Source organism: Misgurnus anguillicaudatus, unplaced genomic scaffold (assembly GCF_027580225.2).
Source record: "Misgurnus anguillicaudatus unplaced genomic scaffold, ASM2758022v2 HiC_scaffold_29, whole genome shotgun sequence".
Taxonomy (NCBI): Eukaryota; Metazoa; Chordata; class Actinopteri; order Cypriniformes; family Cobitidae; genus Misgurnus; species Misgurnus anguillicaudatus.
The window spans coordinates 461341-605519 of NW_027395279.1; the positions used below are offsets into that span (position 1 = coordinate 461341).

General features: G+C 41.3%; 2 protein-coding genes across 2 annotated transcripts; both read left to right on the forward strand.

Moving 5' to 3' along the window:
- The first annotated feature begins 38194 nt into the window (after window positions 1-38194).
- On the forward strand, window positions 38195-44180 carry LOC129436774 (uncharacterized). Its single transcript, XM_073865161.1, has 4 exons — window positions 38195-38284; window positions 40219-40292; window positions 40378-40989; window positions 42677-44180. Exons 2-4 carry the CDS (start codon window positions 40289-40291, stop codon window positions 42778-42780), a joined length of 720 nt encoding a protein of 239 aa, XP_073721262.1. The 5' UTR covers window positions 38195-38284; window positions 40219-40288; the 3' UTR covers window positions 42781-44180.
- Window positions 44181-56279: 12099 nt separating this feature from the next.
- Window positions 56280-119937, forward strand: LOC129436748 (interferon-induced very large GTPase 1-like). Its single transcript, XM_073865160.1, has 5 exons — window positions 56280-56317; window positions 75183-75256; window positions 75341-75943; window positions 79645-79711; window positions 114073-119937. The coding sequence occupies exons 2-5, from the start codon at window positions 75253-75255 to the stop codon at window positions 118826-118828; spliced, it is 5430 nt and encodes a 1809-aa protein (XP_073721261.1). The 5' UTR covers window positions 56280-56317; window positions 75183-75252; the 3' UTR covers window positions 118829-119937.
- The last annotated feature ends 24242 nt before the right edge of the window (window positions 119938-144179 follow it).

Genomic DNA, 144179 nt, shown 5'->3' on the forward strand with positions numbered 1-144179 from the left:
CGCAAGAATTAGATGCTTTGTTTCCAGACAAGACTTAGAGAAACTTGTGCATGCTTTCATCACCAGCAGGGTGGATTATTGTAATGGCCTCCTCACTGGCCTTCCCAAAAAGACCATTAGACAGCTCCAGCTCATTCAGAACGCTGCTGCCAGGATTCTGAGCAGAACCAGAAAATATGAACATATCACACCGGTCCTCAGGTCGCTACACTGGCTACCAGTTACATTTAGGATTGATTTTAAAGTATTATTAATGATATATAAATCACTCAATGGACTAGGACCTCAATACATTGCTGATATGCTCATTGAATATAAACCCATCAGATCACTCAGATCATTAGGATCACATCAGCTAGAAATACCAAGGGTTCACTCAAAGCAAGGAGAGTCAGCTTTTAGCTATTATGCCAGTCGCAGCTGGAACCAGCTTCCAGAAGAGATCAGATGTGCTCCAACAGTAGCCACATTCAAATCCAGACTCAAAACACATCTGTTTAGTTATGCATTTACTGAATGAGCACTATGCTGCGGCCGAACTGATTGCACTATATTATATATGCACTATTTTAATTATTTTCTATTTCTCTTGTTTTTATTCTTATTTTTAACTGTTTTATACTTTTATTCCTGTTTTATTCTTTTTCACACATTTAAACAGTTTTTATTAAAATCACATTTATTTTCTTTTAATTGATATTTTAAATTCATGTATCTTTGATTTTTGTTTTCTCGTTTCTATGTAAAGCACTTTGAATGACCTTTGTGTATGAAATGTGCTATAGAAATACACTTGCCTTGCCTTGCCTTGCCTTGCCTTGCCTAAAATATTTTCATAAGTTTGTTGTGTGGCTGTATTACGTTTATTTTATCTAAATAATAATTAAAATGTTTTCATAAGAAACCTTAATGTATGCGAACTTGATTTGTAAGTATACTTTGGGGTTGAACCTTGCTTGCGTTTCTTGTGTCCGATTTCAAAGCCCCCAAACCCTTTCAGCGGTGAGGGTGGACCGGGGACGCAGCGATGTCCTCCTGTGTGCCCGGCGTGCCCGATTTATGCTGGCAAGCTTGGGATCCCCCCGTCTCCTGACATCATTGTAGTGCTTGGCGCAGCTGATGAGACAATTGTGGCTATTTCCTCTCACGCCTGTTTAACCGATGCTGATTCGGGCGGGTTTTTCCCATCCCCATACAAAACAACTTCTCTGTCTTTGACTGCTCTTACAAGAACGTGGGTCTCCTCGGCTGTGAACCGCTCCTGGCGTGCGCCTTGTAAATCCGTCATAATAATAGCAACCCGCCATGGAACTTGCGTCCTTTTGCGTTTAAAGGGAGTGTTGGATAGCGTTCTGATTGGTTTATTTGACATTACGCCCAAACCACACCTGTGAATAATGAACCTACTTCAGACCAACCCCTTATTCATATGCGCCTGGCGCAAGACTCATTTCTCCCGCCGGGAAAATAGCAACAGCGCCCAAGATCCGCACACAAAGTCAAATGCGCTTTGCGCTTCGCATTTGCGTTTCAGATCGTTAAAATAGGCCCCATATTTTTCGTTTAATGATGCACCAAACTGGTGCAATCTCAACAGTATATGAGAGTGGTCCTGTTTTTTCTTTAACCTTTGCAGGCGTCCATTTGTGATTTCCTCTATAATTTCTAGCAAGGACACTCTCTCCAATTTCCAACTCTCTTGTTTCTCCACCTCCTTGTGACTGTTTCATCTGCTTATCCTGTACAGCTCTCCTCAGATTGGGTTTCAGCAAGTCCAACCTTGAGCGTAAAGGTCTACCAAGGAACAACATAGCGGGCGTTCGATTTGTTGTGACATGAGTCGCATTGCGATATGCAAACAAGAAATTATGTAACTTCTGGTTTAGTGTAAGCCGTTCATCTGTCATGGCTCGCAGACCATTCTTCAAGCTTTGCACAAACCTTTCAGCTAAGCCATTGGTGGCTGGGTGGTAGGGTGCTGAGGTCACATGCTTGATTCCATTGTTCTTTAGAAAGATCTGAAACTCCTCAGATATAAACTGGGGCCCATTGTCACTCACTAGCTGTTCTGGTACACCAGTTCTTGCAAAGAGTTCTCTGAGAACCGTCACAGTTTGAGCAGCTGTTGTGGAGGCCATACTGAACACCTCTCGCCATTTTGAGCAAGCATCCACAACGACCAGAAATGTGGTGCCCATGAATGGACACGCAAAGTCAACATGAATCCGTTGCCATGGTAATGCAGGCCACTCCCATGGATGTAGTGGTGCAGTTTTTGGCATCTTTTGCACATGTTGACATCCAGAGCACTGCATGGCGAGCTGTTCAATCTGCTGATCTATACCAGGCCACCATACAAAGCTTCTGGCGAGTGACTTCATCTTTACCACTCCAAGATGTCCCACATGAAGCTCCTTCAAGACTTGGGTTTGCAGCTTAGGTGGTACAACAACTCTGAGTCCCCACATAACACAACCACCGTCCAGAGTTAGTTCTTCAGGGCGTTGATAGAACTGCTTGAACTGGATCTTTTTTTCTGCAGTCCAACCAGACTGTATGGCTATATATACTTGGGACAATGCGGGGTCTCTCCTGGTCTCTCTTCGAATCATTTCGTCTGTGACAGGGGAACTTTCAAGCTGAGTCAATGTAAACACATCCAAGGGTATGTTTTCTGTCACTGAGTTTTTATCAGGTCCATCCGATGGAAGACGTGATAGTCCATCAGCATTTGCATGTCTGTGTGTTCTTTTAAACTCTATCTGGTATCTGTGTCCTCCCAGGAACAACGCCCATCTCTGCATTCGTGCTGCAGCTGTCAGTGGAACTCCTTTCTGTGGACTGAAAATGGAAACCAAAGGCTGATGGTCTGTAACCAGTGTAAATTTGTTTCCATACAGATATTGATTGAATCGTTTCACACCCCATACCAGGCTCAAAGCCTCTCTGTCAATCTGTGCGTAATTCTTTTCGGCAGCATTGAGGGAGCGTGATGCAAATGCTATGGAGGCTCCGTTCCATCATACATTACATGTGAAAGCCCTGCTCCGATGCCATATGGAGAAGCATCACACGCCAACCTTAGTGGTTTATGTGGGTCGAAGTGGGTCAGAACTCTATCTGACATCATCAGTTTCTTTGCCTCCTGAAAAGCTTGCATGCACTGTTTTGTCCATGTCCATTTCTTTCCTGCTTGTAACAGGGCATTCAGAGGGTGCAGTACAGTGGCTAGATTTGGCAAAAACCTGTTGTAGTAATTGACAAATCCAAGAAAGGACCTCAATTGTGAGACATTTTCTGGCTGAGGGGCCTCTGCGACTGCTCTTAGCTTATCGTGACATTTGTGCAGACCGTTTGCATCGATTTTGTGTCCACAATATGTGACGGTTTCTTTGAAAAATTCACACTTGTCACGTCTTGCACGTAGTCCACACTCTTCCAGCCTCTTTAAGACCTGTGCTAAGTTTTCCAGATGACTGCTGTCACTCTCACCCGTGACGATGATGTCATCAAGGTAACACTGGGTACTGGGGCATCCCTGAAGTACCTGATCCATAGCTCTTTGCCATATAGCTGTTGCTGAGGCAACACCAAAAACAAGTCTGTTATAATGATATAGGCCCTTGTGGGTATTAATAGTCAAGAAGACTTTTGAGTCCTCCTCTATTTCCATTTGCAAATAGGCTTCGGCAAGGTCTATTTTGCTAAAGAGCTGTCCTCCTGAAAGTGAAGCAAAAATATCCTCTATTCTCGGTAGTGGATATTGTTCCACCTGCAATTCAGGGTTAATGGAGACTTTAAAATCCCCACACAGTCTTACAGTTCCATCCTTTTTGGCAACAGGAACAACTGGGGTTGCCCATGGACTCCAGTCAACCTTGGAAAGTATTCCTTCAGCTTCCAACCGATCCAGCTCAGTTTCAACTTTCTGGCGAATAGCATAGGGAACAGGACGTGCCTTATGGAACTTTGGTACTGCATCCTTATTTAGCGTTATTTTTCCTTTAATATGCTTTAGAGTTCCAATGCCCGACTGAAACACTGCAGCAGCCCCAGCCAGTACTTCTTCCAGTTTCTTTTTAGTGCACAGTGACTCTGGAACTGTAATTTGCAGACTTTTTATGGATTTCCAGTCCAACTGCATCTTTCTTAACCAGTCACGTCCCCAAAGTGCTGGTCCATCTGTTGGTACCATGTACAGATCTATTTCACTCTGTTGATCATTGTACTTTACTGTCACAGGCATTATTCCTAGAGGAATTAAGGGCTCACCTGTATATTTTTTCAGTTTGACAGGCGAAGTTTTTAATTTATTGTACTTGAAATGTTCTTTAAACTCATGCTGTGACATCACTGATACAGCAGAGCCTGTGTCCAGTTCCATTCTGATTGTTTGTCCATTCACTTGTGGTGTAAGCCAGATTGCTTGTTTCAAGTCACTTTTCAGACTGTAGATTTCTAAATTTGCCAACCCTGTTTCACTTTCTTCATCAGAGATCTGTCCGACAACATGCACATTTTTTCTTTTCTTTTTTTGAGCTTTGTATTGCCCCTCTTTCTCTTTGTGCAGTACATCAGATCGACATGCTCTTTGTATGTGTCCAATTTTGTTGCACTTTCTGGACGTTTCAGTTTTAAATCTGCACTGGTTTGCTTTGTGTCCACCTCTGTCACAGCGCTAACACAGTTCAACTCTTTGCATTGTTTGTTTAGGTTTATACACAGTGCTCACCTTGTTCACAGACATTTTCACTCCAGATCGCAGCTCCATAGCATCTCTGGCAGCCGTTTCCATAGCGACAGCAATTTCAACCGCACGTTTAAACGTTAATTCCGCCTCCGTGAGCAGTCTCTTCTGTGTACTCTCTTGTGAAATGCCACGGACTAAACAATCTCTCAACGCATCATTTAGTCCATCCCCAAACTGACAGTGTTCTGACAACTTTTTTAACGCAGCTACATAAGCTGCAATTGACTCTCCGCTGTCAAATGGGTCGATCTTTCCAATGTATCCAGCCATTTTGTCTTGTTTTTGCTCTTACCGTAAAACTTCAAATAATAGCCCGGGCTTTTATTTTCCCAAACCTATCATCAGAGGTGGGTAGAGTACAGTAAGCAAAAAAGAATGTGTGTGCTGTTTGTTATCATGTTTTTATATGAATAGGTTATTTTCATTGTCATTAATGTGCAATTAATGAACATAAGGAGCTTGATAAAATGCTTATTTTAGAATTTCAAATGGAACTTTTCTGTTTTTGCAAATCAACTCTACATTTATTATAATATATAAAACATGTTTCTTTAAAAACATACTTTATTCTTTTATTTTTATTTTATTAATCCAGTTTTTATTCGTATGTATTTTCTACATTTAAGTAAGGTGTCCGGTTATGTGTAGATGAGAAATTTTTCAGATTTTTTTTTAAGTTTTTTAATTTTTTAAAGATAATGTTTCAGACAGAGATATATTTTTGCTGTGGTCAGTAACTCACAAGTGTGGTCTATCAATACCAGGTGGAATTTTGAACAAATGTAAAATGACTAGTATAATTTTACTTTGAACATAAGTGGTGAATTGTTACTTTTTTAACACAACAAAACAATGTAGATTTTCGTGTTACACTTGTTTTTATTAACTATACATGACTATGACCTCTTTAATATGTAACTGCAAACATATTTTGTAATTTATCTTTGTAAAAGTAATGAAATTATATTTTCATTTTAAATTTCAGTTTTATCAAATGTTTCAAAAGCAACCAACAGTACAAACTTAAATTCAACAGTTTTAACACTATGAAAATTAAATTAAATAAAATTAGAATAATATAAATGGTACAAAAGTAAGTGTTACTTTCGTCCTGACAGGATCTCCTCACATTTAAACCAGATTTACTTTTATTTTGAAAAACTCTTGAGAAGTCAAACTTCAGGATGTGTTAGTTAGAGCACTAAATAACCTGAAGATTGATGAAACGAGAAACATAACGCTTTATAAGAAAACAATGACCGCTTTTGGAATTTACTTATGGTTGAAAACACCTTTCTGGATCTACACCCGGAAAATGGTGAGTAAATAACGCGATATTTGTCAGCTCTGTCAAGGGTTGCAAAGATGCTGTCATAGTTTGGGATGCAAATGTTATCAGTCCTCTGAGAAAATCGCTTTGTTACTTTCGTCCAGTGTTACTTTTGCCCCGGTTCTCCCGTATTATATTAATGCAAGACTTAACATGCTGTTCAATTTGTTTAGTTTTATGAGGAAATGATATGGAAATGTGCAGATGTGAACGTTTGTTGTTTGCAAGGTTAGAGTGATTTTCATTGCTTGCACAAGAGCGCATATGACAAAAACAGTGCATGAAATTATATTATAATAAGGCACTGCACAAAGTGACACGTACCGCCATGTTGTTTCAGGTTGGAGCTTGAATTCCTGTACGCTGAGATGTCAGTTCGTTTTGGTGCACAAAGCATACATCACATTATGAAACTATTCTTTTTGACCTTTTGTAGTGTAAACATAGACCAAACTTGAGCCCACGCGTGATCTGCCTCCGATAGCTTGCATAGGTCATCCTCCGCTTCAGTCATCTCCTTTCATCTATGTTTCATCTACGCGCGCTAAAGGGTGATATGTAGCCACCCCTCGCAACGCACGCAGCCTCTCTAACGTCTCGCGAGACTTTCGAGCAAGCCATATAAACTTAAAAAATAAAATATATTCATTAATTATTACCATTTGAAAGTAGCGTAGTAACGCCACCAAATGTAGCGAAGTAAAAGTACAGTTTTTTCATTAGAAATGTACTTGAGTAAGAGTAAAAAGTACCCATCCTTAAATTTACTCTAAAAGTACTAGTTACCCAAAAAAATGTACTCAAGTAAATGTAACGAAGTAAATGTAACTCGTTACTACCCACCTCTGCCTATCATCACACCAGGCGTCTAAAAGAGACAGGCGTCTATAAGAGACAGGCTTTTAATTTAATTGTTCCAGCATGACAGCAGGAGGTTACCACATATTACGTTTTATTTTTAATTTGAATGTGTTTAACAAATTAGTTTGTGTAATAACAACTTAAATTATTGGCAGTATAAATAAAGCAAACAAGGATATGTTTTTTTTATTGGTTGTTGCGTGAAATCTTACCCAGATACAACAGTGCTATTTTCTGATTGGCTATTGTGTAGCCTCTTTCTCTTTTTTTTTGTATTGGCTCGCTCGACTAGAACTCTAGGGAAGACGGGCTTGATAGAGAGAGAGAGCAGTGCGGCCAGATACATTTTGGGCGCTGCAGCATATTAAATATGATAAATAGTGTTTCCGCGCGAGAAATACAATGTGTGGCGGGAGTGCATGCATGACAAAAGACTGAAAGCCCGGCTATTATCAGCGGCCTCAAAACACTACCGGCCCACCGGGAAAAGTCCCGACTCTCCAGATTGCCACTTCACTACTGTCATCATCACCTCAATCCTGGCGACGAAGCTTGTTGTGTTGTCATAGTGATGAGTAACGGAACGACTGCGTCTGTCACGTGACATCTACCGGTAAGCAAAAAAACTTTAGCGTGTTCAATCTGCACCATAGAACTGTCTTAAACAGACTATCTGACGGGGTTTTAGAAGATTAAATACAACCCGAAACTAAAAAACAGACCAGGCCTTTATTTGAGACAGGCGTTTATTTACCCAAACCTGTCGTCACACCAGGCGTCTAAAAGAGACAGGCGTCTATTTGGGACTAGGCTATTATTTGAAGTTTTACGGTATTTACTGTTTTTGCGCTGAATTTACCCCTCTGTGCCTGGGTTTCGTCACGCTTCTCCCAGAAAAAAAATGCCCATCCGAAAAAACTTGGAGACAGCGTTTTCATATCATATCCAAAAATAAATCCTCGTCGCCAACTGTTGTGTTTGCACTATAGTTTTCACAGAACACAAATAAAAGTCAGGACAACGATGGGCATTTCTTCTTTCGTTCTTTACTGCGCGTCAGTAACTCTGCAACACATTACTTGTTATTCATTGCATCATGAAGGAGCCAACCAGAACTTTACACAGAGTTCAACAACATCTAAATACACTACCAATACCTTACACAGAGTTCAACAACATATAAATACACTACAATCTGGACTGTAGGCAGGCCAATTCAGCATCCGGACTTCAATAAAGTCATGATGTTGTTAAAGCTGCACTGTGTGGTTTTGCATTGTCCTGCTAAAATACACAAGGCATTCCCTGAAATAGATGTAGTCTAAAACCTTTATATACCTTTCAGCATTGATAGTGTCTTCCAAAACATGCAAGCTGCCCATACCGTATGCACCGAAAGGTGCGAAGCCCTATTGTTTTTGCTCGGATTATTATTAGGGCCCGAGCACCGAGGAGCAGGCCAGAATGGCCTGCACCGAAAGGTGCGAAGCCCTATTGTTTTTGCTCGGATTATTATTAGGGCCCGAGCACCGAGGAGCAGGCCAGAATGGCCTGCACCGAAAGGTGCGAAGCCCTATTGTTTTTGCTCGGATTATTATTAGGGCCCGAGCACCGAGGAGCAGGCCAGAATGGCCTGCACCGAAAGGTGCGAAGCCCTATTGTTTTTGCTCGGATTTATTATTAGGGCCCGAGCACCGAGGAGCAGGCCAGGATGGCCTGCACCGAAAGGTGCGAAGCCCTATTGTTTTTGCTCGGATTATTATTAGGGCCCCAGCACCGAGGAGCAGGCCAGAATGGCCTGCACCGAAAGGTGCGAAGCCCTATTGTTTTCCTTAGGATTATTATTAGGGCCCGAGCACCGAGGAGCAGGCCAGAATGGCCTGCACCGAAAGGTGCGAAGCCCTATTGTTTTTGCTCGAATTTATTATTTATTTATTTTTTTTTTTTTTTTTTTTAACACTTTTGGGGATTTTGGGTGCCTTAACATACTCGAAAACTCTTGAAATTTGGCACAGACATCAGAGTCGTCCGTCATTGCAGAAAACCAAAGGCTGGACAACGGGCGTGGCACAGGGGCTCTGTAGCGCCCCCTGTAATGCAGAAGAAACCATTGATGCACAGATCGGGCAAAAATGTACGCACATGTACGAGAATTGGTACGCTTATAGATCTCATCAACCCGAACAACTTTCGCCCTCTAACATTTAAGCTCCGCCCAACAGGAAGTCGGCTATTTTGCATCGTTTAAAAAATGCATGCGGTGAACTTTTAAATACTCCTCCTAGGGGATTCATGCGAATGACACCAAACGTGGTGATCATGATGTCGAGACATTGTACTTGCTAAATTGTGAAGGGATTTTTGATATCTCGAAAGGTCCTGCCATGGCGAGGCGACAAAGTTGTGGCGAAATCAGAGAAACAGGAAGTGTCTTATATCTAAGGCAAAAAAATTCTTATTGTTATGCCAAGCGGGGCGTTTGTTCGTCTGAAGATTCCGATCGCATCGATGTGTCTATTGTGAGTCTCAGGTATAGCGCCACCACCAGGCGCCAGGAAGTGTGTCAGTCATGAACTTTTAAATACTTCTCCTAGGGAATTCATACAATTGACACCAAACGTGGTGAACATGATGCTGAGACATTGGACTTGCTAAATTGCGAAGGGATTTTTGATATCTCGAACGGTGTTGCCATGGCAAGGCGACAAATTTATGGCGAATTCAGAGAAACAGGAAGTGTCTAATATCTAAAGCAAAAAATGTCTTATTGGGATAAAAACGCAGTATGTATGTTCGGCCAAGGATTCCGATCGCATCGATGTGCCTATTGTGAGTCTCGGGTATAGCGCCACCAACAGGCACCAGGAAGTGTGGCAGTCACAAAAGGTGGATTTTTTGACAGTTCCATGCAATGTTCTTTTAAATACTCCTCCTAGGATTTTCATGCGATTGACACCAAAAGTGGTCAACATGATGCTGAGGCATTGTAGATGATAAATTGCGAAGGGATTTTTGATATCTCGAATGCTGCTCCCATGGCAACACGTCAAACTTTACTTTCATTTTCAGGGATATTTAAGCACTTGGCATGCACTTTGGGTGCCTTAACATGCTCGAAAACACCGGAAATTTGGCACAGACCTCAAAGTCGTCGGCCATTAGGACTGGGCAAACGCTGGAACACAGTTGTGTGGCAATAGGGCTCTGTAGCGCCCCCTGTAATGCAAAAAAATATTGGTGCACAAATCGGGCAAACATGTACGCACATGTACGAGAGTTGGTACGTATATAGATCCCATCGACCCGAACAACTTTCACAATCAAACCTATTAGCTCCGCCCCACAGGAAGTCAGCCATTTTGGATGGTTTCAAAAATGCATACGGTGAACTTTTGAATACTCCTTCTAGGGGATTCATGCAAATGACACCAAATGTGGTGATCATGATGTCAAGACATTGGACTTGCTAAATTGCGAAGGGATTTTTGATATCTCGAACGGTGTTGCCATGGCGAAGCGGCAAAGTCATGGTGAAATCAGAGAAACAGGAAGTGTCTAATATCTAAGGCAAAAAATGTCTTATAGTGATGACATGCGGGGTGTTTGTTCGTCTGAAGATTCCGATCGCATCGATGTGCCTATTGTAAGTCTCGGGTATAGCGCCACCACCAGGCGCCAGGAAGTGTTGCAGTCACAAAGGTTGATTTTTTTGACAGTTCCATGTGATGTTCTTTTAAATACTCGTCCTAGAATGTTTATGCGATTGACACCAAAAGTGGTCAACATGATGCCAAGACATAGTAGATGATAAATTGCGAAGGGATTTTTGATATCTCAAACGTTGTTCCCATGACAACGCGTCAAACTTTACTTTCATTTTAAAGGCATATTTAAGCCCATGCAGTGAACTTTTCAATACTCCTTCTAGGATATTCATGCGATTGACACCAAACGTGGTCAACATGATGGCGAGACATTGGAGATGATAAAAAAGTGAAGGGATTTTTGATATCTCAAACGCTGTTCCCATGGCAACGCGTCAAACTTTTTACTTTCATTTTAAAGGCTTATTTAAGCCTGACAGTCGCATGCAATGTTCTTTTTAATACTCCTTCTAGGGAAATAATGCAATTCACACCAGAAGTTGTCAACATGATGCTGAGACATTGTAGACGCTAAATTGCGAAGGAATTTTTGACATCTCTAACGCTGTTCCCATGGCAACGTGTCAAACTTTACTTTTATGTCAGGCATATTTAAGGCTCTTGGTGTGCTTAGATTAACTTTAAATTTGGCACACACATCAGATTTGTCGGCTGTTAAGTGTTGACAAAAACGTCAGATAAAGGCGTGTCTATTTAGTGGCTCACTAGTGCCCCCGTTTGTCTAAAATGTGGGGTTTCTTTTACCTACAGTACCTAAATGGGTCAGTAGCAGCATGATATTTACCCACTTGATGCACTTGCCCACCGTGCATCGTTTTCTCGGAGGCACCGTGTAGCGGTAAACAAACGTGCGAGGGCCCGCCATCGCTGCTTGCAGCTATATTTAGGGCCCGAGCACCGAGGAGCAGGCCAGAATGGCCTGCACCGTAGGTGCGAAGCCCTATTGTTTTTGCTCGGATTTATTCTTTTTTTTTTTTTTTTTTTATTTTTTTTTTTTATTTTTTTTAACACTTTTGAGCATTTTGGGTGCCTTAACATACTCGAAAACTCTTGAAATTTGGCACAGACGTCAGAGTCGTCCGTCATTGCGAACGGGCAAAGGCTGGAACACGGGCGTGGCACGGGGGCTCTGTAGCGCCCCCTGTAATGCAAAAACAAACAGGAGTGCGCAGATCGGGCAAACATGTACGCACATTTACGAAAGTTGGTACACATATAGATCTCATCGACCCGAACAACTTTCGCCCTCTAACATTTTAGCTCCGCCCAACAGGAAGTCGGCCATTTTGGATTGTTTAAAAAATGCATGCGGTGAACTTTTGAATACTCCTCCTAGGGGATTCATGCAAATGACACCAAACGTGGTGATCATGATGTCAAGACATTGGACTTGCTAAATTGCGAAGGGATTTTTGATATCTCGAACGGTGTTGCCATGGCGAAGCGGCAAAGTCATGGTGAAATCAGAGAAACAGGAAGTGTCTAATATCTATGGCAAAAAATATCTTATTGTGATGACAGACGGGGTGTTTGTTCGTCTGAAGATTCCGATCGCATCGATGCGCCTATCGTGACTCCTGGGTATAGCGCCACCACCAGGCGGCAGGAAGTGTGTCATTTACAAAGCTGGATTTTTTTGACAGTTCAAGGGAATGTTCTTTTAAATACTCCTTCTAGAAAAATCATGCAATTGACACCAAAAGTGGTCAACATGATGCTGAGGCATAGTAGATGATAAATTGCGAAGGGATTTTTGATATCTCGAACGCTGTTCCCATGGCAACGCGTCAAACTTTACATTTATTTCAGGCATATGTAAGGCTCTTGGCGTGTTTAGATTAACCTAAAAGTTGGCACACACATCAGAGTTGTCGACTGTTAAGTGTGCACAAAAAGGTCAGATATAGGCGTGTCTCTTGAGTGGCTCACTAGCGCCACCGTTTGTCTAAAATGTGGGGTTTCTTTTACCTACAGTCCCCAAATGGCTCAGAAACAACATTAAATAGTCCACTGATATTTACCCACTTGATGCACATGCCCACTTTGCGTCGTTTTCTCGGAGGCACCGTGTAGCGGTAAAAAAAAACGTGCGAGGGCCCGCCATCGCTGCTTGCAGCTATATTTATTTATTTATTTTTTTTTTATTATTATTTTTTTTTTTACACTTTTGGGCATTTTGGGTGCCTAAACATACTCGAAAACTCTTGAAATTTGGCACAGACGTCAAAGTCGTCCGTCATTGCGAACGGGCAAAGGCTGGAACACGGGCGTGGCAAAGGAGCTCTGTAGCGCCCCCTATAATGCAAAATAAAACATTGGTGCACAGATCCGGCAAACATGTACGCACATGTACGAAAGTTGGTACGCATATAGATTTCATCGACCCGAACAACTTTTGCACTCAAACCTACTAGCTCCGCCCAACAGGAAGTCGGCCATTATGGATTGTTTCCAAAACGCATGCGCTGAACTTTTAAATACTCCTCCTAGGGGATTCATGCGAATGACACCAAACGTGGTGATCATGATGTCGAGACATTGTACTTGCTAAATTGCGAAGAGATTTTTGATATCTCGAACGATCCTGCCATGGTGAGGCGACAAAGTTGTGGCGAAATCAGAGAAACAGGAAGTGTCTAATATCTAAGGCAAAACATTTCTTATTGGGATGCCATGCGGGGTGATTGTTTGTCTGAAGATTCCGATCGCATCGATGTGCCTATTGTGACTCCCGGGTATAGCGCCACCACCAGGCGCCAGGAAGTGTGTCAGTCATGAACTTTTAAATACTTCTCCTAGGGAATTCATACAATTGACACCAAAAGTGGTGAACATGATGCTGAGACATTGGACTTGCTAAATTGCGAAGGGATTTTTGATATCTCGAACGGTGTTGCCATGGTGAAGCGACAAATTTATGGCGAATTCAGAGAAACAGGAAGTGTCTAATATCTAAAGCAAAAAATGTCTTATTGGGATGAAACGCAGTGTGTATGTTCGGCCAAGGATTCCGATCGCATCGATGTGCCTATTGTGAGTAACCGGTATAGCGCCACCAACAGGCACCAGGAAGTGTGGCAGTCACAAAAGGTGGATTTGGCACAGACCTCAAAGTCATCGGCCATTAGGACCGGGCAAACGCTGGAACATGGCCGTGGCAATAGGGCTCTGTAGCGCCCCCTATAATGCAAAAAAATTATTTGTGCACAAATCGGGCAAACATGTACGCACATGTACGAGAGTTGGTACGTATATGGATCCCATTGACACGAACAACTTTCACAATTAAACCTATTAGCTCCGCCCAACAGGAAGTCGGCCATTTTGGATGGTTTCAAAAATGCATACGGTGAACTTTTGAATACTCCTTCTAGGGGATTCATGGGATTGACACCAAACGTGGTGAACATGATGCCGAGACATTGTTCTTGCTAAATTGTGAAGGGATTTTTATTATCTCCAACGGTTCTGTCATGGCAAGGCGACAAATTCATGGCGAAATCAGAGAAACAGGAAGTGTCTAATATCTAAGGTAAAAAATATCTTATTGTGATGCCATGCGGGTGTTTGTTCGTCTGAAGATTCTGATCGCATCGATGTGCCTATTGTGAGTCTCGGGTATAGCGCCACCACCAGGCGCCAGGAAGTGTTGCAGTCACAAAGGTTGATTTTTTTGACAGTTCCATGTGATGTTCTTTTAAATACTCCTCCTAGAATGTTTATGTGATTGACACTAAAAGTGGTCAACATGATGCAGAGACATTGTAGATGCTAAATTGCAAAGGAATTTTTGACATCTCGAACGCTGTTGCCATGGCAACGCTTCAAACTTTACTTTAATTTCAGGCATATTTAAGGCTCATGGCGTGCTTAGATTAACTTTAAATTTGGCACACACATGAGAGTTGTCGGCTGTTAAGTGTTGACAAAAAGGTCAGATAAAGGCGTGTCTATTTAGTGGCTCACTAGTGCCCCCGTTTGCCTAAAATGTGGGGTTTCTTTTACCTACAGAACCCAAATTGGTAAGTAGCAACATGAAATAGTCCACTGATATTTACCCACTTGATGCACGTGTCCACCGTGCAGTGTTTTCATGGAGGCACCGTGTAGCGGTAAAAAAACGTGCGAGGGCCCGCCATCGCTGCTTGCAGCTATATTTATTATTATTATTATTATTATATTTTTATTTTTATTTTTTTTTTTACGTTTCGGGGCAATTTGGGGGCCTTAACATACTCAAAAACTCTTGAAATTTTGCACAGACATCAGAGTCGTCGGCCATCAGGTCGGGGCAAAGGCCGGACCACGGGCGTGGCAAGGGAGCTCTGTAGCGCCCCCTGTAATTCAAAAACACACATTGGGGCACAGATCGGGCAAAAATGTACGCACATGTACGAGAGTTGGTACACATATAGAACTCATCGACCCGAACAACTTTCACCCTTAAACCTATTAGCTCCGCCCAACAGGAAGTCGGCCATTTTTGATTGTTTCAAAAACGCATGTGATGAACTTTTAAATACTCCTCCTAGGGGATTTATGCGATTGACACCAAACGCGGTGAACATGATGTCGAGACATTGTACTTGCTAAATTGCGAAGGGATTTTTGATATCTCGAACGGTTCTGCCATGGCGAAGCGACAAAATCATGGCGAAATCAGAGAAACAGGAAGTGTCTAATATCTAAGGCAAAAAATGTCTTATTGTAATGATACGCAGGACGTTTGTTCGTCTGAAGATTCCGAACGCATCGATGTGCCTATTGTGACTCCTGGGTATAGCGCCACCACCAGGTGCCAGGAAGTGTGTCAGTCACAAAGGTGGATTTTTTTTGACAGTTCCATCCAATGTTCTTTTAAATACTCCTTCTAGGATTTTCATGGGATTGACACCAAAAGTGGACAACATGATGCCGAGGCATAGTAGATGATAAATTGTGAAGGGATTTTTGATATCTCCAACGCTGTTCCCATGGCAATGCGTCAAATTTTACTTTAATTTTAGGCATGTTTAAGGCTCTTGGCGTGCTTAGATTAACCTAAAACTTGGCACACACATCAGAGTTGTCGACTGTTAAGTGTGCACAAAAAGGTCAGACATAGGCGTGTCTCTTAAGTGGCTCACCAGCGCCCCCGTTTGTCTAAAATGTGGGGTTTCTTTTACCTACAGTCCCCAAATGGGTCAATAACAACATGAAATAGCCCACTGATATTTACCCACTTGATGCACTTGCTCACCGTGCATCGTTTTCTCGGAGGCATCGTATAGCGGTAAAATAACGTGCGAGGGCCTGCCATCGCTGCTTGCAGCTATATTTTATAGTTATTTTTCCCCATATTATTATTTTTTAAAATATTGCCATTATAGCCCATATAGAACCACAATCAGGAATTATTCTATCAGTTTTAACACTGAAGCTAAATGCGTCAAATTTCATCTTCATATCCAACTTTAAACCCTTATCCAACCAGGGTTTACGAGCATTGACTGTCTTTTAATTTTTGTATTTGCTTGCACATACCTTGAAAGGCTAGCCGGGTGATTCAAGGGGGTTTTCCGGGCGAAAAGCGTGTATGACAACTCGCAGGTATTGCACACCGCACGTGCACGTTAAATAGCATGAGCTTAGTCAAAGTCTATTTCAAGATCCAGAATATGCGTAAGCAGCCTATGTTAATCGTTAACGATTTAGGACAAATATGATGTTATTTAATGTTAAACCATGCGAGCGGCGCGGCAGGGATTTGGATAGCAGGGTCCAGTCAGTGTTGTTTTGATGACGTATGCAGCCTGGTGGCAGTGTTGCCAGATTGGGTGTTTTTTCCGCTACACATTAAGGCCTGTTTACAGTGTGTTTTAGACGGGTTTTCGCCTGGAAGACTCTATAGAAATCTGGCACCCTACTGAATGACGTTAAAATGAGAGAACGTGCCGTTCACAAGCCCCAGAATGAACGCGTTCATCAGGCAGTAATACAGTACGTTCAGTTCACGTTCGCCCAAAATATGAACTAGTTAATGAACTTTCGTTCAATGAACTCGTTCAGGCACAACACTGTTGAGTGCAGATAAAGTGGAAAGTATCCCTCCTCTTTAGGAAACAGCGTCCATGATTTTCAAGTAGAAAGTTTGGACTTAAACACTATTCCACTTGGAAACAGTCCTTATGTTCACATATGGCTTCCTTTTTGGATGATGTCATATATTATGTGTTGTATGTTGCAACCCCTAGAGGGCGCTTGACACCTTAAGTATGATGCTGTACTTGACAATAAGGGAGAGTAAAGTTTCCGCTTGGTTGAGCTCACATGTTGTCCGTGTTGTTCATACATTACATGGTGTCAGAAGACAAAATACGACAAAATAAACCATGGCACAACTACAACCACCGTCTGCATTAAGTTTTGAAGGCAACCTTGCAGAAAACTGGAAGTTATGGGAGCAGAAATTCGACTTGTTTCTGATTGCCAGCGGGTTTGCCAGAAAAGCGGAGGATGTTCAATGCGCCACGTTTCTGCACGTCGCGGGAGAGGAGGCGGTAAAAGTATACAATACATTTGTGTTTACTCCAGATGAGGTTAACAAGTTGTCTGAATTAAAGAAAAAATTCAAAGACTACTGTGAGCCAAGAAAGAACCTACCGTATATCCGTCATTTGTTCTTCACGAGAGCTCAGGGCCCGACAGAGAACATTGATGCATACGTGACCGACCTCAAAAACAAAGCGAAAGACTGCGAATTTGGTGATCTGCATGATTCGTTAGTAAGGGACAGGATCGTCTGTGGTGTTCGCGAGGACCAGGTACGTGCAAGACTGTTAAGAGAAACAGATCTCACGTTGAAAAGAGCCATTGATATCTGCCGTGCTAATGAAATCACTTTAAATCAAGTAAAAGTACTCAATGAAGAAATTGAGGTGAACAAGATAAGAAGTGTTAAGCATTCAGGAAAAGCAGACAGAACTAAGGCAAAAATGAGTCCATTTGAACACAAAAGCAGAACGAAAACAACTGAAAATGACCAGACAGCACATTCAACATGTTCCAGATGTGGTTACAAACATGGACCAAAACAATGTCCAGCTTATGGTCAGACATGCAACGCGTGTAATAAGAAAAATCACTTCGCGAAAAAATGCAGACTAACAAAAAATCAAAACAGCGGAACGAGGAAACTACACGTGGTTGAAACAGAGGAAGATTTTTTCATAGGAACTATTGAACTGAACAAGACTAAACAACAAAGCAAAGTCAACACGGTAACAACTGAAAGTCAGTGCAAGAAAGCCATTTGGACTGAAAAGCTAAAAATAAACGGAAAGGATGTGAGCTTTAAGCTAGACACGGGTGCAGAATGCAATGTTCTTGCAGAAAAAAGCTACAGATCACTTGAAACCAGAGCAAAGCTACAAGTTTCGTCCTGCAAGCTGCTGACCTATTCAGGCCACCAGATGTCGCCAGTTGGCAAAGCAACTCTTATCTGTGAATACAAAGGTAAAAGCCATGAAGTTGATTTCCAAATCATAGACGCCAATGCACCAGTGATACTTGGACGTGAAACATGTGAAAAATTAGGCATGGTAAAAAGAATTCATGAAGTCAAAGCAGAAGATGATCCACTAAAAGACTTTGAGGACCTGTTTGTCGGTCTTGGTTGTTTGCCAGGGCATCACCACATTCAGATTAATCCAGAAATTTCACCAGTCATACATCCACCAAGACGAGTTCCTGTTGCACTTAAAGACAAGATTGTGGAGGAACTACACAGAATGGAAAAACTCGGTGTGATAACCAGACAACATGATCCAACTGACTGGGTGAACAGTATGGTCACCATTGTGAAGCCAAACAAAATAAGGATCTGCATCGACCCGCAAGATCTCAACGAAGCCATCAAACGTGAGCACTATCCGCTACGTACTGTGGAAGAAGTCGTATCCAGTATGCCTAAAGCTAAAGTGTTTTCTGTGCTGGATGCAAACCACGGATTCTGGCAAATTAAACTAGACGAGGAAAGCTCCAAGCTTTGTACTTTCAACACACCCATCGGAAGATACAGATTTCTTCGTCTTCCCTTTGGCGTTTCATCTGCCTCAGAGGTCTTCCAACGCGCAATTGCTCAGATGATTGAAGGTCTTGATGGTGTGGTCAATGTGATCGATGACATCCTGGTATGGGGTGAAACCGTCGAGGAGCATGACAGACGACTCGTACAGCTGCTGAAAAAAAGCAAGAGAGCAAAATCTCAGACTGAATAAAAGCAAGTGCAAAATAAGAACATCTGAAATCAGATACATTGGTCACATACTGTCAGCAGATGGCCTTAAACCTGATCCAGAGAAGGTGAGAGCTGTGGCACAGTTACCCCCACCCGAAAACAAACAAGCTCTCATGCGGTTCATGGGCATGGTTCAGTACCTAGCCAAATTTATTCCCAACCTGTCTGAGGTGAGTGCTCCGCTTAGAAAGTTGCTGGAAACTGACATTGAATGGCACTGGGAAGACAGCCAGATCAAAAGTTTCGAAAAAATGAAATCACTTCTGATCAATGCACCGACATTGAAGTACTTTGATGTGCAAAAGCCTGTGACTTTGTCTGTTGATGCCAGCTCTGAAGGCATTGGAGCTGTAATACTTCAAGATGGAAAGCCTGTAGCATATGGATCGCGAGCGCTCTCAGATGCCCAACGACGATATGCTCAGATTGAAAAGGAATTACTCGCCATTGTTTACGGATGTGAGAAGTTCCATCAGTATGTATTTGGCAAAGAAATTCTTGTTGAGAGTGATCACAAACCGCTTGAGACCATTTTCAAAAAAGCTCTGCACAAAGCCCCACCTAGATTGCAGAGGATGCTACTTAGACTTCAGCGATACAGTCTCAAAGTGACATACAAGCCAGGTAATGAGATGCACATTGCAGACGCACTCAGTCGTGCATACCTGAACGAACAGGCTGAAGATTTGCTAGGTGAAGAGCTTGAAGTGAACTGGATCACTCCTCAGCTGCCAATATCTGATGAGAAACTGGATATGTTCCAAGAGGCAACAGCAGAGGATCCAGAGATGCAACTGCTGCGCTCAATGGTTATGAATGGATGGCCTAAGGATAAGAATGACGCACACAAGGATGTTCAGCCTTATTGGACATTCAAGGAAGAATTAAGCTACTCATCAGGATTGCTGTTCAAGGCTGCAAAGCTTATTGTTCCAAATCAGTTGCGACAAGAAATGTTGAAAAGGATCCACGAGTCACATCTTGGTGTAGTAAAGTGCAAAGAGAGGGCGAGGGACATTCTCTATTGGCCAGGCATGTCAGTGCAAATTGAAAACACTGTGTCACAATGTGCTGTGTGCAATGCCAACAAAAACAACAACCCCAGAGAGCCTCTCATACCACACACATTACCTGATAGGCCGTGGTCCAAGGTTGGAACAGACCTATTTCACTTCAATGGGTCAGAATACTTTCTGTGTGTCGACTACTACTCAAAGTATCCAGAGATTAACAAACTGGCAGAAACAACAGCGCAGAGTATCATTAAGTCAATGAAGTCTGTTTTTGCCAGACATGGCATACCAGACATCATAGTTTCTGACAACGGACCTCAATACGCTTGTGCTGAATTCAGTAAGTTTGCAAAAGACTGGGAATTCACACATGTTACCTCGAGTCCTGGTCATGCGCAGTCCAATGGGCAGGCCGAGAGGACTGTCCAAACAGTGAAAAACCTGCTCAAGAAAGCTCAGGATGGAAAAGGAGATCCTTACATTGCACTGTTAGAATATCGCAACACTCAACTAGAGGGCATAGGTCACTCACCTGCTCAGCTCCTAATGGGTCGACGTCTGAAGTCCAAAATTCCCACTACCACCACACTGCTAACACCTGAAAGCAACATCTCGATCAAAAGAAAGCTGGAAGGGAAACAACTTATTCAGAAAAGCTACTATGATCGACAAACGAGATGTCTTCCTGAGATACACAGAGGTGAAAGAGTGAGAATTCAGAGAGGAAATGAATGGCAACCAGCAGTCATCGTCAGCAGACATGAACAACCAAGGTCATTCATAGTTCAGACTCCAGATGGAAGGACCTACAGGAGAAACCGGAAACACCTTTTGAAAACAGGAGAGAAAGAGTTTGCAACACCTACAGCTGACACAAACATCTATGTTCAGCCAGATGCCACTCACTCAAACCCACCTAATGCTGCGTCCACAGAACAACATGACCAAGAGGATGATGCACTCACAGCACAAATTGAATCAGAAACACCTGAGGTGCTGGAGGAACACTTCACTCGTTCTGGCAGGCTGGTGAAGATGCCAGCAAGATACAGAAACTGACCTCACTTTACAACATATACATGCATGCATTAACAATATCTCATAACGTACATAATGCACACACAAAAGGACATGAAACCTCAATGCAGTTTTAAATGCATTTAAGGCAGTGTTCTTACATGCCTCCAAACAAATAAATATATATATATATTTTTTCATGTCAAAACACTGTGTTTATTCTACTACCTGATGTTTTGCCATAGCCTCAGCATTAAAAGTTGCACTTAATTGCTGCTAGACTTTAGTTCACTTGTGATGTGACTGAGTCAGTTAACTAATTCTGTTACATAATTGTTTTATATGTTGTTCAGAGTTTTATGTGAAACAAAAAACTTTAAGAAGGGGGATGTCATATATTATGTGTTGTATGTTGCAACCCCTAGAGGACGCTTCACACCTTAAGTATGATGCTGATGTCACAGGGTGACTATGATGGGGCGGAACCAAAAGTGGCGGAGAAAGGTTCCGCCCGAAGATGGTTTCCGCCTGGACTCGATTTTTAATGACACTATTTTACTTCCTGATCTCCCTAGCAACAGAGATGATGGGCAAATGAGCAACAGGTGCGACAGATTAGCTGGGAACGGAAACAAGATATAAAAAGGCCCAAAGAAGCCCAAATGAGAGTGGTTGTTGCAGGCACGGGTTCCTTTTTGCCTGGGGCAGTCTCGATTACACGCTCCATCCTTGGAGGAGCCGGAGGGCGCCGTTGATCCACAAAGCGCTTATAGCGGAAGGAAAGAGTGCGGCAGCCAAGAGAGGCAAAAAGGACGGAGCGTGAGAGTTAAAGGAACACTGCACTGGAGTGCTTCTTGGTGGTGCCGGTGTTGGTGTACTGTTGGCTGTGTTATAGGCTGGAGAGCGACGATCTAGTTCCCTTGGGGAAGAAAGAAACAGGAAGAGGTGGATGTTTACCGTGAGGAGGAACTTATACGAGGATAACTGGGTGAAGAAAGCAACATGAGACGGGTTGACATGTGAGTACAGCTGGGATGTTGTACATACGTTGCAGAGGTGAAATTATTGTGCGTGTTTGGAGTGTCTATTTATAGTTCCGGCCCCACCGGAGAAATAAGCGTGGGTGAGCTGATGAACGTCTAGTGTATACGAAGAACAAATCCAGAAGAAATCGCTTTCCACCCGTCCTGTGTGTTGGAAATTTCGGCCGACGAGCCACAGGAGGAATCTGAGATTTTCCGTCTATGTCCTTACCTCACAACGAGTGTGTGCGTGTGATGCTGTGGGTGAGTCCCGATTTTCAATTTGTGTGTTTTCACTGAAGCTTGCAGTGTAGTGCTGTGCTTTTCTTTTGGAGATTAAGACTGTTTCATCCCAGAGGCTCCGTGTGAAAATAACAATGTGTCGATTGACCAGCGCAGTGGATAGGAATTACTTGCCTGTAACACTAGTGTGATTTGTGGAGGAACCAGAAAGCCCCAGTCTTGAACCTGTGGAGAAACCAGAAAGCCCAGCCTGTGAGTCACGCACTTCTATGAATGCTAACTTCCCTCTGCTCTTAGCAACCCTGTGCAGAATGGTCCAAAGCCCCAAGTTGTGAGTAACGTGTGTTATTAAATGACCACTTACCTCTGTCCTCAGCAAACCTGTGGAGAAACCAGAAAGCCCAGTCTGTGAGTCACGCACTTCTATGAATGCTAACTTACCTCTGCTCTTAGCAACCCTGTGCAGAATGGTCCAAAGCCCCAAGTTGTGAGTAACGTGTGTTATTAAATGACCACTTACCTCTGTCCTCAGCGAACCTGTGGAGAAACCAGAAAGCCCAGTCTGTGAGTCACGCACTTCTATGAATGCTAACTTACCTCTGCTCTTAGCAACCCTGTGCAGAATGGTCCAAAGCCCCAAGTTGTGAGTAACGTGTGTTATTAAATGACCACTTACCTCTGTCTTCAGCGAACCTGTGGAGAAACCAGAAAGCCCAGTCTGTGAGTCACGCACTTCTATGAATGCTAACTTACCTCTGCTCTTAGCAACCCTGTGCAGAATGGTCCAAAGCCCCAAGTTGTGAGTAATGTGTGTTATTAAATGACCACTTACCTCTGTCCCCAGCGAACCTGTGGAGAAACCAGAAAGCCCAGTCTGTGAGTCACGCACCTCTATGAATGCTAACTTATCTCTGCTCCTAGAAATCCTGTACAGAACGACCCAGAGCCCAAAGTTGTGAGTAACGTGTGTTATTGAATGACTACTTACCTCTGTCGGCAGCGAACCTGTGGAGAAACCAGAAAGCCCAGTCTTGAATCCGTGAAGAGGAGCAAAGGGTCCCAGAGTCCGGAGAACCCCCCCCCCCCCCTCACGTCCTGTGGAACCCCGCCTGAAACCAGAGGGAGAAAGAAGTGTTTTAAACTGTCCTTCCCCTTTCCCCTTTTTTTGCTTTTAAATATTTAATAAAGTTGTATTTTAAATTTGAGTATACTGGTCTGTCTGGTCATTGGGGTGGTCTTGGGAACCTCCTCGAGGTGGGAACTAGGAGGAGCGTGACCCGCGACAGGGGCGGTCCGCTTCTCCGACCTGTGACACTGTACTTGACAATAAGGGAGAGTAAAGTTTCCGCTTGGTTGAGCTCACATGTTGTCCGTGTTGTTCATACATTACAGATGATAGAGCTTTAGTTGGCATCTGCAGATGGCATGGCGGATTGTGTTTACTGAGAGTGGTTTCTGGAAGTACTAGGCCCATTTAGTAATGTCATTGACACAATCATGTCGATGAGTGATGCAAGGGCCTGAAGACCATGGACATCCAATAAAGGTATTCGGCCTTGTCCCTTACGCACAAAGAGTTCTCCAGTTTCTCTGAATATTTTGATGGTGTTATGCACTGTAGATGATGAGATTTGCAAAGCATTTGCAATTTGACATTGATGAACATTGTTTTTAATGGAACAATCTGTACTTGCAGATAAATGTGTGGTACTTACTTTGCAGTATCTACATGGTATCACACTTACCAGTGGTACATTCTTGGTAGTTATTATGTAACTCTAGATAAGTACTGGTTAATACCAGATACATACTTATAGTGTAGGTATACTGTAATTAACAAGAAACACTACTGTACTTACAAATGAATGTACAATATACACTCACCTAAAGGATTATTAGGAACACCTGTTCAATTTCTCATTAATGCAATTATCTAATCAACCAATCACATGGCAGTTGCTTCAATGCTTTTAGGGGTGTGATCCTGGTCAAGACAATCTCCTGAACTCCAAACTGAATGTCAGAATGGGAAAGAAAAGTGATTTAAGCAATTTTGAGCGTGGCATGGTTGTTGGTGCCAGACGGGCCGGTCTGAGTGTTTCACAATCTGCTCAGTCACTGGGATTTTCAAACACAACCATTTCTAGAGTTTACAAAGAATGGTGTGAAAAGTGAAAAACACCCAGTATGCGGCAGTCCTGTGCACTGTAAAAAGTGATTCTGAGTTTTAGTCAGGTGGACAAGTAAAATCATGTCCTGTCAACTTCCAGTGTCTCACTACGCACTAGGATGAGTTATAACAACCTCAACTTGAAGGGAAATTGAAAACTTAAAATAAGGTGTTCATATAACAACCGAACATAGGTTCTTTCAATTTTTTGCCTTATGCGCATGTGCCAGAATCTCTACGTCATAATGACGTACTACTTTAACGAATTTGAACAAGACGCGCCATCGCCATTTTCTGCACGAGAGGACGAGATCACTACACGAGTTGCTGATGGGAGAAAAAAGAAGACGAAGGAGCTCTTATTTGAACGACTACAGATGGATTTTTATAGTAAGTATACCCCGATTTGTTCTTACTTTCATGTAAAAAAATAGGCTTGTTTCGTTTGGGTATTGATTTAAGACAACTTGATTGGTAATAACGTCAGGAGCCACACGCACATTTTTGCTAGCTATGCAGTGTTAGACACCGGAGCTGTTGTCGAGACGTAAGTTAATGTTGGTAAAAACTTTTTAGCATGTTAATTGGTGTAAAATGGCCCAAAATAGCCTTTTCGCATGGTTTAAAGTTTCAGGGCACCGTGCCAGATCTCCGGCGTGCAGAGTTTGCTGCGAATTAACAAAAAATATATATATACAGTATAATATTTTAATATCATTTCGCGTTCATGCGTTCACCCACAAATAGGATGAGAGGAACACATATTTTACTCTCAACCAAACTAAACTAGCCAATCAGAAGTAGAATGGGGCGGGTCTTTAAGTGTGGTTGAGAGATCCAGCTGCAGGTACCGAGCGGAGACCGGAGATGTCACGTAGCAAGGAATCCGCAGGATGGAAAGTAAGTTTATAAAGAACAGGAAAGATATGACCTAATTGATAAAGCACTTAAATAAGTGGCACTGGGCATGGATAGAAGGAATAGGCAGAGACAGCAGCATTTTAGAAAAAATTAAGAGAAGCAGGTGCTTGCATTTCAAATGCTGTCTCACGATATCAATAAAGTTGCATTTGTGTCAAAACATTTTGCTTGCATTATAATATTCTCTACGCACATGCGTTAACGCGCGCCTCCACGTGAACCAGATCCCACATAATCCTGACAAAAACACACATTCGCTGATGGTTTGTGAATCTAATTTGCGTGTGTGCGTTAACGCATGCGATTACAGAATAGTATAATGACACATTCGTAGATCTGGTTTGCCTGCATGTGTGTGTGAAACGCGTAGATCTTGACTGTAATGCTTTGCCAAAAGATTAATGCAAAAAACAAATGGACTTGACTAAGTTAAATTCCTGGGTGTCTGAAAAGGCAAAGTCACATCATCATTTGAATTATAAACTTTAATGTTGCAGTATCCACTTCAAATTTAGGGTGCAAAGGTTGCTTGGTGTTCAGTAATAAATAATAAATCTGTATTAAATGCCACCACTTATTATTCTATAAACATGTTTTGACCAATGGTGAATCTCATTTGTGTGCCCTATTATTACCATGCATGTGCAACCAAAGATTTTTAAATTCCTCATAGATCTATGTCACTTATTTTTACTCTTAAAGTGCCCTACATTGATGTAATTACCTTTAAATGCACAAAGTGACTGAATTTGTTCAGTCTGATCATGGTTTACTTTGTGGCATATAGCCCAAACGCGATTGTTCCTGGTGACCCCCAGCGTTGGTCTGGTTTAAAACTCAAATGGATTCGATTTCGATCGAACCCTGGTGTGTTATTACGTCATCACAAACGTGCATGACGCATGATAGAAAACAACACGGGTCAATAAGTTTTTTTATTAATTCGGTGCTGTGTGTGTGTATGTGTCATTTAATGTGGGCTTCTGCTGCTTGCAAATTAACTCTTTTGAGGAGACAGTGGATTTTTTGATTTGTTGTCCTGGTTCCACACGCTATGCACAAACACACTGAAGGCTCACTCTCGCTCGTATCCAAGGTAAATCATCAACACTATCATCCCTTACATATATTATATTTAACTAAATGCATCATAATAAGCTAAAACGGATGGGCAGGTCACATTTCTTCCTGAAACAGTGCACATCCGAGTCCACATGACAGTGTCACAGTATGATTTTGTCATGTGGACTTGGGTGTGCACTGGGGTACCGAAGCCAAGACTACCTGGAGGAAGTGGTCTTTGTTCGGTTGCACTCGAACCGTGCCGCGTGCGCACTTGTTCAGAAAGTAATGTGACCTGCGCATGCGTTTTAGCTTATTATGATGCATTTAGTTAAATATAATACATGCAAGGATGATAGTGTTGATTATTTACCTTGGATACGAGCAATAGTGAGCCTTCAGTGTGTTCGCGCATAGCGTGTGGAATCAGGACAACAAATTTGGAAATCCACTGTCTCCTCAAAATAGTTAGTTTGCAAGCAGCAGAAGCCCACATTATACGACACACACACACACACACACACACACACCGTAAACCTGTATTGTTCACTCAGCTGTGCATAATAGCACTGGATTAATAAAAAACCTATATATTGACCCACATTCTGTTTTCTACCATGCGTCATGCACGTTTGTGATAACGTAATAACGCACCAGCGTTTGACAGAAACCAGTTGAGTGTAAAATCAGACGAACGCTGCCGGGGTCGGGAACAATCGGGCTAGGAGTTTAGACCACAGCAAACGAGCCCAGTGTGAAACCACGCTTAGACACTCCTGGTTTAAGTGACATCAGCTGGTTACATCTACTATTAAATCTTATTTTGGTGCTGATCAAAAGGTAACAAACAACTGTTGTTGTACCACATCACTGGTAATTTATTTACAACAAAAGTATGCAAAAAGTGTACATATTTGAAATTAATGTTTTTATTTTTCAAGACAGAGGGAGGGGGTGAAAGGATATATGAAAAGAAAAACAAAGGATTGAACCAATAAAGGAGGTACTTTAACCATCATATTTTACAGACAACAAACCAAAGGATGAGGACTGCAGCATTGCTTGGGCTGCAGTGATACATGCGAGAGACTCCTTCTAAATTCATGAAGATATGCGAGGTAAGCTGAAACCTTTAAAGGAATATTCCATTTTCTTAAAAGAAAAATCCAGATAATTTACTCACCACAATGTCATCCAAAATGTTGATGTCTTTCTTTGTTCAGTCGAGAAGAAATTATGTTTTTTGAGGAAAACATTGCAGGATTTTTCTCATTTTAATGGACTTTAATGGACACCAACACTTAACACATAACAGTTTTTTTCAACGGAGTTTCAAAGGACTATAAACAATCCCAAATGAAGCATAAGGGTCTTATCTAGCAAAACGATTGTCATTTTTGACCATAAAAATAACAAATATACACTTTTAAAGCACAACTTCTCGTTTAGGTACGATCCAGCGCGACCTAACGTAAATGCGTAGTGATGTAGGGAGGTCACTACGCATTTACGTTAGGTCGCGCTGGATCGGACCTAAACGAGAAGTTGTGCTGTAAAAGTGGATATTTGTTATTTTTATTGTCAAAAATGACAATCGTTTTGCTAGATAAGACCCTTATGCTTCGTTTGGGATCATTTATAGTCCTTTGAAACTCCGTTGAAAAAAAACTGTTAAGTGTTGAGTTAAGTATTAATTGTTGGTGTCTATTAAAGTCCATTAAAATGAGAAAAATCCTGCAATGTTTTCCTCAAAAAACATAATTTCTTCTCGACTGAACAAAGAAAGACATCATTTTCTTTTAAGAAAATGGAATATTCCTTTAAGGCAAAACAAGGGAAAATTGAACATTAGATCTCTTAATTTGCAGGGGTCTGTGGACTTTAAATTGTTTGTGAAATTGGTTATAAGTAATAGTACCTTAATTTTCTTTTCATTCTACAAAGCCCAGTGACCGTGAAGAGGATGTGATCAAGGGTGTGGTGATCGGAATCCTAGTGGTTGTGGAAAATGTGGAGCCTCTCCCAGAATTCTACAATGACGTTGCCCTGGTGATTGAGGAAGAAGTGGTGATGTGTCACCTGAGTGACATACCTAATGCTTTTCTGAACCTGATTGGCCTGGTGTACGCTTTAAACCTTGACTATCCAAAGGAATTTAAATTCACTTTTGAAGTGATACAGCGCCTGTTCATTGGAGTTGGATCACACTCTTGCACCGCAAGAGTTCACTCTTTGAAGAGCAAGTTGCTGAGATAAGAAACTATTTTCTTCTCCTTGTTACTATAAGCATTTACACTGTTACACTGTTTTAAAGTTTAAGACCATTGTTATTTTAGATATTATTGTTTTAAAGGGATACTCCATCGTTTTTTCATATTAAACTGTTATTACCTTAAAGCAATAGTTCACTTTGAAATTAAATTCTGATATGTTTTAGCTTATCTCAAGTTTCACTTTTGATGTTTTTAGGTCAAATCGTTGTTGTCTGTCAGTCATATAATGCAGGTCTATGGTCACTTGGTAAACATTACCTCAAAGAGCATGCACAGAGAAGTCCAAATTAAACAACTGTCCATCGCAAGTATGCATTGATGGCCTAAGACACGAAACGAGCGGTTTGTGTGAGAAAACAAACACTATTTATATTGTTTTTGCCCCTTGTACACAACCACGTCTGTGCTTAGTCTGCGCATGCGCCGGAAGTGATCTCTCCCGCGTGTACGTCACTCATTGTTTACACAGAACATAGAGTGTAGGTAAGACAGCTAATAGAAATTGTACTAATTTGCGCTTATCCGGGATGTTTAAACCGACGTGAAAGAAAACAATTACATATGCTCGCGCGAACTCATCCAGGAGATCACTTCCGGCGCATGTGCACCTGCATTATATGACTGACAGACAACAACGGTATGACCTAAAAATATCAAAAGTGAAACTACCGCGGAAACCAAGACACCTACATCTTGGATGCCCTTGAGGTAAGCTAAAACATATCAAAATTTAATTTCAAAGTGAACTATCCTTTTAACTAAGAAGAGTTAATACATACCTCTATCATCTTAGTGCGTGCACTTAAAGGAATAGTCTACTCATCTTCAATATTAAACTATGTTATTACCTTAACTAAGAAGAGTTGATACATCCCTCTATCATCTGTGTGCGTGCACGTAAGCGCTGGAGCGCGCTGCGACACTTCGATAGCATTTAGCTTAGCCCCATTCATTCAATGGTACCAATCAGAGATAAAGTTAGAAGTGACCAAACACATCAACGTTTTTTCCTATTTAAGACGAGTAGTTATACGAGCAAGTTTGGTGGTACAAAATAAAACAGCGCTTTTCTAAGCGGATTTAAAAGATGAACTATATTTTATGGCGTAATAGCACTTTTGGGAGTACTTCGACTCGGTGCAGTAACACTCTCCCTCTCCCATTATGAGAGGGAGAAGGGGAGCGGACTTTTCAGGCGAGTCAAAGTCGACTGCAAGTCTGCAATCCCTCGCTCGCCCGCCTTAAGGGGGGCGAGCGAGGGATTGACTGATCCCAGGCCAGAGGCCACACAACACAAACTGCTGCATCTGCTTCCAAATAAATTGTATTTTTCATTCCTAAAATTAACATAGACCCATATACCTACGAACATGTAATTAATTGGGTTATGTGAAAAAAAATTCTGTAGAGTCATCTACGTGACTCACGTCACGTGACTCCGGTTGATTGACGGGTAAAACGGACGTTGTTGTTGGCAAAATGTAATGCAAAGTTAATGATGTCGAGTCTTCATCTTCATCATCATGTATCAATTTAAAAGACCAAAGTAGCCATCTCAGTTGCCCGGTTCAGAAAAAGAAGATGAGGAGAAACGGGCAAAAGTTAAAGGTATGCTGATTTCTATGAGTGAAGACGTGAGTGACAGTAGGAAATAGGCTATTTATATTAGCCTCGCACTCTTGCTAATATGTTGCTATTAGCAACAGAATACGACTGTATTGGGTTTTAGTTTTGCTGAACTAGCAACTATTAGAATTGAGGCATCATGTCATGCAACTAAATTCACTCTATAGGCAACACTACAACACAGTCTAGTTTGTGTGTGCAACACAAAAAGTGCAAATTCACACAGACCTCCTGACTGTGTAATTTTGTTATTGCTTTACGCTATGTATGTCAACTTAAATAACTTCTAATATACATTGACATGGCATTTTGTAAGCTACAGTGATATAGCTTTTTAAATAATTTGTAGTGTATGCTAGTTAGTTTATAGGATGTTAACAAATACTAATAAAATGTGTGTTAATTATGGTCATTTTAATTGGGTAACTGATGCATGTGTGAAATAAGTGTATCTATATTGTATCTTAATTGTAAATTCAGGGGTACTTCTGAAATATGTAAGAGCTAGAGCACCCACTGGCCAAAATGAGGAGTCAGATACTTCCACAGCAGCAACTGTGTGTGTGTGTGTGTGCGCGCGCGCGCGTGTGTATGAGTGGGTGTTTATACTGTATGTTTTTCTCTGTTCTTGTTACCTTTTTGTATTTAAGATTATATATAACAAAATAATACATGTTGGTGGCAGGGTTTGGGGGTAATTCTTTTTTTTCTGGGGGCGGCCAAGGGATGGTTTGCCCAGGGCGTAAATCTAGCCAGGACCGCCTCTGATTAACAGGAATTGAAGTTGCTCAACAACACAGAAACAGTTAAAAAAATTTCTTAACTCACAACTCCAGAGGTTCACGGAACGAGAAGGGAGAGGAAGGATGGTGAACTTGCATGTTAGTAAAGGCAGGCGCAGGAAAAAAAACTGTTGAGTGTTCTGGAGACATCTTTAGGACTTTCAGCCACAAATATTTATTTTCCCAGTCTTTCTTGTACCCACACCTTCTCTTTTTAATTGATGATGGTGGTGCAGAGTCAGACTCAGTCTCTTTCTCCATTTTTTGAATTGGAAAGCGCGCATCTAAAAGGGATGCACGTGCGTGGCTGCGTCCGGACTGCGCTGTCATGACAACAACGAAAAGTTGACAACAACCTAGTCAGCAGTTCAGCTGAGTGGCAACAGTAGCGTGCGAGTGGCGAGTAATGTTCGTTTGGGTGCCTGGGGCTCGAGGATATGTGACAAACTTTTTTTAAGCAAGCGCATTGATTATGCGTGACACTGTCTCAATTTGCGTGACGCATGAATTGGGCTTCAAACGCTGTGCGTTCACGGGACGGGTGGTCACCCTACCAGATCTCAACACAATAGAGTCTTTGGGATTTGGTGGAACGGGATTCGTGCCCTGGATGTGCATCCCACAAATCTCCATCAACTGCAAGATGCTATCCTATCAATATGGGCCAACATTTCTAAAGAATGCTTTCAGCACCTTGTTGAATCAATGCCACGTAGAATTAAGGCAGTTCTGAAGGTGAAAGGGGGTCAAACACAGTATAACTATGGTTTTCCTAATAATCCTTTAGGTGAGTGTAAGGTATAGACAACAATGCATCATATTTTATGGTTTTACTAGTTAATATAACTCACAGTGGGGTATGTATATTCTGCTAAAACGTAGGCAGGTCATGTTTAATAACTGTGTAAAATGCAACACTTTATTTTTACAGTCCTGCTTCCATGCAGTTACTATGGACCTACTAGTGAATGTACCCAGTAGTTAATGTCTGACTAGTTAATATAACAGTGGCATATGTATATTATGCTATATCTTATGTGGTAGGTCCTATGTTATAACTGTGTAATATGCAGTACTTTATTTTACAGTCCTGTTTCCATGTAGTTACTATGGACATACTAGTGAATGTACCCAGTAGGTAATGCGTACGGTATTCAATGGTTGGGGTTGCCTCACAGTGGTGTATGTATATTATGCTATAACTTAGGTGGTAGGTCCTGTGTAGTTACCGTGTAAAGTGCAACACTTTATTTTAATGTCCTGTTTCCATGCAGTTACTATGGACATACTAGTACCCAGTAGATAATGCGTACAGACTTAAATGCTTGGGTTTAAAGAGTAGAATAAAAGACAAAGATACAGAGAACAAATGGCACATCAGTAATGTTTGTTATTAGTTATCATATACGTATTCTATAAGTACCTTTCATTTACTTACACTGACCTGTAAGTACTACACACTTACCATGTACAGTAATGTTTTCGTTATTTCAGTATACATACACTATATGTGCTGACATTAACGTACACTGGCCTGTATGTACTACACACTTACCATGTACATTTGTAAGTACAGCAGTGTTTGTTATTAGTTATCATATGTACACTATAAGTACCTGCCATTAACTCACACTTATATGTAAATATTTATATTGTATGTGTAAGTACAGTAGTGTTTCTTGCTAGTTACAATATACATACAGTGTAAGTATGTATCTGTTATTACCCAGTACTTATCTAGAGTTAAATAACTACCAAGAATGTACCACTGGTAAATACAGTAATGGTACCATTTGATTACCATGTAAGTGTGATGAACGAGGCGCCCGCCTCGTCCTCCGATCACCACCAGAGGGAGCCATCCCCTGAGTTTTAATACTCATTTCGGACTTCATTTCCCATGATTCCACATACCGGGACTGATTACACTCCACCTGTACCTCATCATGAACCCTACTTAAACTCCACTTGGACTTTCATTCAGTGCGAAGTCTTGATTTGCCACGGCTGTCATTTCTGAGCGTTTATCCTGTCTGTTTATATCCTGGTTTGTGACTTTGATCTGTTTACCCATTATTACGAGTGTTTGCTGCCTGCCTTGATTTCCTGCCTGTTTAACGACTACGAGTTTGCCTGTCCCTTGCATTATACTGTTGGTGTTTAACCTGTTCTGTTTTATATTGAGAGACAATAAAGACTGCAAATGGATCCTCAGCCTCACGGTGCATCATTACAGTAAGAACTTCAAACGTAAGTACCACACATTTATCTGCAAGTACAACATATTTACCATATATGTACAGGGTAAGTACACGAATTGTAAAATAAAGTGCTACTGGATTGGTAATACAAAAATATGTCAACTGCAATGTCATGCACTTTTGCATTATCTCCAGGCAAGAAAAATTAGACGTGCATCAATAAAAATGTTCTAAAGTCCTGCAGTTTTGTTTTTGGAGTCATTTTCGCAGAAAGGTCCCTCTACTTTTTCTCAAGTACTTTTTAGGTACTCTTGACAGCTCTGAATATTTGTAAACAATAAAACATTGACTGGGCTAGAAATGGTTCTACCTGATCACAACAATTTATAATTTAAACGCCCTTATAATTTAAATGTCATCAGCAGTACTAGATTTTAGGTTTTAAAACTTGGCTAGGAAATGTAAGAACAGTAAGAGGCTGTTTACACTTGGCATTAACATGTGTTTTCGTCGATCGGATCACAAGTGGACGACGTTAATGCCAGGTGTAAACGGTGTTCAAAACGTTTTGAGCTCGTCCACTTTCAACCACTTTCAACCACATCCAGAGGTGGTCGAAACCACTTTCGATCGGATCGCTTTGGAGCTGCGGAACGCACATGTGGTTGAATGCGTTCGAACAGCCACACGCGACCGCCTTCTCTCCGCCCATTTATCTAAACTGAGGTATTAAACACAAGTTTTACGTCTTTTTTGACTTCTGGCGTGAACATTTGGTGAACAGCGCTATTTTTAGCCTTTCATTGATAAAACTAAGCGGCTGATCTCCGTAGTTTCGTTTTGAAAGCGTGTGAAAGTTGCGCGATCCTATTTCATCAATTGCGCTGAAAATTCAAAGAAAGCTCTCACATACTCATGTACAAAACACTGTGCAGCATGTTTACTTGCTAAACAAGCAGTGCACTACGACATAATATTAGTTTGCGTCCATATAAACTCATAATTACTCCCGCTCGGGTTTGAATGACAGCAGAGAGACTCGCCCACCGTCTCACAGACCACCCCCTCATAGTATTCAGCACAGAAGCGGTCGAAAGTGGACAAAAGAGACGTATTTAAATACCAGGTGTAAACGTAATGTGTCTCTCTCGTCCACTTGTGATCCGATCGATGAAAACACATCTTAATACCAAGTGTAAACAGCCCCTAAGAAAATTTGGCTTTAAATGTGGATCTTTTTTGCCAGTTGCACAGAGTAGCCACTAGATGCCAGTAAATTCTTCACTAACAATGTTGCCTTGAGAAAGCCAACATATGTTGTTTGACTTCTATAATAAACTTATTATGAGTGGTGCTTGCAGTCATTGTACAGTGTATAACCATTCATGCTAATAACAATTGTTATTCGTCATACAACACATCAAAAAAGAGCCGTCATATAGCCTAGAGGCTAGAGAGTCAGCCTTGTAACCCAAGAGTTCGAGTTCAAGTCTCAGGGCCTTGAGCAAGGCACCTTAACCCCAATTTCTCCCCGCGGGCACTGTACTGTAGGGACAGCTGCCCACTGCTCCGAGTTTTTAGGTGTTCACTACTCACTGGGATGGGTTAAATGCAGAGGTCACATTTTCGAGTATGTGTTCCATACTTGACAAACGTGACTTTCACTAAAAATAAGTGATGTGCCAAAAAGAAGTGATGTGCAAACAAACATTTATGTCCAAACACTGTGTTAAAGTGCATCATGTGTGCCATTTAAGTTCTGCTGTCACTTTTGTTGCAGTAGTTCTGTGTTGTTTGGATACAATCCATTCTAGTGTTTAATGTTCCTTGTTATTAAGTTCTGATTTTTGTCCGTCATTTCCCGTCATTCCCTATGTTTGTTCCTGAAGCACAAGTTTATGTACGTATTTATGTATTGATATACGTGCACACACACACACACACACACACACACACACACACACACACACACACACACACACACACACACACACACACACACACACACACACGTTATAGACATTACCACATCAGATTCCAACCCTATTAAACCACACCTAAACCAGCTAATCAAGGCTTTCAGGATTTCTTTGGAAATTTGGATTAAGTTCCTCATAGAATAAAAATAGCGGTATCTACAAGAGATTTGTTGATGGCTTGGAGTCAAAACATATACCATACAATCATTGTAGCAACAGAATCACACAACAACAGCTCCAAATCAATTGTTGCAGTGTACAATATAGGGAACCATATTTATGTAAGGTTTTGTCTTGTATTTTCTTGTATTCTGTGTATTTTTGTATTTTGGACTTTTATTTTGACATCCTGTTCTGTTCTGGCTTTTATTTTGATATACATCCTGCCATGTTTCACTTCACACTTCCTGTCTGTTTTGTATATAAGTCACTTCCTGTTCACCTGTTAGCTGCTGATTAATGCTTAGCCCAACCAACCTGTTTCCCTGTACTCTGTATCTGTTATTTGTTATCTGTATTCTGCCTGTATATCTGCCTGTGTTTGACCCGTGCCTGTTTACTTGGATTTTTGATTGAACTCTGCCTGCCTTGACCTTGTGCCTGATTTGGATTACGTTTTTGGATCACCCTTTATGGATATGTTTGCTGGCCCTTTTTGGGATTTTTCTAATAAACACCTTTTGCAAATGGATTCACCCTTTCACTCGCTTTCTTCAAAGCACGCCCCGTTACAGAATATTCAGCCATAACCCGGATCCAGCGAAGGTTAGTAACTTCCCACCAGCAATATGAAACCCGTCTTTGCCCTGCTTGAACTCCGCCAAAACCACCGTGCCATCGAGGAATATGTGAGTGATTTTTTGGACTTGAGTAATCAGGTACACTTTGATGATGTGACACTTAAGAACTTGTTTTATAATGCTCTTGACGATCATTTGCGTTTGTGTATGCCAAGAGATATGTCTGTCTGGTCCCTGGAAAGGTATATTGACTTTGCTTTGTTACTGTGTGGCTCACCATTTACTGTGGGTGTTGCGGATACACCTCCAGTGAATTTACACAACCCATCAAGCCATTTCATGCCGGTTCTGCCCAAACCTGAATATGTCATGGCTGATCATAAAATGGCCGCCACCATGCTTGCTCCCAAAATGGCCGCCATCCTGCCTGTCCCTAAAATGGCCGCCATCCTGCCCGTTCCCAAAATGGCCGCCATCCTGCCTGTCTCTGCACCTGTTCTCGAGAGAGCTACAACCATTCCTGCACCTGAGCTTCAGAGGGCCGTCGTCACCACCACACCAGCACTTAGGAGGGCTATCATTCACCCTGCACCTGCCATCAAAATGGCCGCCATGCCTGAACCAGCTACCGCTGAGGTATGTCTTCTTGAATATATACTACCTGAATTTGTCATAGCCCTGTGGTGCGTCTGGTCTGCCTTCTGCTCTGTTATTCCCGAGGTTCCTCAAGGCCCTGCATCCGATTCATCCGATTCATCCAACTGCTCTGATTCACTCGACTCCTATGACTCATCTGATCTGCCCGACTCATCTGATCTGCCCGACTCATCTGATCTGCCCGACTCATCTGATCTGCCCGACTCATCTGATCTGCCCGACTCATCCGATCTGCCCGACTCATCCGATCTGCCCGATTCATCTGATCTGCCCGACTCATCTGATCTGCCCGACTCATCTGATCTGCCCGACTCATCCGATCTGCCCGATTCATCTGATCTGCTTGACTCATCTGATCCGCCTGACTCATCGGATTTGTCTGTCCGGCCTGATTCCCCATCTGAGACATCGCCACCTGGGACAGTGGGAGCTTTCCCAAGTTTTTTTTGGGGGGGGGTAGTACCCGGACACAGGGAGGAGGCAGAGGACACCAAGGCGGAGGCCGAAGTGTGCTCGGACCCTTCCTCTCCTTGTGTGCCAGGTCTATTCCTGCCCTATGACATAGCTCCAAGCCTGCCCCATGACCCAGGTCCCAGCCTGCCCCATGACCCAGGTCCCAGCCTGCCCCATGACCCAGGTCCCAGCCTGCCCCATGACCCAGGTCCCAGCCTGCCCCATGACCCAGGTCCCAGCCTGCCCCATGACCCAGGTCCCAGCCTGCCCCATGACCCAGGTCCTAGCCTGCCCCATGACCCAGGCCCACACCTGCCCCATGACCCAGGCCCACATCTGCCTCATGATCCGGGACCATGCTGGCCCCACGACCCTGGACCATCCTGGCCTCATGACCCAGGACCTCTTACGAACTGCCCTGCCTTGCCAAGAGGTCCTGGCCCGCCCGCCCACCCTCTATTTGGACTTTGTTTTTTGAATGTTGGGCTCCGGGAGTCGCCCTTTAGAGGGGGGATTCTGTAAGGTTTTGTCTTGTATTTTCTTGTATTCTGTGTATTTTTGTATTTTGGACTTTTATTTTGACATCCTGTTCTGTTCTGGCTTTTATTTTGATATACATCCTGCCATGTTTCACTTCACACTTCCTGTCTGTTTTGTATATAAGTCACTTCCTGTTCACCTGTTAGCTGCTGATTAATGCTTAGCCCAACCAACCTGTTTCCCTGTACTCTGTATCTGTTATTTGTTATCTGTATTCTGCCTGTATATCTGCCTGTGTTTGACCCGTGCCTGTTTACTTGGATTTTTGATTGAACTCTGCCTGCCTTGACCTTGTGCCTGATTTGGATTACGTTTTTGGATCACCCTTTATGGATATGTTTGCTGGCCCTTTTTGGGATTTTTCTAATAAACACCTTTTGCAAATGGATTCACCCTTTCACTCGCTTTCTTCAAAGCACGCCCCGTTACAATTTACTTGTGTTAAAGTCCCAGCATGCACTGGTACATTAACTATGAGTTGTCATAATATTGTGCAAAAACTGAATTTCCTTCTAAACTAAATTCTTTGTGACGTTTCCAGTAACTCCACTTACAAAACTCCTATGATGCTTTTAGATTGTTGTTTCTTATGTCATATGACTTCGGGGAACACACACATTGTTTACAGGTGTGTATAAGAAGGACAGCAGAGAACAAATTAAGGAAACAGACAACCACCAGACAGAGACATCCACACTCAGGTTTGGCTTTATTTCTTTATAAGATCTATTCTGTTTGTTTTAAATTACTTTGTGTTTTACTATATTTGATTAGGCGAAATTCAAACTGTAGAGATGTTTTTTTTTACGATTAATTCTACATGTACATGAAAATTTACAATAGAACATACAGCAGAACAATAAGTACGAAACAATTTCTGACATACTGTAACATTGTGGACATAATTACGTCACCAAGCAATTAGGACCAAAGAAGCCATTGGGATTGTAGGCATTTAACCTGAGAAATTAAAAATATATTTATCTTTATTACTTTGTTTATCCACGTTGGAAATTTGACTCTAGCTTCACAATAAATCAACACATAACAAATAAAAATAAAGAAAAAGGTAACACACTCGAAAAATGATTCATTCAATTTACTCAATTTTTTTAAGGGTAAATGGTCGCACTCAATTTAAGCTACATTTAAACAAAAGTTTTTTGTTTTGTTTTGCTTTTCTAATTTAGTTTGTTTAAATGTAGATTAAATAAATTGATTGCAACCATTTACTTTAAAAACAATTGTAAATTGAATAAATCTTTTTTTTTCAGTGCACAACAAATTAAAAAACACATCATGGTTCACTGAAAAAAAATTATTCACTCAATTTTTTTAAGGGTAAGTGGTCGCACTCAATTTACTTTAGCTACATTTAAGCTTACATTTAACTTTTCTAATTTTGTTTGTTTAAATATAGCTTAAATAAATTAATTGCAACCACTTACCTTAAAAAAATTTAGTAAATTGAATGACTAATTTTTTTCAGTGTTGATAAGCAAAGCGATAAGTCATTTACATAAAATGTAAATGACTTATCGCTTTGCTTATCGACTATCGACCATGCCAGATGAAATCTGCAGACTTTTTTTGCTTTTTCTGTGGAAATTTTTTGGAGAATCTGCGGAATTCTGCAAAAAGATTTTAAATGTTTTAAAAAGATATTAGAGAATTTAAGCTGTAAATATTACAAAATTGCATCTAAAATAAATACATGTTTGAATGAATACAACAAACCAATGAGTCCTCTGAATTAAACTGGACCAGCATGAACCAGATGATGTGCATGTGAAGATAGAAATATAGTTTGTATATAAAATGACATATATTATTGTTTTATAGTGTTATATATTATAGCAGAATAAACAAGCTTGTGTTCATATGTTTTCATTATGAATTTATCATGTATGAAGATAATTTCAGCATTTTTACAATGCAATGTAAAATTTATATTAAACATAACAAGAGCATTCGTCTTGTAATCGGATTTGAAATTATCATAAGCTGAATACTGACTGTAGCGTCACATATACGACAAGTCTGCTTAACTCAGCAGTAAGTTTAATTTCATCTCAAATGGTTTGTGCTCTCTATCATTAAAAAAGGTCAAAGCAAACACCACACGCATAGTTTATGTACTCAGCAGAAGGGAAAAGCTGGTTTCAAGCAGAGGCTGGCACACAGGATTGTGGACACAATTGCTCTTGCTTAACCCATTATGGTGCTACATTATTGCCAAAAATCTTGTATTGTAGAATTTGGTACTTCCTCTAATGCCCCTGGTAGTCGTATCCAATGCCAGCCTTTTATCAGCTGAATTCTTGAAAACATATGCTAGGCTTGGCATCCATGTAAGCAACCCCTATGGGATAGCAGATTTATTATATATTACTTAAGAAACTACTTAGCATTATGGGCTAACATTACATTAAACTGTCATGTGATGACAATCACACAGTGTGAACTATCAAAGACACGATCTGAAAGAATCGCTGATGAGTTGCAGACACCCATGGCGATTCAAATCATGTCGTGTGAAATGTGTAATAATAAAGTTTTCTACACATACACCTGCATACTAAAAATACCTTAATAGATAAAAAATAATGATGAGACAATTAATTGTCTTTTTCAGGATAGTAAACAGAAGAAGGAAGCAACAACAAACCTGCACATACAAGTGCAGAACCTGATCTGTTTGACTCATGGGTAATAAAACAAATAGATCAAATAGAAAACAAATAGAGTTTGTGTGTTATTAATAATACTCATCATGAGTTTGCTGTTTTTATAGATCACAAGGTTTCTAGACAGCCCTTTGTGGTATTTGGAAACTCTACATCAGTTCAGTTTGATCATGACAACATTCTACTCGGAGAAGTATCACCTCCTCTTAAAGATGAAGTATTCTCCAAGATTGATCCTGTACAGATAAAGATATCAGGAAGTCAGGTCTCAATCATCAACATGATTAACCACGATACTAAACATCACCTGGACTCTACGGATCATCTCATTGGTCAACTAATGCATGACAATGAAATCTCTGCCTTTATCTTTGTTGTGCGTCTGGGTCAGTTAACAGATACTGATAAGATGTGTCTTGAATGGCTACAGAGAGTATTTGGTGACAGTGTTCTTCAGTTTATGATGATTCTCTTCACTTATGAGAGAAAAGAAGAATTTGGATCCATAATAGATGATCTGAAGAAAAACACTGTTGAAGAGAAGCTGGTGAAGAAATGTGGAGGAAGATATCACATCTGCAGCAAAACCATGAACAACCAATCAGAGATGAGTGAACTGATGAGGAAGATTGACCGTCTGTCTAATGAGAATCAAGACAAGTACTACACTGAACAGATGTACAGCACACAGTTAAGAGAGAGAAAAAAACAGAAAAAGAGTGAGTATCAGAGAGATGAGAACTGGAGGTTACATAGGTAACTGTCCCAGATAGCATATCATAGGCCTGAGCTCGGCTGCCCTGCGGCAGCTGCGGCTGAGACTCGGCATCGGCGTGTGTTAACCGGGCCGATTGTGGCCCACAGCTGGCTTTGACACATGCATTTTTGTTATGGCTGTAAAGCACTGGATTCATGTTCACAGTAACTGCTAATCCGGCTCTGGCTTTATGATCTGGACCACTTCTGGAAAGACTCGGCTTAGGTTAAATCAAGGTGGTATTAATAGTGTCATTTTGCACGGAGCATTCTTTAAAGAGCACCTATTGTCCGATTCATGATTTAAAACATCCTTTGGTGTGTTAGTGTGTGTAAGGGTGTTTTCACACCTGCCTTGTTTAGTACGGTTGAATCGTACCAGAGTTCAATTGCTCAATTGGTGTGGTTCGTTTGGGCAGGTGAAAAAGCAGCGATCGAACTCTGGTGTGCACCAAAAGCGGACCAAACAAGCGGACTGAGACCACATTGAAGAGGTGGTCTCTGTACGCTTTCAAACGAACTCTAGAGCGGTTCGTTTGTGGTGAGAACACGATCCAAGATCTAACCGACCTAACTGCAAAAGTATTGCGCATTTTGGACTAAACCAGCTGCCGTAGTCAACTGCGCAGTGCATTATCGCATGAGGAAGTGTTTGTTGACAGTTTCTATTACCAATATTAGCACAATGACAGGTCGCGGACATACCTGGAGTACCGAGGAGGTACGGGCGGAGCCTCAGGAATTTGGTGTCTTCGGAGTTTGTAGTGCATTAAAACGTTGTTCTCAAGCCGCATCTGCGATTAGAGTGCTGTATAAAAACTATGTATATCAACCATGAAGACATAATTACAGCGCGCAGCCGTCTGTCCATGGTGCCTGCTGTATTATCCTTCTTTTTGTTTACTTCCTGGGTTCCGTTGGAATTTTGTGCACGTTGATTCTGACCAATCAAGAAGCAGTTTAGGAAATATTATATATGGTTCGTTTCAACTGGTGCGGATCAGAGCAATCAGTGTGGTGTGAAAAGGAACCAGAATTGCTAAAAAAGTTACAATGTATAATTTTTTGCTTTTGGTCCGGACCAAATGAACCGAACTACAAATGTGAAAACACCCTTAGTAGATGTTGCACAAGGAAAAACCCCAAAGTAAACAATGACGTGAGTTATCATCTCCAATGTAAACCTCTTTTCTTGGACTACAACAAAGACACGGATTGTAGGCAACAGTTTACTTCCTGGGATTGGTGATGTAGACAAGACCGACATTATCATAATTCCTCCCGCTTGGACTCACAGCCTGTTAGCATTGCATTGTGACTAAATTGTTCAAACATGGTAGGGACTGACACATTTCCTGCTGACATCAGAAGTATTCAGGCCAATCACAAAGTACAGATTAGCTGGCCAATCAGGGACACAGCACTTTTCAAATCTGTGTGTTTCAGGAAGAGAGAGAAATCTTATACACAAAATAACATTAATGGGAAGATTAATTTGTAATTGATCAGCAGGTGCTCCTAAATTTTTGACTGCGCTCCTAAACTAAAAAGAAATGTAAGCGTAGAGCCCTGCATCCAAATTAAGTTTTGGTGGTTTCTGAGTAACATCACGTGGTCATGCTGACCTCTTCTATCTTGTGTTTTTCTCAGATGCAGTCCGCCGGAATGCCCTGACCAGAGGTCATACAGAACAGGAGACAGAGCTCCTCATCGCCAGGTGGCTGCAGCTAGCATCTGAAAGGAATGGTGGCTGAAGCCAGAAGGCGAACAGGCAGACAACGAAGTAAAATGTTTTAAAGTTAAAACTGTTGATATTGGAAAATTGTATTTGAACTCATTGATTTTAAATTAATTGGGTATGTGTATATACCTGGTAATACATTTTGAGGTTCCCATTGTTTTACGGTTCGAAAATTAGTACCTTTTGCCTATTCTTTCTTTTCAGGGTAGGCAAGGATAGTCGAATCTGCAACTATATCCCTAAGTATATCAATCACATTACCTTAAGTAAAGTAGTACTCTAAGATTTGATCATACTTACATCAATTTATAGGGAAGGTCTCAAAGGCCAAATTCCAGGATCATGTTCAAGGCGTCATGACATGCCTTCGATCCTTACGTTTACTGGGGAATTCCCCTATCATCTTCTTATATATACGACAAAGTCTATTTGTTCTTCTTTGTTTTGATGCTCATTTAACATTTGTTCCACATGTTCAGAACACTGTTAAGACATCTTTTTTCATCTTAAAAGTATTGCAAAATTGCGTCCGATGTTGTCACTTCCGGTTGCTGAAAAGCTGATCACATTTACTATTGTAATGCTTTATTGATAGGGGTCCCAAACGCTACTCTAAATAAACTACAGCTGGTCCAAAATTCACCTGCCCGAATACTGACTGGAGCCAGGATGAGGGATCACATCACTGCAGTCTTGGAGTCTTTACATTGGCTCCCTGTCAGATTTTGGGTGGATTTTAAAGTTCTTATGCTTACATATACTGTAAAGCTTTAAATGGTTTGGCTCCTCACTACCTCACTGAGCTTTTAGTTGCCTACACCCCCGTGCGTGCTCTGCGCCCCTCGGAAACTGGCCTTTTAGTTGTTCCTAATACCCGTTTAAAGCTTATTTCTTTAGGGTAGCTTTTACTTAAAATTAAATTTCTTTTAACTCACTGATAGTATGTTGTTATTTTGTGTGGTTTTATATTTGACTTGTTTATGTATTGCTTGTATAATTGTTTTTTTTTTTCTATTGTGCAGCGCTTTGAGATGCTACTTTTAAAGGCGCTATAGAAAGATGAAGTTTATTATTATTATTCTCCAAACTCTTCTGTGCTTTCTCCGATGAAGACAGGTCTTTAAATCATGCTTTAAACCTTTATGTATCTCTTATGTTTTGTTCTATCTAATACATGTATCAATCTCTCTACTCTTAATAAACTAGTAAATACAAAACCATATGTGTCAAATTGTTAAACATGCAATTTAAGAGCTGTATATATTCCCAACTCAGTGATTATAATACTTTGCATTAAAGCAACACTTGGCATATAAAATAACAAAAGGAGTATAAAATAACAAACCACAGGTTTATATTGCTCCCAAGGATTACATATAAAAGTAGGTGTACTTGTTACGGCTTCCAATAAGCTGTATCGTAGGGGAATGTAGTAAGGGTATTTGACACGTGATAAAAAAGGTCCATGCAGTCGGGAATACGATTAAAGACAGTTCTTTATTGCTTAATCCGAAACATTCTTCAAGAACAGCAATTTATAATCCATATCTTCAAAGGCATAACATCAAAAACAATGCAACTTAACTCCCTGCACGCTACCAGTTCTCACTGTAAAAAAACCCGTAAGCTTCCTTCCCCAACTATGCACCTGTCTGTCATTAGACTTGTGCTTAATTATATAGTTCACCAAGTGCCACCTAGTGGACATCAACAAAATGGCTCCTACAGTACTATTGGGCTTAAAAAGGTTGGATAATGTGTATTGTATCTTTCTTAAAGGCTGCTCAGCAATTTTAGTATTAACCTGACATGAATGGAAATCAATAAAGTTTAAATAAGCCCAAATAAGGAACAGGTTTGGAGGGGAGCTTTATATCCTCTCACTCGGGGTTCCGCAATCGGACCACGTTAAAAAAGAGTGCTCACAGAGCTATCAGACCTAAATTCATGCCGAGGATTGAACGAGTGTTTCAGCCTTAATCTCCCCGCTTTCTCTGATGTACAATACACAGACACTTAACTGAATGCAGAATTAACTTTTATTCAATTTGTGACTCTTTTTCAACCATCACAGAACACACTGAAGGCATTAAAGCCACATTAAGCCTGTAAAACAAATGTCAGATAGTTGCACACCATGCAGGACTGCTCAGGAAGTGGCAACTGCACATACTGAATGGCACTTCACAGAAGCTGGAACTTCATTAAAAGCATGCATGATCTGTAACCCAACGAGATAATCTATTCTTAGACAAAGCCACATCCTTTTTGTGATCACCATAACACACAAACATTTGATCAGTGACCCGCCAGGCTGCAGTAACTTCAACATACTGCTGAAGAGCCCTAACTGAGCACAGGACTGAACTTTGTTCATCTGTAAAAGTTGACAGAGTAAAGGGCTTATTTATGTATTGTGGTGACAATACCTTTGGAAGAAATGCAGGATTTCAGTGTTTATACTCAGGTCCCCAGAATAAACACTGCAGGCTAACTGACAACGCATGCAAATCACTAACAAATCGTGCAGTGAACAATGCCAGCAAAAAAAAGAAAGAAAGGAAATCATAAAAATAAAAAGAAATAATAAAAATAATAAAAAGAAAAACAATTATTATGCGTTTACAAAATGAAATAAAAAATAATCAAAGATATTTTTCAAAGATATCAAAAACCCTTTAAATAGCCGACCTCCAACTCACGCTGCAGTCATGAACCGTAGCACAACTATTATTGTTTTTATAATACTCAAATACAAGCGTGCACTCTAGCCAGAGAATTAATATAAACAATATATCATGCAGATGTATTATAGATCAAAATAAACCTCATAAATGTACAGCTTCTTTTTAGGTACAAAGCAAATTTATAAACAAAATACTGCAGAAAACAAAACACTCTACAGAATAAAAAACAACTTTCAAAAGAAAACAACTATCTAAAGAAAGATGAAAATAAACTTATTGTATTAGTGTGGCCTTAGCCATCACATCCACATTGACTAACGGCAGGGCCGGATTAACCATATGGGCAACTGGGCAATTGCCCAGGGGCCCAAGACCTCCAAAGGGCCCAGGGCAGCAAGGGCACGAGCAAAATACTGTATCTGGTAATCTCCCGCTCGCCGCTTTATATTAAACAAACTGTCAACACGGGCTTTTGCGCTGCAAAGAGAGACGCTGCGCTTATTACTTTGAACGTGAGTTGAGAGCGGTTGAGTCTCATGCGGACTGACCAATGAAGAGAGGGCCTCAGGTTAAGACCCTCTTCTCATTGGTCAGTCCGCATGAGGTGGGTCAAAGGTTCGCCAAGCATTACGTGACGCAAGGCTTTGGTACAACAGAGAAAACGAGACACGGAGAAGCTAATTTGGAGCGCAAAGCGGAAATTAAAAAAGGAAAAGGTTATCAGAAACGCAGAAAATATAAAGTATAAACAGTGGTGTAGTCTACGTGATACGCAGGTATCTGCGCGATCCGATCGGCGTATGAAATCAAATTACTATAGCGGCGCAAAAGTGACTGGGGAGCAGAGAACCCACAGGCGAGTGACAGCAAAGTAGCGCGAGAGCGATTCCAGTTATCACACGAAGAAATCTGCTTTGAATCGCTCTCGCGGTACATTGACATCATCAAGAGGTCTGCTTAGCGCCAAATGAAGTCAAACCTGCAGTGTAGCTGCTCACGCGACACTGTAAACAAACCGACCATGTGGAGAGTTGAGCGAGTGAAGCAGTGCACAACATAAAATCTGGAGAGTTAACAACGCACATGTGAGTAAACAACATTTAAATCATCAATCCAGTTTGGATTACTTTATCTGGAGGTAAGGCTCCAATAAAATAAAATTGTATATGTCCTGATGGTTTTTAGCTGCCTTCCAGCATGTTTGCCACAGTGTTAAACTTCCTTTCCCTGTGTTCTTTTATATATCTACGTTCAAGATGTAGCCTATATGATCTTAAACTTCTGTGAGGAAAATCATGTCTGCGTTGATGTTCAGTTCAGACTTCAAATTAAAGATCATTTTCTTCACTTTGGTTTGGGTGTCTAATATTAGGCTATATGATGTTCTTGTAATAATAATTAAGTAAAAGCCTATTTTCATTTTTAGACAATGCTTGTATATGCAAAAAATAAGCTTTTTATATCAATGACTATGCAAATTAAAGTTAATCCATGGTCATCTTAAATGTGTATTAATTAAAAAGTTATGTTAAGTGAGCTTCCGTCAATGACGAGGACAACTCAGCTAAGCCAGGACTTTTCTACACCGCCAGCTTACTTTTACAGTCGGAGATTATGCAAATGCTGATGTGTTTAGTTTTCATAGCATCATATGTGAGTGAATGTCTTTGATAGGGGACATAGTAGTGCATTTGTATGAGCATTTAAATATTTGTAAATCAAAATACACCTGATGACAGTTAGAATTTAAGGTATTGAGTATATGTACTGTATAATACAGTAATATATTCTGTATATGACCATATTATGGTGATCCTGGGGTCGTGATGATGGGGCCCTTGAATATTGTTGCCCAGGGTATAACAAAGTGTTAATCTGGCCCTGACTAACGGCTTAAATGGTGAGCACAAGAGGCTACTTAAAACCAAATTTAGATCCCATTGAGGAACCACAGGCTTACGGCTGGGTCGGAGTCGGCTAACACCTTGAAGAAACATTCTAATTAAATGATGTGTGCATACTGACACACCTTCTACTGGTCCTCTGTATGCAGTAAACGCTGCAACATAAACTTTAATTGTAGAACTAGACAAGTCATGTTCTAATAGGCTTTGCAGGAAATCCAAGATGTTACCAAGAGTGCAAGAATGAGGATAAATTTTCCCTTTTTAAAACCACAGAGAACATGCTTTCCATTTATCTGCATACATTCGACTTGTAAAAGATGCATGTGTCATGGTCCTGTCAGACATCCGTGCTAGATGTAGGTCTGAGTGCATCTGACAGGACCGTGGCAGTATCATGTTCTGTGTGGGGACATGTGGGATCACATTCTGTGTGTGGCTGCCACATGTTCCCGGTGTCTTGTTGCTGTCGTGATCTTGCCAGACCTTAGTGTAGATCAGGTCTATGTTCTGTGGGCAAGGTCAGGGCAGCAGTGTGTGTACGTGGGAACACGTGTGTTCACATCATATCTGTGTGACACGTGTTCCTAGTGTTTTGTGGCTGTCATGGTCTTGCCTGACCTTGGTTAGTATCCAGAGGGCAGGACCAGGGCAGCATTGTTTTATGTGGGAATACGTGTTGTTTCACATCATGTATGTGTAACACGTGTTCCCAGTGTCTTGTCACTTTTACCCTACTCCCTTATGTAATCATGTCTTAAGTGATTAATTATGTTCACCTGTTCCCCATTGATGTGCTGTCTATTTAATGCCCTTGTGTTCTCTGTGTGGGGTGCGTGCGTTGTCGTATTTTCAGTGTGGATGTTTCCAGTTATCTGTTCCAGTGTTTCTCTTGTTCTGCTTTGTTTTGTGTTTCATCACAGTGTTTTTGTTATTACTTGTTTTACCCCCTCGTGGGTGTTTTGGTTATATTTATTAAACTCATAGTTATATTTTCATACATTCCTCTGCGTTTGGGTTCTCCTTTTTGTTTTCCACTTCCCGGTGTTTAACCAGTCGTGACAGAACGCACGCACCAAAACTGAACCCAGCGAGGATGTTTGCTGGCAGCCGCCTGGCGATACGGGGAAGAGGATCCCGTCCCGCATACGAGTCGGGTTACGAGTTTTATGACCCACTCGTATGCGGACCCGAGGTGAATGCCAGGCGGCGACCAACTGGGCTTGCTGGACCCCGCCAGACTCAGTCCAGCGTGAGGGGGATTATGACCGGGGCTGTCAGACTGGGGAGGTCGACTCCCGTCCCTCCGGTGCTGGAGACCTTTTCTTCGCCGACCTCATCCACTCCTGCGCTTGATCTCCGTCCCGCATCCTCCGCATCCAGACGGAGGAGGAGAAGGACGAAAGACGCTCCGGATCACCCGCCGGTGCAGCCGGGGACACGTCACCCGCCGGTGCAGCCGGAGACACGTCACCCGCCGGTGCAGCCGGAGACACGTCACCCGCCGGTGCAGCCGGAGACACGTCACCCGCCGGTGCAGCCGGAGACACGTCACCCGCCGGTGCAGCCGGAGACACGTCACCCGCCGGTGCAGCCGGAGACTCGTCACCCGCCGGTGCAGCCGGAGACTCGTCACCCGCCGGTGCAGCCGGAGACTCGTCACCCGCCGGTGCAGCCGGAGACTCGTCACCCGCCGGTGCAGCCGGAGACTCGTCACCCGCCGGTGCAGCCGGAGACTCGTCACCCGCCGGTGCAGCCGGAGACTCGTCACCCGCCGGTGCAGCCGGAGACTCGTCACCCGCCGGTGCAGCCGGAGACTCGTCACCCGCCGGTGCAGCCGGAGACTCGTCACCCGCCGGTGCAGCCGGAGACTCGTCACCCGCCGGTGCAGCCGGAGACTCGTCACCCGCCGGTGCAGCCGGAGACTCGTCACCCGCCGGTGCAGCCGGAGACTCGTCACCCGCCGGTGCAGCCACCTGCGCAGCCGCGGACACGTCACCCGCCGGCGCAGGCGCGATCCGGACCACGTTACCCCTCGGCATCTCAGCCATTGAGATTTGGGACTCATTCTCATAACTTTGGACATTTTGTTCCCCCTGCTTTTTTCCCACCTCCCCTTCATCATGTATTGTTTTTGTTGAACCATCCCAACCCTTTTGTTACTTATGTTTGTTTGCCTTTGATGTTTATTGTTGTGTTGTCATGGGTGTCTTCTGTTGTTCAGTCTCTCGTTCCTCGTGTTTAATGTTTTTGTTTGTTTTTGTTTGTGACGTCTTGTATCCGTCTTTTAAGTGGGGGGTACTGTCATGGTCCTGTCAGACATCCGTGCTAGATGTAGGTCTGAGTGCATCTGACAGGACCGTGGCAGTATCATGTTCTGTGTGGGGACATGTGGGATCACATTCTGTGTGTGGCTGCCACATGTTCCCGGTGTCTTGTTGCTGTCGTGATCTTGCCAGACCTTAGTGTAGATCAGGTCTATGTTCTGTGGGCAAGGTCAGGGCAGCAGTGTGTGTACGTGGGAACACGTGTGTTCACATCATATCTGTGTGACACGTGTTCCTAGTGTTTTGTGGCTGTCATGGTCTTGCCTGACCTTGGTTATTATCCAGAGGGCAGGACCAGGGCAGCATTGTTTTATGTGGGAATACGTGTTGTTTCACATCATGTATGTGTAACACGTGTTCCCAGTGTCTTGTCACTTTTACCCTACTCCCTTATGTAATCATGTCTTAAGTGATTAATTATGTTCACCTGTTCCCCATTGATGTGCTGTCTATTTAATGCCCTTGTGTTCTCTGTGTGGTGTGCGTGCGTTGTCGTATTTTCAGTGTGGATGTTCCGTGTCAGTCTGGATTTCACCACTGCTCACCACTCCACCAACGTCGCACTCAAAACACCAACTTCCACCGTAGTCATCGTCACCATTGCCAACAACAACACCGGACTGGATTACTTCCGCATTTGACATTGAATACTCTCTCTTTGTTTATATTTAATAAACATTGTTTCATTTTTACACCTGCGTTTGCTTCCGTCTTTTACAAGTCATTACAGCATGTGCATTCACTAGCACAGGGGTCTCAAACTCAAACTGGCTTGGGGCCATTTCTAAGACAGACATTTCATCGGGGGGCCGCAGAGCTATTTAACGTTAAAAGTACAATATTTCTGTAAATGTCATGTTTTTAATTTCTAATATTTAATGTATAATAATACTTGAAAATATATAAGCAGTGGTTTTATCTTTTTAATATACATTATTTTATAAAAGTAGCCTAAGTAAATCTTCTCTTAACCTTATCTTAACTAAGACCCATTATAACCTTGCACTAAACTAACAAATTTAATTCCTGTATACATTTATAAACTATTATAAAAAATTACCACCAGTAATTGTTTCTGTTTTGATTTATTTTAGATTGTTTTCAGTCATAGTATTAACTTCATTATGTTCTTTGTTATTTCAGTTTTAATGAATTTTCTATTATATGTGGGAAAATATTAATAAGTGAAAGTAATCCCTTAACTTTTGAATGGGTAGTCCATGTTATATAAACTAGAAAAAATAATAATAATACTGCTCTATGTGTAATTGAATAGTAAGCTACATAATAATATATTATACTTCATTATATATAGCAGTTTACATACTTTATCTTCTGTACATTTCTCCTAATCTTTTCTCTTTTCTTAACCTGGACACTTTGATGGCTCTTTTTTTATCTGTAGTTTAAAATGTGTTGCATTACATCTACCGCTCTGCCTCCATGCGGGTCTCCATAAGATGCTGTGACTTGAGGTGAACTAATCCCACCGCAGCTCGATCTTCTCTGAGTAACAGCTGACCCACCCGGAAATATCAAATCTTCTCTGGACAAATACTTCACAGTCCCGACCAGATTAACTGATCGCATGGTGACAATGGTATGATTGGCGCGAGGTTCAGTTGAGGCATTAAAATCCGATCACGCATTCCGTTATCCTCGACACGGAGCACGCGGTTCATGTCTGTAGCGTAGCAACGGTGACGCGACCCACGCCACGGAGCGCAACTTCCGGAAACTTTCACTTTGGAAAGTAATGCTTTGACTCGTTTTAACGCGTTGTTAGACGCGACATGTGAATGAACACTTGAACGTTTAAATAAAAAATCTAACGAATATAAAAAAGTGAATAAAAATCTTTCTGCGGGCCAGATTATGTAATATTTTTGAAAGGTGACGCGGGCCGCAGAGAGGGGGAGGGCGGGCCGCAAATGGCCCGCGGGCCGGGAGTTTGAGACCACTGCACTAGCATGTGTCTGACCCCTTGTGAGCATTTCAATATGATTAGGTTGCCCCTACAGGCCAAATCCATAAATTCAATGTGTGGGGCCTGTTGTGCCACAATGTCCCGTTCATCTGAGAAAGCAGATCTACTCTCATTGGCAGTGGGCATGGACTGCCCCTCAGTAGCAAGAGATAAAACCATGGGCTGTTTGGCCAGAATGGACCTATCAGTAGAACAGACTGCCTCATTTCCTGAATTTGTCACAATGTCATCTAAACTTGTTGCAGGGGTAGAAATGCATACAGTTAAAAAGTTAAACTCTGTACTTTATGGGATGCAAATGAGTTCCTTAAAGTGAAGAAAGGGGGACCACCTTCTGTGGACTTCCTCTGACATCAACAGCCAATGACGGTTCTGCATCAGGAAAGCGCCAACATGCAAACTCTTCCTTATCTAAAGTTATAAAAGTACCTTTTCTCCAGACATTCCTCGCTCTGAGTCTCCCCCTGAAAAGAGAGACATTAGAAGAGTTCTGAGTCTCTGGCCCGTGCGTCCAGAGACAGAGCGGATCACACCACGTTTCGAGCCTCACGTCCAGAAAGGCAATAACCTACGTCTGCAACAAGGTGAAGCTCAGAAGAGCAAACCTACACTTCAAGAGGCCTTTACCTGCGGGCTCCACCTTCTGCACCGGCTACCAGACTATTACTTACCAGTTCGTTATTCAGAGTTTTGTGTTAGTTAACACAGTTTTTTTCAGGGGTAGTCTACAGGAGCAACATATAGCGCCCTCTCATGGCTGTAGACAGTAATGTTTTCCTTTGATTCATGTTAGTCAGTATGAATTAATTTTGACATATAAGTCGCAACTGACTATAAGTCGCAGGACCAACCAAACTATGAAAAAAGTGCGACTTATAGTCAGAAAAATACGGTATATATATATATATATATATATATATATATATATATATATATATATATATATATATATAATAAAAGTGCATAAGGCACATGACCCAAGTTCACAGTACTTAAATTGATTTGTTTTAAAACTTAAATGGTCTAATATATATATTGGGGGGGGGGGCATTTCAAATGTGGTCCCCCTGGGGCACTACACTGTGTTAATCCAGGCCAGCTTTGTCAGCAGGCACGGATTAACGCACGGGCCTACTGGGCACTTGCCCAGGGCACTGGCCAGCAGGGGGCCCTGTCAAATTTACTGTGTCTATTCTTTTCAAATAAATATTTTTATTTTATTTTCAGTAAAATTGTGTTAAATATTGAGGAATAATGTGATTGTTTTGCAATTGCAAAGTATTAACTAGTAAATAAATCAAATAAATAATTTTAATGTATTGCTCCGCTGTTGAGAGGGACATCTAGAGGCGAGTGAAAGCATTGCGTAATTTAAAAGTCACGCGTAGAACACAGTTACTCAAAAAACAAAACAAACATGAGTTTAAAACCACAACCAAGTGGATCAGTGATAAGAAAGCACAAAAAGGACATCTTTTCATCACCCTGCCAGTCAGCAACTGTGAAGGAGAACATTCATTTTCTCTAATGGCAAGAGTAAAAAACGAACTAAGAAGCAAAATGTGTCAAGGACGTCTAAATTCACTGTCTTTAATGGCCATTGAATGCGATCTTGTGAGGGAACTGGATTTTGTTGATGTTGTGGAAGCTAAGGTAAATTTAAACCAACTTTTTTATTCTAAGATTAAGGGGCTGTACCCGGTTGCTAGTGAGGGTTTCCCTGAGGGAGAAAAATCCCTGAGGTAAGGGATTTATTTAAGAGCGTTGCAACAAAGATTTTAACTGTCACCCTTACCTAAGTGTTTATACTAAGTATTTTACGGTAGTCTCTGCCAAAACACAGCAGCGGAGACGCGGTTGCTATAATTACAAAATCTCACAGCATAAACAAATCAACGCACGCAGCTCAACAGACTGCGGATTTGTTTACAATGAAACATAGCAAATAACAGACTGTAAAGTACCGCGTGTATAAAACCTCAAAGCAATTCAAACTTGAAGCACTTTAGATTGACGGATGATCAAACCGCTTTTCTCCTAATAAATGCGCATCTCTTTTCTCTATGGATGATTTCGATCGTTAGAAATGCGCGTTGATACTTAATTTTCTTAAATAACCATAAAATCAGCCATCGCGTGTCACGTTAAGGGACCTGTTATAGTCCCTTAAGTTTTTAAGGGAAATACACTTAAGGACTTTGTAGCAACGCATAGCAGAACTTAAAGTGCGTCTTGCAGGTTAACCACCACTGTCGATTAATGGGTACATAAATCACTCAAGATATGTGTATAATTTTTAAAATGTCTCAAAAATGGTCTTAAAGACCACTTTTTTTACGTTTTTGGTATTAACGGTTTTTTTAAGGCAATTCTGCGATGACGTCACGTTGGGTAGAAGTGAAGAAAGACTCAGCCAGAGCCATAGAGATAGATGAGACATTTATTGCTGTTTAATACTTACGTATATAATTTGGAAATCATATATACATCGTAGGAAATATATAATGTGTTATACTGCAAAGTTACCATGATAATTATTATTTATGATATATGTGGAGATAAATACAACTTTGCAAATCTGGTGATTTGATCCATTCATGTCCTGGCCACCAGGCTAGAGATTTTTAAACATCCTTAATCCACACTTACTAGTCTATCAAATAATATCTCAAATATATTGTTTTGTGAAATAAAAGAATGCTTTGTTGTATTGTTTATGCGATAACGAATCACACGATCATTTTATACGCAGCAGCAGTCAGCAGCTGCAGCACACTCGGATCCGACCGCATACATACTGTAATAAACAGGCGTTCGGCGGCTTTTTACATCACGACAGACTATGCCATTTGAGGAGGAACCGCTCATTGATCACCGTATTTTTATCAATCCTGTACATGTTTGGACCTGCCGAACACGTTGTGCACTTTTATATACTTTGTCGAGAGAGGCTGCACAGTTTGACCAGCGGGCTGCGGGAACCGGACGCGTTTCACGCCGCCAGACGGTGTTAACTCGAAATGTATAACTATTATCAGATCGGAAAGTCCCGCACTCCCGATTGCCATTCGCTACTGGCTGTAAGAAAGTGAGTGCGTTTGGGTCACTGGTCCCCGCGAACAGATGTGACGTGCTTCACTCACCTTCAAGGATTAGAGACATGCTGCCAAACCGTTTGTGCTGAAGATCGCATAAAGTTACACCCATTTCAGGCAGGATCATGGACCCCCTCAAGCCAGCATGCACGAGTATGTTAATTGTTTGTTTACTTTCTACACGAAGATATGCTAACCTTATGCTATCTGGCTGTCTGCCTATCTCTCTATACTAGCCTATCCATCTGTCTGTCTGTCTGTCTATCTGTCTGTCTGTTTATCTGTCTATCTATCTATCTATCTATCTATTTATCTATAATCTGCGCTATCAGAACTGTACTTTACTCGTCTTTCTATAGTCATTCTCAATGCTCTCAAGGCGGCTTTGGTAAATTCTCTACCCAGCGTGACGTCATACAGTGCGTCGTGTGGGAAAGGAGAATCATTGCAAACCGCTGTACTTTTTCATACTTTTTCGGGTTTTGTGATACCCAACAACATAAAATACAATGAATAACAGTTTAAATGTTTATTATCAACAAGCAAATTGCACAAATTCGTTGAAAAATTTTACCTGCAAATCGCCCTTTAAGGTAATACTTAGCATTTAAGGGTAAATACTTACTGACAGCCTTAAGGTTCACTTAAGGGTTTTTCTTGCAACCCATTTTTATTAAGGGTAACCTTAACCTTATATTTAAGGGATTTCTTGGCTTAAGGACTTTCATGCAACCGGGCAATCTTTTTGATTGAGTATGTTGTACAGTATGTTGTATGTTGACAGATTAGTGGTGAGATATAAATAAACCAATTTGTGGTGTGAAAGTACAGAATATTGTGTGCTTTCTCTCCCCGCGTATTAGTGCCATTGTTAATCCTATAAAATGGGGCATACAGGCAGAGGCAAACCAACACTTGAGCCCTGTGCATACAGGTGCAACGCTGTTGCCCAAAAAATTGGTAAAGGGGGGCCTTTGAGACATCCGTGCCCAGGGCACATCATCGCCATAATCCGTCCCTGTTTGTCAGAGGTTGTGTGCTAAAAAATCTGTTATAGTTAGGGATGCAAATGTTATCAGGGCTCTGAGAAAATCACTTTGTTACTTTCGCCCCCACTCTCCCCTATTTCATGTGACATACTGAGCTGGTCCCATCAAAAGAACTCAAAAACCAGGTATAAAAATTGGTTGATTTGGTTGAGGTTGAAAAAATAAAATGCCAGCAAAGAAAGCTGCTGGAGCACAAATTTTGTGTAAATAAAGTTATAGTTTCACTTTTTACACCTTTTAATTTTAGTGTTCAAATATGGGATTAGTTCACAAAGGCGATTAGAGCACAAACAGACATACAAAATGTGCAGAGCAATGAGGCACCAAGACCAGAATTTAGAACCACAATCCATTATAATTTTTAGCATGTAGAGGTTGTTACTTTATGTCATGTGATATCAGAGAACTGTTTACCGGTGTGTAGGCTATAAAAAAGACACCAGAGAACACATTCAGGAAACAGGCAGACAACATCTACACACACAGACCTTCGCACTAAAGGTTTGGCTTTATTTCTTTATAAGATCTATTCTGTTTGTTTTAAATTACGTTGTCTTATGACAACTGCACTGTAAACCTAACAGTTAACTTAACTTAAACCATTTAAGTAAACTGGTTGCATTAGACATGTGCATTATCCACTTTTATTTTAGTAGTGTGAACTTAAATAAGTGCATAACTGCATATGACTCAATTTGTTTAAGTTCACAGTACTCAAATGTATGTGTTTTAAAACTATGCAACCGGTTTACTTAAATAGTTTGAGTTGAGTTAACTTTTACAGTGTGATTATGTGATACCCAAAACTGTAGCTATTGGTTATTGTTTTTATGATTACACGTTTAAAATTTTCCTATACATCTCATAATATGCAATAAATTTAATATGAAACAGTGTCTGATATACTGTAACATGGTGGAGATAATTACGTTAATGAGCAATTAGGATCAAAGAAGCCAATGTGATTGTATGCATTTAAACTGAGCAATTAAAAAGAGAATTATTACTTTACTTTGCTTTTTTATGCACGTTGTGGAAATTTGACTCTGGCTTCACAATAAATCAACACATAACAAATAAAAATCAAGAAACAAGTAACACATAACATATTTATATTTTATGTAACTTATTGTTCGTGGTTGCCTGTATATCCTCTTCCTGATGGCAAGAATTGAATCTCGCAATGAAGGGTGTGTGACATCCTCAACTATCTTTAAACCCTTTTGCTTGATGCTGTCAGTATTTTCTAAAAAATAAATAATAATAATAAGTTGAGCATCAGTGTATGTCCCCAGATACTTAAAATTATAGACACATTGTTAAGTCTGACTTTATGCACTGCTTCCAGGTTCAAGCTTACCAGAATCAAGCTTACAAATTTTTACCAGACATAGATGTGCATTTTTTGCGAATTATTAAAGCTCACGTAACACACGCTGTTTCTGCATTTCTGGAGTACCTATATAGTAGTATTACATCCTTTATATCTCCGAAGAGTCTTTAGTTTAATCAGATTTATAAAAGAAAGATCAGCCTTACAGATTATTTCCGATAACATACAAAACTCATGCAAAACTCCGCTGCTACCCCGGATAAACAAAATATATCCATTGTTTTCATAATGCTGGCTTTCTTCTCCTTATATCCAAAAACACATTTATTTGGCTTTAATTTTAGAAATAAAAGCCAAATGCTTGAACATTTTACAGCCACGTCATTTTCATTATGCATTATTTGTTTTGGTTGTTTAAAAACACACAAAAATTTTTTATCCGATTACTCGATTGATTCAGTGCTAGATTAATCGATTACAAAAAGAATCGATAGCTGCAGCCATACTGAAATTCAATAGACCATATACACAATTACCATTTTAATGTTTGAAATTTACTGACTCTGCATGGTTTTGATGAAGTCAAGAGGAATGCAACAAATGTTATTTCACAATATATATTTCGACACTCTAAAACCATGTCTTGATTATGATTCATGGACCCTTATTATAAAGTGTAACCATAATCTCTTTTGTTTGAAGGAATTGATTTAAGACATCCTTAATATGTGGTCTGACTTTGTACAAGCATGTATTATCATCTATCTCCCCAGATAGACTAGAAGATGTACACTATAGCTGAAAGGCATCTGCAGATATTATTATCTAGGTTTGTCAGTCTGTATCACCTAACATGTTTTTGCATTCATATGTGAAAGACTGTCTTTTAGATTATAGACCTGTCTATTCATGTTTGGTGCTTCTCTATTAAAAGCTTTAAAATGTTAGGGCAGAATCATAATAACCACAGAAACAGTAAAGTTCAAATCATGAGACATTAACAATACAAGCAGCTTTAGATTCCACTGATTTATGAATATGGTACTTGAATGGTTTTTGAAACAAAATACCCAGATCTCATTTGAAATGCTATTAAGCAACTGCCCCATGTCAGGATGTTGTGCAAATATCTGAGACATGGTTTCAGAGTGTCAAAATATATATGGTGAAATAACATTTGTTGCATTCCTTTTGACTTCAATAAACCATGAACAGTCAGTAAAGTTTACACATTGTGTCTATTGAAATTCAGTTATTTCGAATGGTGATAAGTTTCTTTAATTAAAAGTACATTATATTAATAAACATGTTCAGTAAACACTAGGGATTCCACAATTCTCAATATAATATTGAACCGTTCGGTTCAATCCCCACGGTCCAATACGTGCATGTGAATTGTGGTTGTTTGGTTTATTCGAAGGTATCAACAGTTTCATCGGACACACGTGCGCTGACGCGATACATGTCTGGATCCAAACTTTCTTCCGGTTTCATTTTTTTAATGGTCTGACTAGTTGCTAAACTCTCTTGAACAAATGCCTCGTCGAAAATAACAAATGTTTTGGTTTCCTATGTAATCTATGTGTTGTTTTTTGCTTGTTATATAAATAAACTACGTTTAAAGGACTTTGTTGTTATTTATTCTTACCGGAGTTTACCGGAAGTTACGTGCGGACCACGACAGCCGCTTGTTTATGTTGTTACTGCTGAAACCGTCTATAAAGAGAGAGTTATGACACTCACATAGACGTCCGTTGTAAGAATGGAATGTGTAAGTAACACAGTTTCATTTAGTGACCCATAGTTCCAAACGCAGCACTGAAGCCCATTTATTTCAATGACACCTGCTGGTAAATCGATGAAATTACTGTTTCTCTTTACATTTTCGGACATTTCATGAATATAGTCAACAGTGGTATTTTATGAACTCAGCTGTAGGTAATGATTATCGTTAATAATAACTAGTTTACTTCTTATATGTTAATGAGTTGTGTATAATGTGTGAATAATATAGATTTAATGGTTTAATATTTTATTACTGGTGGCCATTTACTTTAATACTTATCATATCTTTTTATATCTATTATGAGTAACACTAGGGGTTAATAGTGAGTAGCTAAATGCCTCATAAGAAAGTCACACTGCTTCACAATGCTGCTATGTGTTTCATTGTGTTTGATAGGTAATACGAGTGATGTATCGAAAATCATGTAAAATTATATTAACCTTTAATGTGTACTGTAAATATCATTAAATATGAAGTGAATACTAAGGTAAATTCAGCAAGATCTCACAAAGTTCTGTGGGATAGTCAAGGAATTTTTAGCTCATTTTTTCGTGGAATTCTCACGGATCTTTCTGATTTATTCTTTTATATTTTCTAAACTTTAAACAATTGTCGCCTGGCGTTGGGGTTAGAGTTGGGTTTGGGTATGGATGTCATTTTATGTAAACCTAAACCGAAGCGACAATGGTTAGAAAATAGGACAAAACATTTGAGTAACCAATCCGTGAAAATGCCACGGAAAAGAAAGTCCATGGCAAGGTCCCGGAAAAATACAGAGATCCGTGAGAATCTTGATTGAGGAACAATATATAACAAAAATTATATATATATCTTATATTATTTTATCAATAGCAGTGGCGACTGGTCACTAGGGGGCACTGGGGTGGCGCCCCCAAAGTTAGCCAGAAAAAAGCTACTTTAACATGTTACAAAAAAGTTAAATATCGTAAAACTTGAATAGCCTGGGCTTTTATTTACCCAAACCTATTGTCACACCAAGCGTCTAAAAGAGACAGGCGTCTATAAGAGACAGGCTTTTAATTTTATTGTTTAAGCATGACAGCAGGAGGTTACCACATATTATGTTTTATTTATAATTTGAATGTGTTTAACAAATTAGTTTGTGTAAGAATAGCAGTCTTAAATTATTGGCATCATAAATAAAGCAAATGATAATATTCTTTTTTTAGAATATTATCTTTTGTGTAGCCTCTTTTTTTTTTTTGATTGGCTGATAAGTGGCACGGCCAGATACATTTTGGGCGCTGCAGCATATTTAATATATGATAAATAGTTTTTCTGGTTGAGAAATACAATGTATGTATGTATGTATGAGTGCATGTATGAAAAAAGACTGAAAGCCCGGCTATTATCAGACGCGGCCTCAAAACACTACCGGCCCACCGGGAAAAGTCACGACTCTCCTGATTGCTACTCCTCTACTGTCATCATCACCTCAATCCTGACGACGAACCTTGTTGTGTTGTCATAGTGATGAGTAACGGAACGATTGTGTCTGTCACGTGACATCTACCGGTAATAAAAACTTTAGCGTGTGCAATCTGCAGCATAAAACTGGCTTAAACAGACGATCTGACGGGTTTTAGACGATTAAATACAACCCGAAACTAACAAACAGACCAGGCCTTTATTTGAGATAGGCGTTTATTTACCCAAACTTGTCGTCACACCAGGCGTCTAAAAGAGACAGGTATCTATTTTTGACCCGGCTATTATATTTGAAGTTTTACGGTATATAATACAAATAAATACAAAATAAAATTTAGTTGTACTATTTTACTGTTAGTCATGTTATCATTTAATTAAAAAAAATGTAATCTTTCGTTGTGTGTGTGTCATGTTTGTGTGTCTGGGGTGCACCCCTAAGGAGTGTCTATGTAGGTCAGTAAAAAAGGGTAAAAACATGTGACCTGAGGCTGAGCTCTAATTGGCTGGTTTTGGATCCACCCTGGGGCGCAGGACTGTGCGCCCAAACCCTCCCACATATGTTGTAAGTGAATCAGAATAGTTTTTTATGTCTTTGACCTCATGTGATTGGATCTTTTTCAGAGTCTCATAACCGCGTTTTAATTATTTCCCACTATTAATTATATTATCTTAAAGGAGTTTAACTTTAACTCCTTAACTCTTTAACTCCACATACGTAAATAATGTGAGCAAGAGCTCTCAACAATTATCACAAATCAACAGGCATGAAGGGCCACGTCTTTATCTCATTTCGGCCGTGTGGCGCGCGTGCCCTCTCGTGGTGTGAAAAGCGTCCGCGCTATTCTCCGAGATGCACTTGACGGCCTTTTGCGAAGAATTTTTTTTTGAATGCACATACATAACATCCACCAGTCCTATATTCATCCACCAGTCCTATTTTCATATCCACCAGTCCTAGATACATCCACCAGTCCTATATACATTCACATACATAACATCCACCAGTCCTATATACATCCACATATATAACATCCAACAATTCTATATACATCCACCAGTCCTATATACATCTACCTACGTAACATCCACCAGTCCTATATACATCCACATACATAACATCCACCAGTCCAATATACATCTACATACATAACATACACCAGTCCTATTTACATCCACATACGTAACATCCACCTGTCCTATATACATTCACATACGTAACATCCACCAGTTCTATATACATCCACCAGTCCTATATACATCCACATACGTAACATCCACCTGTCCTATATACATCAACATACATAACATCCACCAGTCCTGTATAAATCCACATACATAACGTCCACCAGTCCTATATACATCCACCTGTCCTATATACATCTACATACGTAACATCCACCAGTCCTATATACCTCCACATACGTAACGTCCACCAGTGCTATATACATTCACATAACATCCACCAGTCCTATATACATTCATATACGTAACATCCACCAGTCCTATATACATTCACCAGTCCCATATACACCCACATACGTAACATCCACCAGTCCTATATACATCCACATATGTAACGTCCACCATTCACATAACATCCACCAGTCCTATATACATCCACATACATAACATCCACCAGTCCTACATACATTCACATAACATCCACCAGTCCTATATACATTCACATAACACCAACCAGTCCTATATACATCCACATAACACCCACCAGTCCTATATACATCCACATACGTAACATTCACCAGTCCAATATACATCTACATACATAACATACACCAGTCCTATTTACATCCACCTGTCCTATATACATTCACATACGTAACATCCACCAGTTCTATATACATCCACCAGTCCTATGTACATCCACATACATAACATTCACCAGTCTAATATACATCTATATACATAACATACACCAGTCCTATTTACATCCACTTACGTAACATCCACCTGTCTTATATACATTCAGATACGTAACATCCACCAGTTCTATATACATCCACCAGTCCTCTATACATCCACATTCGTAACATCCACCTGTCCTATTGACATCAACATACGTAACATCCACCTGTCCTATATACATCTACATACGTAACATCCACCAGTCCTATATACAGTACCTCCACATACGTAACGTCCACCAGTGCTATATACATTCACATAACATCCACCAGTCCTATATACATCCACATATGTAACTCCACCAGTCCTATATACATTCACCAGTCCCATATACACCCACATACGTAACATCCACCAGTCCTATATACATCCACATATGTAACGTCCACCAGTGCTACTATATACATTCACATAACATCCACCAGTCCTATATACATCCACAAACATAACATCCACCAGTCCTATATACATTCACATAACATCCATCAGTCCTATATACATTCACATAACATCCACCAGTCCTATATACATTCACATAACACCAACCAGTCCTATATACATTCACATAACATCCACCAGTCCTATATACATTCACATAACACCAACCAGTCCTATATACATCCACATATGTAACATCCACCTGTCCTATATACATTCACATACGTAACTCCACCAGTCCTATATACATTCACCAGTCCCATATACACCCACATACGTAACATCCACCAGTCCTATATACATCCACATATGTAACGTCCACCAGTGCTACTATATACATTCACATAACATCCACCAGTCCTATATACATCCACATACATAACATCCACCAGTCCTATATACATTCACATAACATCCACCAGTCCTATATACATTCACATAACATCCACCAGTCCTATATACATTCACATAACATCCACCAGTCCTATATACATTCACATAACATCCATCAGTCCTATATACATTCACATAACATCCACCAGTCCTATATACATTCACATAACACCAACCAGTCCTATATACATTCACATAACATCCACCAGTCCTATATACATTCACATAACACCAACCAGTCCTATATACATCCACATATGTAACATCCACCTGTCCTATATACATTCACATACGTAACTCCACCAGTCCTATATACATTCACCAGTCCCATATACACCCACATACGTAACATCCACCAGTCCTATATACATCCACATATGTAACGTCCACCAGTGCTACTATATACATTCACATAACATCCACCAGTCCTATATACATCCACATACATAACATCCACCAGTCCTATATACATTCACATAACATCCACCAGTCCTATATACATTCACTTACATCCACCAGTCCTATATACATTCTATAACACCCACCAGTCCTATATACATCCACATATGTAACATCCACCAGTCCTATATACATCCACCAGTCCTATATACATCCACATACATCCACCTGTCCTATATACATCAACATACATAACATCCACCAGTCCTGTATAAATCCACATACATAACGTCCACCAGTCCTATACGAGTAACGAGTAAAGTAAGGGATTACAATTGCAAAAACAGTAATTGGAGTACTCTTACTTCCCCGTAAGCAGGCTGCGTTACTGCGTTATTTAACCTTGATTTTGTTTCGTTGGACTGTCTCGTGACGTGACGTGAGTTGAATGACAATGACGTACGAGTGCCGCGCCGTCAGTCAGTGTAGTGTTGAACATGAAGTGACAACATGGAGCGCGGAAGAGAACAAGACTATGCAGCCTTTAATGCTTGAAAGTACCAACATTACTTTGAGTTTAACCCAGTTAAAGGTGACAAAAACATCAGCGTCCGCTGTACACTCTGCGTGGGAATAAAACTTTTATCTACAGCAAAAAATTCCACCTCAAATCTGAGCAAACACCTAGCAAGCCAGCACAGGAATGTGAAACTTACTGAAAAAAAAACTGAACCCCCAGCTGACATGACCGCTGCGGCTCCATCTCATACACGTTCACACGAAATCTGATGTAAACAACAGACTATGGCTGAATCCGAAACCGCATACTGCCATACTATATAGTAGGCAAAAAGCAGTAGGCGAACGAATAGTATGTCTGAAACCTCACTATACGTAAAAGGGTAGGCGAGAATTACCGGGATTTTGGACTATTTCTCGCGAGATTCAGAGGCACGTGTACTTAAGTATCGTCCGAAACCGCCTACTTACTGAAAATGTAGTAGGGGAAACAGAGTAGTATGTCCAAATCCTCAGTATCCATAAAATCAGTAGGCGGGAAATCCCCGGATGCCCTACTGAGTCCGCCCAGATTCTGAAGCATGCATTGGATGGACACTTCTATCCCAGCTTTCCCATGATGCTACGGGAAAGCAGAGCAATCGACCGAAGACCAACCAATCGGATGATTTCGATATGTTACAGGGCTGTTCCTCAGCACCCTGACTTCACGCACAGACCCAGAGGATATACCACAAAGTGCTCAGCAGATTCATTAAAATAAAGCTACAGAATTATCACAGCTGTGTTGAGATGACAGTAAATATGTGATTTTTTTTTTAGAAAAATACATTTGAATAAAGTTTTCTTTGATATGGGATTCACTTCTATACGTTTTCATTTATTGTGATGGTTTTATTCATTCCTTTTTTATTCATGTTTCCTGTTGTTTTAAGTAAATACAAGAGATTGCTTCACTTAAATGTATATAATCACATGGCCTGCATTGTCTAGTTTGTATTCAAGCACAGCTGTCATCTGACAATAGATATTAAATTACAATCTGCTTGTTTTACTTATTTTTGTCCACTACAAAATTATGTGTAATATATCAGAGACCGTAGTAGAGTTGTCAAGTGTTGCAATCAGATGTTATTGCACCTGTCCCTCATATACACGCATACGGTTTTATGTCTGTTATTAGGTTTGTTCGAGTTCATGCACCGCATGATGATGTTGATGTCAACAGGTGGATGACATCAAAGTACCGTTAGAGCGATTCCATAAATCATATGGAGAAGTCTGATTTCGAGTCGCTCTCGCGGTATTGTGATGTCAATCTCCTGTCGGTTCTTGTGGTTCCACATGAACTCGAACAAGTCTACTACGTCATAGGTCACACGATAATGTCAACATGGAGGATGCTGTCCATACTTAACGCGAACGTAGGTGTCACAAGGTGACGATCTTTTTTTTTTCTTTGGGGCGGAACCAAAATTATGGAAGTTTGGTTCCGCCCGGAAGTGTTTCCGCCCGGACCGGAAAAGACGAACACCGGACTTCCGGTAAGCGCCGCGAGCGGGAAAATCTGCGAATTTGATGCACCTGTGCCTAGTTAGGAACAGCGGCTGGCGATTGGAGGATACGCCAAGCAAGGCAGTACTTTAGGCCAAGTTTATTCACAGTTTGGGAAGCTTTTTGGTGTGTGTTGGAAGCGCTGTGTTGTGCCGTTTGGTGCGCTGCTGTGGGCTGTCTAAAACTCTCTCTCTCTCAGGCTGAAGCCGTATGGTTGTGGAAGGCATCGCGAACCTTAAAGGTTGAAAAGCACACGGAGTATTTGGTGAATTGAGACCAAGAGAAAACGGGGATTGAAACCGACATTGTTGTGAGTACCAAGTGCAAGTTGTAAATGCCTTGTGTAATGATCTAGCTGTATGTTAGATTCCTCCAGGAGGAAGAGAACGGCCCTACCCCTATTATAGCGTGGTGGGTGAGCCGAGTGGACGTTTTACTGAAGCAGTCACAACGACGACACCACTAGCTGGGCCGCATTATCCATCGCCAGATCTGACTGAAGTGAAGTAAAGGAAGACGGGAGTCCTTTTTGTGCACTGAGCGTGGTGGGTGAGTCTTTGTGCTGTGTAAACCTTTAAGTTTGACGTGGTGTTGTATATTGCTGTGGGTTGCTGTGGATTGCTGTATGTCTTGTCTGACAGACCCCCGCCTTCACACACTTCGCTAAGGGAAGACCAAGAGGCTGCTGGCCTTAGCTTGACTCAACCTTGCATATGTTGTGAGCGTGTTTCAGATCTCAGAAAGTAGCACGGTGCCCCGGGACCATCCTTTCCCGCCTAGACATTTGGTGGGTGGTGTGAGCGTCAACGAAGAGCTGGAGAAGCAGCAGCATTGTGAGTACGATTTGTGGCTATTACCATTCAATACTGTAAACTGTGCGAGTCTTATTGTTGCAGAGAGCGAGGTGAAGTGATTCTCATCGTCCCATGGCCTCTACAAAGGGGCGCCCCTGTCCAGAGTTCGAACGCCTGACGGCAGCGAGGAAAGGGAAGCGCTCGGCCCGGTGAGACGTTGAGTTATTCCACGCCCTGCCACCGCACAGCCGTCGAGAGGGTTCGCCCCCGACGCCACGTAGGGACGACTTACTCCATCAGACGTTTCGCCCAAGCGGATACCTGTGGAGGAAAGAACAGAGAGAGTGAATAACCTGAGGAGAGATCGAAGAAACCTGTACTTACGGTACACTGTGTCCAGCAGAGAGGTGAGAGCCATTCAAAGCCAATTAACTGTGCTTCTGTGTCCAAGTTGATACCTGTGAAGGAAAGAACAGAGAAAGTGAATAACCTGAGGAGAGATCGAAGAAACCTGTACTTACGGTACGTTGTGTCCAGCAGAGAGGTGAGAACCATTCCAAGCCGATTAACTGTGCTTTGTGCCTAAGTTGTTACCTGTGGAGAAGAAAGAGGAAATACTGAGTGACTCGACAAAACATTGTGAAAGTGCGAGGAAGAGCCCACACCAGGGAGACCCAGGTACGCAGCCTAAATAAAAATCCACAACACTCATTCACTTTTGATTCTGCCTCCAGGAGGACAAAGGAGCGTGCCACGGATACTCCAGACCAGGTTGGAGCCTGAGTCCCACGCCCCCCTGGCCCCTAGTGTCCTAGACATCCCGTTGCCCCCTTGTTCCCTGTCCGTGGCCCACCTGGAGGGCAGAGACAGATATTAGTTTTAATTTCCCCCCTCCCCATTTCCCAAGAACATTTTAAATATTTAATGAATAAATAAAAGGTTTTTATACTTACCTGCCCTTGTTGTTGTCTGGTCATTGGGTTGGCTTTGGGGACCTCCTCGAGGTGGAAGTTGAAGAGGGGCGTGGCTTTAGCCATTAGCAGCCAGCCCCTCGGTGTGACAGATTTTGGCGTAGTCGGCAGGGTTCCACCTCGAGTTGAGTAACCAAGGTCGCCCAATGACCGACAACGCAGGGCCCGCAGCCCAACCCCATACCATGCCTGTTTTTATGGGTAGCCCGTGGATTCAAAAATATGGAGGGACAGAGTCGGAGGTACGTTTAGCAGAATGGAAAGCCCAGTTGGAGTATCTGGCCGACTTGCAGGGCCTTAGTGCAGCCCAGCGGCTCCAATTCGTTCTGAATTCCCTGAATGGAGAGGCTCGAAGAGAAGTGCAAGCCGCCCCCGAAGCTGTCCGAGCCACCGCCCAAACAGTATTCCAGTTTCTTACCGAACAATATGGCGACCATACCCCCGTAGCTGTCCTCCGCTCCCAGTTTTTTAATTGTAAACAGGGCCCCCGCCAACCAAGTAAAGCTTTTTCCCTGAGACTGCGGGAACAGTTTACTCGACTGCAGGCCCGTCGTGACCATGGACTGGGAGACGGAGAAGCCTTACTGCGCGATCAGTTTTTGTTAGGGATGAAGGAAGGACCGGTGAGGCAGAGTCTACGAGTGCAGTTTAGGAGAGACCCAGGCCTCACGTTTGAAGACTTGAAAAAGGAGTCGCTGGCTCTGGAAGGGGACGAGACTGAGTTAGGCGAGCCCCCAGTGTGTGCGGGCCCTGACTGGAAGCAGATATTGAAAGCTGAACTCCTGAAAGATGTCCGGGACCAGATGTCGGAGCTGTCTAAGACCCTTCTGGGGGAGTTGCGCCAGGGACGAGCGCGGGAGGAGCCGAGGCAGGCACCCCGAGAATGAGTGTATTCCGAGAGGGGCCGAGAGCCCCCCGGACGTGCGGACCACTTTAATCGGCCCCGTTTTGAATGGGACAAACAGGGGAGACCAATTTGCAACCGTTGCAGAAAACCAGGCCATTATAGTCGCCAGTGTGGGCCCCGCAGAGTATCTGAGGGGGGTTTTTAGGTCGACCGGCCACAGTGGGTCGTGTGGCCGGGACCCCTCGAGAAGACCCCAGAAGAGGAAGTGGCTCTAGGAGCCAGATGGTCGGGCATAGCCTGATGGCAGAGGTAAAGGTATGTGGAAAAAACGATTTCGTGCCTGGTGGATACGGGCTCTCAAGTCACGCTGTTCGCCGAAAGCCTTTCCCAGGAAGTGTTCGGAGAGCAAGGGACGCAAGGAGCAGAGGCCCCCTGGTTAACCCTGAAGGGCGCGAACGGCCTCGAGATCCCTTACCTCGGCTATTTAGTGACGGACCTGGAAGTCCAAGGGGTGGTGGTCCTCCAGAAAGGTGTGATCATTGTGCAGGATAAATGTTTGGGGGCGCATCGAGCTCTGCTGGGCATGAATGTCATATCAGCAAGGATATCACCTGCTGAGAGGCCCAAGTGGGAGCGTGTGGTGGCCGACTGCCGACAAGTACACATGACACGGGTCCGTAGGGACCGGGAAGAAGTCGGAAGAGTAACCTGTCGTTTTGCTTTGTCTATTCCCCCTAGGAGTGAGGCCATCGTGTGGGCCAGAGTGCCGCCGCGAGGACCTGGGCCGGAGGAGTGGGTGCTGGTCGAGCCCCACGTGGATTGCCCACAAGTAGAGGTAGCACGGGGCCTGGCGACGGTCCACCGGGGGAAAGTCCCTGTGAGAGTACGGAACGAACACCCATATGCAGTACACTTACATCGACACCAACGATTGGCCCGGCTGACGGCGGTTGGGCCCCATCAGGTGAGGGAGGAGAGAGATGTCAGCTTCCGTCAGGTGTGCCCCACTGTTATCGAAGTGGCCCTGACACAGGTGGATGCCCCGGTGAACAGTACCGGTCAGGGCGTGCCGACCCACCTGGGAGGCGAGTCTTTACAGGGAGAAGACCTAGAGCGGGCGCAGACACAAAGGCTGCAGGCACTCCTTTGGAGATGGCAACACGTGTTCGCAACACATGATGAGGATTATGGATGCACCAAGGTGATGGAACACCACATCCCCACTGGGGACGCTGGACCAAGCAGAGAGAGGTATCGGCCAATCCCACCTACCTTATACACCGAAGTACGCACACTCCTGCACGGCATGCTGGGACGAGGCATCGTCCGAGAAAGTAGCAGCCCGTGGGCGGCTCCCATTGTGCTCGTACAAAAGAAGACAGGGGCTTCTGCGTGGATTACCGTAAGCTCAATTTAGTGACGAAAAAGGATGCTTTCCCCCTACCATGGATCGAAGACTCTCTCGCCAGCCTCACGCGGTCGGCGTGGTATTCCACTCTGGATCTGGCCAGTGGTTATTGGCAGGTGCAGGTGGCCGAAGCAGACCGGGAGGAAACTGCCTTCATGACCCCTTTCGGATTATTTGAATGGGACCGGATGCCCTTCGGGCTTTGCAACGCTCCGGCCACCTTCCAACGTCTGATGCAGCGGTGTCTTGGAGGTCAGTTGATGGAGTCAGTTTTGGTTTATCTGGATGATGTGATTGTCTATTCCCCAGATTTCGATTCTCACCTTCGGCACCTTGAGGAAGTCTTCCGGGCCATGGAGAAGTATGGCCTGAAACTGCAGCCTGACAAATGCCACTTGCTGCGACGGGAAGTCCATTTTTTGGGCCATGTGGTCAGTGCAGCAGGTGTGGCCGTGGATCCGGGGAAAGTCTCGGCGGTGAGAGAGTGGAATGCACCAACAACGGTGAGGCAGGTACGATCCTTTTTAGGGTTTGTGGGCTATTATAGACGATTCATAAAGGATTTCTCCAAGATTGCTAAACCCCTCAACCAGTTGTTAGTCGGTACAGGTCGAAGCCGAGGCCGTGGGTCGCCCACCATTGAATGGGATGCTGGCTGCGAGGCAGCCTTCCAGAAGTTGAAGCAGGAACTATTACAGGCCCCCATAATAGCATATGCCGACTTTACCAAACCTTTTGTCCTATACACAGATGCCAGCAACCTCGGACTAGGGGCGGTGTTGGCCCAACAACAGGAAGGAGCAGAGCGAGTCATCGCTTATGCGAGTCGGAGCCTCCACCCAGCTGAGAGGAACGATGCGAACTACAGCTCCTTCAAACTAGAACTGTTGGCGTTAAAGTGGGCTGTAAGCGAGAAGTTCAAGGACTATCTATGGGGTGCCAAGGTAACTGTGATAACTGACAATAACCCGTTGGTGCATTTACAGACGGCGAAGCTGGGCGCCGTGGAGCAGCGGTGGGTGGCCCAGCTAGCAAATTACAACTACCAAATCCAGTATCGCCCTGGGCGGGAACACACGAATGCGGATGTGCTCTCGAGGTTGCCAGGGACAGGAGGCCTGAGGGGCCGGGCTGACCCCGAAGTGACCGACCATGAGGAAGGATACATGGTGAGAGCTGTGGATGCGCCAGGAAGCCGGCAGGAGGCCGTGCCAGAGAACTGGGGGTGGGATGCCCGCCGGTGGATGGAGAGACAGGCCCAGGACCGGGACGTGTGCCAAGTGAGAGGATGGGTAGAGCAAGGCCGACGGCCGACACCAGCCGAAAGAGCAGCCCAGACTGATACTGGAAGGCGGCTATTGGGACAGTGGGACAAGCTGGAACTGCAGGAAGGTGTGCTGTGTAGGAGGATCAGTGATCCGAAGCTGGGAGAGGAGGTGCGTCAGATCGTGGTACCCACAGAACAGGTGACAGCACTAGTTGCAGCCTATCATGAGCAGTTGGGACATCAAGGTCAAGAGAGGACTGTGTCCCTACTACGCAGGTTTTTCTACTGGCCAGGGCTGGAAGTATCGGTACACAATCTGATCCAAGCCTGCCCCAGGTGCCTACTGTTCAAGTCTAGGCGAGAGGCCCGAGCACTTATGGTGCCCATCCACGCAAAAGCCCCCCTCTACATCATGGCTATGGACCTGACACTGGGCCGGCCCCAAGACCGATATCAGAACATCTTGGTAATCACTGACCTGTTCACCAAGTACGCTTGGGCGATCCCCACCCTCGACCAGACCGCAAACACCACAGCTACAGCTCTATGGCGGGCCATCTTTCAGACCTTTGGGTGTCCGGAGTTCTTACACTCCGACCAAGGGGCCAATTTCGAATCTAGAGTGATCCAGGAACTGTGCCAGTTGTACGGCTGTACTAAGAGCCATACCACGTCATACCACCCCCAGGGAAATGGCAGTTGTGAGAGATTCAACCAGACCCTATTGGGGTTGTTAGGGACCTTGGACCAACGACAGTAGAGTGACTGGGTGAGTGCCTTACCAAATCTTCTTCAAGCATACAATAATAGTATACACAGTACGACGGGGTATGCCCCGACCTATCTGATGTTTGGCAGGCACGTGCGTATGCCCATTGACTTGGTCCTGGGAGTCGCAGCAGGCCGGGAAGAAGGGAGTGTGACTGAGTGGGTGGGGCGCCACCATCAATGGTTACACTACGCTTACGAACAGGTATCGAAGAGGATACGGACGACAGGAGAGAAGAATAAGCGGCTGTACGATCGAACGGCCCGGGAGGCCCCCCTGTTACCAGGTGAGAGGGTCTTAGCGCGGGACAACCGTCGATAAGGAAAGGGTAAATTGAGCGATCGTTGGGAAACCATCCCATATGTGGTCTGTAGACAGCAAAGGCCGTGACAACCGGTGTACACCATCCGGCCCGAAGGCAAGTCTGGTCCCGAGCGAGTGGTACACCGTAACATGCTCCGCCCATGCCCTAACTACCCCGAGGCCGTGGAAGAGATTCCCACAGAGGCTGTACCGGCGGCCCCCTGGATTGGAGGGTGGGCTGTGGTACCGGGAAGACCCGTGGTAGCGCCACCCCCGGTTGCCCCGAGAGAACCAGAAGCGGCCCCTGAACAGGCTGAGCCCGACTCACCCCTACGGCGTTCCCAGCGGGAGAACCGAGGCTGACCCCCCGCTCGTTATGGTGAGTGGACGACCCAAAGGCGTTCTAGGGACTGGAGGGGGAGGATGTCACAAGGTGACGATCTTTTTTTTTCTTTGGGGCGGAACCAAAGTTATGGAAGTTTGTTTCCGCCCGGAAGTGTTTCCGCCCGGACCGGAAAAGACGAACACCGGACTTCCGGTAAGCGCCGCGAGCGGGAAAATCTGCGAATTTGATGCACCTGTGCCTAGTTAGGAACAGCGGCTGGCGATTGGAGGATACGCCAAGCAAGGCAGTACTTAAGGCCAAGTTTATTCACAGTTTGGGAAGCTTTTTGGTGTGTGTTTGAAGCGCTGTGTTGTGCCGTTTGGTGCGCTGCTGTGGGCTGTCTAAAACTCTCTCTCTCTCAGGCTGAAGCCGTATGGTTGTGGAAGGCATCGCGAACCTTAAAGGTTGAAAAACACACAGAGTATTTGGTGAATTGAGACCAAGAGAAAACGGGGATTTCACGCACTTCGCTAAGGGAAGACCAAGAGGCTGCTGGCCTTAGCTTGACTCAACCCTGCATATGTTGTGAGCGTGTTTCAGATCTCAGAAAGTAGCACGGTGCCCCGGGATGATCCTTTCCCGCCTAGACATTTGGTGGGTGGTGCGAGCGTCAACGAAGAGCTGGAGAAGCAGCAGCATTGTGAGTACGATTTGTGGCTATTACCATTCAATACTGTAAACTGTGCGAGTCTTATTGTTGCAGAGAGCGAGGTGAAGTGATTCTCATCATCCCGTGGCCTCTACAAAGTGGCGCCCCTGTCCAGAGTTTGAACGCCTGATGGCAGCGAGGAAAGGGAAGCGCTCGGCCCGGTGAGACATTGAGTTATCCCACCCCCCTGCCACCGCACAGCTGTCGAGAGGGTTCGCCCCCGACGCCACGTAGGGACGACTTACTCCATCAGACGTTTCGCCCAAGCGGATACCTGTGGAGGAAAGAACAGAGAGAGTAAATAACCTGAGGAGAGATCGAAGAAACCTGTACTTACGGTACGCTGTGTCCAGCAGAGAGGTGAGAGCCATTCAAAGCCAATTAACTGTGCTTCTGTGTCCAAGTTGATACCTGTGAAGGAAAGAACAGAGAAAGTGAATAACCTGAGGAGAGATCGAAGAAACCTGTACTTACGGTACGCTGTGTCCAGCAGAGAGGTGAGAGCCATTCAAAGCCAATTAACTGTGCTTCTGTGTCCAAGTTGATACCTGTGAAGGAAAGAACAGAGAAAGTGAATAACCTGAGGAGAGATCGAAGAAACCTGTACTTACGGTACGTTGTGTCCAGCAGAGAGGTGAGAACCATTCCAAGCCGATTAACTGTGCTTTGTGCCTAAGTTGTTACCTGTGGAGAAGAAAGAGGAAATACTGAGTGACTCGACAAAACATTGTGAAAGTGCGAGGAAGAGCCCACACCAGGGAGACCCAGGTACGCAGCCTAAATAAAAATCCACAACACTCATTCACTTTTGATTCTGCCTCCAGGAGGACAAAGGAGCGCGCCACGGATACTCCAGACCAGGTTGGAGCCTGAGTCCCACGCCCCCTGGCCCCTAGTGTCCTGGACATCCCGTTGCCCCCTTGTTCCCTGTCCGTGGCCCACCTGGAGGGCAGAGACAGATATTAGTTTTAATTTCCCCCCTCCCCATTTCCCAAGAACATTTTAAATATTTAATGAATAAATAAAAGATTGTTTTTATACTTACCTGCCCTTGTTGTTGTCTGGTCATTGGGTTGGCTTTGGGGACCTCCTCGAGGTGGAAGTTGAAGAGGGGCGTGGCTTTAGCCATTAGCAGCCAGCCCCTCGGTGTGACATAGGTACTGTCTTAGCGCACGTTAAGTGGGTACTCAGTGAAATTCAGTATCTACACAGTAAGTATGCGATTTCGGATTCAGCCCATATATCTATATTTTGATGAAGCAAAACAAATGGCTTTTTTAGCAGCAAACACTCAACATAAGTTTGGTGCACACCAGGGTAAAATGTACCCCATGTGTAAAATGAAATATACTGCTATATCTTTAATGTTGTGGGCCTATTTTCCTGCTGGAGGTCCTGCGCATCTTGATCAGATACATGGCATCATGGATTCTATGAAATACCAACAGATAAAAAACCTAAACCTGACTGTCCCTGTTAGAAATCATATAATGGACCATGGTTGGATCTTCCTTCAGGGCAATGATCCAAAACAAACATCAAAACTAACACAAAAATGAGTCACTGAGCACAAGATGAAGCTTTAGCCATACAATCCCAGTCCCCTGACATGAACCCTAAAGAAAATGAATGGGATGAACTGAAGAGAAAAAGCACGACCATGGAGCTGTAATCTGAAGGATCTGGAGAGATTCTGCATGAAGGAATGATCTCTTATCAGGTGTTCTCCAAACTCATCAGGCATTATAGGTGAAGACTCAGAGCTGTTCTCTTGGCAAAAGGTGGTTGCAAAAATGATTGAATAAAAGGGTATGATTAATCGTGAGCAGTGTGTATTAGAGAAAAATATTTTTCTAATAATGAGATTTTCCCCCATTTTAAAATTATTATTCTCCAATGTAAGGCTGGATTTTTGTAGGTTTTTTATATTAAAGATCAAAAGAATGAATGATGCATATTTATTTTCACAGCCTTCAGCCTTCTTTGGTCATATTTACAAAGGGTATGAATAATTTTGAGCTCGACTGTATATATAAAGAAAAACATTTTCTGGAAGGCATTAAACTTTTGTGAAAATCATAAAAAATGCTGATGCTGGCTGGCAACTTTTTTTTACAAATGCTGGGGTCGAAAGAGTTAATAGATAATAATTATAATGAAACTGAATTATCTTTTTTAGGATAGTAAACAGAAGAAGGGAGCAACTGTAAACCTGCAGACACAAGTGTAGAACCTGATCTGTCTGGCTCATGGGTAAAAAACAAATAGATCAGAGTTTTTGTGTTATTAATAATACTGCTAATAAGTTTAATAACAATTCTTTGCTGTTTTTTGTAGATCACAAGGTTTTCAGTCTGCCCTTTGTGGTATTTGGAAACTCTACATCAGTTCAGTTTGGTCATGACAATATTCTACTGGGAGAAGAACCACCTCCTCTTAAAGATGAAGTATTCTACAGGACTGACCCCATACAAATAAAGATATCAGAACATCATGTCTCAGTCATCAACATGATTGACTTCACTGAATTTCACCCGGACTGTGTTGATCATCTTATTGGTCAACTAATGTATAAAAATCAAATCTCTGCCTTTATCTTTGTTGTGCGTCTGGGTCAGTTAACAGATGCTGATAAGATGTGTCTTGAATGGCTACAGAGAGTATTTGGTGACAGTGTTCTTCAGTTTGTGATGATTCTCTTCACTTATGAGAGAGAAGAAGAGTCTGATTCTATAATAGATGATCTGAAGAAAAACACTGTTCTGGAGGAGCTGCTAAAGAAATGTGGAGGAAGATATCACATCTGCAGCAAGAGCATGAACAACCAATCAGAGATGAGAGGACTGATAATGAAGATTGACCGTCTGTTTAATGAGAATAAAAAGCAGTGTTACACTAGAGAGATGCACAACACCCAGTTACAAGAAAAACAGAAAAAGAGTGAGTATCACAGAGATGAGAACAAATATTTTCTTCCCTGATGTATCAAATGATTGTTTTCAAAGGGTTAATTTTGCCCCACCTGTGAAAACGTAACTAAAGTCATTTTAAAGGAAAATCAAGAAATGCCCACTACAGTACGTTATACATGAAAAGTCTACACAAGTATTATTTCTGCTAACAAGCAAAATAAATAACCATTAAATAACCTTAAACTAAAGCATATACACTATTACACAGGGCTCCAGACTAACTTTTTTCATTAGGAGCACAGTGGCCCCCAACTGGAAATTTTAGGGGCGCAACCAGAAAATTTAGGGGCACACACTGTAAATCAACATGCTAACCAAATATTCACATATCTACTAATAGGCTTTATGCCCAGCTGCACTACATATTGAACTTCAGCCAGCTCCTTGTTTCCTGTCTGCCATTATTGGACAAACTGATTAATCCATGTGTGTCTGATTATTGTTGTTGTGACTACTGAGGTCAGGCACACCTGGATTAATCAGTTTGTCCAATAATGGCAGACAGGAAACAAGGAGCTGGCTGAAGTTCAGGAAGTAGTGCAGCTGGGCATAAAGCCTATTTCCACAATATTACTAATACATACTTTAATGTTAGATGCAGAAAGTACAATGTGCTGTTTCAAATTCAGTGTCACATCACAAAAAAGGTCAAATTTATTGGTTGCACATGTGTGACTGGATGTTAAATTCAGTGGTACACTTTAAAATTTTGGTGGCAGTCTGGAGCCCTGATTACACTAAGCCAGCAGTTCCCAAACCTTTTTTCTTGCGCACCCCCTTCGATGTCCCCACTTAAAAAAAAACGTAACAAAGCTTTGTTTTCTTGCACTAGCCGGAAGTAAAAAAGTTGGGTGTAAGTCCTACATCGGGCTTAGCTACGTCTGCCATTGTAAAAAATATTTATGCCTGTTGCACCATCTGAAATTACGACCAGACGCAAGATCAACAAAGTTTCAATTTAATGCAACAAAGCTACGCACAAGCTTCCACTTTTAAGACGTCTGGTGTTCACTCTCATCAACTCTTTTTTGCCATCTCCTTCCCTTCTCTTCGGTTTCCTCCGGCACATCTTCTGACTCCCGCTCATTTTCTATCTCTATCTTTCTTTTTCTCTATTCTCTCCGCCTCCAAATCCTCACTCTCTCTTGGTCCCTCTCCTCCTTCGTGACTAACAACTTTATGCAGCTGCATTGCATAACAGAAGAGCAGTGCATAAAAAAAGACAGCAGCTGTCTTCTACGTTTCTATCAAAAAAATAATAATTTATAGTTTTTTATTTAAAATAAAAGCGATTACAAAGGAAATGTTTACTGTTCATGTTTTTTATTCATTTATTGTATGGAAAAATCCCACTTAAAGAAACAGACTGCCATTACATTTTTCCTCTTGTGCACCCCCTGGTGGCAGCTACTTAACTTTCTTTAATTATAATGAATTTGAAGTATGTTAAAAGTTTTATTGTAAGCAAATATGTTGTAAGCATACTTTCATTATATTTAAAGAGGGTACATTTCTTTCTAAGTATATTTGTAATGTACTATTGCAATTTAAATATACTTGAAATACAATAGGGTATATTTATTTTTCACCAGGGATATTCATGTGGCTTTTTGCAGCTTTCTTGATGTAGCTTTTGTTGTTGCATTTTGACTTCATACTTTTATATGTTAGTAAACAAGTATAGGCCAAATATACTTAGACATTTGTAATGGCTTTATTTTGAGTTTAGCCATTTAGTGGAAAAGTCAAGCACTACTCCATAGCTGAAAAGAGGATGATTTACTTAAAAGAGTTCAATTCCAAGTGAAACATACATCCAACTCCATATTGTGTAGGTCAAAAAACTGTCTCCCTTCCCACTTACCCTTGCCACATCACTTCCTGTCTAATATGGCTACCTATGGGAAGTGCCAAGGCAGGTACAACTCTTACCATTCACCACAGGGGGAGCACAAAACACCATACAACAAGTGAACATTGAGATATGAAACACTATATTTACAATATTTAAATTTATATTTAACTTTATGACTCCTACAGTATATTCTGTCAGTATACAGTATGTCAAGTATACTTTAGTACAATTTTAAGTATATTTCTGAGAAGTACCTAAAGTACATTTTAGAGAAGTACATAAAAGTAAACTGAAAGTATACTTTCTTATTTTAGTTTAAAAGAAGTATACTTATAGCACACTTGAATAAACTTCTTTTTCGAAGGGCTGGCTGCCGAATCCACACACCAGTGATCCATGCTCATTGTCACCATTCGTCTTTAACTCCCAGCCAGCGTTTTACAAAAAAGTTGCCAGCGCTAGCATGATTGTCACAAAAGTTTAATGATTTTCAGAAAATGTTCTTCTTTAAATATATAAACATACAATATCTCAAATGAAAGAACTGAGCATCTGCTTAAAAAAAAAGTTTCATCCTACCTTCATTTGTTCTTTTTTTATTCACCCCTCAAAGGTAGGTTTTTTAAAAAATATAACATTTTGAGAAAAAACTGAGATAATTGCATTTTTGTGAAGGACTATTGATAGAGATTAGATTCAGAACGATCCTCAAAACATACAGTTTGAACTGTTCTCTAAGGGAATACTTCCAGGTTTTATAAGTTGGGGTCATTGTTTACTTTGGGGTTTGTACCTTTTGCATCTAGTTAAAATGTACTAATACACAACTTCACAACAAAAAAAAGTAAAATCGTGAATCGGACCATTGGAGCTCTTTAAGTGCTATAATTGGGTCCCCAGTGCTTCTATCAACCTAGAAAATGTGAGAAAGAACAACCCTTTAGCCCAAGTTATAATCATGCGCAAGATCTACACTGCAAGTTATTCTTAGCCTGTGCGTATCCTGACGTGCCCCTTGCCAAAATTTCAACAATGCATGCTGTGATTGGTCCACTACAACCCTTCCCCTCAGGTAAAAAAAACTGTGTCATAGGTATTTCCGTTTGCGACGGTGGGAAAAAAGATGGACCAACTCAAAGTTGAGGAGTGATTTAACTCAAACTGCAACAAAAGTCGCTGGCTTACTTCCATCACTGCTGGTCTTCTAAAAAAAAAAAAATACACAGCAAGCTGCTGCTTCTTCTTTGTTTGTGGGTTAAATGGCCAAGCTGCTTCTTTATTGAGCTGTCTGCATGTGTGTTTGCACATCGACGCGGATGACAACGCAAAAGTATATATGAAAACCGAAGCGTAGCCTATGCCGTTGTGGCTATGCCGTAGGATGTACCCACAACTTTAATGAGCCCTTTTATCTGTATTATCCAACCATGACATTGCCATTTAGTGCAGAGAGAAAGAGAGAAAATAATTGACAGCACAATTGAGTTTCAATTTTAACAAACCACCATCATTGTGATCAGTGTTTGCCTTTCATCCGCTCATTTGCATTTAAAAGAACACACCAAAAACAGCACATTTTTGGTCACACCTACAATATGGCAATTTTAATATGCTATAATAAATTATCTATGGGCTATTTTGAGCTAAAACTTCACGTATGTAGTCTAGGGACACCAAAGACTTATTTCACATCTTAAAAAGGTCTTATAATATGTCCCCTTTAAAAGTACTTGCTTTATATGTTAAAATATTCTAAATGGCAAAAGAAACATTAACATTTTTGTGTGTTATTTCTGTTTCTTTTGATTTACAAGACAAACCACAAGGCTGTGAAGACAGCATGAAACTTTCCCCAAAACAGAAATGCATGATGAATGCAGGGTAAGTGTTGTGAAATTATTAGATAGACAAACTTTTTTTCATATTAACTTTCATACATGTTTACAAATTTATGAAGTAGGTTATAGTTAGATCCTTAATAGCTTTTCAAACCTGTCTCTTTTTCAACTAGCTATAGTCTATTCCAAGTTATATCAATTAACTGACTGATTTTCAACATCAGTATGTCTAACATGAAGTATTTTGTTTCTGGATTGATGGACAATGACGGTGTGTTCACACAGGGCAGGTTTGTTTTGGTTTGCTTTAAATTTATCTAAATTAATTACTTGTTATAAGCCTAAATGAAATCTCAAATCCACAAATAAACTTCTGCTATGTTCCACCAAGTGGTGGCTTTTCATGAAAACCTAGGGTATGGGAACATTTCATTATACAAAAAGGCCATTCCCAAATAACGAATCTATGAAACCACATTATATGTGCACATACTCCACCAACCTGTACAAAATCATACTAAGATTGTACGGATGTACACTTACAGACAGCAATATGGAAGCAATACAAATGAAAAACAAAAATAGAAACTGAAAATCATGGTTGTTTAATAATGCTTTTCAAATGTTGTAATTCTAAGTGCAACTCCAGCAACAGATAAACTAAAACAAGATCATATCAAAACAAAACATACTGTGACATCCCTTCACAAATCTTGTCATGGCAACTGCCAATATTTACCTAATAAACACACAATAAAGACTTTTAAATGATGTGATAAAGCTACTAAGCTTAGACAACTAAGTTAACCAACTAAGACTAAAACACTAAATAAAACTCTTAGTAAAACAGTAAATGCAAAAACTAGCCTTACCTTTTGTCGTCGTGCAGTTTTTATTGCACAAGTGACCATATTCAAAAATCCATGCAAATAATTAATACAATTCACTTCGACTGCACTACAATTCCCAGTGGAACAGAACATGTTTATTTATTAACAGAAAACAAATCATATTACTTCTGGAATAATAAATGCAATATGCATAGCGCGAGTGTTGGTGAGAACCGTGAGTCTGTTTGAATGTTAAAACAAAAAAGGATTTTACTTGTGAAAATAAAGATTAAAACAGCAACAGTCATCATGACACCTCCTGCAAGAGGAACCCACCTATTACAGATTGTTTTCAACTTCAAGCTGCGCTGCAAGGACGACAGGCTGATGACATTAAAGTACAGCGAGGGTGAGTCGACAAATCATCAGAAGAGTTTGCTTTCAAACCGATCTCGCGGAACTTGGATGTCATTCGCCTGTCAGTTCCTGTGTTATAGGATGAAATGGAACCTACGTGTAATTATCACTATTAGGGATGTACCAATGTTCAGATATGTTCTACTAAAAATATTTTAAATTATCTTTAATGAGCATCATTATATCCTGTTGATTTCTGGTGTTTTGTATGAATGCTAGGGTATGGCAAAATATAAATAGGAAAATGTTGGCATTATATTGTCACTTATTGTTAGCAGTATGCAAGCTGGAGCCATTTGCTTCCAGTCTTTGTGCTAAGCTAGGCTAGCGGTGGCTGCGTCAGACAGAGTTACGGCATGCACAGAGATGAAAATGTTATGTATGGACTTATCTACCTCTGGGGGATACGGTTAATAGAGGATATGCATGTGACGTCACCTTCAGCAAAAGTGATTGCAGTTACGCCCACTGGTGGCAAAAGACAAAGCGGCAGCATTTAAGTACCGTGTGAAATCAGCAGAAACACGAAGACAATGGGTCTAAATGGGAAAAAGCTGTTGTGCGTTAGACTGTACCAACAGATCACAGACCACAGGTGGATTGACAAGTTGTTAGGGTCACTATCAAGCAGAGGTTTTCAGTGTTGGGAAAGTTCACATTCTACATGAACTAGTTCAGTTCACCGCTCACAAATTTTGAAATGAACTACTTCAGTTCATAGTTCAAAATTTTGAACTAGTTCACAGTTCCAAAAATGAACTAATTTATAGTTATTTTTTCCCATATTATTTTTTAAAAATTATTGCCATTATAGCCCACATAGAACCCAAGGCAGCAATTATTTGATCAGTTTTAACACTGAAGCTAAATGCGTCAGATTTCATCTTCATATCCAACTTTAAATCCTTATCCAACCAGAGTTTACATTAGCATTGACTGTCTTTTAATTTTTGTATTTGCTTGCACATATCTTGAAAGGTAGCCGGGTGCTTCAAGGCAGGGCCGGAGTGAGGGGGTGGCTTCTGGGGCTCAAGCCCCGAATGTTTTGTCAAAAGCCCCGAATCTTTTCAGATCAGGAAAATTCCTTCATCCAGGACGCTAGGTGGTGGCATGCAGCTTTAACTCTCCAGTCCCACACTCAGTGAAACTGAATGAGAGATTGAAGTTGAAGGCAAATTCATATGCTGAATCCACCCACAGTAAACACATTTTCATAGTGTTTATTACATTGCCTTCCTTATTACTGTAAAAGTGTATATTTATAGTTATGTGATGTAAATACTGTTAAATAGCGGCAACTAATATATTATCTGCATGGCTAACGGCTAATGTTAATTGTTCTAATCTAGTTTGCCTGCTCTGCTTGCACACTGTTGTTGGTAAAGTAATATTTAAAGTACATTTAATCACAGTGAATTAAAACCATGAAAAAAAGCTGCTAATTGCACATATCCCTTTTTTATAGATGGATATACGATTTATTTTTTGAAAGACGTCAGATGTAAGAAGGTTGAGAAAGTATATAAGTTACTTAGGCAGCTTATGTTTCGTCCATATATGCATTTCACCAAAAATTTGCAATGATTTCACCTCAGAAATACATTGATAGACAGTAATAAAATGAGAATACTTAATCTCTTCCATTAAAAATTTTATTATGTGTGAAAATTGTCAGTGCAAATAAGGAGAGAGGAGGAGGGTGAATAGAGAGCAGAGAGAGAGAGAGAGAGAGAGAGAGAGAGAGAGAGAGAGAGAGAGAGAGAGAGAGAGAGAGAGAGAAACGCTTCCAGGTGAGAAATTTTTCTGCTAGTGAAGTCAAAATTGTTATTCTGTCTTATGTATCTTCAGTTACTGGATGAGCCTACAGCAAACATATTTTGCCTATTTTTGGATAAGAAAAGTTCATTGTCAAAATTTGTTATGTTACAGTTTCAGAATGATAATACAGACAACACTTACATTTAAAAAATAGTTTATAAAGCTGCCATAAATGGAGAAAAATATCAGCAGGGGGACCATGCTTTTGAATCCCTAGATTTGGGCTAAGCCCCCAATGTCTACAAGGTCTGGCTCCACCCCTGCTTCAAGGGGGTCTCACTAGGGGCGAGAATTTCAGCAGCGTCCAGTGTAAGTGCTGTTTTGAGGACGCATGCAGCGTAAAACACTGACTGGTGGCGGTGGTGCCAGATTGGGTGTTTTTTCCGCTACATATTAAGGACTGTTTACAGTGTGTTTTAGCCGGGTTTTCGCCTAGAAGACTATAGAAATCTGGCACCCTATTGAACAATGTTAAACTGAGAAAGGATTAGGGTTAGGAAACCCTAACCCTTTTCTTTGGAAAACATACATTCCAAAGCATACCATCACAATTTTTACTCTATTACATTTCATAAACAGGCTACAAGTTTTGTTTTACATTTAATATTTAAGTAGCCTATGTCACAAGGTGACGATCTTTTTGGGCGGAACCAAAAGTTGGGAAACTTTGGTTCCGCCCGGATGTTTCCGCCCAGACCGGGAAGAGGAAACACTGGACATTCGGTAGCATCGCGAGGGCTGTAATCAGCCAAACCAAGCGCAGCTGTGCGTGGTTAAGAGGAGCGCCGGTTGATTGGAAGATTGCAGCACACAGAGGAGTATTTACCGCAGTGTAAATCACAGTTTGGGAGCTTAGTGTGTGTGTTGAGGTGCGGAGCTGTGCTCATCCGGTACGCATTGGTGGCTGGCTATACTTTCTCTCTCTCTCTCTGTCGTAGTTCGCAGTGAACGCTGGAGTAAGAGAAAACCCTGTGGGTGGAAGAAACATCGGTATAAGTGACACATTTAGAGGAACAAAGGAAGAAGGAAACATAACGGTTTTGCAAAACGTTAACCAAGAGGACCGCTGTGAGTATTAGCTTCTGGATTAAAACGAAGTGTAACAACTAACCTGTGCATTTACCGAATACCTCCAGGAAGAGGAGGGCGGCCCTACCACTGATCCAGCGCGGTAGGTGAGCCGCAGGAATATTTGGACTCAGCAGCCACAGCAGCAGAATTAAACATTCCGGCCGTATTGTCATCACCCCCATCCGACCTCAGCGAAGTGGAGGACGTCGGGCGTCTCTTGTGTACACCTGTAGTGTGGTGGGTGAGTCCATGTATTTTGAAAACCTTTCACGTTGAAGTGGTGCTGTGTATTTGCTGTGGGTTGCTGTGCAAGTGCTGTGTGTCTTGTCAGACGTACCCCGCATCATCCATTTTTACTGAGGAAGAGACGGAGAGGCTAACGGTCGCAGAGAATATCATCTATTATACGCTGTGTGCGGTTTGAGTGAGAAGTGACGGTGTGGGCCTCTGGAAGCCGCCCCCGTCTGGATGTCGACAGGTTTCGGAGCGCGGCGGTGAAGACTTGGAAGCTGGCGGTGTGTGTGTGAGTACAACTACGGGCCTTTGCATTGCTACTTTACCTCTGTGTTTTCCCTTGTGGCAGAGTGAGAGGCGAAGGAGTTCCGCCGCCCCGTGGTCTCTACAAAAGGGCGCCCCTGTCCGGTATTCGATCGCCCTACGGGCATTGAGGATAGGGCAGCGCTCGGCCCGGTGAGACGGTGTGACTTTCCGCCCCCCTGCTAACCAGCGAACTCGCCGAGAGGGTTTTGCCCCCGGCGCCTTCTGGGGAAATCATCGCCCGTTTGATCCTTCTGTGTAGGCCAGCCGTCGTAAGCCCGCCCCCGTTACATTGTCGATCAGAACGCCGTACAACGAGCTAAGGAAAAGCTGCACTTACTAGGAGCTGTATACAGCGGAGAGGTGAGAAGCATTCAAGTCTGGATTAACCGTGTTGTTGTGTCCAAGCTGCCTGTGGAGAAAGAGAGAACGAGAGTGAACGTCAGGAGAACGAACTGTGGACAGTCATACGTACCCAGAGCTGTAAACAGCGGAGAGGTGAGAAGCATCCAAGTTGAATTAACCGTGTTGTTGTGTCCAAGCTGCCTGTGGAGAAAGAGAGAACGAGAGTGAACGTCAGGAGAACGAACTGTGGACAGTCATACGTACCCAGAGCTGTAAACAGCGGAGAGGTGAGAAGCATCCAAGTTGAATTAACCGTGTTGTTGTGTCCAAGCTGCCTGTGGAGAAAGAGAGAACGAGAGTGAACGTCAGGAGAACGAACTGTGGACAGTCCTACGTACCCAGAGCTGTATACAGCGGAGAGGTGAGAAGCATTCAAGTCTGGATTAAAGGCGCAAAAGAGGATGTTTCCGCCGACTGAGAATCCAAAGACCGTTACTGAGTTTTTTAAATAAGCGCATGCGTAAGAACAGCCCCCCTCCTTCACAGCTCATTTCTAGGGAACGCCTTCCAAAACTCTTGCACGAGTATTTGAACACGAGTGTTTGTTTACCACTGGCATATGCTGTGTCGCGTCAGTGGATTCATTATGTGAAAAGATATGATAATAAACACATAAGACGTAAAGTTAGATCAGTCGACGCTACTCCCATTTCAACTAGCGTGTAGCAGCCTGGTCACTTACAACTACAGTACAAGAACAACGTCGATATAACTGAATAACAGTACAACAATAATTATTCCACAAAGAAAGAATAATCACTGTTACCTGTCGAGGAGAATTTTTGCGAACTGTGCGTGTGTCTTGACACCTCACCTCTCTGTTCCTTCATTGCTCTCCAGCGTTGAAATGTTTCTCCAATAATGACTCTGGTTACATTACGTTATTCTGACAATTTTCTCCTCTTCTCTGCGACTTAAAAAGTCTTTCTTTTACGTCCTCCATCGGGTTTCTTCTCTTTCATGATGCAAATTCGAGGAGAAAAGCAGGAGCGACGATGAAAACAAACCGAAACTCAAGACGGAGTTTCATGCACTATGCGCATGCGTCACTCGTGTAAAGTTACTGGAGCGTGCACGTCTCTCACAAGGAACGTAATGGCAGTGATTGACAAGCCAGAGGGCCAATGATGATTGCGATGATTGCGTAAACGATTGGCTGATGTTTTTAAGGCCCTACCTTATGAACAGATGACATATATTAATGTTATTACTTTCAATGCACCTAATAAATAGTCTTTTATCATTTAGTAAAGACAGTTTCAAGTAATATTGTAAAAATTTATTAAACAAACATCCTCTTTTCCACCTTTAACCGTGTTGTTGTGTCCAAGCTGCCTGTGGAGAAAGAGAGAACGAGAGTGAACGTCAGGAGAACGAACTGTGGACAGTCATACGTACCCAGAGCTGTAAACAGCGGAGAGGTGAGAAGCATCCAAGTTGAATTAACCGTGTTGTTGTGTCCAAGCTGCCTGTGGAGAAAGAGAGAACGAGAGTGAACGTCAGGAGAACGAACTGTGGACAGTCATACGTACCCAGAGCTGTAAACAGCGAAGAAGTGAGAAGCATCCAAGTTGAATTAACCGTGTTGTTGTGTACAAGCTGCCTGTGGAGAAAGAGAGAACGAGAGTGAACGTCAGGAGAACGAACTGTGGACAGTCATACGTACCCAGAGCTGTAAACAGCGGAGAGGTGAGAAGCATCCAAGTCTGAATTAACCGTGTTGTTGTGTCCAAGCTGCCTGTGGAGAAAGAGAGAACAGGAGTGAACGTCAGGAGAGCGAACTGTGGAAAAATCACACTTACCAAGAGCTGTAAGCGGCAGATAGGTGAGAACGATCCAAGTCCAAACTAAACGTGTCTTTGTGTCCCAGTCGCTGCCTGTGAAAAGAGGAAGGAAGGAGAGTGAGCTACTACAAAGAACTGTACGGGCCCGAGCAGTGAAGTCTCCCCATAGCGCGACACAGGTACGCGGGTGAAGAGAGAGTTAAACCCCTAAAGCTCACACTATTTTATCTTTGCCTCCAGGAAAGAAGAGGAGGGCGCCACGGATAGCGGAGTTTGGCAGGAGCCTGTGTTTCCCGCCCCCCCCCCCCCCCCTATACCTTTGGTCACCAGTCCCCCTGGAACCCCCGTTGCCCTCTTCCCCTTCTTGCCACCTCCCTGTGTCGTGGTCTGCCTGGAAGGCAGAGAGAAAGCTTAGTTTTAATTGCCCCTTTCCCATTTCCCAAGTTATTTTAAATATTTAAATAAAGTTTGTTTTAATACTTACCTGTTCTCGTGTTGTCTGGTCATTGGGTTGGCTTTGGGGACCTCCTCGAGGTGGAAGTTGAGAAGGGGCGTGGCTTTAGCCATTAACAGCCAGCCCCTAGCCGTGACACCTACATTAACGTTTTTTTACTCAAGTAAAAGTACACAATTTTAATGTGATTAGGTATTAAATAAATTTTAATATCCAATATTAAAGAACACACAGTATGATCATATGCTTTAGAATGTAGTGAAGTAATTTTTTCCCCAAGACAAACACCCTAATAAAGCACAGATGCTTAGAAAATGTAACTAATGTAACTAAGTATTGTCCACCTCTGCTATCAAGTCCAACTAAATTCAATTTAAGCTGATCCGTTTTACTAGCATTTTTGCTGCAGCCGCTATGAAATCCAGCCATTTTGTTGAACGTCTGCCAATCGACAGAGCGACTTCCGGCGTGGTCACGTGGAAAGTGCCGTCAATGCATACCCTCTATAAGCTAAAGTCCCAAAAAGTCAGCGTGTTCCTTTAAGCAACCACTTTCCACTTATGCAGAGTGTTTCATTCCTATGGAAGGTAACCTTCACGCTTGTGAATACAAAATTGCTGACCTATTTATATTCCCTCGTACTTTTTGAACTATACTAGAATCCCCCATCTCACCCCGCTGTAAAAAAGTAACTTTAATTCTGAGTAAAGTTAATATGACTTACTTTTTGCTTTTTTACTTAAGTAGATTTTAAGTAAAAAATCATTAAAGTATAACTGTACATTTACTTGAGTAGAATATTTTATTATGTAGTTTTAATTTGGGTGGTCAATCTGCATTTGAAAGTGTTTTAAAGGAACACGTTTTTAAAGGAATTTAGCTTATTCACCGTATCCCCCAGAGTTAGATAAGTCCATACACCTTTCTCATCTCAGTGCGTGCTGTAACTCTGTCTGATGCAGCCCCCGCTAGCTTAGCTTAGTACAAAGACTGGAAGTGAATGGCTCCAGCTAGCAAACTGCTCCCAATAAGTGACAAAATAACGCAAACCTTTTCCTATTTATGTGTTGTGATTTGTATAGTCACACCGTGTACAAATAACAAGGTGATATGAGACACAGCGATCTTTCAACAGTATACATACTGGGAACTATATTCTCTGAAGACGAAGCGCTGCTACTTGGGCGGAGTGATTTGTTCGCAGCACCCGAGAAGCCCCTGGTGAGGAGCAGAGAGTTCGGTAAGAGTTGTGCAAATCACTCCGCCCAAGTAGCAGTGCTTCGTCTTTGCGCTCCTCTGGGCTCTGGTCCCGCCACTGTCGAGGCAGCCCGGGTCCTACACTCTTGGGGTTCGCAAATGGATCTGCTTGAGGAGGTTGAGACGGGCTCAACCCTATATTTTCCGCCCTTGGGCATTCCCGCTGCTCTCTCTACAGGTGCGGAAGCCCGTCATGCGGTTACTTCCCCCCGGTTAGAGGGTGTTGATATGTTGCTATCTTCCTCTGATGATGTAGATGTTATGAGTGTTGAAGTTGAGACTGCGGGGCCAGTGGACACCCAGCTATCCTCTCCTTCAGCATATGATGATTTAGTTAGTGTAATAACAAGAGCGGTGGCTAAGTTGAGTTTGGACTGGCCTGAAGATAAGCAGGAGGATGCCCCACAGAGTAAACTGTCAGAGCGCTTCCTGCGGGCTAAATATCAGCCGTCATGTCGTAGTTTGCCCTTTTTCGGATTTACACACTGAAGTTGCAAAATCATGGTCTCGCCCCTTCTCTGCACGAGTTCACATACCCCAGTCTAATATACACTAATATTTGCAGGCATTTTGATAAGGGATATGCAGGTATGCCAAAGGTTGAACAGTCGCTTGTGAGCTATCTTTCGCATTCGGCCGCCTCGTCATTAAAATCCCCAGCTTTGCCCACGCACCCATGCCGTTTAACTTCATCACTGGTAAGAAAAGCTTATATGGCAGCAGGGCAGGTGGCTGCATCTATGCATACCATGGCTGTTCTGCAGGCATACAGTATCAAGCTGAGTTATAAATAAGGATGCACATGATCTTGATTTTTCATGGCCAATTTTTATACCGATTTTCTTAACAAGCAAATTGGCCGATTCTGATCCAATTTCTGATTTTTTTCTTATCAAGCAACCAACAAGAAAGAATGAAAGTATACATAAACAATATGTTTATTTGGTATTTAACAGGCTAAACTTGGTTTGGCTATTGAAAACAATAACTGTTACCATCTAAAATTAACAGCAGTGAGTGTGCAGTAGGCTACGGTCAGTGGTTAAGTGGTTAAACGAGACCATAACATGGATGGTTGAGTGAGGGTTGAATGTCTTGCCTGTTTTGCATTATCAACAGACTTTTGATACCTATTGTGTTCTATCAGGTGATGAACTTAAATGTCTGACCAAGTTTGTTGTGGTGAATGCAGGGCTCTCAGGTTTTATTTAAAACTTTGGAGTGAGATAACATTGTGTTAGGGGAGAGGCCCCTCTGCCCCACCAAATTCTCAGGTTTTTGCTAGCAGTTGAATGTTACCTTTATTCATAACTGACCAGCACAAATATAAATTATAACAATTGTTAAGTCAAATGTATCCAAATTAAATAAATAGCTCTACATATTAAAAAATACAAATGTATCAAAATTAAAATGAAATCTGTGTTATATACAGTAGGATTGCAGCACTTGCCATCAGCGTGTATTTTAAGCTCTATTTAAGAGAGAGATAAGGTTACATGTTCAGTACTACATGGCAATAATAATGAAATACATCTCTAGTCCTTTCATTAATTTCAGGAAGTCTCTACGTAAGTTTCAGGTAAGCTTCTGATTGCAAAGTAGTTGGAGAGTTTTTTAATAAATCAAGCATAATTTTACACGTATTTGGCTATATTCAAGAAACCTGCGTTATTTACAGCATTTATCGGATCTTGCTCTTCTAACTGCATGCGCCGCGCATCCAAGTGATTGACACCAGAGGAGCGCGAGAAAAACTTGAGACAGCTAAACTTGACAGATAACTTCGCTGCGCTTTGTCCATTAATTGTATATAGCAGGAAAAGTTATCAGTCTCTTGGAAATACAAGGTGTGAGTGTGTAAACTGACTGAAATGGGTGAGACTTGAGAGCCCTGCGAATGTACTGTTGTTTCTCCGCGATTAACTTGTCCTTTACAGACATTCCAGCTTGCAATCTTAATGTCCTGCGCACAGATTTCGAAATGCTTTTACACTAAAGACATGTTTGGGAATGATAAAAATGTAGTCTGTGCACGAGGGTGCACTTACGGAAAAATCGGCTGAAAAAAAAACGACCGGTTGCCGATCCCGCAAAAACCAGCCGGTTCTGATCTCTGGCCGGTCAACTGGTGCATCCCTAGTTATTAAAAGACATTGATGAGGGGGCAGCAGGCTGTTCTGATAAGTTACATGAATTACGTAGGGCATCAGATATTTCTCTCAAAGTGATAAGAGAGACAGCTAGAGCTATGGGGAGTTGTCACTGATGGCTTAATCTGTCGGACATTAAATCTGCGGATAAGTCGGTTTTATTAGAATCTTAGTCTTCCTCTGAGCTGTTTGGCGACACCGTGAATAACGTTGTCGACAGACACTAGGAAGCGCAAAGGCAGCAGGCTTTAGAACCTTTCTTCCTCTGAGACTTTATGCTTCCTCATGACAGCCGAACCCGCAAACTCAGCATAGACAGGTGCAGAAAGAGGGCATTAGCACTCGTACGCCATTGGGGGTCAGGTTGGCGCGCTCAAAAAACCCCAAAAGAAACCCGATCTGAGGATGGTAATTCAAGCTAAAAAGAGCTCAAGAAAACAGCCCTGACCAGAGGGCTACAGAGCTGTTAAAGGGGGGCATGCCCTCCTGGGGAGTGCGGGATTTTTCCGCAGTTTACGGGTTTCCACACTCCTCTGTGCTCTCAGACGTTAACTGTGAACACTCCGCCTCTTGTAGTACGGAGCACAGTGAAACCAGACGAGTTACGCGGGTTATGCGCTCATGTCTACGTGCCCTACGAATATGGAAAGATGTTGGGTTTCTGTCACAAGGCCCTGATCTAGGTGCATGACGTTAACGACAGACGCATCTTATGGAAGGCTGTTCAGCTCAGGGCTTGTGGAGCAGAAACCATCAGTCATGCACACACTGGAGATGTTAGCAGTGTTCAGAGCGCTCAAGCACTTTCTCCCAGCCCTAAGGGGCCACCATGTGCTTGTCCAGTCAGACAACACAGCAGTGGTCTCTTACATAAATCATCAGGGCTGTGTTAGATCAAACCCTCTATGCAAACTAGCAAAGATTATTTTACTGTGGACATGGGGGAAGCTGGCTTCTCTAAAAGCGGTGTACATCCCAGATTTTTATAGTGAGGGCTTTGACATTTTTGATATTGATTAAACTCCAAAGCAGCACTCTGAATTTGAAGTGGAATACTGTAATATTAAGGTTACTTTATTTAAATGGTTACTTAAAAATGATGTTGTGTCATTAAATATCCTTGGTGTCTCGAAACGCAGTCAATTGCGTTTGTTTTTGGTTTATGCAAAACATCTGTCATAGTCCCCGCGTTTTATGCGCACAAACATACACAATTAAACCAGATCCACAAACCACCAAGAGACATATGCAGCGCTGTTCATAATGTACGTTTTAACATTTCTTTTTGATCATGACAGTCATAGTACATCTAGAACAGCAATATAAATATATCCTTAAGCTATTTCCTGGAGCTGCATGCCATAGCTGCGTGTGTGTGGTTCTTCATGTACAGCACATATTGAGTTTCTGTGCGAGAGCGCCCTCTGGCTTTTGGATGTAACGGCATTTTACCGTAACTCAATAAGAAGCATAGCAAGCATCATCGGTATTAAGATGTGTTTCATTGATTGGATCACAAGTGGACGAGAGAGACACATCACGTTTACACCTGGTATTTAAATCCGTTTCTTTTGTCCACTTTCGACCGCTTCTGTCCTGAATACTGTGAGGGGGTGGTCTGTCGAGACGGTGGGTGAGTCTCTCTGCTGTCATTTAAACGCGAGTGGGAGTAATGACGAGTTTATATGGACACAAACTAATATTATGTCCGCTGCTTGTGTAGTAAGTAAACATGCTGCACAGTGTTTTGTACCAGTGGCGGAGCTAGACTTTTAAAACAGGGGTGGCAAAGGGGTGGCAAGGTATTATTTTGGGGGGTCAAGATACAAAGTGTTCAATTACACCAAAAATAAATTATTTTCCACAAAATGTACATAGATTAAATTAAAGTTGTTTATTTTCCAAAATGTACACAATTATATATGTATTAAGTATACAGCAAAAATAGAACAACTGGGTCTGGGATCTGTTTGGCCCTGATCTGCACCTGACCTGACTTTTGCTTCTTTAGAAAGAAGTTGGTAATATCGCTTTTTCTCTTCATTCTGCTGTTCCTATACAAAGGAAAATTTGGTTACACAACTCATGAAGAAACCAAAATTTGGAACAATTTGCTTGTTATAAGTACACCGTTACTAATAATACAAATACTAAAGTAATACATTACGACAAGATCTGAGTATATTGAGGTCTAGCCTATTTGACAACACAAGGAAAATTGCTTAAAGACGTCTAGACATGTTATGTTTAGGGAGGAGAGAACGAGTTTTCGTAAACTTTAATGTAATGATGTAAATAGACTTCTGTCCCTTACATTAAGCTATGGAATGGCTTCAGATGACTTTGTGAAATTATAATCCAACCCTCTCAGACCCAAGTCACCCAAACTGACGTGAATAAAGCGTGAGGCGCCGAAAAGCGCGCTGTTTACATCCCTGTACTATATCCACGGCTGTTTTATTAAGTTCAATATGCTGCATACAAGTGTCAATATGAATTAAGCCTACCTAATGTCTGTGAATGTTGCTGAACATTTGCTAACGACATGTTTTTTATTGTTTTAAGCATCTTCACGCAGGCGTGACAGTATTAGTCAGTTTCACAAGACTAGTAATGCTTATTGAAAGCACTACAGTTCAACGTCTCCTTACCTCCCGTTAAAACAGTACTTCGTTTAATTTTATACCAATAAAAGCTGACATACCATCAAAACGCTCTTCATCGATCCTGTGTGTGTGCTGTCGCATTATGTTTTGGAGCACAAAGGAGCTGCGTGTCAGCTTAACCAACAGGCTTGTTTGACTTCATGCGGCGCCGGATTACGTCAAAGTACCGCGAGAGCATTTCGCGAAATCATACAGAGGAGTTTGCTTTTAAATCGCCACCCCAGTTAGCCCTCTGGCTCCGCCACTGTTTTGTACATGTAAATGTTAAAGCTTTCTCTGAATTTTCAGTGCAATTGATGAAATAGGATCGCATAACTTTCACGAGCTTGCAAAATGAAACTACGGAGATCAGCCAACCCATCCTCACCCCATGTCGTCAATATTTGACGACACTTGACCATTCGTCAATATGTGACGGGGATGGTATACCTTTCGCGTCATTTTTTGACGAACTGGGGACTTCAATACTATTACGTCCGTTGCATTCTCTTTCCTATTTTCTTATCATTTTCGCGTCGGTTTAGGGTTAGATTTACATAATGACATTCCTACCCAAACCTAACCCTAACCCCAACGCCAGGTGACAACTGTCGTACCTAACTCTAACCCCAACGCCAGGTGACAACTGTTTAATTTCGCGTACACTGTTTAATTTTGCGTAATCTAACCCTAAACCGACGCGAAAATGGTAAGAAAATAGGAAAGAGAATGCAACGGACGTAATAGTATTGAAGTCCCCAGTTCGTCAAAAAATGACGCGAAAGGTATACCCTCCCCGTCCAACCCAGTCTCACCCCATGGCGTCAATATTTGACGACACTTGACCATGCGTCAATATGTTGACGCGGAGGGTATACCTTTCGCGTCATTTTTTGACGAACTGGGGACTTCAATACTATTAAGTCCGTTGCATTCTCTTTCCTATTTTCTTACCATTTTCTACCATTTTCGCGTCGGTTTAGGGTTAGATTTACATAATGACATCCCTACCCAAACCTTTCCCTAACCCCAATGCCAGGCGACAACTGTTTAATTTCGCGTACCTTATAGTATTGAAGTCCCCAAACTGTCCCCAGTCCCCAAAGAAACTGATATAAAACAATTGCATTGTGTCGTCAATCACCATCACAAGTGAACCCTCACCTTTCATCGTAATCCCAAGAGCAGCAGATAAAGCACAATGGCCGTAATCCGCCCTTTAGTGTCTGATATCAGTATTAGCTTTACATAATGAAATGCAATTGTAGCTGCACTGGTTCAATAAAATAATGCCCACGCATCGTACTGATGTCGTTTGAATTTATTTACACGCTCTCTCGCTCTCTCTTCATACACCGTGAAAACTATAAAAAATATAAACATATAAAATTCAAATACACATCTCACAGTCATAATAAACATCCACAAAACACAATTCTTTCATAATTAGTCCTAATCACGACATTACAATGCACAATATACTTATATACACGACGATATATATAATACATAACACATCTTACATAACATCACATGAACAACATTACAACATTTAACACAATATTAACACAGTTACCGTGTGCACCTTTTGAACCACATGCAGATAAATCGTAGTTATTTGTGGAAGCCGATCATGTCAGCATGTTAACGTGTCCATGTCGTTGCTACACTCTGTCCCATAATCCCATAGTCCCGCGCTAGAACACTAGCGTCACGTGTACATCACGTAGTTTCAAAGAAACATGCACATACACATTCTCTGAACATTACATGTTACATTTTTAGCCTTAAATTGAACTTGAATTAATAACAAAAAACATTTAAACTGTCTTGCAGACATTTACAGCAATCACAAAATAATGTGATACTTAATTCATTGGAACGACTTAGTAATTTTTAGAACAAATTAGTAATTCGTTATGATGAATTAGTAATTCATTATAACAAATTATACCACGGGTCTGTTGAATGCTGCATTCTGATTGGCTGAGAAATGTTCTATGGGTGTTGATTATTTTTCTGTAAACCGCACACCTAACTTTCAAATGTCTTAAAAATAGGCACCAGAGCAATGTTTGTGGTAACCGTGGTATAAGAGGAATAATTGACTCCGGTCCTTTGAATTATTTGAAAATAATGCACACCTGCGGTGTAACGGCACTCCGCTTCGTGCCGCATTACCACCTTGGTGTGCATTATTTTCTTATAATTCAATGGCCCATCATCAATTATTCCTTACTTACTATCTTGAAATAACAAGCTAGGGATTTTTTATTTTTCATTAATTGTACTTCAGAGCTACCGCAGAATCACCATAGTCCCTAAACGTATATAAATGCAGGAATGGGATTTAGCATGAAAATTTTTTCCCAGTTTTGTGTCCCCCCACTTCTCAAACCAAAGTTACACCCTTGGTTAGACGTCTATTAGACTTTCACTGACAACCCAAATTTTGCCTTGTTTTAGGCAAAATTGCTTGGTGGGTACGCTTTATTATTTTGCACAGAAATACCTGTTTACTTTTGATCATCTCTGTATTTCCTTTAGGTAAAGAAACACCTGAAGATTCTTATAACATCTATTTTCTATCATTTGAAACACCAACCATAAAATTTAATCACAAGAGATACATTTGTCAGACATATATAAGTTCTTAATTTGGTACAGATATTTTTCGTGTCACACCAAAATTTTAGAAACAGCTTACAAGATAACCACCCTGTTTTAAATACATTTTAAAACTAATACCTAATGTTTTTGATGTTTAGTTTGATAAAGTCCTAAAATTATCTTAAATATGACACGCAGAGCATCTAGCGTGTTCGGCTGAATTACACGTGCCAGCACACAACAGCGCGACATCAAAACAACGAAAAGCAATCCAAAATTAAAAGACTTAAATTTGATCAGAATTTCACTTTTATAATCAATGAAAACAAAATGAAGTCAGAATCAAGTAACAATGTCCAGAGCAAATGTGTTCAAAATGCCTGAAGTGCAGGGGAACAAAACACAAGCCACAAATATTTAAATCAGATAACCCAGAGTGATCTATAAATAAGATTAAAATAAAGAAATTACTAAAATAATGAAAGTATAGCCAGAATTGCCAGCTTTGTCTTTCTAACTACAGAAACAAAACAACAACTGCTTCACAATGGTTTACTAACCTGCAACTTCTTACAATATGAAAGTGTAGCCCTGTCACGGGAGTTGTTGGATTTATTCATGCACATAAATGTTTTAATTGAAAGCTACTTTTTAGTATAGTATTTGCATAGCATTATTATAATATTATGTATATTAATATTTTGTGAGAAAGCTGTTATATGTAAAATCAGATAATGTGCACCCTTATACAGACAAAATTAAATGATTCTCATTTCATAACACGTCTGCGATGAGTCACACGTCACGTGTGAGATAATTAAATGGGTGTGAGGTAATTAAATCAGGCTTATATCGAAGCATCGAACCTTCGAATTATTCAGGGTCACCCCTATAAAAAACTAGAGAACACAGACGTTAATTTTGGTGCTGGGTCAAACAAAGTGTGGACAGAATTTACTTTTTCTAAAGGTAAAGGGGGCTGCTGCGCCCCAGCCTCTATGCAATTTTAGGATTAGATGGACCCAATATTACCTCTTTCTATCCCCTTTTAAGCAGTGTTGTGGAAGATGAAGCGTTAAGTGTTACAATCAAGTGTTATGAAACCATTTTGTATGTAATCCTTAAGAACATTATAAACCTATGTTATGTTCTGTTATTTTATTCCAAGTGTTGCTTTAATGCAAAAATATTATAATCTCTGAGTTGGAAATATGTATGCATGACAGCTCTTAAATTGCATGTTTACAAAAAGACAGGTATATGGTAGTTTATTAGAATAGAGAGATACATGATACATGTATTAGATAAAACAAAAGCATAAGAGATACATTACCCTTTAATGCGTGATTTACAGACCTATTGCAGAAGGCGACAGCGGAGACGGGCTCGGAGAAGGAAAACAAAGAAACTTCTTCGTATATATAGCAACCCAGTATCACGAAATTACATACTTATAGTCAAGTAAATTTGTGAGTCTTATGCGCGACACTGACACGGTTTTCCACCTTTTTGTGTGAACAATTTCTGTTTACGTGTCACAGTCACATATTTGTTACTCAACTTTTCTGTCCTACTTTTTTACCATTGTCGCTTCGGTTAATGGTTAGATTTACATAAAATGGCATCCTTATCCAAACCCAACTCTAACCCTAATGCCAGGCGACAATGGTTTAAGAATGATAAAATATAAAAAAATTAATCATGAAAAAAGGTATAATCCAATACTTAAAGTGACATCCTAATGCAAACACCAAATCTAACCCTAAACCGAAGCATCAATACTTTGTGTAACAAAGGGGCTGCTTACACAAAGCGAGAGAGAGAGAGACGAATCCATATGCTGAAGGTTTTATTAAAAATCCCAAAAAGGGCAGGCAAACATATCCAAAGGGTAATCCAAAAGTGTAATCCAAAAATATAGGCAACGGGTCAAAATCCAAAACATGAAACACAAGATACAAGAACCAGGAAACCAGACAATAAATACTTGGTAATGCAGTGTTACAACGACAATACTTCGCAATGTGACTATAAGTTTGAACCGGTTTTATAGTAACAAACAGGAAGTGGAATGTAAAGCATGATATGACCAGATTTCAAAATAAAAGACTGGAAACAGAACATGATATTAAAATAAAAGACCACAAATATATAGGATGACATTGGGGGCTTTCCCCAGTGCATGTAAGATCAAAGCATCAAAGGTGTTTCAAGGGGCCCTGGACATCAAAGAACTTGACCTTGAGAGTTTGTCTATAAATTGATGAAGTTGGGAGGCTTAGCCAGATTTGGACGCCACCAGAATCTCCGTTGTCTGACAGCCTGAAACTTGTGTGCTTTTTTGAACTTTTAATTTAGTACTTTTTGTACTCTGTATTTTTGTTTCTTTTATCTTTTTATATTCAGTTCAGAAAAACTTGTAATCGCAAACAACCAAATTGTATAAATTCATTTTTAAAAGACAAGAAGAGGTACTGTATGCGTGCTTAACCCTTGTGGGTTGTTCCCATTCACTACACTTTTGGGTTGTTCGTGGACAAAAAAGGCCACTGAATTTAACGACTGTAAAAATTTATCAGTTTACTTTTTTTTCTAATTTTTTTACATAAATCAATCTCAGTACTGATCAAACATACCAAATGTATACATACTGTCCATTATTTTAATTCTTAAATTGCCAAGTTCATAAGTGGTTTTGGGAAAAAAAAACACAAATTGACTGATTTCCAATATAAAAAGTGATTGTGGACTGGATTTTTTTTACCCTTTTCACAGTCTTGGGCATGCCAAAGATTGGTAAAAACATTGGCTTTGATGCATTTTTAGTTTTTGTGCAGCATCAGTTTTTATTCTTTTACACCCTCATTTACTGTTTTTGCCCCATTGACTTCCATTATAACAATATTTTTTGATTGCAAAGCCATGACATCATATAATCATGCATTTTTGATTGTTGGTGTTTTTTCCTTTTGCTAAGAGGTAAAATTTGTCATTTTTACTGTTGATCACCATGTTGCACCATTAACCCTTTAGTAGGCCTTCTGCCAGTTTTGTGTGAGTATGATTTAATCTTGGAATGTTACTTTCAGTGGCGGCTTTTCACGAAAACCTAGGGTATGGCAAAAATTCTTCGTACAAGAAGGCCATTCTCAAATAACGAATCTATAAAACCACATATGTGTACATACTCCACCAACCTGTACAAAATCATACTACGATTGCACGGATGTACACTTACTGACAACAATACGGAAGCAATGAAAATGAAAAACAACAACAATAGAAATCATGGTTATTTAAAATGTTATTCAAATAAATCTTAACTAAGTACAACTCCAGCAACAGATAAACTAAAACAAGATAATATCAAAACAAAACATACTGTGACATCCCTTCACAAATCTTGTCACAACAACCGCCAAAACCACTAAACACACAATAAAGACTTTTAAATGATGTGATAGAGCACACATATCCAACTAAAACACTAAATAAAACTCTTAGTATAACAGAGCTAAATGCAAAAACAAATCTTACCTTTTGTCGTGCAGTTTTTATTCCACAAGTGGCCATATTCAAAATTGAGCGCAAATAATTAATACAGTTCACTTCGGCTGCGTTACAATTCCCAGTGGAAGAGAACATGTTTATTTATCCACAGAGCAACTCATATTACTTCTGGAATAATGTATGCAATATGCAAAGCGCGAGTGTGGGGGAGAACCATAATAGCTTAGACTTATATAGCGCCTTTCATAGTACCCAAGGTCGCTTAACAAATTGGGAGGGGGGAGTTAGGGGACAAAGGAGGTAGTGCAAAGAAATGTTTTGAGGTGCTTTTTGAACATTAGCAGGGACGGGGCAGAGCGGACATGAGGTGGTAGACTGTTCCAGAGTCTGGGAGCATTGGCAGAGAAAGCCCTGTCCCCAAAGGTCCGCAGTCTGGTGCGTGGAGTAGCCAGCAGGTCCTTGTCAGAGGACCGCAGGTCTCGTGACTGAGTGTAGGGATGAAGTAGATCTGTGAGGTACTGTGGAGAGAGTCCATGGAGAGATTTGTAAGTTATCAGGAGGATCTTGTAGGTGATTCGTGACTTTACTGGTAATCAATGGAGCTGTTTGAGGATGGGAGTGATATGCTGCCATGGCTTAGTGTGGGTTAAAACCCTGACAGCTGAGTTCTGGACATACTGAAGTCTGCTAAGGGCCTTGGTGGACAGTCCAGAGAGGACACCATTACAGTAGTCCAGGCGGGAGGTGATGAAGGCATGGATGAGTGTCTCAGTTACTGAGTGTGTGAGTGAAGACCGGAGTCGTGAGATGTATTTGAGGTGGTAAAAGGCGGACTTAGTAACATTGTTGATGTGAGCCCGAAAAGAGAGGGTGGAGTCCAGGATAACACCCAGATTACGCAACTCAGGAGATGGGGAAATAGAGCAGCCATCAACAACCAGGGCCAGGTCTCCAATTTTCCTGAGCAGGGGTGGGGGGCCACCACCATGAACTCTGTCTTATTACTGTTTAGTTTGAGTAGGTTAGTGGTCATCCATGATTTGAGTTCCTGCAGGCAGTTGACCAGTTGTGTGGGTGGAAGCTGGGAAGAGGGGTTTGTGCTGATATACAACTGGGTGTCATCAGCGTAACAGTGGAAGTTGAGTCCATGTTTACGGATAATATGACCTAGGGGTAAGATGTAAATGGTGAAGAGCAGAAGACCAAGCACTGATCCCTGAGGTACACCATGAATGACAGGTGCTGGATCAGAGTTGGAGCCATTTAAAGTAATGAATTGGTTCCGGCCAGTGAGGTAGGACTGGAACCAACACAGTGCTGTGCCACTGAGGCCGATGAGATCAGAGAGATGGCGAAGGAGGATGGCATGGGAAACTGTGTCAAAAGCCGCAGACAGATCAAGGAGGATGAGAATGGTAATAAGGCCATTGTCAGCAGCGAGCAGGAGGTCATTAGTGATTTTAATGAGGGCAGTCTCAGTGCTATGGTGGGTTCTAAAGCCAGATTGAAGAGGTTCAAAGAGCTCATGTTGAGACATGTGATGTTGAAGTTGGGCAGCCACTGGTCTTTCCAGGATTTTACTGAGGAAAGGAAGGTTGGAGATTGGTCGTAGTTATTGAGGTCATCAGGGTCTGAGCCAGGTTTTTTAAGAGTGGGGATGACTGCTGCTATTTTAAAGCTGGGTGGTACCACACCAGAGGCAAGAGATGTATTAATGATGTTTTCCATTGGATGGCAGAGGATGGGAAGGCAGACCTTAACCAGAGTGGTGGGCATTGGGTCAAGACAATTGGTCGAAGTCTTAGCTGAGGTAAAAAGATCTTTTACTTGGTCGGCATCCAGTGGAGAGAAAACAGACAGGCTGGACTAAGGCAAGCAGGCAGTTGAACGGTAAGAATCAATGGGATTATGTATAGTATATATTTGCTGTTTAAGTACCAAAATCAATCTCTATATATTTTTTACAGCTCCTCTTTCAGGAGCTCTGCTAAAAACAGGTCGTTTTGGCATGTAATAAGTAATATTCATGAGCCTCTCTTCTGATAGGCCTGTTATTTTATGAGTGAAATACGCAGTTGAAATAAAGTTACCCATGGAATTACACTTAAGTGTTAGTTTCTGGACACTAAATGTTAGGTTAGTAAACCAATAGACACAGAGACTAAGAGATTTTAACCTTACCATGTTTAACTCAATAAACAAACAGACACCAAAAGGGCATGTGTCTCTAACTTAAGAATACAAACAACGTCTGATTTCCAACAGATATTCTATCAAAACTGGTGGCTACCAAAGACTTTAACGTTACAAAACAACACTTTAGCATCTAGTTAGCAAACACGTTAGCGCAGCATAATTGTTTACAATATATCAGTTCAGTTTTCTCTTGCTCCATAATGTATTTTAAAAGTTAGGACTGCTGATAATTGCATGCGATTGTTCTTCTTCTTCTTCTTCTTTAGTGTTTAACTGGCGGTTGGCAACCAACTTATAGGAGCATTACCGCCACCGACTGGACTGGAGTGTGGATCAAGATATACATATGTCACAAGGTGACAATCTTTCTAAGGGCGGAACCAAAGTTAGGGAAGTTTTGGTTCCGCCCGGAAGGTTTCCCCACCGGGCCACATATGAAGACGGACCTTTTTACTTCCTGGTTTCCAGGGCAACGCTAACAGGGCTTTACGAGCCACAGGTGTGAAGCATAAATGAAACGAAGTGTGATTGGAGGTTGCAGAAAGATGAAGCATTTAAATAGCTCTGTTGGAACACAGAGAGGGAAGCGATTGACACGAGAGCGATGTACATGAGCGGCGGCTGACACGGGGGAAGCTCCTTTGCCAAAGGCAAACAAAGACACGCACCTTTTGAAGAGCCCGAAGGCTCTGCTGATCCGGGGATCGCTAAGCGACTGGAAAGAGGACAGAGCCACAGGAGGCGAAAGGAAGGCAGGCCGTGGATCTTTAAAAAGGAGCACCCCGAAGTCGTTGTTGTTATGACCAGTGTTGGTGTGTGCTGTAGCGCTGAGTTAAACTCACCGGGTACGCCAGTTGGATTATTGGACTCTCTCTCTCTCTTTGTGCATCGTGGGATTTCGGCGGAGGCAGATATTAAAGACCTTACGGGTTGGAAAGTAAGTGGAGGCCGACTTTGTATAAACGAAGTGAAGGAAGAAGGAACGTGCTATTGTGAGTACCCACCTGTGTAGTTGGAATTATCACGGGAGAAGTAACCTAAGGAAGCGGGAGATAACAGAAGCACCGCAGTTGTGAGTAAACGAACTCATTCATTGAATATACCTTGCATGTATTTTTCCTGGATATCTTTTGAAGTGCTCTTCAGCGAGAGCGAGTGGCCCTGCCCCTGAGTCAGCGTGGTGGGTGAGCCACGGGATCTTTATGTGAGACAGCCGCAGCGACGGAAACCAACTGCTAGGCCGTGTTACCATCTCCACATTCTTGCCCAGAGCGAGGTGAGGGAAGACGGGCGTCTATTGTGTGCACTGAGCGTGGTGGGTGAGTCTTTGGATGTAGAAATTTCACTTTGAAGTGGTGCTGTGTATATTGCAGTGAGATTGCTGTGTCGTGTCAGACGTACCCCGCCTCCAGTCACTCGCTAGGGGCGCTGAAGAGGAAGACGGACCCTAGAATAACCTTGTGTATGATTATGCTGTGAGTGTGTTTCAACATTGGAAATTGCGGAGTAGTTCCTGAAGTATTTTCGTAGCCAGACGCTTGGCGGACTTGTGTTAGGGGTGGCGGTGAAGATCGGTACGGCTGGCGGTGTGAGTATTACCAGTTACATTGCTACTTTACCTGTGTGTTGTCTATCATCACAGAGCCAGAGGCGAAGGAGATCCGCTGCCCCGAGGTCTCTACAAAGGGGCGCCCCGGTCCGGTCGTCGATTGCCAACAGGCGTCGAGGGAAGGGCAGCGCTCGACCCGGGTGTGACGGCGTGACACTTCCGCCCCTCTGTTGAATCAACGAGTCAGCCGAGAGGGTTTTGGTCCCCGGCGCTATCTTGGAAACCACGGCCGGTCGATGCAGTACGCCTAGCCGTATTCGTGAGTCCGCTACCTTGAGAGAAACAGTGTGAGCTCTAAGGAGACCCGTTGTGAAGGAGACCCATACGTACCAGAAGCTGAAGTCAGCGACGAAGTGAGAGAACTAACTAAGAACGATTCACTGTGCCTTTGTGTCCCAGCTGTCGTCTGTGGAGAAAGAGAGAGAGAAACAGTGTGAGCTCTAAGGAGACCCGTTGTGAAGGAGAACCATACGTACCAGAAGCTGAAGTCAGCGACGAGGTGAGAGAACTAACTAAGAACGATTCACTGTGCCTTTGTGTCCCAGCTGTCGTCTGTGGAGAAAGAGAGAGAGAAACAGTGTGAGCTCTAAGGAGACCCGTTGTGAAGGAGAACTATACGTACCAGAAGCTGTAATCAGCGACGAGGTGAGAGAACTAACTAAGAACGATTCACTGTGCCTTTGTGTCCCAGCTGTCGTCTGTGGAGGAAGGGAGAGAGAACCAGCGTGAACCCTGAGAAGCCGAGCTGTGGAGAGAGCCTAGAGGGGCCGTTATTTTAAGTTCCCCTTTTTCCTGCCCTATTTAATATTTTTAAGTAAATTAAATAAAATACATTTTAATTTATGCCTACCTTGTGTGTCTGGTCATTGGGGTGGCTTTGGGAATCTCCTCGAGGTGGAAAAAGGGGCGTGACCTTATTTACATCTGGGTCCACCCCGACTTGTGACAGATTTGGCGTAGTCGGCAGTCCACCTCGGGTTGAGACCAAGGTCCCCCAATGACCTACCACCTTTTTTTTTAAAAAGTAAAATTTCCCAGCAACACATTATCAGTCCCCAAACAACGCGTTCTCGGGACGAGAACGGATTGGCGGGGGAGGATGTCACAAGGTGACAATCTTTCTAAGGGCGGAACCAAAGTTAGGGAAGTTTTGGTTCCGCCCGGAAGGTTTCCCCACCGGGCCACATATGAAGACGGACCTTTTTACTTCCTGGTTTCCAGGGCAACGCTAACAGGGCTTTACGAGCCACAGGTGTGAAGCATAAATGAAACGAAGTGTGATTGGAGGTTGCAGAAAGATGAAGCATTTAAATAGCTCTGTTGGAACACAGAGAGGGAAGCGATTGACACGAGAGCGATGTACATGAGCGGCGGCTGACACGGGGGAAGCTCCTTTGCCAAAGGCAAACAAAGACACGCACCTTTTGAAGAGCCCGAAGGCTCTGCTGATCCGGGGATCGCTAAGCGACTGGAAAGAGGACAGAGCCACAGGAGGCGAAAGGAAGGCAGGCCGTGGATCTTTAAAAAGGAGCACCCCGAAGTCGTTGTTGTTATGACCAGTGTTGGTGTGTGCTGTAGCGCTGAGTTAAACTCACCGGGTACGCCAGTTGGATTATTGGACTCTCTCTCTCTCTTTGTGCATCGTGGGATTTCGGCGGAGGCAGATATTAAAGACCTTACGGGTTGGAAAGTAAGTGGAGGCCGACTTTGTATAAACGAAGTGAAGGAAGAAGGAACGTGCTATTGTGAGTACCCACCTGTGTAGTTGGAATTATCACGGGAGAAGTAACCTAAGGAAGCGGGAGATAACAGAAGCACCGCAGTTGTGAGTAAACGAACTCATTCATTGAATATACCTTGCATGTATTTTTCCTGGATATCTTTTGAAGTGCTCTTCAGCGAGAGCGAGTGGCCCTGCCCCTGAGTCAGCGTGGTGGGTGAGCCACGGGATCTTTATGTGAGACAGCCGCAGCGACGGAAACCAACTGCTAGGCCGTGTTACCATCTCCACATTCTTGCCCAGAGCGAGGTGAGGGAAGACGGGCGTCTATTGTGTGCACTGAGCGTGGTGGGTGAGTCTTTGGATGTAGAAATTTCACTTTGAAGTGGTGCTGTGTATATTGCAGTGAGATTGCTGTGTCGTGTCAGACGTACCCCGCCTCCAGTCACTCGCTAGGGGCGCTGAAGAGGAAGACGGACCCTAGAATAACCTTGTGTATGATTATGCTGTGAGTGTGTTTCAACATTGGAAATTGCGGAGTAGTTCCTGAAGTATTTTCGTAGCCAGACGCTTGGCGGACTTGTGTTAGGGGTGGCGGTGAAGATCGGTACGGCTGGCGGTGTGAGTATTACCAGTTACATTGCTACTTTACCTGTGTGTTGTCTATCATCACAGAGCCAGAGGCGAAGGAGATCCGCTGCCCCGAGGTCTCTACAAAGGGGCGCCCCGGTCCGGTCGTCGATTGCCAACAGGCGTCGAGGGAAGGGCAGCGCTCGACCCGGGTGTGACGGCGTGACACTTCCGCCCCTCTGTTGAATCAACGAGTCAGCCGAGAGGGTTTTGGTCCCCGGCGCTATCTTGGAAACCACGGCCGGTCGATGCAGTACGCCTAGCCGTATTCGTGAGTCCGCTACCTTGAGAGAAACAGTGTGAGCTCTAAGGAGACCCGTTGTGAAGGAGAACCATACGTACCAGAAGCTGAAGTCAGCGACGAGGTGAGAGAACTAACTAAGAACGATTCACTGTGCCTTTGTGTCCCAGCTGTCGTCTGTGGAGAAAGAGAGAGAGAAACAGTGTGAGCTCTAAGGAGACCCGTTGTGAAGGAGAACCATACGTACCAGAAGCTGAAGTCAGCGACGAGGTGAGAGAACTAACTAAGAACGATTCACTGTGCCTTTGTGTCCCAGCTGTCGTCTGTGGAGAAAGAGAGAGAGAAACAGTGTGAGCTCTAAGGAGACCCGTTGTGAAGGAGAACTATACGTACCAGAAGCTGTAATCAGCGACGAGGTGAGAGAACTAACTAAGAACGATTCACTGTGCCTTTGTGTCCCAGCTGTCGTCTGTGGAGGAAGGGAGAGAGAACCAGCGTGAACCCTGAGAAGCCGAGCTGTGGAGAGAGCCTAGAGGGGCCGTTATTTTAAGTTCCCCTTTTTCCTGCCCTATTTAATATTTTTAAGTAAATTAAATAAAATACATTTTAATTTATGCCTACCTTGTGTGTCTGGTCATTGGGGTGGCTTTGGGAATCTCCTCGAGGTGGAAAAAGGGGCGTGACCTTATTTACATCTGGGTCCACCCCGACTTGTGACACATACATAAAAAAAAAAAAAAAAAAAAAAAAAAAACTCTATATTCTCTTATTTAATTCACATTCTTTAATAAACTTAATAACATAATCGTATATATTGTTTGCTGTTTTCCCTAATATTCCTGATAATGTAAAATCAAAGTGTTTAACATTCTGTAATGATTGAATAAGGCGATTCCTCTCCTCATTATATTTTACACATTGAAACAAAACATGTTCAACTGTCTCTTGCTGATTGCAATGTATACATTCTCCAGTTGGGTGCTTTCCAATTCTATATAATGTACTATTAAGTCCAGAATGTCCAAGTCTAAGGCGAGTAATGATATTCCCCTCCCTTCGTTTCCTATTCTCCTCTCTCCCATCATCAACTGTTTCTTGTATATTATATAAATGTCTTCCTTTATCATGTTCGTTCCAGTATCTCTGCCAAGCTGTTTTTGTATACATTCTAATGTATAATTTTGCTTCTGTTTTACTCAATGGAATATGAAGGTCTATTTGTTCTATTCTTAAAGTTTGTTTAGCCAGAATATCCACCATCTCATTTCCCTCCACACCAGAATGAGCAGGGACCCAAACGAATTGCGTAGACATGCCTTTAACTTTCATGTTATATATCTTACAGAATATTTCGTAAACAATGTCCATCCTTATTGAGGACCTGCATGATCTTATACTTTCAAGTGCTGAAAAACTATCAGATGCAATGACAGTATCATTTACACCTTTCTCTTCTATCCACTGTATAGCCAATAAAATTGCCACTAGTTCTGTAGAGTATACTGACACATGGTTGGTTACTCTTTTCTTAATATAACATTCATACTTTGGTATATATACTGCTGCACCTGCAAAACCTGTATGAGGATCTTTGGATCCGTCTGTAAATAAAATTAAAGACTGAGGGAAATTACTTTCAAAATACTTTTGTACTATGTACCATGTAGGTAGTTGATTTGAATTCTCTTTTAATTCCTGTTTGACATTTAAGTCAACATTTGGCACTGAAAACAACCAAGGAGGAATAGGGGAAATTGCAACTGTGCTACTATACTGTAATTGATGTAATCCTAAATTGTTTGCTTTTGCATTTCCTATCCACCCGAAACTTGTAAAATTTTTCTCATTATGTTCCCAGCAATCTTTTAATATGTTTTTAGCATGCATGCGATTGTCTCGTGCATCTCTTCAGTAAAGCCGGTTCATTGATTAGTAGTAAATCGCCATCAGCTGCTTTCAGAAGCGGCAACCGGTTCTGAGAGCAGGTGATGTCGCTTTACTACTACTAACGACGAGATTCGCGTGATAATCGCATGCAACCCTGGTGAAAAACAAATATACTTTATTGTATTTCAAGTATATTTAACTTTGCAATAGTACATTACAAATATACTTACAAAGGAATGTACTTTCTTTAAACTTATTTAAAGTATGCTTACAACATATTTGCGCGTATTTTTTACAATTAAACTTTTAACATACTTCAAAATAATTATACTTTAGTATATTTTCTAAAAGTATACTTTAGAAAAATATACTTAAAGTTAAAGTTTTGTGCAATTTTTAAAGTATACTAAATTTAAACTTATTTTAAAATGTATTTTAGGTATACTTTATCGGTATGCTTAAAGTTATCATTATAATAATGCACTGACAGTATATTTCTAAAATACATTATTTAGTATTCTTTAGAAACAGTATATTTTAAGCACATTTTGAAAGTATATGGGGTGTACAAATGTATATTATTTTATGGAGAAATAACGTGGGCTTAAAATTACGAGAGAGCAGTATGTTCTGTTACATTTTATATTATAGATGTATACATTTGTAATATACTATTAACATAATAAGGTAACTTCACTATAGTCAAGCATTGGATAAACCATTTAACTGTGTTTTACCACAAAATAACCATGGTTTTGCTAATAATAATCAATACACCAAAAAAAAACATGGTTACTAAACTTTTACCACAAAAAAAAAAACATTCATTTTCGTAAGGGGAATATGAGTGTTTGTTTTTTTTGTAGTTTTTGAGTCAATTGCATACCGCTTTTAGCTGTACACATTAATTACCTTAAACAGTTTTCGTAAATGCATTTCAGAGAAAAGTGAATTCTGAGATTTGAATAATGCATCTGACGTGTGGGAGGACGTCACGACGCACGTATTTTGATTTTTACCAGTCGTTCAAGACAGACGGATTCAGTCCCAAGGTACGTTAAAATATCTTAAAATTAATATATTTGATTATCGTTTGACCATTCTGAAGTTTATCAGTAGACTATAATATTTCGAATGCGAAATGTTGTCAATAACGCGGTGTCTAACTCGCTATTAGTGAAAAGCTGCTGTGTAGCTTAGCTTAGCTTATAGCTAATGTTAAAGGTTTGAAAGATAGCACTGTTAGCCTGTTAAATCGAATTAGTACACCCGATTGTTTTGCTAAATATATGTATTGGTGTGTATGTATATGTTAATGAATAAAGGTAGCGTCAGAAAATCTGTTTTTTTAATGTAGCGTGAAAGTTAACCATTTATTGACTGTTTAGAGGTTGTAAGGCTTTTAACTAACTTAACTGTATTTAGTATTAATGATGCTGCATTCTTTCCTCAGAAGCTAAAGTTTTTCAAAGACATTTGTAGGGATGACTTTGCAGCTAATGATAAGTCATTTTAAACTCTTAAGATATAATAATTCATTCGTAATAGTAAATCAAGCTTCAGTTTAGATAATGTTATATACATATTGAGGCTGTTTCCCGGACAGGGATTAGACTAGTCCTAGACTAAAATAAATGTAAGAGCTGTCCAAACTGAAAACAACTTGCACTGACATATCTTAAAATACACCAGTGTCCTTTGTTTTGCCTCAAAATGCACAGAGGTAATGTTTTTATTAAGGCATGTTTTTTGAAACTAGTTATATTTCTTAATTAAACTAAGGCCTAGTCCTGTTTTAAGATAATCCCCTTTCCAGGAAACCACCCAATTGTCTGCTTGTTGCATTTTCTTTCTGACAAGTTTTACATTTAAATTTAATACAATAAAATCTTTCTTTAGGAGCTGAAGTATTTCATGTATGGAGGATTTTGCAGTCCATATAGGCAAGTCATTATAATGAAAACTCTTAGGGGTGGTTTCCCGGACAGGACTAGACCTTAGTTTAATTAGGATAGTTTTAACAAACATGCCTTACTAAAAACATTACTTATGTGCATAACGATGTAAAACAATGGGCACTGATGTATTTTAAGATATGTCAGTGCAAGTTGTTTTCAGTTTGGACAGCTCTTACATTTATTTTAGTCTAGGACTAGTCTAATTCCTGTCTGGGAAACCGCCCCTTAATATAAATGATGACATTTAAGTCAAGCTCTAGTTTAGGTAAAAATATATCTGCTATACAATCTCTGCCAGTAAACTATAGATTTAATACAGTAAGTCTTAAATAAATGTAATGTTTTAATATTAAACACTTTTTAATTGAGCTTATTGTCTATCTTTTTCAGATTTCCTAAGGCTGAACCAAAACCTGCCAGACTAAAGTTAATTTGGGAGAGAAAAACGTTGTAAACTTAATTATCTTGACATTCTTCAATGAGTAATTGTTCAATTTTTAGGCAAATTCTGTACACTTTGAATGCTGTGAATAAAACTATATTTTAAATATATTTAAAATGAATTGTTTTTGACTGTTTTAATCAGCTTTTATTTATTTGGAAAAAAATATTTTGGTTATGTTACCAGCAAGTAATCTATTCCCAAAATAGCACTCTTTAAGTTAACTAATTATTAACGCACTTGAAGTATACTCATTACTAATCTAGCTGCAGGTATGTAAAAGTATACAAAATGTAATGTACTTGGCATATTCATTTTTCACCAGGGCAGTTTTTAGATTTTTGTATTTACCAAAAATATATAGAATGTATGCAAACAGTCTATTTAAGGTATACTGATTGTATGTTTGCAAGACACTCATAATACATTTGTAATGTACTCCTAACATAAATAAAACACACTCTAAATCCACTTATCAAGCATGAAACAGTCATGTACTTAAATTGTATGAAATACACTTAAAGTTGTTCCACTTTAGCATACAAAAGTACACTAAATACACTTAAAGTTGTACTTTGTTACAATTAATATACAACTAAAATATATTAAGTACAAAATTAATTGTTCCAAAATAGCACTCTTTAAATAAACTAATCAATAGCACACTTTAAGTATACTGGTTATTAGTGTGACTGCAAGTATACTTAAGTATATCAAAATTAAATATATTTAGCATACTATTTTTTCACCAGGGAAGTTATCGTGCAGCCCTGCTTAATATGTGTTTACTTACGGGTTGTGGATTTAAGGTCGGATCCAACAAAGTAAGTACTGCAACATCTTTGATGAGTAGATTCCTGGACAAACCAGCACTGAACTGCCACACCGAAGCAGTCACTTGTGAAATGTTTAGATCAGACGGCTAAAGTTGAACTTATTGTTGAGGAATTTCTTATTAAATGAATATTAGCCATTGTTCTCGTATATTAATGTTTTCAGAAGCCTTTGCAATGATTTAGTTTCCTGACATCCATCAATTGAACAGCATTTTCTCACGTGGTGTGATATAACTTAGGAGTTTGTTTAGGAACAAGGGGGTGGGGCAGTGGACGGTGAACAGTGCTCGGGGTGGAGACTGAAGGCGGCGACTGTCTCACGGTGACGTAGCAAATTCACGGAAGTACAAACGAACCGTTTTAACTCACAGCTACTTCAAGCAGGCTGTGTGAATTTGACTCTTAAATGACTGTTTTGAAACTTATATGGTACTTACATAGCCCCTAGACCTCAGTTATCATGAAAAAAGCCACAAAATTTCAGTTTTGACCATATGTGACCTTTAAGAGGAATTGTTAGACTGCCATGTGCACTGACTTCTAACGTTAACTTTTACTGAGAAAGTATTAACCACCGTCACGTCAAAATAAACAACAAAATAAACTAACGTTACTGCTCGATATCTAGAGAAACGTAGTAAAGAAAGTAACAGCAGCGTCAGTTATTTGTAAACTGCATATGCATAGGTAATGTTTTACAGTAAAATCTCAATTTAGCTTGCACTGAAGTTATAAATTATAACAACATAGTTTGCTAACATTAATGTCAGCACTGCAAGTTTGAGGCGCATTCCGATTAGCAGCAGCTGCAGCCCATGCACATTTCCCTTATTTAGGATTGATTAAACATGATGGACTTACCTGCAAGTGATGCACGGGCATCATCCCGCAGTTTCTATTTTTTTCTTTTTTCCGATACTGACTCCTGCTGTCTTTTCGGGGCCATTTCCAAAAGCTGCCTACGGACTGGCCGTTTCTCAATCCGAACGATGCACTGCGCGTTGGTCGCATATGCAGGCTGCATACGTCCTCGAGCATGGTTTATTTCAGTTAACTGAACATTACATTAGCAAGTCATGAGCATATTACAACAGTTTACGGTTAACTAAGAATTAGTCTCAGACGTCACGCCCACAAACTGTTGGCTGAACGTCTGATGTTTTTCGTACACTTTTCTGGAAACCCTGTGAGAATGTTAAAGTCGGCTTTGATTGGTTGAAAAAAAAAACCCGATTTCCAGGAGACGCGAGTGTCGCGATTAGTTTCGGTCCCTGGAGAACAAAGCTCTGACGTTCCATTGAGGAAGAGAATCAGTCGTGTTCACGTGGATAATAATGAGCAGTTATCATGATCAGCTAAACATTGGATTCTTAAAAATATGCAAAGTTCGCGGCATCGACTCTCTAAAAGACGTCCAAGAGTATTGCTTGAGGCAGATAGTGGAGGCAAAAAGTTCAGTTCTCCTGAATTGCTTGTATGTGTTAAAAAGTGGAGAGATATGCTTCAAACAGACGTTTAACGGGAGCGTCTCATTGGTGTGGCTGTTGATGAAGTGCACAACGTTGTCCTATGGTGAGTAATGTTGTTTATTTAGATGCTATTCGGTTGCGGCTGGTTATTTCAATAACTGACTTGTTGCCAGCCGGCTCGTTATTGTGGGGAGTTCGAAACGTGACGCTAGATGAAACAAACTGTGATTGGTTGTTTGACATGTCGGTCAAACAGCTCGTGGGCGGGATTTGTCCAGAAAAAGCAGCGAAAAACACCAGACCTTCAGTATTGAAGGTCTGGCTACGCGAGACTAACTAAGAATAAGTCAACTTTATAATCGTTAATTTTACGAAATAAGAACGTTTTGATGACGTATGCAGCCTGGAAATGCGACCTCTGGAGGCTGCAGCCTTCGGCTTGAGAAACGGCCTCTGTCAAACTTCGTCCTGTGCCCGCGCGATCAACCGGCACGGACCATCAAAGGCTGGGGGGCATACTTTCTATACCAGAGTAATTAAATTATCTCGTTCCCCCTTTTTTGTAACATACACATGGATAAAAAGTGCCTAATATTATTTATATAGGCTAATGAAATAATTTCAGCATTATAATATTTTTCATTAGGCTATTATTTTTGGTGCCCCCTCAGCACGTGGTGCCCTACGCACAGCGCGTGATGCGCGTTATGGGAGTGGCGGGGCTGCACGAACCCCACTATTGATTGTGCTCGACTTCAAGCTGCGCTGCAAGAACGACAGGTTGATGACGTCAAAATACCGCAAGGGTGAGTCGAGCAATCATCGGAAGAGTTTGATTTCAAACCGCCCTCGCGGCACGTTGATGTCATCCGCTTGTCGGTTCCAGTGTTATAGCATGAAGTCGAACACACGTGTAAATGATCCTTATTAATGATGTACCAATGTTTAGATATGTTCTACTGAAAATATTTAAAATTATCTTTAATGAGCATCATTATAGCCAGTTGATTTCTGGTGTTTTGTCTGAATGCTAGCCATACGCAAACGCCACCCCTTTTAAATAGAGTAATGTGATTGGCATACTTAAGGAAAAGATTGCAGATTCGACTATCCTTGCCTTTTCGTACCATAAAACATTGAGCCCAATGTGGGGCTCTATTTGTCATTGATTTCTGGCCAGGATCAGTGGCCAATTGTGTCATTTAAAGTCGATTGCGAGTTACCTAGCCTATGAAATTGTTGAATTATTAAAATCCCGTAAGACCCCAAAGAACAGTTCAAAACAAACTATTATTACGACCCAGAAAGGGTTGTGTGCGCCATAAAGAAGGTTCATTAGGGCTTAATGTATGGTTGCGTTAAGCTTTCAGAAAGGAAAATTCTTAAAATGACAAATAGAGCTAAGACCCATATTCTCGTGTACGCAAGAGGTGATCCTCGTGTACGTGAATGGGATGGTGCCGCTGGCAAACTGGTAATCGCAAACAACCAAATTGTATTAATACATTTTAAAAAGACAAGAAGAGATATGCGTGCTTAAACTTAGCTCAGAGATAATAACCACGGGGGGAGTCTTCTGCCAGTTTTGTGCGAGTATGATTTAATTTTAGAATATTACTTTAACTAGAGTAATGTGATTGGCATACAAAATTGCAGATTCGATTATCCTTGCCTACTCTAAATAGAAAGAATAGGCAGAATGTACTTGAGAAGTGAGAATACTGTCACACTGTAAAAAAATTAATAAAAAACGGTAAAATGCCAAACAAAATCCGTAAAATGTAAGTAAAATGTCTTAATTCCAATAACATCCAAAAACAACAACACATTGTGTGAACACATCCTAAAAAGTAAGGTTGCTAAGCACTAAGTAGGCCTATTAGACAAAGTCTCTGCAACATAAAATACCAAATTTTATTTTACAGGAAACAGCAAACGGATGTTGAACAAAAGAGGGCCCAGGTCTTTTACACAAAGAAACAAACGCGGCATCTATTTCAAAGGCTTCAACTTAAAAACAACATCTACAAGAAACTGAGAGCTCCAGATGTTCTTCAGATATCTACACATTCATTACAGTCTTGTGAGTCTTGTGATGAAGAAGAGCTGGTGAAGAATTATCTACAGAAACTACTGATGATGAACTACAGAGCAAGATACATTGATATTAATGAGACCAATGAACAACATCACACACAACAAACAGACAAAGATACATCTGAAAATGGGGGAGATTTTTTTGAAGAAGTATCTTTTTCTAATAATGTGATAAGAAAAACAAACTCTGTTCACCTGATGGATGTTCAGATGGCTGTGTTTCATTGTGTTGATAGTTTACTAAAGCAGCTGATGGTAACTAAACTCTCACAGTGTCAGTTTGCTCTTCCTCTTCTTGTTCCTCATCCATTCACACAACAGATTGAGTTTCCTTTCTGGACATTCAGACAAATCAACAAGAGCTGGAAGATGAGAAATACTAACAATGACATCATCAGTAAAGAAGAGCCAGTGTACAAAGCAGAAACTCCAATGGTGTCGTTCTTCAGGTTCGGTTCTGTGTCTTCATCCAAGTCTCAGCTGATGAACAATCTGATCAATGAGAAACACAACACGTTCTTCCACAGAAACTGTCCAGGCAGCAGCAGAACCAGACTACTGATGGATGGAGTGGTGGAGATCGCCTGGTTCTGCCCATCTGGAAAAGACACAGATAAATTTAATAACTGTGTTGCCTTCTGTAATCTTCATGGTGATGCAGGAGTCCATGAGAAACAACTGCAGATTCTCACTGAAATGTCTTCAGTCAATGTTGTTCTTCTGTCACAGATCGACAAAAAGGACAAAAACGCAATACAGATTCAAAACCTGTACAAAGACAAAAAGCCACTTATTTGTCTCTTTTCTGAGGATGAATCTGCTGTCATTCAGACACGGAAGGAAAAATATAAAATTGGTTTGAAAGACAGAAATCAGTCAGATGTATCTAAAGAACTCAGAAGAGCTATAAATGATTGTCTCTCATCTTCATCATCAGCTTCCATGTTCAGACTTGAAGATTTGTCCAAACACTCAGATCAACACATCAGAGTAGATGAGGAAGATGATGAAGACTGCAGGAGAGGAAGAGAAGCAGCACAGCAGATGATGAGTTTACTGGAGAATAAAAATCTGAGAGAAATCAAAGAATCATTTCTGCCCTGTCAGGGTGAACTCTGGCATCAGTGGTGTCAGAAGAACAAAGAACTTCATCAACCTCAAGAGAATGACATAGAACAAGAAATAAGCAGAAAACAAACAGAAATGAAGAAAATTCGTGAAAGACAACATGAACTTCACATGAGTAAGTTTATAAAGATCTTTATTGAACAAATGGACTTATACAATGAACACGTGAACATATATCTTCTCAAATGGCTCAAAATCCTCCTGGATAAATTTACTTCAGTTGATCTTACTGCTCTACATCACAAATATAACGAAAAGTGGTCAGAAGTATCAAAACTAAAGGAAAAAGAGAACTCTGAACAATTCAAAGCCAAACAAACAGAACTTGAGCAAATATCTAAGGAACTTCAAGCAGCAACGTTTGGTTTGGAGCACATCATAAGAGAGATCGGTCAGATTTATGAATCATGTTCATCTGTGAAGAAGAATAAGACAGATCTGAAGTTTGAATTCTCTTCTCTCCCGAGTCTTGCAGCAGAGATGATGATCTGTGGATTTCCACTGGAGCTGATGGATGGAGATGCTGCTCATGTTCCTCTGATCTGGATCACTGCTGTTCTAGATGAACTCATACAGAAACTGGGAGACCAGAGAGTCTTTGTGCTGTCAGTTTTAGGACTTCAGAGCTCTGGGAAATCCACCATGCTGAATGCCATGTTTGGACTTCAGTTTGCAGTCAGTGCTGGCCAGTGTACCAGAGGAGCTTTCATGCAGCTGATCAGAGTATCAGAGGAGATGAAAGATCAGATGAAGTTTGACTTTATTCTGGTTGTTGATACAGAGGGTCTTCGGGCTCTAGAACTGGCTGGAAAATCCACAAGACATCATGACAATGAATTGGCCACATTTGTTGTTGGTCTTGGACAGCTGACATTGATCAACATCTTTGGAGAAAACCCAGCTGAGATGCAGGATATTCTACAGATTGTTGTTCAGGCCATTCTGAGGATGAAGAAGGTCAAACTGAATCCCAGCTGCATGTTTGTACATCAGAACGTTTCAGACGTCACAGCTGGAGAGAAAAACATGGAGGGAAGGAGACGACTGCTGCAGACACTGGATGAGATGACAAAACTCGCTGCTAAAGAGGAAGACTCTGATGCTGAATGCTTCAGTGATGTCATTAATTTTGATGTACAGAAAGATGTGAAGTATTTTGCTCAGCTGTGGGAGGGAAGCCCACCAATGGCACCACCAAATCCAAACTACTGTGAAAATATTCAAGAACTAAAAGAAATTATTGTTTCACAAGCCTCAAAATCAGATGGTATGAAGCTGACACACCTGCGTGAGAGAATTAAAGATCTCTGGGAGGCTTTACTGAGTGAACAATTTGTGTTCAGCTTCAGAAATTCTCTGGAGATTTCAGCATACAGGAGACTGGAGACAGAATACAGCAAGTGGACCTGGACTCTTCGCAGTGCTATGCTGGAAATTGAGAACAAACTACAAAACCAAATAGAAAATGAAGCAATTTATGAGATTGAGGAAACAGATTTTCAAAAAGAACTGATGGAGAAAACCAAAGAAGTGAATAACTCAATGTCAGATTTCTTTGAGAAAGACACAGATAAAAGTATACTGATTCAGTGGAAAACATCATTTGAAATAAAAATCAAAGAACTTCAGGAGAATATAGTAAGAGAAACAAAGAGGAAATTAAATGTGATTCTTGAGCAGCGAGACCTGAAGAGAAAGATTGATGCTCAGAGAACACAACATGAAAACACTCTCTTAGAAAAGAGTAAAGAACTTGCATTAAAACTCAAAGACAAAACAAATAATGAAGATATACTAAAGAGAGAGTTTGATTTGTTCTGGGGCGAGTGTTTGAAGAAGATCATCAAAGATACTTCTCAAATTAAAGACATTGACATACTGAGAGATGTGAAAAACCTCCTGAGTGACATCTATGGAAGTCTCAATGTAGAACAAATAAGAGAGAACACAGATATTTTTTCTGTTTCAAGCTATTTAGATTACGTAAGAGTTAAGAAATCCAGTGGAATTATAGGACCGGTTAAAAAAGTGTACAAAGCAGCAAAAGATAATCTTGGTTTTATTCTTTCTAAAGAAGATGAAACACAAATAACAAACTGGATTACAGATGTTGCTCAGCAAACAGACAAGATGATCAATTCATGTAATTTTTCAAAGCTGGGCTACAACATCAGCTACATTCAACAACTCACAGATTACATCAACACAAGAATAAAAGAATATGAGGAAAAGCCAATGAAATATGTGCTCAAGAAGGGATTCTTTATAGATTTGGTATTTTCTATATTTAAGAGAGCAGAAAAGACATTCATAGATCAACTCAGAATGTTCAGAGAAGTCAATGATCCTGTTTTCTATTTTGAGAAGAAGAGAGATGAATACTATAGTATTTTCCAGAAATACTGTCGAGGAGCAACATCAACTGCTATTTTTGGTGAGATCATCTGTCAGAAACTGAAGAGATCCATTGAACAGAGTGTCTATAAAAACATTGCCAGAGATTTAGCAAATGAAATCAGATCAAACTGTCCATCACTGAATGGAAACAAATCAAATATGGAAAAACACATCCTGAAAAGACTGGCAGAAGAGGAGAACTTCTCAGCATTCAATGACTACATTCATAATCCAAAAGATCACTTCAAGGATTTCATTAGAGATGAAGTCCATCAATTCATCAGTGATAAGTTCAGTATCAGTGTTAAACCCAAGATGAAGTACAACATTGAAGTCCTGCAGCAGAAGATCCTGACAGCAGCTCATGAATCTACTGAAGATGTTAAAGTGAAGAGTGGAGATGTTGATTTGTGGTTGATGTTTTTCACACAGAAGCTCTCAGATGTTCTGATATTCTCTGTGAAGGACTTCAGTGGAGTGAATCATGATGATGTTGATGACTATAAACTCCTAGAAAATGTGATAAGAAAAGAACTTCCATCTATAATATCTGACATCAGCAGAGAGTTCAGCACAGATATATTTGATAAAAAACTGGATCTCAACTACAGACCAGATCAGATTCTGATTGATCACTTATGTCAGTGCTGTTGGGTTCAGTGTCCAATCTGTAAAGCCACCTGCACCAACACAATAGAAAACCATGATGAAGATCACAGTGTCCCTTTCCATAGAGTAGACGGAATAAATGGATTTTATTATGAAAAAACACAGAATCTCTGTACAGATCTTTGCTCAGCTGTAGTGTCAAGTTCAAAAACTTTTAAATCCTCAAATAAGTGGATTTCTTTTAAAAAATACAGAACAGCAGGAGCAGTTTATGCAAAATGGAGCATCACCCCTGACTTCTCACTGATGCCCTATTGGAAGTGGTTTGTGTGCAGATTCCAGAAAGATCTAGAAATGTACCATGGGAGAAAATTCCAGGACAAGATTCTAGATGAATGGAAAAAACACACAAAAGAGGACGCAATCGAGAGTTTAGATAAATATTTCTAAAAAATATGTGTTGTGATATCTGATGTGAAATTCCTTAAACAAGAGGATCTTGACAAAATTTTCCCAGTTACTTTCTTCTTTCAGTCCAAATTGAGCACTGTACTCTACACCTGATTATCAAAGTATGAATGAAACAATTTTTTTTAAAGGACATTCATGAGGATTGGCAGTGACAGTTTGTATAGAAACAGTACATTTTTTATATTGATTTTGGAATTATATTTTAGTTAGAAATAAGAATTTGTTGTGAATTTCTGAACTTACACATAAAAGGACCAGGAAATATTATACACTTACATAGGTGAAGAAAACAGCAAAATGATTAATCAGTGGGGAACAAAAACATAAGAAGTGCTAAACAAAAGTAATTTCAGCTTACAAAATGTTAGCCTTTTTAGAAACAAATCCTGTTTAGGAAGACAGAGACAGAAACAATGTAAATTTATTCAGCGTTTTCAATGCTTTTGTCAAGAACTCACTGAAAAAAGGTTTTTAAATGTTATAAGAAATATGTAGAATCATGTGTACAATTTCTTTAATTGACATTTATTGGTTTTCATGTATTCAGTAACTTTGGAGTAAAAGTAACATTTTATCTACAAGAGTAAAACGTGGATTCAATAACATGTAAGTAATCAGAATTGTCTCTGTCTTGTAGGAGCAGATAAATCTCTCTGCTGTGATGGTGATTACCTGTGAAATGTTCATTTTATCATTTTAAATTACTATACCTTCCTTTCATTATATCCTAAATGAGTGTTTTTAATTACTTATTAATTGGTTACTATTAAATATTATTTCATCTAATAATTAAAATAATTTGAACAAATTCTGAGGTCAGTGTGATTTAGTAAGCCGTTTCTCCATGACCATGTGTCCAACAATAGCACACAATTGCTGAACATAAGCTGGAGTTATCTGCTGTCTGGGTTTGGATCTAAAAAAAGCGTCTCATACATTAACCTTCTGTTGATGTTGTTGGATGGTGTCCAATGTTCATTGGATGTTGCGACATTGAACCATGACACCCTTGGTCAAGAGTGGGGGGTCAGGAGAAGTGGCCAAGTCACATCTTCTTCCCTGGTGTTAGGCTTTCACTCCTCTTTCTTGTTCCATATAAGAGCCTTTTCTGTTGCCTCCTTCAGCTTACAAACTGTGGACTTTCTCTTCTTTTCTGTCAATTTAAAGGCTATAAACATTCTTCACACTGACTTAGTAAGGAATCCTTTAAAGTTGACATCAACTAGCAACAGTCATACCTGCCATCCTTTCTCTTTGCATTGTTGCAAGAGATCTTGGTAATTAACACTTTCCTTCTTCTAATGGATCTGTAAATTCAATCAAGATGGTCTTCTTCCTTTCCTCAGACAACAACACCACGCCAGGGGTCTCATTTATAAAGTGTGCATATGCAAAAAAAAAACAGTAATATTCATATTTATAAAAAGGGTCGAAAAGTGCTTAGCGCCACGTCAGGGTCTGATCAGAGCATACTTTTGATTGTCAGATTGTTGAAGGTTTTTGGAAATATAAGCCATTCTTGCCACTTGTAATGGATTTGAGAGGCTTACGTATGTTTTTGGTTCACACATTCGTTCTATGAATAACATGCACATGCCATTGGAAAATGATTGTGAGAACTAATTTAGAATGGTTCACACACACCTGTTGTGGTCTATGTAAAAAGTTCTTAATCCATAAAATCAGTATTGGGTAGGGATGGGCATTTTCCAGTAATTTACCATTCGAATATTTAAGCTCATAAAGAACGAATATTCGGATATTCGTTTATTTAAATTATCTTAATTAAGACATGTGTGTTTTGTATTTTTCATTTTGTCATAATTATACAGAAGGCTTATAATTAGGAAATATCCACAACAAGCTAAACTTATATTCTGTATATATATATAAGAAATATGTAGAATCATGTGTACAATTTCTTTAATTGACATTTATTGGTTTTCATGTATTCAGTAACTTTGGAGTAAAAGTAACATTTTATCTACAAGAGTAAAACGAAATATTATATACTAACCCCAAATCTAAGCGAAGTTTGAGGACTTGCGAAGTTTAAAGTTTGAGGACTTGACAAAGTAGGCTATCATCAAACAGACTCAAAACACCAAAGAGTCCGGTGTTGTGTGAAATTCTGTCCCCGTGAAAAACTGTCCCAATGGGCGGGGCATACATGCATATTCATAGGTTCGCTCCGCTTTGGAACCAGCGATTGGATTGCAAATTCTTGTGTGTTTTCCACCTCTTTTTTGATATATTATTTCTATAAGGTAATAAAGCCGAATGATCATATGCCTTGTTTAGATGCACAATTGTTTACATTCGTCACATAATAGGTTAAAATGCTTTGCATGTGCGTTTTGTAAGAACACTTTTTCATGGCTATACAATATCATTTTTGCTATTTAGCCTATAATGCTAAACAGCAAACTAAAGCACGGAAAGAGCACGTATTTCTCCTCATTGTTTTTTTGTTGTTGCGATAGTTCATCTCTTGTTTTGTAGTGTATTTTGCTGCATTATTTGCATGCACTGCAATAAATCATATATGTAGCTAACTGCATGTTCAAATAAAGATTTATTATTATTATTATTATATTTATTTATTATTATATTTATTATATAATGTTTCCTGGTGTTGTTTTGCTTCTTGCCAGTTTTTAACCCCAGTTGGAATTTATAGAGCCTTAACGAAAAAGCCTTGCAATAATTGAAAATTACATTTCTTATTTATTCAGATTTGCAAAAACATATTTTCTTACTGTTAAAGTAAAGACAAGAAACTCACTCACAAAGGCCAGATTAATCACATATCATGATAAAGTTAGTTATCTTTATTGACAGACTCGAAGTCCAAATATAAAAAAACACACAATAAACAAACATCCATAAGCTATAAAAGGCTCACACAATATACAAACATCCATAAACAACCACAATCAAACATAACATAAACTACACATAGCACAATGTGCTGACTGGTTAAAGCATACTCATATTTTCTTATAAATTATACACATGTATGTGAACATTACTCTATTTACAGGATTTCTGTAAATAAAAATGGTCTAACATATTTGAAAAGCTATTTACCTAAATACAAGTCTTGCCTAATGCAAAATGTGGTTGTTTCCCTGTGTGCTAAGAGACTAATTTGGACCAAGACAAAAAGGTAATTTTGATTTGAATCTAGGCCATAAAAAAGCTGTAGTCACTTGAAAACACACACAACACACATGAAGACTCAACTTTTCTCATTGTAATTACTGGACAAATACATTAAGAATTAAAACTGCAAGCAGTGATGGAAGGGCCCTCGCACACCTGACACCGCCACGCCGTGGCATAAGAATTAAAGGGAACAGTAGTAAATAGGCATTTAAGCATGTAAACATAGGTGAACCATTTGAAAGTGTAGTATAATGTGCCACATTTCCTGTTGCTAATTACAAATGACAGCATCGTGTAAGATAGCATGAGAGAGAGAGAGAGAGAGACAGTGAGTGAGCGAGTGTGTGTGTGAGTATGAGTGACTACATGTAAATATTGGCACGTAGATGTGTTCTGTCCAGGACTCTTATCAATCATGTGAAGTTTGGGACAAATCCGACATTGCATTATCATTGTAAACATGTTACTTCCTGTTACCAGCTGGTGGTGCTATGACCGTAACTGACTATTGGCATCATAAGTGACTATCAGTGATGGGAGTAACGCGTTACTGTAACTCCACTATTTTTTTAAATCAAGTAACGCAATTACAATTACTGAAATTTAAATGAGTTCGTTACTCGCGTTACTCTATTTTGTAAAAAATAGACAAGACATATCTGACGTCGCAGGACCGTAGTTGGCGGCGCAATGATTCATTACACTTCATCATAGCTGACAGTGCATATAGAATGAACATGAAAAATCTAAACGGGACAACATACCTTTGTTTAAAAATTGTGCGCAAGTCTTAATCCATCCGGTCTCATGTTTGTAAATTATCTTCACCAAGCAATCGCAGTATGACATCAACTTGCATTTGTAGTCCACAAAGGTAATAAATCTAAGAAATGTTCATATATTCTTAGATGTTTACATCAGCTTCATGGAAGAGAACGATCCGCGATTGTTGTTTCCACTAAAATATTCACACTGCGCTGTACACCCGTGTTAAAACTCCATAGTATGTGTGAGCTCGCTTTTAGTTTTAGTTTCAGTCTCTCCATATCCGAACAAAAAATCCACTCGCTCTGTGTCCGTCTGACAAAACAATCCACTCGCTCTGTGTCCGTCCGACAAAACAATCCACGTAGCCTACTCCGTTTTCTGAATAAATATCTTCCTTTAATCCTGTGTATCATTTAAATCCAACAGAAAACAAACAATATATGACCAAAGAGCGCAGTCCCTGCGGCAAGCTTCACAAGCTGTGTTCCAATTCAAGGGCTGCACCCTACTAAGCATGCAATAAAAGGTGAGCACTCGGCCATTCAAGGCGCTCAGAAGTTCGCGAAGAGAACTGAAATGAGACGGTCTAACCTTCGGAGGACCCATAATTTGCCTCATCTGCTGCACGCGCAACGTGCCTGTCAGCAGGACACAGCGGAGACGTTTCTAACTTAATAAAATAAATATGAAATCAGAAAAATTATTATTTATTTTACAAAATTTGACATGTTGACACAATTGTCTCCAAATTTTTAAAGAGACACTACACAATTTTAACACATTTTATATTTTTGTAAACATGCAGAATATTTGTCTAAATGGTCTAAATGATATACATAAATAAACTAAGTTTACATATTAAGATAATTTCTAACAAAAATATTCAAAGGTTGAATCTAAAGCAAAATAGGCTCCTACAGTATGTGATATATTAGAGTCTTACGTGTAAAATAGCCCATCCATATCATTTTACTGTTTGACTGTTCAGTACTGTTCATATTTACATTTAAAAAGCAGACATAAAAGTAACTTAAAAGTTACTTTTCTAAGTAACTAATTACTTTTGATATACAGTAACCGGTAGAGTAATTCAGTTACTTTTAAAAGAAGTAATTAGTAACTGTAACGAATTACTAATTTTTTAGTAACTTGCCCAACACTGGTGACTATTGACATGTAGATGTGTTCAGTCCAGGACTCTTATTAATCATGTAAAGTTAGGGAAAGATCGGTCATTGCATAATCAGTGTAAACATGTCACTTCCTGTTGTCAGCTGGTGGCGCTATAACCATAAGTGACTATTGACATGTAGATGTATTCAGTCCAGGACTCTTATTAATCATGTGAAGTTTGGGACAGATCAGACATTGCATAATCAGTGTAAACATGTCACTTCCTGTTGTCAGCTGGTGGAGCTATAACCATAAGTGACTATTGACATGTAGATGTGTTCAGTCCAGGACTCTTATTAATAATGTGAAGTAAGGGAAAGATCAGACATTGCATAATCAGTGTAAACATGTCACTTCCTGTTGCCAGCTGGTGGCGCTATAACCATAAGTGACTATTGACATGTAGATGTGTTCAGTCCAGGACTCTTATTAATAATGTGAAGTAAGGGAAAGATCGGACATTGCATAATCATTGTAAACATGTCACTTCCTGTTGCCAGCTGGTGGCGCTATAACCATAAGTGACTATTGACATGTAGATGTGTTCAGTCCAGGACTCTTATTAATCATGTGAAGTTTGGGACAGATCAGACATTGGATAATCATTGTAAACATGTCACTTCCTGTTGCCAGCTGGTGGCGCTATAACCATAAGTGACTATTGACATGTAGATGTGTTCAGGTCATGAATCTTAGCAATCATGTGAAGTTTGGGACAGATCGGACACTGTATGCCTGAGTTCCAGCAACCTGTTTCATAGCGAAACATCAAACTTTGGCTGGCCGAAATAGACACAAATTTTAATATAGAATCAAATCCTTCGCAATTTAGCATCACAATGGCCTTAAGATGAGACTTGCCAAATATGATGATGATCCGACGAAAACTGTAGGAGGAGTTAGTTAAAGTATGACTGCTGGAAATGAGAAAAACTGAGCCAAAATCTGAGAAATAATTCAAAATAGCTGACTTCCTGTTTGGTTTAGGGCATTGCTCCAAGAGACTTTTTTGTAGGGCTTGTAATAATACATGAGCATACCGAAATTCGTACATGTAAGTTAAACACAGTCCAAGGGCTGCTTCATTCAATATTTGAAAGTGGCGCTAAAACATGTTCCTTCAGGTTGCCAGCTGGTGGCGCTATGGCTATAAATGAAAATTGTTATGTAGATGTGTTCAGGTCAGGACTCTTAGCAATCATGTGAAATTTGGGACAGATCGGACATTGTATGCATGAGTTCCAGCAACTTCCTGTTTCATTGGAAAACATCAAACTTTGTCGGGCCAGAACCGACACAAATTTTTACGTAGAGTCAAATCCTTCGCAATTTAGCATCACAAAGGCCTTAAGATGACACTCACCAAATATGAAGATGATCCGACGAAAACTGTAGGAGGAGTTAGTTAAAGTATGACGTCTGGAAATGACAAAAACTGCGCCCAAATCACAAAAATAACTCCGAATAGCTGACTTCCTGTTTGGTTTACGGCTTCGCTCCAAGAGACTTTTTTGTAGGTCTTGTCATGCTACAGACGCGTACCGAATTTTGTAATTGTACGTCAAACACAGTCCGAGGGCTGCTTCGTTGAAAATTTGTAGGTGGCGCTATAGAGCCATTTTCTCATGTCTAAAGCCTACACCACATGTAAATTTTCATCACTCTTGACATCTGTGCAAAATTTCATGAGTTTTCGAGTATGTTTAGGCCCTCTAAAGTCCCGCTGAAGTCGGAGAAAAAGAAAAAAAATAATAATAATAACTCCTTGAAGAACAATAGGGTCCTCACACCCCGGTGTGCTCGGGCCCTAATTACATTCCATATGTAATATGTTCTTTGTTTATGCACATACACAAGATGTTACAAAATAAACATAAATGATTAAAGTAACACAGGGGCTTTTTACACCTGGTCACTTCATGCGTTTTCTCTGATCGGATAGCTATCTGATCGCAAAAAGACCAGGTGTAAATGCCCTCTGAAACGTTTTCGAGACGGATTTAAATCCGATCGCTCAAACCACTTCAGGAGGTGGCCTGGGACGCATTTCAGAGAAGTGTAAATGAATGCGGTTGTTTAAGCCACATACGTAATCGCTATACTCCTCCCAAACGGAAGTACGTCACTCGCAAGTGACTCATCATGCGTCGCGCTAAAAACAAATAAGATGGACGACACGCAGGGTTGGAGCACTCGTGAAACGCAGGCACTTATTGCTCTTTGGAGCGATGAAAGTGTCCAGGAAAAACTTTGTAAAACATATAGAAACAAAAGTATATTTGTCGAAATATCACAGAAAATGAACGAGCACGGTTACACTAGGACGTGGCAACAGTGCCAAAGAAAAATTAAAAGTCTCAAGCTCATTTACCGCAAAGCGAAGGACAACAACCACAGAAGCGGACGGGCCAGAGTAACATGTCCATTTTTTGAGGAATTGGATCGAGTGTTGGGAGACAAGCCGTCCTTCGTGCCCGGAGACGGCGACGTATTGGATACAGCAAGTTTGGTGGATCAGGACAGCGTGAGTGGAGGTTAGTATGCTTTAATTGTTCACTCTACTAAAATATTGTAAACGCGCGTGCATGTTAAAAGTTGACCTAAAACGAAATATCATGACATCTCCATAAAAATGTTCATGAAAGATCCAAGTCACATTGATCTTTAAAATGTCCTGATGTACACGTTTGTTGCATATCCAGTAGCGTTCAGATTGGGTTAGTAATTAAAATTACAACAATATCAAAAATATTACATCATTAAGAACCAATAATTTTTTTCAGCTCCAGCTGTAGTAACGTACCTTAAGTTGTAGTAACCCTTACGGAAATTAACAATGTTTTTTGTGGTAAAACTGTAGTATGCATGTTTTTCTGGTGTATTAATTACTGCAGTAACCATGTGTTTTTGTTTGTTTTAGCTGTTGTGAACCCATGGTTATTTTTCGTAAGGAAATCTAAAATAGTGCTGTTACTTTACCATAGTAATCTTACAACTTTTGCAGACATGGATGACATTCAGGCAAATGAAGAACCTACTACTTCAAACCCAAGGTCAGATGATGGTCAAGGTGAAGAGCAAGATGTTTCTGCTCATGCCCAGCAAGACAGGGCCGGTGCTGGTAAGTGCTTTTTATGTTTTTTCATTTTCGGTGAAACTATTCATAAGTAATGCAAGTTAAGCACTTTGTAAGCAAACTGTTTGTGATCTCTATATTTGAATGACACATTTTCTATTAACCATTTAAAAATAACAGCACTTACACTTGGTTTTGCTTTGTGTTAGGGTCACGGAAAAAGAAGAAAACTAAGCTGGAAGCCACAGTTGAAAGCTTTGCGAAGGTCCTGTCTGATAATCTCTCCAAAGAATGGCAGCTTGCCATGCAAATGCAAGCAGCCCAGAATGAACATGAGGCAAGAATGTTTGGTATGATGGTTCAAGCAATAACAAGTGCACAACATGGGCCAGCCATACCACTTCAAGGTCACATGTACATGCCATTTCCCACACAACAGTCACATTTGCACCCAAGCCAGGTGGCCAACACTTATTCACCTGGCCCGCTGGGTCACAGTCCACAGCCCACCTACCTGCCGCACACTTCCTCATCAGGCAGACACTATTCCCTAGACGAAGACCAGGAAAACCATACATTCACTCAACTGTGAACCTTCCAGAACTACCTTTTGTTTTTTGGAAACAATGTTTAAGTTGACCATTGCTGAAAGAGTTAACATGATGTACTTGAAGTAGTTTCTTTTCCTGTTACATATGAGCAGTACTTCTTATTTTACTTTTGTATGTAGTGGTGGCCTTGTTAGTGGAGTTTAACCTGTCACCCATCAGTTGTGTATTGTGTTAATTTTTTTGCATATGGAGCTGTAAGATTTGATTTCTTGTTAACAAAAGAAATTTCCTCTTTTGATGTTGCACTTTTATTGATGGCTGAAAAATGTACTGCACGAGGTGAATTATTCAAAGCTGCTAAATGCTGTTAATGTGCTGAACTTCAAGCAGCCAGGCACATATTTTTTTGAGAAAATGAAACAAAGTTCTGAATGTCTATAGTCTTTGGTTCTTTACTGCATATGGTGCTATAAGACTTGTTTCTTTGTTAACACAACACGTATTCCTATTTACCTGTTGCACTTTTATTGATGACCCAGACAATTTACTGCATATGCATTTAATGTGCTGAACTTTATCCAGCCAGGCACTTCTGGATATTTTTTGTTGAAATAAAACAAAGTTTGGAATATCCATCATCTCCGGGTTATTACTGACAAACACATGTAACTAGAAGTTCACAACATATACACATCATCACAAAAAATTGATACTGACTACTAAACAATGCTGCTAAGAAAATGTCCTGTAGCAAAAGGAAATTTAGCAAATGAAAATTAGGAAATTGCTACTGTTGTTGCCGTCCCTGCTCTGAAAAAAACTTAGTGAAAGCCATGCGAATGTTATGGGCGTGTGGTTGTTGCTGCTGCTGCTGCTGGAGAACAGGTGCCATCTCCTGGGTTTCTTCCAGAGTTCCAGATTCACTCTGGCCTTGTAGCCACTCGTTGTCAAAGGTTTTTCCATTCTGCTCACACAAATTATGCAGAATGCAGCATGCTGTGACAACCACTGGCACTCTTTTCAATTCAAGTTCAGACTGTTTAAGGAGACATCTCCACCGGCCCTTTAGCCTCCCAAATGCACACTCTACCGTCATGCGTGCTCTGCTAAGACGGTAGTTGAAATGCTGCTGGTCTCCCATCAACTGTCCATGGTCAGAGTACGGTTTCATAAGCCAAGGCATGAGGGGGTATGCCGCGTCACCCAGGACTGTGATGGGCACATCAATGCCTGCAATACTGCGAGTATGCTGTATAAACAGAGAAGTCAATTATGTTATTAATGTGACAGTGCTTACATATTATCAGCTCCTTCAGTTTTATTATTCCGTAGTAAAGTACACATAAACTAAACTATTTCTATCTCTTGGTGTAAAACAGACTAGGCTGCTGTTACATACATCCTTTTGCTACCTTCTCTGTTATTCATTAATGTTTATGAATTTACCTCAGGAAAAAGAACACCTCTCTCTGCCAGGTCAAATATTGAAGAATTGCGGAGAACTCTGGCATCGTGAACACTGCCTGCCCATCCAACATTGATATTGGTAAACCTGTTGTTGATTGAAAATGAAGCATGTAATGACTTATAAGTAATGTACACATAGTTTATAAAGTTTAAACTTAATAGGGAAAAAGTGGTCATAGTACCCTACCAGCCTAAATTGTTTTGCGTCACAGTGTGGAATTTTGTAAATTATGGGTCAGTATTCCGGACAGGGTGTAGGTGTATTCCAAGACTTAAATACATGTTTGTGCTGCCTTAATTTAAAAACATCTCCCACTCGCCTATAGAATTTTAGTGCCACCATTGCCCTGTGTCAAGATGTACAGCAGTATTGTTTGTAAGGTATGTTTGTAATAACCCCTTAAATGTCCTAATAGAAGTAAGGCCTTGACCTGACTTAAGGTAAATCCTGTGTGGGAAACTGACCCTACATAAATTACATTTAAAAATATTAAAAGTGGCATATTTTTTATTCACACATGCCAAAAGTTTTATGGAGATTTAAATACACTGTCAGAAAGAAGGTTTACATCTGCACTTTTCTGTCGCTAGTGTGCTACTATTTAGTAGCTTTACAGGTGTACACAACAAAATACAATGTTGTAACTTTTGGAGTACATTACTGTACCTTAAGGATGTCTTGTGTAACTGTAAACGTACAGTTCACGTTTTTTTAACCCTTAAATGAACTGGTAAATACATTTTTCCTTAACAATAGGTAGATTACAATACTGTACAGGGCCGGCCCTGGCCAATTTGCTGCCCTAGCCAAGGTTTTACCTGGTGCCTCTACAATTACACACAATTGTGTTCCGATAATTTTGTCCATCAACCTACATAGGAAACTGCACAGCTTTGTCTTGTTTTTCGTTATTTTGGAAACACACACGCACACACTGTCAGTCATTTGATGTTGACATTGTTTAAATCTTGTCTTCTTTACATGTTTTAGCACCGTACATTTAACTTAACATTTTTAATTTTATACAAGAAACCATTCGTTAATAATGAATTATTAGTAGCATATTGTTGTGTCTCAGGAGGTCGTGCTCATTGTTAAATAGCTCTGTGGCTATACTGCACAGAAGCGGCAGTTTAAAATATAAACCCAGAATTCAGCAAACGTCAAGAAGAAGAAAACGGAAACGACAATCAGACCGAGACGCGGGATTTACATAATGTTACACAGACCATGTTTCAACTTCAATGTTTCTGGCCAGAAATACCAACTTCTTGGACTGCTATTATAAGCTGCACATTGGACTGCTGGCTGCTCGCCATGGTGCTGAACACGCGCTCGGACGGAGTACTGGTGGCACATGCACATATATTTACATGCAACCTATTGGAATGCGGAGGACACATTATAGGTTAGTACAATAACGAAATTGTAGTTTTTAAATATTTATGTAAACAGATTTTTTTTTTAAAAAAACTGCACAACTCTTCTCAAGTGGGTAAGTAAAATATCCAAATTAGCCTATAGATTTAAGTAGAAAATAGTATTTATATAAAGAAAATGTTAAAATAAAAAGTGCAAAACTCTTCTTAAGTGGAAGTAATAAAGTAAAATAACGAATAATAATTATATAATAATGAATTTCCAAAAGTAAATATCTGTGCATGTGCCACCAGTACTCCAGTACGTCAGAGCGCGTCTTCAGCACCGCGGCCAGCACCCAGCACTCCAATGCGCAGCTTATAAATATCAAACAAAGTGAACAAGTTGTTTTTTCTGTTCAGAAACATTGACATTTAGACATGGTCTGTGTAACATTATGTAAATTCCGCGTCTCGGTGTGATTGCTGTTTCCGTTTAATTAATAGAAATAATAATTTGGACGCACGGACGCCCCAAGGGGTGGGCGGTGCCCTTAGCATTTGCGTATCCGCCTATGGCCAGGGCCGGCCCATTACTGTACTTCAAAAGGTACCACCTCATAACGATTCCAATAATAATAATAATGTGTTACTCACTGTGACTGGTAATCCAAGTGCTTGCAGGATTATTGAATGATGTCCTTTGCGGTTGAAATAGTCTTTGGCGTAGAGTTGTGGCGCGGTTATGGGAATATGCGACCCGTCGATGGCACCTGCACATTGAGGAAAACCCCATAATCTCTCAAAACCATCCATAATGTCCAGGAGCCTCTGGCCTGTGGGTAGTTGTATGTGTTTCTGCATGCAGGACACCATCGCGCTGCAAACCTCCCACACGCAAACGCACACTGAAGACCGGCTCAGTCCAAAGAGGTGCGAGATTGTGTTGTATCCGCTGCCGGTAGCGAGATACCACAAAGCTACCGCAACGCGCTTCTGGACGGGGATAGCCTGGCGGAGATGAGTGTCCCTTTTTATTATCCTGCTTTTCAGGCTAACGCAAAGATAAGCGAACGTCCGGCGTCCCATTCTAAAACTCGAGACCCAGTCTTGCTCCGTAAAAGAAGCCAGCACTATATCTTCCCACCAGTGCTGGCTCCGAACTTTTACCCAGGTGTGTCGTTCGGTCCTAAAATGCACTGCTGCCGCCAGCGAAAATGCAGCAAACAGTAAATGCTGTTTTTTGTGACGTAACCGACGTAAAAAGTTTCTTCGCCTTCGTTTTGACTGCATCCTGAAAAGCGTATACAGCAATGCATGTTCCATTTCAATGACACCGGAAATGAGTTGAGAAATATTTGCATTTTGGGCGGTGATAGAAAGATCGGATTCGTATCCGTTTTGCCAAGACGCATTTATGTGGCCAAATGTAAATGGAACAGTTTTAACAAATCAGATAGCTATCCGATCAGAGAAAACACATAAAGTGACCAGGTGTAAAAAGGCCCACAGATGTACTACATCCAACTTTTGTACATATAGGCTACTGCCTAAACTGGGTGATGCAACCACTCCTCCTGTCTGAGCTGTCACCATCGAGTGTCCTCTCTAGACAAATCTGTATGTAGTGCAATCTGTATGTATTTAATATGGGCCAGATAAAAATGTGGCATAATCTCCACGTAAATCGACCCACACAGAGTATTTACATGTGATGTTAAATGCCTTACACTTGGGGAAAGTGATAAAAGTGAGGTAAGTTAGGTGATGCAACCCATTCATATTTATACATCTAAACATTGCACTTGTTTTTTTTTTTATCAATTGCTTTCTATGTGTAAATCAATCCTCTGTTTAGATAGAAGGGTAAATAAAACTTATCAATGCATTATCTGGTAACTCTGACATTACTTACTGAAAAATCCTTTCAGCCATTGAACCTCTGGAAGGGCAGTGCCATTGTAATGAAAAGGCTTTAAGAAATGCTGATTTCTTGAAATTGATATTTTATGTTAGCAATGAATTAGTGAAATAAACTCTTGTTACAATATGCATCTGTACTGCTGTTGGATTCAGGGGAGTATGATGTGCTGATTGGGTCAAATAATGAGAACAACCACGTGACACTCATGGCCAGTTTCTTTTCATTATCATCTTCTCTTTATCACTCTGTTTAAAAACATGTCATTATCTCATTCGGGAAGAAAATTAAAATGTTGTTTTTATATTTTGGTCTCTCTTGTTAGGCCATTTTTTTACAGGAATCCTGCTTTAATAGAGTAATCATGCATCATGTCTTTTGAATGATTGCAATGCTCTTTTCGTTAAGGCTCTATAAAGTCCAACTCAAAAAGGAAACAAAATAACACCAGAGAACATTTACATTTTTTTATTTATACATGCAGTTAGCCATATCCCTGCCGAAAAAAAAAAAACAATAGAAACCATTACAGAAATTATAAGGGTTTCCATTCCAAAACCATTACAGACCATTAAACATTAAAACTTTAAAAACCATTACAGATTGCGTAATTGTCTCTATTGTTTTTTCAGCAGGGATTTGAGTTTTATTGCAGTGCATGCAATAAATGCAGCAAAATACACTACAAAACAAAACATTAACTATGGACAAGATACAATAAAAACAATGAGGAGAAATATGTGCTCGATTAGTGCTGTGGTGTTTAGCATTATAAATGTAGGCTAAATAGCATATTGTTTAGCCATGAAAAAGTGTTCTTACAAAACGCACATACAAAGCATAATGTAAACAATTGTACATATGAACAAGGCATATGATCATTCGGCGTTATTACCTTATATAATTATATAAAAAAGAGCTGGAAAACACACAAGAAATTGCAATCCAATCGCTGGTTCCAAAGCGGAGCGAACCTATGAATATGCATGTGTCACAAGTCGGGGTGGACCCAGATGTAAATAAGGTCACGCCCCTTTCTCCACCTCGAGGAGATTCCCAAAGCCACCCCAATGACCAGACACACAAGGTAGGCATAAATTAAAATGTACTTTATTTAATTTATTTAAAATTAATAAATAAGGCAGGGAAAAAGGGGAACTTAAAATAACGGCCCCTCTAGGCTCTCTTCACAGCTCGGTATCTCAGCGTTCATGCTAGTTCTCTTTCTCTCCACAGACGACTGCTGGAACACAGGGACACAGTGAATCATTTCAAGGTTTTCTCTCACCTTCGCGCTGGTTACAGCTTCTAGGTAGGTATGGCTCTCTCCACAGCTCAATATCTCAGTGCTCACGCTGGCTCTCTTCCTCTCCACAGACGACTGCTGGTATACAAGGACACAGTGAATCGATCTCTAGGTTTTCTCTCACCTCTGTGCTGGTTACAGCTTCTAGGTAGGTATGGCTCTCTCCACAGCTTAATATCTCAGTGCTCACACCGGCTCTCTTTCTCTCCACAGCCGACTGCTGGTGGCGGGTCTTAACGCTGGCTGGCTATGCAATGCGTCGATTGGATAGTGGTTTTGCAATGGGACGCCGGGGGCCAAGACCCACTCGGCGTACTCGTTGGTTGACAGAGGGGCGAAGATGTCGCGCCGGCACACCGGGTCGAGCGCTGCCCTTTCCTTGAGACCCGTTGGTTGATCGAAAACTGGACCGGGGCGCCCTTTCGTCGAGACCTCGGGCCGGCGGATCTCGTTCGCCTCTACTCTGTAGTGATGAAAAAGACACAGGTAAAGTAACAACAGTAGATGTAGTACTCACGCACACCGCCAATCGCACAATTCTTCACCGCCACTCTGTAATACTGTGAGACTGAAGCACACTACAGCATAATTGTACAGATGCTGTCTAGCGCCGTTTTTCCTCTTCGTCGTCCCGGGACGAGTGACTGAAGGCGGATTTACGTCAGACAAGACACAGCACTCTCACTGCAATACACCGCATTACACAGCACCACCTCAAGTGAAAATTTCCACATCCAAAGACTCACCCACCACGCTCAGTGCACACAATGACACCCGTCTTCGTCCACTTGGCTCTGGGCGAGAATAGGGAGATGGTAGACGGCCTAGTGTTTCTTTGTTGTCGTCGCTGTAGCTGCTTCCACACAAGAACCCTTCGGCTCACCCACCACGCTGATACAGGGGTAGGGCCACTCGCTCGCTCTTGAAAACACTCAAAACGATGTATACGGTCAAATACATGCAAAACACCTGCTTCAAGAGGTTTTAGTTACTCACAATTTCTGTCTTCCTTCGTCCTAGGTTGACTTCACGCTGCAATAACTCCAAAGTGCATCAACAGGGCGTTTTCCAGCCACCATCACCACATTTCCACTGGTGTATACTCACAACAGTGGGTTTTCCTCTTCCTTCGTTTCTCTCACCTATAATGTCGTCGATATCTTCATCAGCATAGATGCAGGATCCAAACGGGAGTGAGAGAGAGCAATGCAGCGATCCAAAATAGCGTATCCGGCGAGCCCAACTCAGCGCTACGATACACAACAACACACAGCAGATAACAACAGCTTCGGGGGCTCCTTTTAAAAGATCCACGGCTTGCCTTCCTTTCGCCGCCTGTGGCTCTGTCCTCTTTCCGCTCGCCTCAGCGATCCCCGGATCAACAGAGCCGTCGGGCTCTTCAGAAGGTGCGTGTCTTTGTGTTGCCTTTGGCAAAGGAGCTCCCCCGTGTCAGTCACTTCTCGTGTGCATCGCTCTCGTGTCAATCGCTCCTTCTGTATTTCAGCAGAGCTATTTAAGTGCTTCATTGTCCCCCAGCCTCCAATCACACTTTGCTTACTTGATGCCTCACACCTGTGGCTCGTGAAGCCCTGATAACGTTGCCCCGGAAACCAGGAAGTAAAAAGGTCCGTCTTCATATGTGGCCCGGTGGGGAAACCTTCCGGGCGGAACCAAAACTTCCCTAACTTTGGTTCCGCCCTTAGAAAGATCGTCACCTTGTGACACATGTATGCCCCGCCCATTGGAACAGTTTTTCAGGGGGAAAGAATTTCACACAACACCGGAGCAAACGAAAAAACACATCTACATAACCGACTGGTCAGTCGCCATATAAATATCTTCTCAGTTTAGTTTGACATGTATTTGTGAATAAAGAAAACCATATTTATCCTACCTGCTTAGATGAAAGCAAGATGAAAACTTCTAAGGCCCATTGCTTTTACACAAGGATATAAGACACCCAGTTAAACTTTCGTTTCCTCAGTTAACTTTCGTTTTCTCAGTTTCCTAATTAAAAGAGACCAGGTGCTATCCTGCAACTATACCCCGATTATTCTCGCCACGATTAGTTTGAGAAACAAGGTCGACATAAGCGATAAAGAAGAGGACGCCATTTCAGATTAGTTATCTTTCGTTTTCTCAGTTAACTTTCGTTTCCTAATTAAAAGAGTCCAGGTGCGATCCTGCGACTATACCCCGATTGTTCTCGCCACGATTATCTTGAGAAGCAAGGTCGAAACAACCGATAAACAAGAGTACGTCATTTTAGATTAGAGAATTCGTCCAGCTGTACTTCGCTACATTAACAATAAGGTATCTGTGCAAGCTAGGCCAAGGCCATGAAAACCAATAAACAGAATATATCACTTTAGATATGAGGCAGGATGCAGCTGCACTTCTGCTGCATCAAACAAATAAAATTAATTGTGGCAGACCGAGACCAATGAGAAGAACATATGTCATCTCAGATAAGAAGTGTTTGATCTTACTGTATAAAAATGGAGTCAGATGTTGGGAGGGCAGATGATCTTTTAGGGCCTCTATGAGGGGTATTGATTGTCTCACTTTGTTGGCTCGAGCGAATAAAGTAATTTTTGTTTGGCACCTGGAGCCTTTGTCTCCTGAGTATTTTTTCTTATGAAGATTCAAGCTAAGACTTTTTGCCACAACAAAAACAACAAAAATATTTTTTTTAAATAGATGACAGAGTTTGACAGATTATTATTTGGATTATCACTATCATTGGATTGTATATATACACTGGAGAACACTGCACATTTGGACTTTTAACACGCTTGGACTTTTAGATTGTTTTAGGTTTGGTTTTATTGAGTCTTAAAGGTGTAGCGGAGGATTTTCTTGAATTTAAGAAAAGAACAGCCTTCTCCACTTTATTAAAAAATGCAATTGCAATCCTCCGCAATACCTTTAAGTTTTAATGTGTTGTTTAAAGTTCAATGTGATCCTTGTAAATACACTTTACATTTAATTTAATTTCACTTGTTTGTCATCCTTTTAGCATTGTTTTAACCTCACACAGTAAGATCTGACCCCTTTTAACTATTTGTACATCAGCTAATAGGGCTGACCGTTACAAGCTAACCTTAGGCTGTAAGTAAACAACACCTTCATTACCACCAAGATTTTGACAGCTTTAAAACTTCATTAACCCCTTACGTTTCCAATCTACCATGGGATCAAGACAGCATTATTTGACAGAAAACGTCATGATGTCACAGGAGTGACGATCTTTTGGGCGGAACCAAAAGTTGGGAAAGTTTGGTTCCGCCCGGATGTTTCCGCCCGAACCGGGAAGAGAAAACACCGGACATCCGGTAGCATCGCGAGGGCTGTAATCAGCCAAACTACGTACAGCTGTGCGTTGTTAAGAGGAGCGCCGGGTGATTGGACGATGGCAACACCCAGCAGAGTATTTTAGAACAGTTTAAACCACAGTTTGGGGTTGATGTTATCACCGTTGTTGGTGTGTGCCGTCGTGCTGAGTTGGGCTCACCTGGTACGCCATTTGGATCGTTGTACTCGCGCTCTCTCTCTGTTTGCATCATTGGATTTCTGTTGATGGAGATAACGAAGACCTTATGGGTTGGAGAGTAAACGGATACTGACCTTGGATGAGAGAAACAAAGGAAGAAGGAACGTGCCATCGTGAGTATCCATCTGTGGAAAAGTGGTGTTGGCGACTGGAGAACCGTTTCATCTATATAGCTGGAGTTATTATAGGAAGAAATCAACCTAGGGAAGCGTGGGACGGAGAAAGCACCATAGTCGTGAGTAACAGCATCCATTTATTGGAAGTGAATTGCATGTACTTGACCTGTATATCTTCTGAGTATTTCCAAGCAAGAGCGGGTGGCCCTGCCCCTGAGTCAGCGTGGTGGGTGAGCCAAAGGATCTTTGTGTGAAACAGCTACAGTGACGAAAACAACCACTAGGCCGTGTTACCAACTCCATATTCTCGCCCAGAGCGAAGTGAAGGAAGACGGGCGTCTATTGTGTGCACTGAGCGTGGTGGGTGAGTCTTGGATGTAGAAATTTCACTTTGAAGTGGTGCTGTGTGTATTGCAGTGAGATTGCTGTGTCTTGTCAGATGTACCCCGCCTCCAGTCACTCGCCCCGGGGCGCTGAAGAGGAAAGCGGTTCTAGAAAAAATAATCTTGTGTATGATTATGCTGTGAGTGTGTTTCAGCCTTAAAATCACGGAGTGGCCTCCCGAAGTATTTTCGCAGCCAGACGCTTGGCGGACTTGTGTTAGGAGTGGCGGTGAAGAGCGGTACGATTGGCGGTGTGTGAGTATTACGAATTACATTGCTACCTTACCTGTATGTTTTCATCATCGCAGAGTTAGAGGCGAAGGAGATCCGCTGCCCCGAGGTCTCTACGAAGGGGCGCCCCGGTCCGGTTTTCGATTGCCAACGGGCATCGAGGAAAGGGCAGCGCTCGACCCGGTGTGACGGCGTGACATTCTCGCCCCTCTGTTGGACCAATGAGCTCGCCGAGAGGGTTTGGTCCCCGGCGCCATCTTGGAAACCACTGTCCAGTCGACGCATCGCGCATACCAGCTATCGTAAGTCCGCCACCCTGTAAAGTATAGCGTAACCTGTTAAGTCTGTTGATCAACAGGGAAGAGGAGTGTGCTGAGAGAGTTGTGAAGAGAAACCACACCTACCTAGAAGCTGTAGTCAGCGGAGAAGTGAGAGAGCCAATTGAAAACGAGTCACTGTGTCCCTGTGTCCCAGCCGTCGTCTGTGGGAAGTGAGAGAGCCAGCGTGAACGCTAAGACACCGAGCTGTGAAGAGAAATAACACCTACCTAAGAAGCTGTAGTCAGCGCAGAGGTGAGAGAACTGATTGAGAACAATTCACTGTGCCTTTGTGTCCCAGCCGTCGTCTGTGGAGGAAGAGAGAGAACAAACGTGAGCACTAAGGAGGCCAGCTGTGAAGGAGAACCATACGTACCCGAAGCTGTAGTCAGCGAAGAGGTGAGAGAACTAATCGAAAACGATTCACTGTGTCCCTGTGTCCCAGCTGTCGTCTGTGGAGGAAGAGAGAGAACAGACGTGAGCACTAAGGAGGCCAGCTGTGAAGGAGAACCATACGTACCCGAAGCTGTAGTCAGCGAAGAGGTGGGAGAACTAATTGAAAACGATTCACTGTGTCCCTGTGTCCCAGCAGTCGTCTGTGAGAGGAGAGAGAGAGCCAGCGTGAACGCCAAGACACCGAGCTGTGGAGAGAAAACCACACCTACCTAGAAGCTGTAGTCAGCGAAGAGGTGAGAGAACTGATTGAGAACGATTCACTGTGCCTTTGTGTCCCAGCTGTCGTCTGTGGAGGAAGAGAGAGAGAACAAACGTGAGCATTAAGGAGGCCAGCTGTGAAGGAGAACCATACGTACCCGAAGCTGTAGTCAGCGATGAGGTGAGAGAACAAATTGGAAATCGATTCACTGTGCCTTTGTGTCCCAGCTGTCGTCTGTGGAGGAAGAGAGAGAACAAGTGTGAGCGCTAAAGCAACGAGTTGAGAAGGAAAATCTATACTTACCAAGAAGCTGCAGTCGGTGGAGAGGTGAGGAGACCCTTGTGAGAACGATCCACTGTGTCTTCGTGTCCCAGCTGTAGCCTGTGGAGAGAGAGAGAACAGGAAGGGAGAGTGAGTCGATAACCAAGGAGCTGTGTGGAAAGACGGCGACGCCGTGAGCTACACACAGGTACACGGACAGAAAAAGTAAAGCACCAACACTGATTAAGTTTTGATCTGCCTCCAGGAAGGAAGAGGAGCGCGCCACGGGCAGAAGGAACCAGAGGCGGGAGCCTGTGCCTCGACGCAACCCCCCCTACCCTCTGTCACTCATTCGGCCGTGGCCCCCTGGAGGGGAGAGCTTGCCATTAGTTTTAATTTCCCTTTCCCCAATTCCCAGTACATTTTAAATATTTAAATAAATAAAGAATATTTTTTATACTTACCTGTCCTCGTTGTTGTCTGGTCATTGGGTTGGTTTTGGGGACCTCCTCGAGGTGGAAGTTGAGAAGGGGCGTGGCTTAGTTACTAGCAGCCAGCCCCTGGCTTGTGACAATGACATACAACAACAACTCAAAAGCAAAAAGCTAAACATGTCACATATATTTGGAAAGCTGAGATTCTTGTAATGTTAATGATATAAACCCTTTTGATATACAATCAACACAGGAACAGTTAGTGTTCTTTTAGTTTTGTTTTGTTTTTTGCCTTTTCAGAAAAGCCAAAGGGTTCAAACCAGCTACATGTTCCATGATAAAGAAAAGTTAAGTAAATTAATATTGTTTGGGAATTGTGTCCACGTTGCACTGTTTTTGAAATCTTCATGCGTGATGACATTTAAAATTCTCAACAACCTCTGTAGTCCTTTTTTAAGCATGGGGTCCTACTGATGTGTTTTTATTTTGTAGAACATAAAATAAATGAGCTTGTGTTAACCAAATATCTTAAGACATTTAACCAAAACCCAGATTTAAAAAAAACATTGTCAAGTGGGTTGAGATAAGAGCTAAAATGTAAACTCATTTCTGTGTTTTGCTTACAAAAATGTCTTAACTGCAACGTCATGTACCCGTGGTACATAAAAAACTCACACCACAACATGTAGTTTTGTTTTTGGAGTTATTTCCGCAGGTACCTTTTTATTTAGTATTTTTACTTATCATTTAATCATCAACAGCAGTATCAGATTTAAAGAGTAGCCACTAGAGGCCAGTAAATTCTTCACTAACAACGTTGACTTGAAAAAGCCAGTGGGGCTTGCATTTAGTCTATTCATGCTAATAACAATTGTTATTTGTCAAACAAGGAGTGGGTGGATTTTTCATTGTAGGGTGGTTGTGTTCACACACTTTTATGTGCATGAGGGCGTGGAGTAATCATAGCCTAATGATTAAAGCCTGAAATGACAGTTGATAAGCCACTTCATGGGGACCAATAAAGCCTGATTGCATGGGTGTGGTTTTGTCAACTCGAAACTAATCCTGTAACATTTAACCACCTTCAATGTACAGGCTCCAGATCTCTACAACAAATACCTTTTTGAAAATAAAATGTTTTGACTTGCTTAAGATGAGGGGAGACAATGAGCATGTAACAAAAGAATTTAAAAACCTGTAGCTAACATTGAGCTAAGTTATTTAAAAAATATATTGTATACAGTGTAATAGCTGATGTGTTAGATGCGATATATGAATGAATGTAATTTACTTATTTCCCACCTTAAAGGACTGTTGTTATTAATTCTATTCATGTGGAAGTCTACAGGAAGTTGTGTTTAGTCCACGAAAGCCATTTGTTTATGATGTTGCTGCTGAAACGTAAATAGGACTAAATTTAGGCTATTTGGTTTAACATGCGCATTAACATAACATAATCATCTTTCTCCAATTGTTCTTTTTTGCTTTGACAGCAGCAGAGAAACAGTTTATAATTCCGTGCCTGCAATACATTTTTGAAAAACTTAGTATTTGCGCATAATTATTGAGAAATAATTACAGAGCAACATACAGAACTCACTCTGTCCATGTTGAATGCAATTTGTCATTCGGTTCCGAAGCCACCCTTTCACGTAGACATGCTTGCGAACAAATTATAAGTTTTAGATCAAAGCCTGAGTTGACAGAGAAAGTTGAGACCAACACTGGTTTGGTTTTGTCAATTCAAAACTAATCCTTGAATTAGTTTAAACATCTTCATGGTACAGGCCTCTTTTATTCACTCTTTATCTTTGCTGATAAAGTCTTGCCATGCTTTGTATGCACAGTAGTAAATTATGTTTAATTAAGTTCGGGAGGAACACATTCAAATTATTTACCTTATCACCTTGTAATTACGATCTGCTGTCAACAATCAGCAATCAGGTCAGGTGTCCACTTGATCAGCATCAATGGAAACCTATATAGACTGGCACTCAACTCACCCTGGTCCCTCGATAGTTTCAGAATTCGGCTCCTCCATTGCTACAACGCCAGAGAAACCATGTCCACAAAATATGTTTTTTCATCCGACGATGAATCCCTCGTCGGCCTGGATGTGACTGAAACGTCAGCGCCACTTTCCACCACAGCAAAGAGCACTCATGCTCAGATAACCACACCGAAAGCCTCAGCAGCTCAACACGATCACCGACCCAGATGCCCAGCGTCTCGTACCCCAAGACGCCGAAGATCACCTTTACCTCCACCATCAAGACATCCAATATCTTACCCAGCATTGTCCTACGCTTCAGCACATCTGTCAATCCCTGCAAAAGAGAAATGGATAGCGTTAAGCCTAAGACAAGCTTTAACCAATGCTGACATCAACTTCTCTAGGAAAATGAATAAAGCAGAGCTCTACAACCTTTACATCTCCCTCCAACCAACTCATCAATCTCCAAAATCAACCCCCCACCGCAAAACCACAAACAAAACAAATAAACATCATAAAGCTCTATCTCTGCACTCACCAAAAGGCCATCCTTCCTCCCTCGCAAGAGCGGTTCCATTATGCCAAACCAGCAAGGCTTTAGCCAGTCTATGCCATGCTCCACATCCCGTCCCCAAACCCCAATCATGTTCCCACTCCGCCGAGCACGACAAAGCAGCCTGTCGTGCACCGCACACCGCAACACTTTTCAGCTCAAGGATGTTTCAGCCAGCGGTGATGGCCCCGCCTACACAAGCCGTTTCTTTGTTTTTTTCTAACCCTTTCCCCTGTCCGTGGCTCCACCATCGGTCTCAAGCGCAAGGCTGCCTCCGCTTGCAGCATAGGCCCAGACGCCCCTACAATTTCACCAGCTTAGTTAGGTTAGGTTACTTTATTGTCCCCGAGGGGCAATTATTTGTACAGCCAGCAGATAAAAAAAACACATAGTCACAACACACAACAATACAACCTAATACACACACATAATAAAAATACCTTAAAACAGATCTGACAAAGTGTTTAAAATCGAGACAGAAGTCGGGATGAACGAATTTCTTAATCTGTTTGACCTGCATCTGGGCATGGAGTACCTACGGCCTGAGGGAAGTAGCTTAAACTGGCAACACAAAGGATGACTCACAGCAAAATCACCAGTGTTAAATCTACACTGCTAGTGTTTATATGGGTACCACCAGACCTGGTGTTACCCATATATACACCATGAGAGTACATTTAACACTGGTGATTTTGCTGTGTAGGATCGGCTGCAATAAATTGGGCCTTCTTTGCTACTCGTTTGGAGTAAGTGAGAGAGAGCGAGGGAAAGTTAGTGTCTGCAATTTTACTACATGTCCTCACAATACTCTCTAGTCGTTTTTTGTTTTTTGTGGGCAGGGAACCAAACCAACAGATAAAACAAAAGGTTAAAACAGACTCAATAAAACAAAAGTAAAACATTCTCATCAAGGTATGGTCAATGTTAAAATTCCTCAATCTACGAAGAAAATACATGCGTTGCTGAGCTTTGGAGCAAATAGCGTCAGTGTGTGACTCAAAACTTAGCTTGCTGTCAATTATTGTGCCAAGGTACTTGTATTCTTTAACTATCTCAATCGGTTGGCCATCAATAATAGTGTAGGGTAGAGAGGGGCTCTGTTTCCTAAAATCAATAATTAATTCTTTTGTTTTAGAGACATTGATGTTTAAAAAGGAACGCTTGCACCAATCATTAAAATCATTCACTATTGGACCATGGTCAATCACACTTCTATTTAAAAGAGACACAATAACTGAATCGTCTGCAAATTTTAAGATCTGTCTACCATCATATTGTGAGCGGCATTCATTGGTGTATAAAACAAAAAGAAGAGGAGAAAGGACACATCCTTGGGGAGAGCCGGTAGAAGATAAAAGATTGCCAGATAAGGCACCATTGACTTTAACCCTTTGAGATCGAGACGTTAAAAAATCAACTAACCAGGCTATCAACCCTGGGTTGATATTGTAATTTTTTAAAAGTCTATCAGCTAAAATGTGGGGTTGAATGCAATTAAAAGCTGATGAGAAGTCAATAAATAATAATCGCACAAATTGATTTGACCCTTCCAAGTGATTAAAAACTGTATTGAGCAGACTGCCCGTCGCATCCTCCACTCCCCTACCTGCCCTATAGGCGAATTGTAAAGGGTCCAATTGAGACTGTGTTAATGCTACAATCTCCTGTTTAATAATTTTTTCGAAAGATTTCATAATAAGTGAAGTAAGAGCCACTGGCCTAAAATCATCAAGTGATTTGGGTCCTTTGGTTTTCGGGACAGGCACAATCACTGACTCTTTCCAGAGACGAGGGACCCGATGTAATTGCAGTGACTTATTAAATATAAAAGCAAATATATCCGACAATGGCTCCGCGCAGCTTTTAATAAGACGACCTCCAATATTATCTGGTCCAGGACTCTTCCTTTCCTGTACCCCCCTAAGAATTTTGTGAACCCTGTCCTTGCCTATAATGATAGACACGTTTTGTTCTGAGCATGGTTCCTTAAACACAGATAATTCTTTGGTGAAATCGTAAACATTGAAGCGGTTATAAAAAGTATT

Coding starts and splice junctions, on each gene's coding strand:
- LOC129436774 (XM_073865161.1), top strand. Junction 40,990..42,676: donor GAGAAAAAAACAGAAAAAGA/GTGAGTATCAGA, acceptor TGTTTTTCTCAG/ATGCAGTCCGCCGGAATGCC.
- LOC129436748 (XM_073865160.1), top strand. Junction 75,944..79,644: donor ACAAGAAAAACAGAAAAAGA/GTGAGTATCACA, acceptor TTGATTTACAAG/ACAAACCACAAGGCTGTGAA. Junction 79,712..114,072: donor AAATGCATGATGAATGCAGG/GTAAGTGTTGTG, acceptor TTTATTTTACAG/GAAACAGCAAACGGATGTTG.